At 39.8% G+C, this 113,942-nt stretch overlaps 4 protein-coding genes, 1 long non-coding RNA gene and 1 pseudogene across 7 annotated transcripts; 4 read left to right on the top strand and 2 right to left on the bottom strand.

The window, feature by feature from the left end:
• Positions 1–7,221: 7,221 nt before the first annotated feature.
• On the top strand, positions 7,222–13,956 carry LOC141608664 (uncharacterized). The gene is made up of 3 exons (XM_074428006.1): positions 7,222–7,451; positions 7,796–7,866; positions 12,374–13,956. Exons 1-3 carry the CDS (start codon positions 7,222–7,224, stop codon positions 13,954–13,956), a joined length of 1,884 nt encoding a protein of 627 aa, XP_074284107.1.
• A 12,444-nt stretch (positions 13,957–26,400) lies between these two features.
• LOC141606468 (uncharacterized) lies at positions 26,401–32,567 on the top strand. 2 transcript variants are annotated; one of them, XR_012526742.1, is made up of 4 exons: positions 26,401–26,682; positions 26,823–27,102; positions 28,389–28,463; positions 32,087–32,567. It is a non-coding gene; the product is annotated as an uncharacterized LOC141606468 (long non-coding RNA). The 2 variants fall into 2 exon arrangements; XR_012526741.1 differs by lacking the exon at positions 28,389–28,463.
• Positions 32,568–34,998: 2,431 nt separating this feature from the next.
• LOC141606465 (uncharacterized) lies at positions 34,999–43,333 on the top strand. Of its 2 annotated transcripts, none has more exons than XM_074425608.1 (9): positions 34,999–35,204; positions 36,243–36,521; positions 36,922–37,110; positions 37,686–37,778; positions 37,873–38,055; positions 38,171–38,273; positions 38,356–38,541; positions 39,771–41,698; positions 42,404–43,333. In XM_074425608.1, the coding sequence occupies exons 1-8, from the start codon at positions 35,202–35,204 to the stop codon at positions 41,309–41,311; spliced, it is 2,577 nt and encodes an 858-aa protein (XP_074281709.1). In that variant the 5' UTR covers positions 34,999–35,201; the 3' UTR covers positions 41,312–41,698; positions 42,404–43,333. The 2 variants fall into 2 exon arrangements, with proteins under 2 accessions (XP_074281709.1, XP_074281710.1); XM_074425609.1 differs by having other exon boundaries at positions 35,062–35,185.
• Positions 43,334–43,698: 365 nt separating this feature from the next.
• Positions 43,699–54,264, bottom strand: LOC141606466 (putative trehalose-phosphate phosphatase D). The gene is made up of 12 exons (XM_074425610.1): positions 54,133–54,264; positions 47,779–47,838; positions 46,944–47,029; positions 46,568–46,759; positions 46,341–46,481; positions 45,441–45,512; positions 45,190–45,282; positions 45,033–45,089; positions 44,637–44,738; positions 44,376–44,453; positions 44,155–44,295; positions 43,699–44,060 (listed from the first exon to the last, which is right to left on the bottom strand). Exons 4-12 carry the CDS (start codon positions 46,754–46,756, stop codon positions 43,908–43,910), a joined length of 1,026 nt encoding a protein of 341 aa, XP_074281711.1. The 5' UTR covers positions 46,757–46,759; positions 46,944–47,029; positions 47,779–47,838; positions 54,133–54,264; the 3' UTR covers positions 43,699–43,907.
• Positions 51,067–51,157, top strand: LOC141610115 (U6 spliceosomal RNA; annotated as a pseudogene).
• A 2,938-nt stretch (positions 54,265–57,202) lies between the features above and the next one.
• On the bottom strand, positions 57,203–64,717 carry LOC141606464 (uncharacterized). Its single transcript, XM_074425607.1, has 3 exons — positions 64,152–64,717; positions 57,935–60,181; positions 57,203–57,645 (listed from the first exon to the last, which is right to left on the bottom strand). The coding sequence occupies exon 2, from the start codon at positions 60,036–60,038 to the stop codon at positions 58,044–58,046; it is 1,995 nt and encodes a 664-aa protein (XP_074281708.1). The 5' UTR covers positions 60,039–60,181; positions 64,152–64,717; the 3' UTR covers positions 57,203–57,645; positions 57,935–58,043.
• Between the last annotated feature and the right edge of the window lie 49,225 nt (positions 64,718–113,942).

Here is a 113,942-nt window from a genome sequence, read left to right as displayed (position 1 = left end):
GTTACTAACAACCTTCACGGGTCTCCACCGCACTTAAGCTTTTCAAAATTACCGCTCTGTTTGAGATCATCGGCGGCCTCGACTCGCGTCATGGGTCAGAGAGCTTTGGGATGTAAGTTAGCAACGGTCTTATCTTTGTTCAGCCCCATTCTCCGGAGGATATCCTCGCACAGTCCGGTCAAAATGGCCTCGCGAAGGAAACGAAGCAAGAGTTAAGTAGAAGAAATAAATCAAAGTTCAAAGACACAATGAGAACGGTGATGGGCCTCACACCGACCCCACTCACCCCGCGCTAGGGCCAGATGAGGTCGATATTGGCAAAGCGGCTCATCCCAAGAATGATCTGCGCTGAGGAATCCATCTTTTCGCAGCCCACCCCTTGTCTACCTCAAAAGCCATGATTGCCACCTCTCGCCCTCCGAGAAGAACCTGCCAAGATCCATTTTGAGTTTCTTCCGGGAGACCCATCCATGCTCCGCCTTAGTCTCACACCGCAGTTAACTTGATGCTGAAAGGAGCAGCGGCGGGGATAGTCGCCTGCACCTTAACGTGACACCCACCGACCGCCAAATTTCTTGCAAGAGGAAAGTTTGTGACAGAGACATAACCTTCTCCGTGCGCACATCAGCACCGGCGCGGCCGGAGAATGACGGCCGGAGGTAATGAAGTCGGCGAAATAAGTTCACCGCTGGGGCCTCCCCCTTGAAGAGACAAAGCGACAAAACCCGATTATGGTCCTCATAGCCAACGGGTGCAATTGGGCAACAGAACGTTCGCGGCCTTAAGGATGGCCCAACATATCCATTCAGCGGAAAACCGAGCCCGTATCCAAATGTCGCATATATACGCCCAGTGTGGCGGTGGAGGGCAACAGACGCCTGCCCTCCTCAAAGGATAACAATCTTGTATCCCCGCCGAAGAAGAAGTGGCCTCGAAAAATTTCTGTAGGAAGAGTCGCCAACTTATGGGCTCAAACTGGTCAACGCGTGCCCCTTACAAAAGTAGGCCGTGATCCATAACGCATCGCACTCACGGACAGGGACGAGCCTCCTCAAGATCATCACCAAAATCGTCCGCGTCATCATCGACATCGTAATCATCCTCCCATTCCTCCGTAACCCGAGGATCGACTTCCCGGAGAAGGAGACCAGGCCCGCCTACTAGGCCAAAGGCACAGGCAGAAGACATGTTTACAATGAACTTACAAAATTAAAAATTGGAAAGTTTGTTTGTTTACCTTGAAGAAAACGTCACGAGTAAACAACTATGGAAATTAGAAGACAAAGAAACCTTGGAAGTTTAGAGAGAAGAAAATTTTGAAGAATGAAATTGGTGGGCAATTTCACGGGGCAACCGCCTATTTATGTGAAAAGCCTAGAACGGGACCAATCGTGAGAATGTACCCATGAAGCGCCAACCAATCAGCGGCGGACACGCGTTTCGGACATGCAACCACGGATGTCAATCGTTGCAATGCTTGTGTGGTCAATCAATGCAACAGTGACCAAACGTCTTCAACACGCCTATTCAAATCTCTCCGCCTATTCACCTTCCTCAACAAATTCCCAAGCATCCGGCCGGGGCAATCAAAATAACCGCAGCCTCAACCTGCCTCGGCCAGCGTCCTTTCTTATCCACATCGGATGCCCAATACACATCCATGTGGAGGGGGATATGGTACGGCCTAAGAAAGACCAGGCAGAGGCAAAAGAAGCCGCCAAAGAAGAAGCCGATGAGTAAAATTTTCTACGAACTACTTATGCGAATATACGCCAGACGTACATCAAGCCCATACCACCCGCATAGACTACGCCGGGGCAAATTGATGGGGCATATTCTCGCACCGCACGACCAAGTCAACATATTGAGCAAGGTCAAAGATATCCACAAACAAGTCAACGACTTAGACGACCTAGCCGATGCGCCCATCGCCTGACACGGGTCCGGCATGACAACCTGCACCGAACACATACCCCGTACTCATATCCAAGACCCTCGGCGGTGAGTCACTGGGCCCGCCCGGCCAGCCATAGGTCCCGGCCGAGGGGTAGATCGATCTTTCCACCGCTAGCCACTTGGCCACTCTGGCCACTACGTGACAAAAGGTGAAGTCTATAAATACTCCTCAACCTTCATTGAGGAAAGGATCCCAATCCAGAAATACACAACTTAACCTAAATACACTATTCATCCGGTATAATCTTCCTATCTCTACAATATATTCCTAGCCAATTGGCATACAACTTATACATCTAAGTTTATCGACTTAGGCGTCGGAGTGGGTACGCTTGGCTCAAAGCCAAGCCCTCGCCTGCTCATTGTTGCAGGAGAGGCCGAGTGAACGATTAAGGCCAAGGGAAAATCCAACTCAAGACATTATTCAACAAGCCACGGGTGGTAACTATACTTGCTCCGAATTACACCGAACAACAAGAATAAATTTAATAACAATAATAATAAAGTAAAAAAATTAAACCATTGATAGCAATCAATGGATTTAGTCAAAATGTTGAATGTCCATCCCATGCGATGTAAAACTAGTTTAATGGAATTGATAAATGAAAATACCTTAGTACCTCTCGTGTTTTATCGAATTCGCAGATATTTGAAAAAAATGCAAAGAATCCCGGAAACAGATGAACGTAATACGTTTGACTAAAGAACCATGGCTCGAGTCCTGCAGAAAAGTCGACTTTGGTCGAGTTTTCTTAAGCGGGATGTACTCGGCGCCAACGTAGCGCATCAAGTCACCTTACGAAAAGCGTAGAATTTAATAAGAAGATCATCAACATTTCATCCTAATCCGGCCTTTCTTCCTCGGGGGAAAGTACCAATTGGGAACGAGATCAACGTAAGCGAGGCCAAGACGGGGCACTTTAGCAAGTGAAATTATGGGCCTGCGCGCGGTGGGGCTCGCATGCTAGCGTGGATGATCCGTGGATGAACCACCCATGGACCCCACATTGTCGAGCCTCGGGTGTCAAGAGTGTTGATTTGTTTGGCTCAAGAGGATATATTAAGAGATAGAGGATTGTTGTATGAAAATGCACTAAAGAAAAGTGGGTGGTCAGGAGATATCATAGTTGAGGAGATTAAAGGAGAAGATCATGTCTTTCATCTTATAAAACCTTCATCTCCTAATGCTATGGCTTTGATGAGACAAATTCAGGATTTTGTTAATTGTAATAATCCCGAATCAAAACCTAGGTTTCAAGTATGTAATTTTACTCTTGGTAAATTTCAGGTAAAAAGTTTTACACAAGTGCTTATTGTAAAACCGAATAAACTTTTGTTGGAGTGTTATCTTGAAAATCAACTTTCCTCTCTTTGCCTTTTGTCCCATATTGGTGGGGAACATCAATATTTTGATGTTTATAAGGCTTCCTTCACTTGATGGAGCAAGAGATTGGTCCAAGGAGGCTTTGTGGTGAGTGTGGGCATGTGGGTTTGGGTCCAAGCAAGCGCCCCCGGCCCGGCTCGTGCTCGGGCTCGGTAGAGCACTGCGGTGCGGGCCAAAGGCCTCTTTTACCTTTTGTGGGCTTGTCCACATTCAGTGTATATGGGAGTATTAGCAATCACCAAATCTTTACGTTAATTGTCGCAATTAAGGGGCGTTTATTACGCCTTAATCGTGGTTTGATCGAGCGTTTTTGGCTCCTAACCGCTTCTATTAACGATTATAAATAGAGCACTCATCTCTTCATTTTACACACGTAAAATCTCACAACTCCTTTCTCTTCTCCTTCTTCTCCGAAACTGCTCGGGTATAGTTTATGTTCCGCTCCAAAGTCTTCTTACTTCGGTGGGTGCGGTTCAAGGTCAGTGTTAACCTGGGGAACTACCGGCAGAGACGATATCCACGCGGATCGTGCCGTAATAGTTTTCAAGTCGGTGGTTTTTACCACAAGACCGCATATCTCTTACGATAAGTCTTTTTTCTGTTTTTCATCTTTCTAATTTTTGTTGTAGGGTTTCATTGTTATTTAATTTACATTCCAACAATTTGAAAACTATTAATTTTGTCGTAACAATGGTCGCCGCCTCAAACAAAATCCGTCTCAATTGTTAAACCGGAACCTTTAGACGGTATGAACTACAAAAGATGGTCTTAAATCGCTTATGTATTTTGAACAATTAAAAATCGACTATGTTTTGTTTTTCGACCCTCCCGCCGCTATAACCGCTAGTGTAGAGACTACCCCACCTTCGTCATTGTCGTTAAGTCGAATGAGGAGTCAATTAAGAAACATGATAAGGATAACAAAACCGCTAAGTTCCATCTCCTTACTCATATGTCGAATACTCTCTTTGACTTATTTTCGGTCCATAAACCGCTAAGACCATATGGGAACCTGTTAGAGAAAAATATAATGACGATGCGGGTAAGAAAAATATGTTGTTGTCGGGCGTTGGCTTGGGTTTCAAATGGTAGATGACAAACCAATTATGGAGCAAGTTCATGTTTATGAGAACTTGTGTGTTGATGTCACTAATGAGGGAATGAAACTAGATGAAATTTTCTTGGCTAATGTTTTACTAGAAAAGTTTCCTTCCGGAATGAGTATAGAAACCATTTGAAACATAAGAAGAAAGATTTGTCCCTTCAAGAGCTAGTAGGCCACATGAGGACTGAAGAAGCTAATCGTCTGAAAGATAAGTCACCCAATTGTCTCTTACTACACAAAGCCAATCTTGTTGAAATGGTGGGTCTTCAAAAGAAGATAGGTTCAAGGGTAAGGGAAAGGCTAAAGCTGGTCAGGGTCAATCCAAGGGTCAGAATGCCAAGAAAGTTGGTCAAGGGAAATTCACCAAACTCGCCTCAAAGATCCGAAACCAAATCTGGTTTGCTATGTTTGTGGGAAAACGGGTCACAAAGCTTATCAGTGTCCTCAAAAGAAAGTTGTCTTTTTGAAGCTAATGTTCTTTGAAAAGGATGATATTATTGCCGCCGTAGTGGTTGAGGCTAATCAGTTGCAAATGCTAGTGATTGGATTCTGGATACAGGGGCTTCAAGGCATCTTTGTGCTAACAAGGATCTCTTTGCTGAATTTGAAGAGGTTGCCGATGGTGAATGTGTCTACATGGGTAACTCTTCTTCTCATTGTTATCACCGCAGAAGGCAAGATCTTTCTCAAACTAACCTCGGGAAAACTCGTGCTTTAAATAATGTTTTGTATGTTCCTACTTTGCGTCGAAACCTCGTGTCTGGTGCCTTGCTAAACAAAGCTGGTGTGAAACTTGTTTTTGAGGCTGACAAGGTTGTAATGTCGCGCAATGGGGATTTTGTGGGCAAGGGTTATCTCTGTGGGGGTTTATTTGTTTTGAATGTTGATTCTCCTATCATTAATAATAATGCTTCTACTTCGCGCTATATTATTTGAGTCTATTGATGTTTGGCATGGTAGATTAGGTCATGTGAATGTTGATTCGATTAAAAGGCTCAAATCTATGTCGCTTATTCCTTCGTTATCTTCAGAAACTCATGAGAAGTGTCCTAGTTGTGTCGAGGCCAAATTTGCTAAGAAACCTAGTAGACTTGTTACAACTAGACAAACGAGTCTTCTTGAGTTAATTCACACCGACCTAGCTGACTTCAAAAACACCATGAGCAGAGGTGGTAAACATTACTATGTCACTTTTATAGATGATTTTTCTAGATATACCAAAGTATATTTGCTTAGAAATAAAAGTGAAGCTGAGGACATGTTTATAAAGTTTAAAACGAGGTAGAAAATCACTTGATAGGAAGATTAAAAGAGTCAGGTCCGATCGAGGAGGAGAGTATGGCTCGGGTTATTTAGTAGATTTTTGTGAGAAAAATGGTTTAATACATGAAAAGAGCCCACCATACTTACCTCAATCGAATGGAGTAAATCGAACGTAAAAATAGAACTTTGAAAGAAATGATGAATGCTATGATTTTAAGTTCGCCTTTCTCGATGATATGTGGGGGAAGCGGTGCTTTCACTTGTCATATTCTTAACAGGGTACCTCATAAGAAACTAGACAAGACACCCTATGAGATGTGGAAAGGTTATGCTCCTAACTTAAGTTACCTTAAAGTGTGGGGGTGTTTGGCTAAAGTAGGCTTACCTAGCTTTAGGAGGCCAACCATTGGACCTAAGACTTATGACTGCGTTTTCATTGGTTATGCTCAAAATTTCGCTTATAGGTTCATGTCTTTAAGTGACAGGTCTATATCTGAGGCTAGAGATGCTGAGTTTTTGAAAGGTGTATTTCCTTTGAAGAAGGAAACATATCACTACCCGATGCCCCCTGTTGTTTCTATTGTGCTGTTAACCCTATTGAGTTCTACGCATGCGAGTACTAGTACTTCGTGATCATGCGCAGTTGAACCAAGAAGGAGTAAAAGGCCCGAGAGAGTTGAAAAGAGCTACGGGAGTGATTTCATCAGAACTGATGCTATCAAACTTCACTTATCTGAAATCGCAGGTGATATTTGTGCTTTTGATGAGCTTGTTTCTGCTTTCTTAATAGAAGATGATCCAAAAACATATGATGAGGCTATGAGATCTATAGATGTTGTTTTTTGGAAAGAAGCTATTAAAAATGAACTAGATTCTATTGTTTCTAATCAGACTTGGGAGTTAACTGATTTGCCTAAAGGTAGTAAACCCATTAGTAGCAAATGGATCTTTAAAAAGAAAATGAGACCTGATGGAACAATAGAAAGGTTCAAGGCCAGACTTGTGGTGAAGGGGGTTTACACAAAAGAAAGATATTGACTATTTTGATACTTACTCACCTGTGACTAAAATTTCCACCATAAGAACTCTTATTGCTTTGGCTGCTATTCATGATCTTGTGGTACATCAGATGGATGTAAAAACTGCTTTTTTGAATGGTGACCTAAATGAAGAGATCTATATGTTGCAACCCGAGGGGTTTGTGGTAAAGGGTCAAGAGAGTAAAGTGTGTAAACTGAGAAAATCACTATATGGTCTTAAACAAGCACCTAAACAGTGGTATGAGAAATTTCACAACACTTTGATAGATGATGGCTATATAACTAACAATTCTGATTCATGTGTTTATTCTAAAATGTTTGGATCAGATTGTGTGATTATATGCTTATATGTTGATGACATGTTAATTCTTGGTAGTAATTTATTTGTTGTAAATAAAACCAAACAATTTTTGTCATCACGTTTTGAGATGAAAGATTTAGGAGAAGCTGATGTTATCCTTGGAGTTAGAGTTATGAAAACCCCAAGTGGTATATCCCTTAGTCAATCACATTATGTTGAAAAAGTGTTGAAGAAATTTAATAGTTTTGATGTAGCACCTGCTAGAACTCCTTATGATGCTAGTATATCTTTGTGTAAGAACTTGGGTGATAGTGTCTCACAAGAAGAATATGCTAAAATTATAGGAAGTGTGATGTTCCTCATGAACTGTACTCGACCAGACATTGCTTATGCTGTTAGTAGGTGAGTCGATATACACATAACCCTTGAGTCCGAGCATTGGAATGCACTTCGTCGTTTACTTAAATACCTAAAAGGAACAATTGATTTGTGTTTGCATTATGGTAAATTTTCTGCTGTTTTAGAAGGATATTGTGATGCAAATTGGGTTGCAGGTAATGATGAAATACATTCCACTAGTGGTTATGTGTTCACCTTGGGTGGAGGAGCTATATCGTGGAAGCCTGCAAAACAGACTTGTATAGCTAGCTCCACCATGGAATCTCGAGTTCATTGCTCTTGAGTTGGCGGGTCAAGAAGCAGATTGGTTGAGAACTTACTAGCAGACGTGCCTTTGTGGGGGACAGGTTGCACCGATCTCCCTTCTCTGTGATTGTAAAGCAAACTATCGGTGTTGCTAAGAATAATGTCTACAATGGTAAGAAACGACATATTCGGATCAGGCACGGTGTGGTAAAACAACTCCTGAAAAATGGGGTGATTGCTTTGGACTATGTGAAGTCCGAACGTAATCTTGCTGATCCCTTTACTAAGGGGTTAACAAGGAGAGTAGTCTTTGATATGTCGAGGGGAATAGGGCTTAAGTCCTTGAATCAAGTTTGAGTGTGATACTTGATGGACTCTATAGCTCATTCCTATGGCATTTGATATCCATAGCCAATTTTGGTGGTGCTTTTGAGACGCACTTGATGGATTGTGTTTCTATAGAGGTTGGACTTTGTCCTTAATAGCTCTTATGAGAAGTGCTAATGAGAAGCACTTGAGCTACCTATGGGGTGTGATGGTTCAGCCACCATCTATGTGAGAAATATGAAATTTCTTGCTAGAGCACTCACCTAAACCAGGGTAAACGCATGGCTTTAAAAGCGTTGCACTTTGAATTTGCGGAACGAACAGTCTTAGAAGGTATGATATGTGTTGTGGGGGTCTCAACCGAAGTCCAAACAAGGAATTCAAATCGAAAGATATTCACTTGATAATAGTAAGTTGTTGCCTCATTTCACTAAAACGTCAATTCAAGTCGAAAGACATTGAACGTTTAAGTATCCAATCCTTCCTTACCCAGAATTTTTTTCTTAGTTCTTTTCTTCGCAATCAGTGGGGGATTGTTGGAGTGTTGTCTTGAAAAGCAACTTTCCTCTCTTTGCCTTTTGTCCCACATTGGTGGGGAACATCAATATTTTGATGTTTATAAGGCTTCCTTCACTTGATGGAGCAAGAGATTGGTCCAAGGAGGCTTTTGTGGTGAGTGTTGGGCTTGTGGGTTTGGGTCCAAACACACACACACACGCCGCCGCCCGCCCGGCTCGGCTCGTGCTCGGGTTTGGGTAGAGCACTGCGGTGCGGGCCAAAGGCCCTCTTTTACCTTTTTGGTCTTGTGTGGTGTGGGCTTGTCCACATTCAGTGTATATGGGAGTATTAGCAGTCGGTCAAATCTTTCTATTAATTGCTGCAATTAAGGGCGTTTATTACGCCTTAATTGTGGTTTGACTGGAGCGTTTTTTGGCTCCTAACTGCTCTATTATCGATTATAAATAGAGCAGCTCATCTCTTCATTTTACACACTGAAAATCTCACAACTCCTTTCTCTTCTCCTTCTTCTCCGAAAATGTTAAGGTATAGTTTCTGTTCCGTTCCAAAGTCTTCTTACTTCAGTGGTGCGGTTCGAAGGCTGCAATGTTAACCTTGGGGAACTACCGGCGAGAGACGATATCCACCGCGGTCGTGCCGTAATAGTTTTTAAGTCAGTGGTTTTTTACCACTAAGACTTTGCATATCTCTTACGATAAGTTTTTTTCATTTTTCATCTTTCTCTAATTTTTGTTGTCGGGTTTCATTGTTACGAATTTACATTCCAACAACTTTTACTTAAATTTAATGTAAAACTAAGTAAACATTAATAAAATGTAACAATGTTAATCTATCTATATAATAATATAAAAAGGTTTCTTGAACTTCCATTAAATCGCCACATGTCACACCCTAAGTTCTTGCCACCTCATAACTACCAATAAACCTCTCATCAATTACTCATTTATACTCGGCCTAAAAAAAAAAAAAAAAATTGTTCCGTCAGTCGTATGTCTAAGTCCTTAATTACTTAACAAAAAGGTAGAATTATCTTTTTACCCACATTCTAAATCAGACTCAACCCGTAACTCGTACAATACGAATAATATATGACTTGTCCCACATTTTGACATGATCCATTCCACATTTCCACCCATTTAACAGTCCACATATGCAATATGGAAAAAAATAAAATAGAATAATTAAAGCAAAAAATAGTAAACAATTAAGAGATTGGGCATTTGGGCCTGACTTTCATCGCCCAAGCGCATCCTTGCATCTAGAACTCTGGCCAAATGCACAAGTTAGCCCAGCCCAACCTGCCCATCGGGCCACTTAAGACCCGGCCCAAGACCCGCTCTTACCCTGCCCGGGGCCGAGCTTCCCATATCAAACTCGGCTCGCCCTTAGCCCGTCTTTTTAGAGGGGGGGGGGGGGGATGTAACCAGGCCGAGCAGTTCGCCCGCCCTCATACCGCCACGGGCCCGACTCAGGTTACACCAGCAACCAACCCGATCTGGCCCGACCAAGCCCTTCCCTCCAACGGGCCGGTTCAGGGCGTGACCAAGAGAGCTCGGGTCAGCCCGTCCCGTGTACACCTATACTTGCATCTTTCAATTTTATATAATCCCCCCAATTTTCACCGGTCCAGTTTATAAATTAGCCCTCGACATTACCAATTTACCATGCTTAATTACTTACTAAATTAAACCATGTGTAATAAATGCACGATATATATAGTCTTTTACTTTTAGTAAATTACTTATATAATAATGGTATCTCATGAATTGTTCATTTTTTTCGTCATTGTATATTGCTTTGAGAAAATAAAAGCTGAAATTGAAAATTAATCAAGAGAATTGTGTAATGTGCTGAAATATATTTTAAAGAAAATATTTTTTCAAATGTTTTTGAACAAAACTAAGTACATATCATGGCCTTCATGGGCGGTGGTGCTAGGACAGCGTAATGGCGTGAGTGGTGGTTTGATGAAGAAGGGTTAAGTGGTTGACAACCGATTGTCATTGGTGGGAAAAAGTGATTAATGTTAGTAATTACTCAAATATTGATGGTATATAAGTTTAGGGTTATGGTGATGATTAATGATAAAAGTTAAGGGTATCACATGTATGTTTTGAAAAGTGAAGGGGTAATATGTAGAAATCACAAAAATACAGGAGTACTATGTAGAAAATCTCTAAATTTTATAATTATCTAATTTGATATATGATATATTAGTAAGAGTAAGCATTTTTTACTTAATATATTTAATATCACAACATTATATGAAATATGAACCGATTTATTGTTACACGCACGTGACAAGCAATGACTATATTTATATGATAATCATTTGAGTAATTAACCATGTGATAAAACTATTCTTTAAAATAAATATAAATAAATATGTTTTATTTCAAAAAATTTAAAGTTCAAATAATTTTGTATCATTTTATATTTGTTTTATTTGCTTTAAATACAAAATTTTAATAAAGGCAAATTTAACAAAAATAACCCAACGTTTGTCAAGTATTCTGAAAATAACCCAACCTTTTGATTTTAACAAGAATAATTCAACATTTGCTTTTATGTTACAAAAATATCCCAACATCTTACTTATATATATTTCCTAAATGATAATTTACTCATATATTAATTAATTCATTAACTTATTGACCATATATTAAGCAATTATATAAAATTATGAAAAAAAAATTAGAAAATGGAAAAAAAGTTGAAAAATATTTCTAGTACTGATCAAAATCCTAAAAGACGTAAATTATATGGTTTTAAAAATTTTTGGATTCCTCAAAATTGTGGGTTTATTAAAAAAAATTATATCTCTCACAAGTATTTCTACTAGTTTAAAATCTATCTTATTTCTTTTGAAAAAATTATATATTTGTCTTATTAATGAATTTTCATTGTTTAATTAAGAAATTTATTTTTTCCAGTTTTTGAGTTATCATTTTTTTTGTATTTATAATCACAAAATAGACTTTAAAGATTTATGAAACTATTTTACAAAATATCATTTCTCAATATTTGGTAAAAATTGTGTAGGTGAGGTTTTGGGATATTTTTGTGACAAAAATGCAAAGGTTGGATTATTAATGTTCAAGTTAAAAAGTTGGGTTATTTTTAGAAGAGTTATCAAAGTTTGGGTTATTTTTGTTAAATTCGCCTTTAATAAATTAACCTATTTCGGCTCGGGTCAAGGGTTTGGCGGGGATTGGTCCTAAATATGCGGATTATTATCTAGTCAGGTCGTCTTCGGGTTCGGGTTGAAAAGGGTGGATTATTTCCGGGTTATTTTGGGGCGGATTTCGCTTTTTTTCGGGTCGGGTTATCTTTTAACCGCTCTAATGGAGGTTATATATATGTCAAAAAAATTGTATATAATAAAGTCCATAATCTATTTTAATAAAGATGATATTAGGAGGATATTCCTTATTCCATATAATTGTTATTAGGATATTATCATTCCATATTATTGTTATTAGGATATTATCATGTTTCCTTATTATTAGGATTGCTAGCTGTTATTGTGATCAATTACGTGATCCTTGCCAAGTCCGGAGATCTCCTTGTATTGCTATTTAAGCCATGTTAAGGCTCCTAATAAGAATCATCTTTCCACGCTCAAATCTGTTTAACATGGTATCGAGCCAGACAAATTTTTCTTCTTCTTCAACACTTTAATCACGAAAATCATCAAACACCCAACAATGGCCGGAGACGACGTCGACTCCACGGCCCAAAAAATTGATTCCTCTAGCCCTTATTACCTAGGACCTCATGATGTTCCTAGTGCAAAAATATCAAATATTATGTTAACAAAATACAATTACCAGGATTGGCAAAAAGCGATGCGGATGTCGCTAAAATCACGCCGAAAATTTGGCTTTGTCGATATGGCACTATAAAGAAACCGACTGACCCTGTCCTTCTTGACAATTGGGAGGTCGTTCACTGTACTCTCGTGCCATGGATTCGGAATATGATTGATCCGCCTCTGTTGCCCACAATTCCATATGGTGAAGACGCGTCTGCTCTTTGGGCCGCGCTGAAAGCTCGCTTCTCCGTTGTTGATGCCACGTTAATTCATAGTCTCAAAACTCAACTCAACAACTGTGTTCAAACCAAAGGTATGGATGTCACTACTTACTTTGGAAAATTACAATCCCTATGGTATGCTTTAATTGTTCATGAACCTCCGTTTGCGTGCAAATGCGGCGATTGCAAATGTGATATTGGGACAGAGGCCATAAAACGTTTAGATAATGAGTGCCTCCATCAATTTTTCATGGGATTAGATAGCACCCTCTATGGCAATATTCGTTCCCAACAATTTCAATTCGACCCCTTACCGAGTCTTAGTCGAGCTTATCATGTTGTTTTGCAAGAGGAGCGTTTGAGGGCAGAAACTACGCCCTCGGACACTAGTGATATCACTGTTTTTGCTGTTTCCTCTTCTCGCCCCTCTGTGGATTGGCGTGCTCAGCGAGAGAAGGAACGGGGAGAGCGGTTCCAAAAATTACTTTGTTCTTACTGTGAGACTCGTGGTCATAAAATTGTCAATTGTTTTTTCAAGACTAACAAATTTCATGAGTGGTGGGGAGACAGGCCGCGTACTCTGGCCGAGTACCGTCGCTACAGGGCAGGTTCCCGTGGTCAGAACTCGGGTTCTGGTTCAGCAGGTGGTACAAGTTCAGGGCCTGGTCGTGACAAGGATTTAACCGTTCATGCCAACGCGGTGATGGGTCCTACGGCGCATTCTCTCCTCAACTCCGATCGTCTAAGCGGTATGTGCAATTGGATTTTAGATACAGGAGCTTCCAGTCATGTGACGGGTACTCTGTCCTGTTTGGAAGACACAAAAACTATCAGCGGCAGGCCTGTGTGTTTACCAAATGGACAGCAAGTCATTGCCACGATGACCGGATCGGTTTATATTAATGACTTTCTCATTCTTCATGACGTCCTTTATATTCCGAGTTTAAAATGCAATTTGATTTCTATCTCGCAGCTCACATTAGACTCTAATCTTTGCTTTGAATTTGCTAAATCCACTTGTCTTATTCAGGACCGTTCCTCGAGGACGACGATTGGAGCCGGTGAGTTACGGGATGGACTGTTTTGGATTGGCGCGGGGACAAGGCCTACGACATTGCACAGTGTGTCGCAGCAAGGCAGTTTTGATATTTGGCACCAACGTCTTGGTCATCCGTCGGATAAAGTAGTGAAGAGTATTCCTTCTCTTAGTAGTTTAAATTCCAATAAGGACTTAATTTGTGATATTTGCCATTATGCCAAACAACATCGTCACAGTTTTACTTCTAATAATAAGCATGCTTCGGATTTGTTTGAATTAATCCATTGTGATTTATGGGGGCCTTATCGCGTTCCTTCGTCATGTGGTGCGCTGTTTTTTTGACCATTGTTGATGATTTTTCGAGAGCCACATGGGTTTATGTAATACCCCGTATTTTATATTGTTTATCGAGTCGAGTAATTGTTGGGTCGTATTGATATCGTAGGATTAAGTTATTCGTGAGCTTGTTAAGACGGGTTTAACTGAACGAAGTCCCGTTAACCCATTTCGTTTACCAACCACGCGGACCATGACGTTTACCCATTTACCCAGAATTAATTACCCATGACCCAATTAACCATTTAACCTAAGTTTAACCTAATTCTACCCTAACACAAAACGCCACTCCCTCAAACCGCCACCCTCATTTCAAAGAACACCAATCCCCATCTTCACGCAATTCGAGAGAGAGTGAGAGGACGTGGGCATTAACGGTGCAGCAGGGGAAGGGATAGGGCGTTTGTCGACACTCAGCAGGCGGCTCGGCGGCGGTAGTGGTGGCGGGAAAAGGTAAGAACACAACCCTTCTTCTCGGTTTTCACTTCGTCGATCGGTTTTGTTGGTTGTTTCGTGTCTTAGAGAGGCGAGGTGGTGGTTGTTGTTTGGGTAAGGGAATTGGGTGGAAAGGGACGAGGGTGTTGGTGGTGGTTAGGGAGGTTTTGGGTGGTGATGGTGGCTGTGAAAGGCGGCAGCGACAAGGGTAGTTAATCGGGCTTTATACACGGGTTTCAGACGGTTTAGACGGGTAAGGTTTGGGTGGCACCACCGTCGACTAGGGGGAGGTCGACAAGGTGGTGTTAGGTTGTCTGTGTTCGTGGGCTGACGGCGAGCAAGGGCGTGGTGGTTTGGCAGGGGTAGGGTTGTTGGTTGCGGTGGTGGAAAAAGGAAAACAGGAGGTGTTGGTGAGCCGTGGTGGTGAACCAGGCCAAATGGCGGCCGTGGTTGGGCTCGCGGCGGCGATCGACCCCGGTGGGGGTGGCCGTTGGTGGTGGGGCAGAGTGGGGTTGGTCAGGTGGTTGTCACGGTGGTGAGGTGGTGCGTGGGGTTGTGTGAGTGAGTGTGAAGGGACGGTGGTTGTGGACGGGTTGTATTTGTTTTGAAACGAGTTTTTATTAATTTAAATCGTTACAATTCGTAATGAGTCGTATTTATAATTAATTAATGTAATTCCCGAATTATTTAATATAATTAGAAATGGATTTTGAGTCGGGTCTGTTAAAATGAAAAGTTACTATATCGGGAAAGTTTCCATTTTAAGAAATTCTATTTTTAGTAACTTCTATTTCGGGAACGGGAATAGTTAAGTAATTGGTTATCATTTCATTATCTTTCAGAGGGCGAATTATTGTGGATTATCACTGAGCTTCCGACTATTTGACTGCAGTTCTGAGGTAGGGAAGTACACTTGACTTACCGTTGTTGTTAAATTGTTTTGATTGTTGTGTTCCATGTGACCAAGCTGTGATCGTTGACTTGTTCGTGGTTGTGATTATGTTATGTTTCATATCTTTGGAGTGCGGTGTATCTTGAATCTGTTCATGTTGACTATGTTACCTCATCATTTTGATAGCTGGCATGATTTCATTCATTTGTATACATATTAAGTTGCATTGATTACTGTTGAGCATTGCATATGCATTGGAGGTGGAGGATGTTGAGGTGATATGGTGTGGTGATGATGAGGTTGTGATAAGGCCCAGGCGGGTTCTGCAGGACTTGCCCTGGTGTCCTCAGCTGCGAGCTGGCAGATCGACTACGGTCGATGTATATAGTCTACCGGGGATCGGTATGGCTGGGTTGTCCGGGTTATGAGTTATGAGATATGAGTTATGAGATATGAGTTATGATATATGAGTTGAGGTGGAGATGGAGGTGACGGAGGAGCATGCATGGCATATTTTTGTTGTTCATTGTTTTCCCTACTCAACCTCGTGGTTGACCCTGTGTATTCGTGAACACCTGTGATGAACCATAATGGGGAGCGATTTTGACGGTACTAAAGATTAGCTGACTTGGGAGCTATGGGATGCGTGAGGACTTGGCCAATCTACCTAGAAGTCTAGACCACATAGAAGATTTTATCACTTAATTTATTTTTTTCCGCTGCGGGTTGTATTTATCTTATATTAAGTATTAGTTGGATAATTTGTAATAAACACGTAATCGTTAAGTTTTAATTTAAAGTACTTTGGTATTGTTGTACTTTGTTATTCACTACCTCGGGAAACCGAGATGGTAACAGTCCGGTTTATTAGGGAATGTCTTGCCAAAGTCTCCTTCATAAACCGGGGTGTTACAAAGTGGTATCAGAGCGAACGATCCTCAGGCCTAAACCAATGAACCCAATGAACGTAGGATGTGTCTAAATAAAATGAACCCCTGGGAATAAACTGTTAGGAGCTCACAGTGCGGTTAAGAAGGCGCCCTTAATGCGTGCTCTTTTGCCCTCTCAGTTTTGAACCAGGTAACCCGAGAGAAATTGAGTGAATGGGGTAGTTAGAAGGAAAACCTTGGTTATAATCGAGTTGATGTACACCTTGAGACCCATATATTCTAACCATGCTACAGGACAACATTACGGTAAGTATTGGTATGAATGATGACGTGATCATATGATGTTGTGGTGATGAGAAATAAATTTTCGAGTTCAGGTTGATAATCAATGAAGTGTTGAATTGTGGTAGTTGTGAGCGTGAAAATAATTGCGAATTTATGATAATTATCTGGATGGATGTTGAATGACATGTTGATAGTACTATTATGTCTAATGATATGCGGTTATGTGATCCCGAAGCCATGCTAGTATAGTATTGTGATAGGAATGAGAAACACTATTGAATTGCATGTTTTAGTCATAGAAATCGTGATTTAGATGTACGGAGTAGATCGAGACGCGAAGGGATTCTATGGGGTAGACATTATAAAATACACAGTGTGAGATTCAAGTTAGGATGAGTTAGTATCGATAGTATGGTTGTAAGAGTTTGGGACATAGAAAATGAACGACTTAGTGCTGAAACTTGTTGGTTTGATTGTACTCTTAATTGACCTTACTGCCATTTCTTTTCTGTTTATTGCCTATGGATGAAAAATTTATGAGAGATAGCCTCGTGAGTTAGTGTTCATTTGGCGATGGTTTCATGCTTATAGGATGTACGGATTAGGAGTAATAAATATTTTAGTGGGCTATGGTCAGGAAGTTCCTGTGCAGTGATGTTTTGACCAACGATTTTGTAAAAATCCCCATTTAATTTGTGTAAGTGATTTTTGCATAATTTCAACTCCATCGACTAGAGGTTTCGCATATGTTTTCAAATTGATAAGCCACGAAAATTCTTGATGTCTCTATACTAAATGGTAAGCTTTGCAAACTGACCCAAGTTTCGGACCAATTCTTTGTCACATACTTGTTTGGACCAACTGAGTTGTAAAATTCTTTAAAAATTGAATTCTTGAACTTTCGACCTCCTTCTTTTTATCACGAACTAGTAACTCTCTGTATGTTATGAAAAGTAATGTAACTCAAGTTCTCGTTGAACGACTGTTTATTCGTGATTTTTGAAAGTTACAACGTGAATCGTGACCTGTAAAATGTGCGTTCTATATTAAGTTTTCATAGAGATGATTGATTAATTCATGAGTCTTAGTAATGTGAAATTATAATGTTTTATATGATGATAGTAGCACGCATGTTCAGTAGTAATATACATTAACAAGTGATAAAATTTAAAACTTAGTGATAACATTGTTGGCACGATCGCATGAATAAAATTTGGATAGCTTAATTGATTCCTAATCGAGGGTGGAATGTTTATACGAGCCCAATTGTTTGCATACTTTGTATACATTTGGCATGGTGTAATGTCTCCGAGTGTGCATCTTATTTGCATAGTGGTCGGGTATATATATAAATATAGAACTATATTGTCATATCTCGGTAAGTTGATGGTGTTGAAAGTTAATTGATCGTTCTAATATACACGCACGAATAATTATAATAATTGTGTCTAAATGTTCACACGTGTAGGGTGTCATCTGAGTTCCAATGTCTTCTATGCGAATTTGTGTGCCTCTAGTTATACTTAGTACTTTCATTGCAATAAAGTATTTCAGTTGAACCTAAACCTATAACATGATAATAAACAGTGTTGTCATTTCTTATTGAATATGTTCGTTATTACAATGTCGAATATGCTAAAGTGATTCTTGCAATTGTATGGGTGTGATATAAAGGAAACTGTTTGATATAACACGACAGTTGGCATATTTATATTCTCGAGTCGTTACTACCAATTATATTAAAATAAAGATTGTGATGATAACTATGTTGACAATTATAATAGGATAACCCTTTAATGATTCACATGATAAGCTTTGGTTTTAATGATGGTCGTTATAGTTGCATTTAATTGAGCCTACGAGTTGCCTAAGTATTTAAGTCGTGCAAATCAGAGGAGTTGTCCAAGTTGCTAATCTTTTACCATAGCTAGAATTCTACAAGTATATGATGGCAAATGTATGTTTAAACCCTTTATGCGATATCGTTTGTTTTACTGGAAATGAGTTGTACTAAGTTGCTGGACACAGTTGAACGATATGGTTGCTAAAATGTCAAACACATGTGTGATATGGAGCTAATGTTGTTGTTGTCAGGGATCATATGTTGTTACTTTTATTAGCGGGTCTGTTTCAGAATTTATATCAAACAGATTGGCTAATTCGTGTGGTATGTCTGATGAGTCAAAAGATTTTGATTACGTGTTATGTTTTCTATGGTTTCAAGGTGTTAAGTAGTGTTTATGTACCACATGTTTTAATACTCCTGGTGATTTATTAGTGGAAGGGCGGGTCAATTGTCCGTAATTGGTAATGGTTTTGACTTGGGAGAGGAATTTGGTGGAGTCAATGTTAGATTGTATGCTGGTTTACGTGTATTCTTGCGGTTGATATTCCTAAAGTGGTTGTTCCCTGGTAGATAATGCGATCTATGATGATCCTGAGTTGACCAAAACCCTGGTATTACAACAGTTACCCCGAAAACTTGTTATATAGCTTTCGCACACTTAAACCTCGAGGATGAATCCTTTGCCTTAACACCCTTGTGTCTTAATTTGTTAACTTTCCATTTTGTAGGATGGATCCCTACAATGTACACCCGCAAGACTGTTACATGTCACTTGACGATGACTTTAATGAGCATTGTGAGAAACTTTGTGCTGTCATGGACAAGTATGGCCATAATGGGCACCCTGAGTACTTAACTAATACTCAGTTAAGAGCGTATACCCTTATCGATTCTATCCCCGACTCGGCATACTAAAGGACAAAGAAACGCTTTTATATGAGGGAGTTGACCACCCATTGCATGAGGCTATTCCGTGACCCCATTCGCTGGCGGGGCGATACCCGCCCGAGCATACCTTTGACTTTATAGCGGTGACCCGAGATATGAATTTTACGCTAATGTATCTGATGCCGAAAGTACGACGGAACCACCCATGCCAGACTTCAGGGAAGAGGTGAACCAGGAAGGGAATGACATAGAAGTCACCAGGATCAGAGGAAGCGCAACCTAAGGACCGTTAGGTTAGGGCTAGTAACACCACGATCGGTCTGTTATGAAACCGAGTAAACCTTTGGCTCCTTCTTATTGTTCTTTTAGTTTGATGTTGTGTTTTAAGTCAAGCATGAGCTTAGTGACAAGTGTTACTTGTTGACAATCGATTAATCCCATAATAAAACCTTGTTTTCGACTTTAATGTTTCTGCGTAAACTTTTATCATGTGTTCTTTTCATTTTTGTTGTTGTGGTGTTTTGTTACATAGGAATATGAAAGTTGAGAAGAGGTTACGAGGACGTAACCATGTTTTTAGTTGGGTAGGATTGTAAAATCTTAATGTTTATGTTCCACTTGTTTATAGATTGTGGTTTTGATCAAGTGGTAGATCGTAGTTTTGACCAAGCTGATGTTTCAAGTGGTAGATCGTAGTTTTGACCAAGCTGATGTTTCGTTGCGTGGTACCCACACAAATGAGTCCTCTATGTTGTGTAATTAAACTGCTGCTGTTATGGTGCTCTGATAGTTTGCATGAGTTCATGAGTGGTGATAGGGTTGCATGAAGTAAGTTCCGGGACGTAACTTTCTTTTTAGGAGGGTAGAATGTAACATTCCGTTTCACCCGCTTGAGTTCATGGATCCTTGTACTAGAAAATTTGTTTGGTAGTTGAGCGAACTTCGGGACGAAGTTCATTTTAAGGGGGGGAAGACTGTAATACCCCGTATTTTATATTGTTTATCGAGTCGAGTAATTGTTGGGTCGTATTGATATCGTAGGATTAAGTTATTCGTGAGCTTGTTAAGACGGATTTAACTGAACGAAGTCCCGTTAACCCATTTCGTTTACCAACCACGCGGACCATGACGTTTACCCATTTACCCAGAATTAATTACCCATGACCCAATTAACCATTTAACCTAAGTTTAACCTAATTCTACCCTAACACAAAACGCCACTCCCTCAAACCGCCACCCTCATTTCAAAGAACACCAATCCCCATCTTCACGCAATTCGAGAGAGAGTGAGAGGGCGTGGGCATTAACGGTGCAGCAGGGAAGGGATAGGGGCGTTTGTCGACACTCATAGGCGGCTCTGGCGGCGGTAGTGGTGGCAGGAAAAGGTAAGAACACAACCCTTCTTCTCGGTTTTCACTTCCTGTCAGTTTTGTTGGTTGTTTCGTGTCTTAGAGAGGCGAGGCTGGTGGTTGTTGTTTGGGTAAGGGAATTGGGTGGAAAGGGACGAGGGTGTTGGTGGTGGTTAGGGAGGTTTTGGGTGGTGATGGTGGCTGTGAAAGGCGGCAGCGACAAGGGTAGTTAATCGGGCTTTATACACGGGTTTCGAGGACGGTTTAGACGGGTAAGGTTTGGGTGGCACCACCGTCGACTAGGGGGAGGTCGACAAGGTGGTGTTAGGTTGTCTGTGTTCGTGGGCTGACGGCGAGCAAGGGCGTGGTGGTTTGGCAGGGGTAGGGTTGTTGGTTGCGGTGGTGGAAAAAGGAAAACAGGAGGTGTTGGTGAGCCGTGGTGGTGAACCAGGCCAAATGGCGGTCGTGGTTGGGCTCGCCGGCGGCATCGACCTGATGGGGGTGGCCGTTGGTGGCTGGGGCAGAGTGGGGGTTCGGTCAGGTGGTTGTCACGGTGGTGAGGTGGTGCGTGGGGTTGTGTGAGTGAGTGTGAAGGGACGGTGGTTGTGGACGGGTTGTATTTGTTTTGAAACGAGTTTTTATTAATTTAAATCGTTACAATTCGTAATGAGTCGTATTTATAATTAATTAATGTAATTCCCGAATTATTTAATATAATTAGAAATGGATTTTGAGTCGGGTCTGTTAAAATGAAAAGTTACTATATCGGGAAAGTTTCCATTTTAAGAAATTCTATTTTTAGTAACTTCTATTTCGGGAACGGGAATAGTTAAGTAATTGGTTATCATTTCATTATCTTTCAGAGGGCGAATTATTGTGGATTATCACTGAGCTTCCGACTATTTGACTGCAGTTCTGAGGTAGGGAAGTACACTTGACTTACCGTTGTTGTTAAATTGTTTTGATTGTTGTGTTCCATGTGACCAAGCTGTGATCGTTGACTTGTTCGTGGTTGTGATTATGTTATGTTTCATATACTGGAGTGCGGTGTCTTGAATGTTCATGTTGACTATGTTACCTCATCATTTTGATAGCTGGCATGATTTCATTCATTTGTATACATATTAAGTTGCATTGATTACTGTTGAGCATTGCATATGCATTGGAGGTGGAGGATGTTGAGGTGATATGGTGTGGTGATGATGAGGTTGTGATAAGGCCCGGGCGGGTTCTCGGGACTTGCCCTGGTGTCCTCAACAAGTGAATGGCGGATCGACTACGGTCGATGTATATAGTCTCTAGGGGATCGGTATGGTCATTTGGGTTGTCCGGGTTATGAGTTATGAGATATGAGTTATGAGATATGAGTTATGATATATGAGTTGAGGTGGAGATGGAGGTGACGGAGGAGCATGCATGGCATATTTTTGTTGTTCATTGTTTTCCCTACTCAACCTCGTGGTTGACCCTGTGTATTCGTGAACACCTGTGATGAACCATAATGGGGAGCAGATTTGACAGGTACTAAAGATTAGCTGACTTGGGAGCTATGGGATGCGTGAGGACTTGGCCAATCTACCTAGAAGTCTAGACCACATAGAAGATTTTATCACTTAATTTATTTTTTCCGCTGCGGGTTGTATTTATCTTATATTAAGTATTAGTTGGATAATTTGTAATAAACACGTAATCGTTAAGTTTTAATTTAAAGTACTTTGGTATTGTTGTACTTTGTTATTCACTACTTCGGGAAACCGAGATGGTAACAGTCCGGTTTATTAGGGAATGTCTTGCCAAAGTCTCCTTCATAAACCGGGGTGTTACAGTTTATTTGCTTACCGATAAAACGGAAGTAACCGACATGTTTATGAGTTTTATTAATATGGTTGCCAATCAATTTTCAAAAACCATTAAAACTGTTCGTAGTGACAACGGGACGGAATTTAATTGTATGGCCGGATATTTTTTCTCTCATGGGATTAAATTTGAGACATCTTGTGTCGGTACGCCCCAACAAAATGGGCGTGTCGAACGTAAACACAGACATATATTGAATGTGGCCCGTGCACTCTGTTTTCAAGGTAACCTTCCCACGACATTTTGGGGTGAATGCGTTTTATCGGCTGCTTATTTAATTAACCGGACTCCATCGCCGTTACTTAATGACAAAACTCCGTTTGAATGCTTGTTTGGTGAATCACCATCTTACATAAATTTACGTGTGTTTGGTTGTTTGTGTTTTGCCCATAACCAAAATACTAAGGGTGACAAATTTGCTAAGCGAGGTCGTAAATGTATCTTTGTTGGGTACCCCTCTAATAAGAAAGGCTGGAAACTTTATGATCTCGAAACCAAAAAATTCTTTGTCTCTCGTGATGTGGTGTTTCACGAAACCGAATTCCCGTTTGCCCTTGATGCTGCCACGGCCCCTGTACCTCCTGCCCCTGATCCAATCTCCACTGATGCACCTTTTAATGGGTCCGATGAGCATGATTCTCAGCCCCGTGTTGCGTTTGTACTGCCCCGAATACCGAATCTGTTACTACGGAGCATATTGAACTGAACATCGCCTCTGAAATTTCTGTTTCGAGCATGCGGTTCCCACTGATACCGGGCCTTCGACGTCCTCTGGCGCTACTGATGCGGCAGCTGCTACAGATATGGGGAAGGGTAAACGAACTCGCTTTCTTAGCTCGCGGCTTCGTGGATATGTACTCGACACTACTGACAGTCCATCCCCGTCTCCTACTCCACCGAGCTCCCCCACATCGTCCTCAGGTACGCCATATCATTTAGCAAATTATATTAATTGCACTTTATTCTCGGAAAAACATCGTCTTTTTTTGGCTGCTATAACCAGGGGTATTGAACCACCATCGTTCAAAGAAGCCATTCGAGATGATGGCTGGTGTGCTGCTATGAAGTCGGAAATTGACGCTCTTGAAAGGAATGAGACATGGGATCTTGTTGATCTCCCGTCTCACAAAAAAGCTCTCGGTGCCGTTGGATTTATAAAATTAAATACAAGTCCGATGGGTCCATAGAACGATTGAAAGCTCGTCTAGTTGTCTTTGGGAATCACCAAGTAGAAGGACTTGATTATGGAGAAACCTTCGCCCCTGTCGTTAAAATGGTCACGGTCCGTGCCTTTCTCGCTGTTGCAGCTATAAATAAATGGGAACTTCATCAGATGGACGTCCACAATGCTTTCTTACACGGTGATTTGCATGAGGAAGTGTACATGAAGATTCCTCCTGGTTTCACCCGTGGTAAAGAAGGGAAGGTTTGTCGGTTAAAGAAATCATTGTATGGCCTTCGTCAGGCCCCTCGCTGTTGGTTTGCTAAACTCACAGCTACTCTTAAAGACTATGGCTTCACACCGTCTCATTCGGACTATTAGGACCAGGTTCGGCTCTTTATTCTTATTTATGTCGATGATTTAGTTATTGCGGGTAATGACTCCTCTCATATTGCTAAATACAAATCCTACTTGGGACGGTGCTTTCACATGAAGGATTTAGGCCCACTAAAATATTTTTTGGGCTTAGAAATTTCTCGAAGTTCGGAGGGAATTTATGTGAGTCAACGAAAATATGCAATGGATATTATTTCTGAAGTCGGGTTATTAGGTTGCAAGCCGGTTCAAACACCTATTGAACAAAATCATAAACTAGGCGAGGCCACTGGTTCTTTGCTACGTGATCTTGAGCCTTATAGGCATCTTGTCGGGCGTCTTGTATATCTTGCGGTAACTCGTCCCGATTTATCTTATGCCGTTCATATCTTGTCTCGATTTCTCCATCAGCCGCGCGAGGAGCACATGGCAGCCGCCCTTCGTGTTGTGAAATACCTCAAAGGCAGTCCGGGTCAGGGCATCTTACTACGAAGTGACAGTGACTTGAGCATTTCTGGTTGGTGTGACAGTGATTATGGTACCTGTCCTACCACCAGGAGATCCGTGACAGGGTGGTTCGTATTTATAGGCGGGTCCCCTGTTTCGTGGAAGACAAAACAGCAGAAGACGGTTTCACTATCCTCAGCTGAAGCGGAATATCGTTCTATGGCAAATCTTGTTTGTGAATTAAAGTGGCTGCAAGGTTTGCTCCTCGACCTTGGCATTCGAATTACTACTCCCATGCAAGTTTATTCGGATAGCATGTCTGCCATTGATCTTGCTCATAACCCCGTTTACCACGAGCGTACCAAGCACATTGAAATTGATTGTCATTTCATTCGGGATGCTATTATTGAACGGTTGATCACCACGGCCCACGTCTCCACAACGTCCCAATTGGCCGACATATTTACCAAAGCTTTGGGCTCCCCACAGTTTCATACCCTTCTCCGCAAGCTAGGCGTTCTCGACCTTCACGCTCCAGCTTGAGGGGGGGGTATTAGGAGGATATTCCTTATTCCATATAATTGTTATTAGGATATTATCATTCCATATTATTGTTATTAGGATATTATCATGTTTCCTTATTATTAGGATTGCTAGCTGTTATTGTGATCAATTACGTGATCCTTGCCAAGTCCGGAGATCTCCTTGTATTGCTATTTAAGCCATGTTAAGGCTCCTAATAAGAATCATCTTTCCACGCTCAAATCTGTTTAACAGATGATAATATTATTGCGGTATATAAATATATACGAGTTTATAATATTATTGCGGTATATAAATATATACGAGTATAAATTAAAAACGCAAACGGCCACCTAAAAACCATCATTGAGCAGCCTCAAAGAATAAGTCGTGCACTAATACGAGTCCCAGAGGCATGAGAGAGCCTCTTAACCACTTATATTAATGATGATTCACGCTAAAAAAAAAACACTTAAATTAACTAGATTACGTTGATTATAACTTTTCACACCACTTATTCTGTGTTGGTCGGCTTTATCAATTAGTTTCTAGTTTATACTTTTGCATGACCTATTAAAATTAGTCCGTCTCATTATAGACGGACACTATCCGTCTATGTATAGACGGATCATCGTCCTCTCACAAAAGGAAAGTGGGTAGTGCAAGTGGGGGTATCCATTTCTCACCCACTTGCACTACCCACTTTCATTTGTGAGAGGGACACTATCCGTCTATAGCTATAGACGGATAGTGTCCGTCTATAAAGAGAATTTGTGTATTAAAATTGGGGAGAGATCTCATATCTTAAATAAGTGTATAAATTAAATTCGACTTTAATCTCTTTTGAATGAAAATGACAGAATTTAGAGTGGGTGTTGTACCATGCGGTAATTTTGAACTTCTAAAGTTTATTATCTAAATCGTCGATATGACATACTCCGAGTCATAGACCACATCTCTTTAGAGACGGTAAGAGATCTGATAACCTAAACAAGTACATACATATTCGATTTTAAACTATCTTGAATGAAAACGTCAGATGGATGGGGCGTAGCGTACAATGCTATTAATTATCTTTTCATATGTACATTTAACTTGTGATGTTTATCATCTAAACTGTCCATAGGGAATACTCCGATTCTTATACTAATTCTCATAAGAGATAGTCTCAGTAAATGAATCAATCGTGACACATTTTACTATTTAAAATAAAAATGATATTAAACGGATGAGTAGAATATAAAATGATTTTATCAATAAAAATAGTCACAATCTACAACAAAACGAGTACACCTAATATGAAAATATGTTGAAATAAAAGTCATCTTAAACCTGTTTAAATGAAAGAGTCACTTTTTTTTTTTTTTTTGGGTAAAAATCAATTTCATTAATAATAAAAATAATATGTCATACAAGAATTGCAACAAAAATTAAAATTAATTGAATATAAATTTGTAAAACACAAGCAAGACAAACTCTTCCTAAAACTAAGATCGTTATCTAAAACCCTTATAAATGTGCGAACTTTGGAAAACATTCTCATTGAACAGTAGAGCAGTAGATTTCGTGCGTATCATGTGCTCTACAGTGGTCCTTCTGTTTCTTACCCTATTTCCCTCTTCTTCAACTACTAATTCTCCATCTCTCTTCAATTATTCATCGCTATAATCCTCATTCTGCTCTCCTCTTCATCGTTCCATCAATATAATTAATTCCGTCTTCTTCTACTTTCTTCTTCTGGAATCGTCATTTACATTGTTGATCGATAATCGATTGATTTGAAGGTTAGTTCACTTTCATCTTCTTGTCGTTCTGCCTGTGATTTTGTTTATAACCCTAATTTTTCTAATTCCGCTTAATTAGTGTTAATTTGTTTGCTTTTTTTCCATAATGATTGATTCATGTATTATTGTTGATGTGCTAGGCATGCAATTCACATCGTCGGTGGCGCTAGAGCAAATGCCGTTTATTTCATTTACTCATCTCCTCTTTTGTTCATCAACTGATTTGATTTTGAACCCTTAATTAGGGTTTTGATATGTTTTTCGTTTGGGTTCATTTTCGCTTTACGATTACATTTTTATCTGCTTTACGATTTTAGCATGAATTTATTTGCTCTACAATTCCATTTTTTTATTGACCAGGTTCCTCCGGTTGATGATTGATCCATTTTTCCGTCTCAACGCTGGATTTCAAAAGTTCCGGTAATTTCATTTGTTATTGTTTGTTAGCATGAATTTATTTTCTTTAGAATTCCATTTTTAAAGTGATCAGGTTTATCCAGTTGATAATTGATCAATTTTTGATGTCGGCTTTGATCGTTATTTCAATTTGTGATCGAGTTTGTGTCGCTGAGTGATAGCATAAAGGGCCAGTTATCTTTGACGAGGGGGAAATGGGCCATTGTTGATACTATATTCGTAATAGAAATATTTAATCAAAGTGTATTATTTCTTACTTCCTTACCTATTTCTGTTAGAGTAGAGCGTTGTTGTTTTTCTGCTCGTAAGCGCTATATATCATGAGAGTATATCATATCTTACTTCCTTAACTATTCTGTTCAGAGGAGAAATATGGCATACATACTCCTATGTTTTTGTGAACTTATTCCTCTTTGAACCTAATTTGTTTTCTATTCCTGAGTATAGGGGAACACGATTGTTTAATTTCGAATAGTCTAAATTGGAACTTCTTGCGCGTAAAGTGGTAGTGTTAGATGTTGGGTGGGTAACTCAAGTTTAGCTAATGAAATTGAGAATTAATTTAAGGTTATGGAATTGGTTAGTATCTTTGGTAGGTGAAAAACATGTTTATGGGTGTAATTTGTGTGGGGTTTTGATTTGTAAAGGGAGTAATTTATTTGGGAAATAGATTTTATGTTTGATTCGTAGGAGTCAAGTCATTATTCAAGATCAAAACTGTCACTCACTAAGTTATTGAAAGACCAACCTTTCATGCCCATTTATTTGTTTTTCTTAACCTTGTATGGTTAATTGTGGCATAGGATGACTTTAATTTCGCACCTATTTACATATTAAATTTACCCATTTTATATTTAATCATGATTTGTAACTATTTTGTTACCTATAGTACCATATTTCTTGAAATGTAAAATGGACTCTCAATAACACTCATTCAAGACTGGATCTAGAGTTTGATTATAGTGGTGCATTAAGGGATTCAAATGGTTCGGTTTTAGGGTGGTGGAGGAATGGCCACTTGGATTATGATAACAAAGATGGATGCGACCTTGTATGTTGGACGAGGTCTTAATTCTCTGCATCTAGCATAAAATTGGTGTAGAGTATTGCTTTGTTTTACCCGTGGTTTTAAATGTTACTAAGAATTTTGACAGTGTGTCATATTGAGGACTTCAGTCTCATTTTGATGTGCTAGCCAAATCAAAAATTCCCACTCATTTGTTTATGTTTTAAAGATTTTATAAGGATAAATTTCTTGTCATTGTTGGTGTTGCATTTTTTGAAAGAAGAACTGGAGCACAGGGGTGAGTAAAACGCACACAAAGGCGGAAAGTCTATTAACTTGGTCATTTATCGCCCTAAATGTGAGTTGATCGCTTCTTTGTAGCTTTTGGTTACTTAATTGGATGGTTAGTCTTACTCTTTCCAGAGGGTTTCTTAATTTTATTATGAGATTTGGTAGCTTGTTGACTTTTCTTTGATGGGTTGTCCAGATATTGTTGGGAAGTGTAGGTCGATATCAGTATAACAATATATAATATGGGCTTTGATTGTTGTCGTAATTCTTTTATTGATAATTTTAAGGTGTTATGCGATTTGTATAACAAATGTGCGATTTTTATGATAGGCGAGTGTTAGAGCTTCTGCATTTTTACTGTTATCTCTAAGAGTATGCATGTCATTATACCTGTAGGTTTCAGTGTTTGTTGGGAATATGTGATTTTATGTGAACTGATGACTTTTATGGTGCAAGCTTGATTGTTTATGTTCAATATTGAACCTTTTATAGTGTAAGCTTAATAGTTTAGGTTAAAGATTTAGTTAAACTGCTCCTGAAGTTAGGTAGGGAGGAGCGACACAAATTTGACCACGTAATCATTTAGACAATAGTTATACCATTAATGCTTATATATGATTAACTTTCATTGTATCACAACTAAATGATCCTTTTTCAGAGTCATTTTTGATTTTTAATGAAGGTTGTTTTATTAGAAACGCCAGTAACTGACACTTCTGCTAAATTTCAAAATCATAACTCTTTTTATTTTCATAGATTTGAAGACAGTATGATCGTAAGTTTTTCAAGTTAACGAGTCGAAAGATTTGATTCAATTTAACCATTCTTTGGTGCAAAATTTGGAATAATGGAACATGCAATCTTTGATCTTGTAAGTGGTGGAAACCTTTTGAGTCAATTTTACATGGTTTCCAATTAGATCGGCTTTACGTTTATAAATCTCTTGATTGTAATTCTGTGGATAACTCTCTTGAGAAGTCTACTTTAGCCATGCCTTGTATGTCTATCTGATACACAAGGTATTTCAATTATAAAAAGTATGTTTAAACAAATGGTATCCTTAAATGGCACTACGGCGTAGTTGGCATCGAGATTGTCTCTTAAAGATGACCGTGGGAAGTTTGGATCGTCTGTCCTCGGATAACCAAGTCAAGTGTATATTTTTTCTCGGCGAGTCTTAGAGAAACCATTTCACTTACAAGTCCAACCTAAATCCTTATTCATCATTTAGTTTTAGGGTTAATAAGTTGATCTCTAATATGTCGAGGACCCCATATATTTATATGTGTATCTTTTATGTCAAGTATAGTTCTGTGATGAGTCATCCATCTTCTTAACAATTTATCCATTAATGTTGAATGTATTGTTTGATACATTAAAAAGTTTTGTAGAATCGTCGTCGTCTCTTAAAATGCATGGACATCTAAAAACATTAGTCATAATAGTGCCACAAAGAATCTCCCATCCAAAGACTTGACCAAACTATATTTACTAAGTCACCTCTGCAAGACCTTGTGAAAATCCTTCTTCATGCTTTTATTTACCATCTTCCCAAGGCATGTTTGTCTCCTTATTTTTCCCTATTTCCCTCTCCTACACTCCATTCACCTCTACAAATTTCCAAAATCCTAATACTCATTCCTCATTTGAAATTCAGTTTACCTTGTTAATTTTGTCCTCCAACTCATTTCAATTATTTATTTTACTCTTTTTATATGCTTTTTCTTAATCTCAATATATTGCATAGTTCTCTGAATGGTAGTCTTTTATTTGGATTTATGTAATGCTTTTCCACATTGCTTTGTTTGGTAGTATTAAAGTCATTTGATTGAAAACCAAACTTTTTTCTTTCCTCTAAGGTGTGTTTGGATAGCAAAAGTGGAGGGAAGGGGAAGGGAGGGGGAAGGAGGGAAGGGAAAGGGAGATAAGGGAAGGGGAGGGGGAATAGGGTGTGGGTGTTTGGATACAATTTCCCTCCAAATCTTGCCTATTGTGGAGAGATTTTGATTAGGCTTGGAGGAGGAAATTGATCCTCTAAATCTCTCCCCTCCATTTCCTCCACCTCATTTACTATCCAAACAAGGGATTTCAAATTCACTACTCTCCCTCCCTTTCTTTTCCCTCCAATTCCTTCAATCCAAACACACCCTAAAGGAGGCCATAAGTTTGGTGTTAGTGAGTCAAGTCAATGATGATTGAGTTTCAAACAAAAATCACGAGTACCATGATTCATTAGTTTCTCAATTTGCTCGAACCGACGTCTATTATAATGTGTTTCCTCAATCTCTTTGCTTAATGTAATAAGATTGGGTGTATAATTAAATTATGGCTCTTTGGAGGTCTCGTGCTCCGGGGTCTTGTTCCATTCGCCACATAAACTTCGCTATTGGTAATTGGAGTGAGACTGTTATTGTGTGGTCGAATTATTATTGACATACTAGCGAAGTTTAAAATAACTTACCTTCAAGTATAACACTAATTTTTAATCTCGCACACTAAGATAGCCTCACTATATAATTGGTCAATTCAGATATGAATAATATATTAATATACTCCTTTACTTTGATCTGTTTGGTTTCCTTTTTAATGCCATATTAATTTTTGATTCAGTTGGGTGATAATTGACTACTGATTAAGAAAGATATCCCATTAAAAGTTGTATACGATCTCCTTGCATTATTAGTCCTGTTTCTCTTATGTCTAGAATTACAAAGGAGGGATTAAATTGAAGTGGTGTTTTGGGTACGATTGCTGTATATTCATTCTTATGTGGACTTTCTTGCCACGACAGGAGTTAGGACAATGATATTGTTTAGCATAGACAATGGGATCCCTGACATTCCAACTCGGTATCGGTCTGTGTTGTCTGGGTTCACCTAATAAGATGGTTGTGTTTGCCTAATTTCGGGTTTTGAAAATTTGAAACCTATAGTATTTACGGATTGGGATTCCGTGAATTTTTTGAAACCTATTGTTTTTACGGATTATAGTCCAGAGTGATTGCTATGATGACCTTTGAGTAGTTTAATAAGTCGTGATGAACTTCTTAACACAAATAATCAATGGATTTCTTTTATTCCCAAGTCTTTTAGAAAGTATGTTAGTCCAGTGAAAGTGGAATGATAATTGAGGGGAGTGGGAGGAGGAGAAGGAGAAGGAAGAGGGGAGGAGAAGAAAAAGAAGAAGAAGCGAGGAAGGTGAATGAGAATGATGGAGGAGAGGAGGAGAAGGGGGCGCGAGGACACTGGGGAAGAGGTTACCAGTATTTAGGGACAAGTTGTATTGCATCCTTAGGTTTTAGACTCAACATCGTGACGTTGTTTGTTGTCTTTTCTTTTCCTTGGAAGCCTACAAAGAACCACTAATATGAAGTAGTTCATGTTAAATTTATTAAGCCACAAATCGCTCTAAACTTGCTCTAAAATATTTTATTAAGTCGCAGTTGCTCTGTAGTTGCTCAATTTTGGTCAATATAATGAATGTGGTATGTATATAGGTTTTGAGTTTTGGTTTTGCTGGTTATGAGATGAGGTGACCTTTTGATATCTTTAACTTATGTGCACAGTTAATATCTTTAACTTGATGTCTCTTATACTGATGAGAAAACTATTGAAGTGCTAATTTCATACATATATGTTGATGTTGATGTTGGTGTTTGGGTTCAACACGGAGTTGTTGCTTGGTTTCCAGAGGCGGCGCAGTAGCAGGTTGTCAGTGTTCTTGTGGTAGCTCAACAGAGGTGAGCCAAGGTGGTTACATCAGAGGCCTAGGCAACGTAAGCAAAGGAAGAGCAAGGGTGTTCGAGCCGTGCCAGCTCGATTGTGGTGCTGGGTCGCTGTTGCTAGGATGGCTAAAGCAAGGCCGATTTCATGAGGTTGCTCCGTTTGGGATGAAGCATCGTTGGGTCAGTGAAGATGGACATGAGGTTAATATTGAAGACGGAGTCCGGACTGCTTGAATGGTGGAAATTTGTGAGATGTTACCATATACTGCTGCTTGTACGCACATATTAACATATCATCATTACTTGTTTTATATATTCACGAAATTGTTCTCTAAAAAAATGAACATTGGTTAAACTGTTTGTAATTCAATAAGTAAATTCGTGTAGCAAAACAAACTCATTTGACAGTAGTCTTTAAATTTGGTTTTAAGTATACACGCCTTTGACATTTGATAAAAGGAAGTCGTTTTAAGTGAGTTATATCACTCCTCATTTACCTTGAACCCTCCATTTCTTTTTATATCTATACAACTTTATCAAGAATTTCTTTTTTTATCCTTGGCTTTAGACACATTAATTAAAAATCAATTTTTATATTACTGAACTTGAGTACAAATCTTTTCTTATGATTAAATGTATACATATTCGAATATATAGTTATCTCAATATGTGGTCTATCTGTCATTGATTGTTGTTTAAAGAGATGGAGGGGGAAGGGAGCCAGGTAGGGGGTAGGAGAGAGGGGGAACGATAGATAGGGGAATGGATGAAGGGGAAGAGGAAGGGAGGGGTAAAGAGTTTGGCCTTGTTTAATCATATTAAGATAAGGGAGCTGGAGACGGAGGGATAGGCGGACGAGAAAGGGCCAATCTTTGTCGGTGTGAGGAGCAAGAGAGGCGGGGATAGATTGGGAGATCATCCGTGTTTAGCTTTATTCAGTTATCTTCTTATATTTGGTGTACCTGGACTGATCGCCATTGACTCTTGAGGGATGGGGAGGGACAACATAGTTGCTTTGCCATTATTTATGGAGACTACGGTGACATTTGTCGCGAACCTTGTTGATGGGAAATGTGCAGCTTAATATGACTATGACCGGTTACTTTTATGTCCATTGTTTCTCGCTTGAATCTTGTGTGAGTGTCTTGGATATTTAAGAGTTCTCACTTTCTGTACAAAGGTTGTAGCGTTTAGTGTCATAGACTTCATCGCATTCAATGTCCAAACCGGTCAATTCGGTCGATTTCGGGTTTGGTGGCTTCGGTCGAGGATTGGTGGGTCGGCTATTCGGCTTCGGCTCATTTTCGGATCAACAATATTTAATTTTTCATGGATAATAATCAGTTTGCAACAATGACCATTCGGTTCAGGTCAATTCGGGTTTCAGATCAAGTTCGGGTCTTGAGTTCGAGTGTCGGTTGTGAGTGGTTTTCTAAGCACTTCCCTAAGATATGGCCCTACTGTTAGGTTGCCACGCGTCGAGATGCATAATTATTAGGCAATGGGCTACACCTATTTACAAGTGTCGTACACAATTAGACTTGATGGTCAAGATCTTGCAAATGCAAACGACATAAATAAGGTATTCCAGTGTGTGGATTTCTACACATAAGATATACCCCTAAATTACGGCTAATTAGAAAACGAACAAACATCTATAGTCAATTTCTAATAATAATGTCTTTACTAAACAAAACATGTAGCCATTATTCTCACTTGTTACCTCAGAGTTTCTACTAAGGTAATCCTACGTAAATAAATATTATATATAAAAAAGACAATTATGCATTATACACAAGTTTAATATTTAAAAATTAGACGAACGTGGTCATTGGGACTCCGCGCGCAACGCGCGCGGAGGAACAACTAGTTAGATAAAAGCGCTTCTGCACACCACCCTCTAAAATAACGCTGTTTCTTCATACAGCCAACTTCGAGGGGATCCATAGATCCGATAATAAAGTTTTGAAAATCTTGTCCGATCTCACTAATCGTAAGCAATAATCCAATATCCATTCAAAGACCATATATTCTGAGATAAGACCATTGATCTTCCACATAATTCTTGAACCTCTCAAATAGAGGGATGAATCTCATACTCCCTCCATTCAACTCCACTTAACAAGTATTCTATTTCCGTCCATTCAACTCCACTTTCAGGGTTTCCTTATTTGGACATGTAAAAGACATTTCTATCCTTATTGAAAATCTATATTTACAAAAAATGCCATTCATACCCCACACAAATCCACCATAAAACTCACCTTTATATTTTTTTAATATCTTTAACCCCACCATTCCCTTTCCCTATGTACTTTTAATAGTTTTTTTAATCCGTTTCTTAATACCCGCGCAAAAAGCAATGTTGCAAAGTGGAGTTGAATGGAGGGAGTACAAGATAAGGACCAAACTCACACAAAGACGAGAACAAATCTCCTATAAAGGAGAGGCAAGAATTATTTGCATATAATTAATAATTAATAGATATTTAGTAAGAAAACGGAAAAATTGGGGCTTATCTCCACCAAAATTGGTAGACGGTATTTCCTAATTGATGAACTTAAAGGTTAGGGTTAGGGTTTTAGTGGTCTTTTTAGAGAAGACTTTTTTAGAGAGTTGTTATAAATGAAAAGAAGTACTTTGAATAACCTCAATCAATAATAAAGTGATTACAAAAAAAAATACACATTGTAGATACCTACAAGGCTGAGACGATCCCGTCTCTCGTTAGTTTTTATCTGAATTCTATAAACAAGATAAAAAATAATTTTATTACCCAAAATACTTTTTGTATAACCCTGTGACCCTGTCAACCAGAAATAAACCAAAGATAAATCAAGAAATTACTTTATTTAGTCAAAATCAATAAATTTACTTTAAAGTGTAAATATAAATAAAATATAAATATTTTTCTGAAATCATTTTTTTGTCAAATATCCTGCAACTTCAAATATCCTGCAACTCTTAGTCATTTTGCTTCGATCGAAATTCATAATTTCCCCCCCAAATTTCTAGGGTTTCTATTCATCTCGTCAACAATTTCAATTTCTTTTCGTTTCCAGCAGGTTTCACTAACTTTCTATGGTATATTTTTTCAATTATTTTAATTCTGCTAATGTTGAACTTTTCAGCGATTGTTCTTGTTTACTGCTAATGTTTTGCTCTTAGTTTGCTGTTAATTTGATGTGATTTGAAGTAATGTTGAAGTTTTTTATGTTTGAATTGTATGTAGGTTGATTGTTTATGTTGTTGAATTAGGGATTTCGATCATTTCTTGTGTTAATTTGTGCTTATTTTGCTTTGTATGTTGAAGAATTAGGGTTCTTGTTTATTTTGATTGTTGTATGTTCTTGCTTCTGATAGGCAATTGATTTTATGCGTCGGAAGTTTTTCAATTTTTGAAGTGTTAGATGCAGGGAATGTGATTTTTCCTTATGAAGAACGGTAGTTATCTTGTGTGGTTCGGAAAATTAGAGCGCGTTTTTTTGTTCGTAAAAAATGTTGCATTTGGTCAACATTTGAATTCTTTTGGTTCTTACATTGGAGTTATTTGAATGGTAGTATTAGATATGGAGATGAGAAAGTTGATGTCTTTGGATGTCAAGATCTGAATGTAGTAGTTTACCGTTTGTTTTACGGTGTGTTTAAGTTAATGGATTTGTTTCGCTCGAAATGTTGCCTTTGGTTAATATTTGAATGTTCTTAGTTCTTATGTTGGAGGGTTGAAGTCCTTGAATGTTAGATGTACAACATCATCATTCCTTCACGTTAGGGGGTCGGTTGTACACAACCTTATCTGAGTTATACTTCTGTTAGCAACACAAATTTGGATGACCCAAAATGTTTATTGCGTCAAATGACCGCTACTTCACAATAAAAAGAAGCCAAAGAATTTAGTGAATCATGGCAGTAATTTAAAGTTTGTTGTTTTTCTTGTGTGTTAGGAAAGTTAGGGTGTGATTTCATCCTTGTTCATATTTGAATGTTATTAGTTCTTAGTTTCTTACATGTGGAACTTGAGAGTCCATGAGTGTAGATGTAGAGATGAAAACATTTATGTTTGAAGAGTATCTAGCAATGTAGTACCTGTAATTTACAGTTTGTTGTTTTGTTGTGTGTTAGAAATATAAGAAGAGAACTAAGGAGAAGACGTGGAATCAGAAGGTTGAGATGGGTGGTAGTAGTGAGTGGCTACAACGAAATGATTTTTACCCCAATGGCCTGGTGGTGGAGGAAGCAGCTTCCATTTCCCGACCTCTTGACTCAAGACGATGGGCTAAAGCCGAGGAAAGAATCGCTGAACTCATTTCTCGCATCCAGCCAAACCGGCTATCTGAGATGCATAGGAATGCTGTAGCATCCTATGTTCAGCGTCTCGTCAGTACATGTGTGCCTTGCCAGGTTTTAATTCCCTGCATTTTACTTAAAATTGTGCTATTTCTTGCAGGAATTGGTGAAGATAGTATGGTGTTCGTTGTGATTGAAACATATAAAAAAGCGAGTTAGGTGTGATGTGTACGACCTGGATGTTTATTGATAAACAAAGAAAGTAGCAACAAAAAGAATATTTTGCTCTATCGGAAGCTTCTATTATCCTACATTTAGAGACATGATCCAACAAATTGTCTTTATTTAACACCTAAAAAACATTGATTTGGTGCTTTGATATTATATCATGTTAGCAGGATATTTAAAGTATTATTATTTTAAGTTTTTCTTCAGAACTGTATACATATTGTGTAACTTGGTGCTTAATGCACCTAGTCTCATCCCTTTATTGTCTGTGCAATGATTTTTGCAGGTCGTTACCTTTGGTTCCGTACCCCTTAAGACCTACCTACCTGATGGGGATATTGATTTAACCGCATTTTGCGAGGATCCTAATTTGAAAGATAATTGGGCAAAGGAGGTTCAGAATATGCTACTAATGGAAGAGAAGAACGCGCAAGCTGAGTTCCCGGTCAAAGAGGTTCAGCTCATTCAAGCGGAGGTAGCTTATATCTGTTCCTTTTATTGTTTGCATTTTCTTCATGAATTTTGCTGAGTAACCACTTGCTGATAACATATAAATTACTTCTTCTCAAGCTTGACCCACCAACATTTTTAAGGGTAATGTAGCAAAAAATGGTATGAGAAAGGTGTTAAAAGAGGAAGGATAGACAAATGGGAAGATAATTAAAAAAGGTCAAAAAGGAAAGTGGGGAGATAAATAAAAAATGGGGGAAGTAATAATGAACTGTCTGTACAGAGAATTTTGACGGTGAGAAAATTATACTACTTGCTTAGGGACCTTTTTTTTTTGCCCTTTAGATTTGTTGCTGGGCTCACACATGATCTCTATGACTACCTAGGTTATTAGAGGTGCCCTGCATGAGATTCTGCATCAGATGATCAGTTTTATAAGTATCATTTACATGAACAGAATGATTTACCAATCTGATAAAAGAGTTAAACATACCCACGTGACTGGATGTTTAAAATTTTGGCATGTAGACGGTTACAGCGTGTCTGTGGGCTTAATCTTGTCTAGTTTCAGAAACCTAAGCTACTGTTATACATTTGCAGGTTAAGATAATAAAGTGCCTCGTGGATAACATTGTTGTAGATATATCTTTCAATCAGCTTGGTGGTTTATGTACTCTTTGCTTTCTTGAGGAGGTGTGGTTCTCTTTCCACGATTTTATTGTGCTCTGGAGTTTTTCATTGTTTTAACTTGAACGACTATTTGATGCCGAACTTGTTTTGTTTTCAGATTGACAACTTAATAAGCAAAAATCATTTATTTAAGCGAAGCATCATATTGATCAAGGCATGGTGTTATTATGAGAGCCGTATACTGGGAGCCCACCACGGGCTTATTTCAACTTACGCTCTGGAGACATTGGTTTTGTATATTTTCCATGTTTTCAACAACTCCTTTGATGGGCCACTTGAGGTATCTAACTAAGTCAGCATGCTTTTCTCTCATGGGAATGTGGACCTCTATTTATGCATTGTCTGAATGTTTCTTTAAGGAGAATGTTTTTCATTCCTGTGTTTTTCATCTGTAGGTGCTTTACCGCTTCCTGGAATTCTTTAGTAAATTTGACTGGGCCAATTTTTGTGTTAGCCTACGGGGTCCAGTACCAATCTGTTCTCTGCCCAGTATGGCAGGTAACTGAAATCTCAATCTTATCTAGAATGTAAATGAGTTTTCCTGCTGACTGATGCAGCCTCATTTTGAATTACCTTGCAGCTGCTCCTCCTCGTAAGGATGGTGGAGACTTGCTGCTGAGCAAAATGTTTCTCGATTCTTGTGGCACTGCATATTCTGTCTTCCCTGCTGTCCCAGAAATTCGGGAAAACCGTTTCATGTCTAAACATTTAAATGTTATTGATCCTTTGCGTCTAGACAACAACCTTGGCCGCAGTGTGAATAAAGGTCCTTCTTAAACTTTACGCTTGTTAATTTTGTTTATTAGTTACTCTTGTTCTAGCTACTAATCTGTTTATGCCTTGAAGTTTCCAACCGTCTTCCTTTTCCTTAGACTTTGACTTGGTGTTTTTTGTGTAACTAAAGTGTTGTTTTTTAGGGAAAGCATCTTTGTTATTGCAGCTATATTATGAAAAGTTTGGTAAAGTATGACCTTGTGAAATTACCCGTGCCAAACACTCAAGCCTCAAACATGGTTAGGACACTCGACATTTCATTTTAGACGGAAAGTCGGAAACATGAGTCTTCTCATAAAATAGGCGAATCAACATTTGGACACACACCTGTGTCGGATACTTCTAACCGGGTCTGAGGAACATAGGTTGAATAGGATGGCGTGCTATCCACCACCACCTCCACTGCCACAACTGTCATCACTATTCTTGACCAACCATCATCACCACTAACTGTCACAACCATGGTCACCTTTACCAAACCACCTCCACCATTGTCTCAGCCACTCTCCTTGTCTCCTCATCAACCCGAATTGAAAACCCTGCACTCACATGCTACCCTTCCCTCATCCCAATTGAAAATGTTAGATCTCTAAAGAGAGCGAGAGGGAAAGTTGAGGGTGGGTAGGGAATTGTAAGGCCGTTATGCCACATCTTAGGTTGGTTTTGGCAGCCGACTATTTCTGCTTGTTTTTGTAATGTATTGAGCTTTCCTTAGTCATACTCTGCTGATCTTTCCATGGTCTTTATCGTCAAATTTGTCATGAAACCAATCATATATAACATGACCCATTACCTCAAAGGCTTCTGCCTTTGGTAGTGCGAGGGGTTCAAATCCACACACCCTTACAATTTGAGATGACCGTAAAGGATTTTTGTCAGATATGTATCAACCAAAAGCTATTTCAGAATATGAGAAGTGCAAACAACTTTGGTGGGTTATTTTGCTTTATATCACCAGATACCAAAGCTGAAGATTATTGACTCTTGGACTGCATTAAATATGAAAATAATGCAATCAACCTCAATCATGTATTACAAAGGTTTTTTTTGTGTGTATGTCAATTGAGGCAGTTCGGCACGACATGGGTGACCAATTTCTTCTTTTCCCTGTTATGTTATTCCCCTGTTAACGTTGTAATATTTGTAGCCTTTACCGTGGCGAAGGATACTTTCTATTGGTCAAGTTTTAGCACTCATTACATTATGTTTGTGTGTTTCTAGGCAACTTCTTCAGAATTCGCAGTGCCTTTAGTCTTGGGGCTCAGCAGCTGACCAAACTACTTGAGCGTCCTGTAGAGGATATAGTGCCTGAACTCAACCGATTCTTTATGAACACATGGGATCGACATGGGAAGGGTTGCCGTCCGGATGCACCTATTCTTGACTTCAGCCGTCATGCACCGGAAGTTGATGAAGCCCATCACTCTCTTGGTCATTCAGCACCGCCCGATAGTTTTCCATTGCTTCCAACCATCAGGGCAAATTTAAGTCCTCCTATACAGAATGACCATTATCACACTGAAAGACGAAAGCTCTGGAAGAAGCAACATGATGATATAAAAAGAACTTGCAGGATGAACACTCTGCATAATAATGGGCATACTACACATCATTTCGCTAGGACTTCTTCTAGTCCCGAACTGACAAGCATGTCCATGCCCAGTGACGCTGCTTCTAATTACAGGCGTGATGTGGCACAAGTAAAAATGGGGGATGATCCCAATTCGAGGTCTGGAAATTCTAGGAGAATGATAGGTTCTGAAGCCAGGGCGAATCATGCTCCTCCTATAAGAGAGAGCTCATCTCGCCATAGCCTTGCTTCTGGCTCAGACCACTCTTCTGTTAGTTTTGCTCCCAGTTCGTCTACAGTTGTAGTTTCTTCTGTGCATGAATCAAAACATAGATGTGTGGAGGAGCAAGACATTCAGAACCAATTGTCTTCTAATGGGTTTCAACATTATGGAGGGCTTGCTCAAATGCCTGTTAATCTAGCTTCTCACCCATTTCCACCTTCCATCATGGGATATAGTCACCCTAACTATGCTGCCACAATTCCAACAAACGTCTCGTCTGCTGAGTCTGATTGGGGCACTATGATGAATTATCCTAATGACCCTTTCTCAGTGTCTCTTCATCAGCAATTAAGGCCCATTCGAGTAGTAGCTGAACATGATAAAATGATTAGAGGGTTGAACGAAAGAGCAGTCTTACAGGAAGCTGATCATGTCGATGAACGCACTGGTTTCTGGATTGACACTAATGGTCATTCCAATGTGGAGTTTGATCCTGAAAGTGAAGACGTCTGTTCTACTAGTTCCAGGTTAATGCCTGCTTCCCCTTCCACGTCCTCTAGAACTCAAGCATCATCGGAAAGTTCGTGGGATGGCAAACCCAGCAAATCTACATATGTGTCGAGATACCCTGTTGGGAAAAAGTCAAGCTCCACCAGGAATCCTGATCTCACAGTCAATAGGAGGTGGGAAGAGGATGAGGAGCCAGTTCACAATTGTGGCAATAGGCAGAAAGATTGGGTCCAAACCTGTCCTGTGGAGGTTAATCAGATGCCCAGATTTGGACAGCCACAAATGATCTGTCAAAATTCCATGTCACCATATGGTTCTCTACTGGTACATCCTGGTTCACATCAGGGAGTCGTACCAGTTGCATTCTATCCTGCAGGTCCGCATGTACCGTTTGTGACTGTGGTTCCCATATACCATATACCTCCTGAAACAGGAAGCTCTGGTGACGAGCAGCCATAATAACATGGAGAAGGAACAGTTGAGCCGTGCATCGAGTATTATGATTCAAAGAATATGATTGCTTCTCGAGAACATGCTGAAGAGTCTGCTTCTGACATATTCAGTAGTGATTTTGCTAACCACTGGAAGAACCTGCAGTATGGGCGTCTCTGCCAAGACTCACAATTGAGGCATCCTTTTCTCTATCCCCCTGCTGTGCTTGTACCACCACTACCCGTGCAAGGAACCTCAAGTGTAGTATCACCCGGGAGATCTAGTAGCAGCACTCATGCAGTACCTGTTTCGGCGCCTCAATCTGGTTCTGTTAAGCCTGTTGGTGTCTCTAGACGGTATGGTGGGACAGTTTCGAAACAACGAAATGGGACTGGAACTTACTTTCCCAATCCAGTAAGATTTCTTCCTTTGCACTCCCTCTTTCTCGTTCACGTTATTCCTATTTGATTAGAGTAATTTATATTTTTTTGTGATAGACCCTTGACTTAGAATTTAAATGTGTAGATACCACATGACCCTTAATGTTCCTTCGTCTCTAGGAGAATCAATGGAATGGACGGTGTATGTTATGGAGTACTTGACTAGGAATTCTATGGAAAATTCACTTCTATTTTTTATATATATAGAGAAATGCCAATTATTTTTGGGGTGGACAAAAGAGGGAAATGAGGATTGAGGTATTAGTTCATAAAGAAAAGCTTGGGGCCCCTATCAATTATAATTCCATAATTGACATATTTTGGTGATTTATATGTTGAATATCTCAAACTAATTGCGTCTGTATTTGTTAACTATTATTGTATCAATTAAGTATGAATAACAAAGATAATGTTTTTATGTTTCATAGAACCATGTAGTATTCCAGGGTTATTGGCTTTCTCCTTTCGAAATTGATATCTTCTATAGGCTGAATTAGGTATTAAGAGATGGCATCCGTCTGTATATCTATGTTTCCGTTATCTCACGTTTACAGAAATTGGATCTGTTAGGAATTTCAGATAATTTTGTTTGTCCTTTGCTTATGTATCTCTGTCTTTAATGTTTGACATGACTAACATCTGTTTGCAATCTGATTTCACTTTCTTCCACTTACTTTAGAACATAATCAAGGAGCACCAGTCTCCTGCACCCAGGCAGTATCGGTGGGACTACAGTCATGAGAGGAATGAGATTGATACTGATAGGGAACCAAATTGGAATCCCAACTCAAAGCCACGATACAATGGACGTGCTCAACCTCGAAATTACTAGGAGAAGCAAAATACAAATATAGACCGGTCAGCTAGTATTTTCCAAACTGACAGAACATGGGATACCGTCCAACACAACTCCAAGCAATTATATTGTTGATTATTCAATATATTCCAAGTGCATTCAGTACCCTGTGATGAAGTTCCTTCAGCTGGAGATGGTCTTCATCGTTTTGTTATGCTTTATCCTTGTCATCACCCTGGTGGTTATACTTGGTGCCTGGTAGACTGAACGCCTGCAGTTTGGGCCCGTCTGATCTCGGGCCACATCCACAATGACCAATTGGTAACTGTTGATGATGATCACTCCTTGTAGTGCAGCAGTCCCTTTGTTAAAGAACTGGTTCTTTGGTATATGGAGTGGGAAAATAGAGAGAACGCAGGGCGTGCATATATGATCCTGTTGGAGACTTGGAGGTTAATTTGTGCAAGAGCGGAGTTTTTTTGGAGAATCGTTCTTAAAATTAACGGGGTGGGATGATTTTGCAAGGGTAAGAATCGATGAGCTGCTACCGTCTACTCGGCTACCACCGTGAATGATCTGAGCATTATTTTGTCGAAAGACTAGAAGAGGAGCACAATGGATATATAAAACGTCCCTCCCATGAGCTGCAATATTTTTCCAGAAAATACAGGACCACCGTCACCAGAATACGCATTTTTCCTCGGGCTTCTTAGGTGAATTACTGAATTGTGCATTTAACTAACAAATTCCACAATAGATACAGAGACCCATTGTACTCCAAAATTTATGTATCATCATGTTATGCTTCTTCCAGTTTTTTTTTTTTTTTTTTTTTGGGGGGGGGGGGGGGGGGGGGGGGTTGTGTCAAACATTCCTTCTGCTGCATTTTTTGCAAGAGTGTGCAGCATAGAATTACTTTTTTTAACAAAAGATCTCTTATGTTCGGGTTTCGTAAATAATGTGTGATTTAGCAGCGGGCCGGGCGCAGCCTGATCCTTCTTCGGGACTCCCGAGTATTCATACTTTCCGAATATCCAAATTTTTTTTTTATCTAAACTCGATACTGAAAAAGTAATGTATGAAATTTTTTGACAAACATTAGAAGAGCCGACGAAAAACACCTTGTTCATCAAAATATCCTTACAACCTTGGAAAGACATTATGTTGATACCTCCGTAAAAAAAAATCGGAGCTCTGAACTAGCAAGCAAAACGTTTGCGTCTTAACTTCGTAATCATCTATGTTCGTCTATTAATGTAGTATTGTCTATATATTATCACCTCCCTTGTAAAACTATGTGCATACTATATAATTTTATATATAAACGACCAAAACTCGCTAGGCAGCCATACAAAAACTTGCTGCCTCAAGCGGTTGGCCTACATGGTTATATACTCGTCAAGGAGTCTCGTCCCCATCTTGCTAGTCGTACTAGGAACAATAGCACTTGAGACGGGTCATGCAGCGAATATGATGCTTTTGTCTCCTTGGGTTTCTTTGATACGAGAATTGGAAATCCGTGCCCTCTATTGTGTATTACCTGCAGTAAATCCCGAAATAGTGAGTGAAATTATATTGCCAATGGAAGGGAAGTCGAGAAGAGGCTCTCGTCTCTCGAGTTAATGATCAAGTACCTTGAACGCGTCTTCATCAGTTGTATCGTCTCCAATGTAAATGGGTACGACATCATTTGATTCAGAAAGGCCTAAAGTCTCGAGCAAGTATTCGACAGCATTTCCTTTGTTCCAACTTATACATGGCCTTATCTCCAAAACCTGTGAAATGTGAATCAAGTTATAGTTGTTTTATATCAATGTCTGTTTTTCGTCGTTAGTTGTTCTCTGTTCAGTCTTACCTTTCTTCCTCTTGTTAAACGAAAACGAGAATGCCTTGCCAGAACCACCTCCACTCTTTCTTCTACCAGAGGATAATCCTGCATTTCCATTTACATAAGCCTTTGGTGAAATCATAGGGTAAAATGGGTCCAACCGACTCCTACTTCACAATAAAAAGACGTGTAAATTCTTTTTTTTCGCATTTTGAGGATGATTCATGTCAGCCGACCCCAAATCATTTTGGGATTAAGGCTCTGATGTTGTTGTTGTTGTTGTTGTACCTTTTCGTTTGCTCTGCGAAAGTGAACGGAGATGCAAAATCTGTTGTCTTCAACTGTGACCCCTTCAATCTCTTTTACTTCTTCCTCCAGCTCTTTGTATATCTGTTACAGTACAATAAATACAAAAGGGTACGATTAAGCCGAAACATTGTCAATAGTTACAGATGCTGTGTAACCTGTATTCAGGGTTCAAAATCTCGGCCGAGTTGTATCGTATCGGCCGAGTTGTATCGGATTTTCACTCTATCGATACGAGATATCGTCCGAGAAATCACCGAGATTCTCCGCGATCCGTCCGTGACGACCGATTAAGGACCGATTATATCGATACCGCGACTACGACCGATACCGAGATTTAAAACCATGCCTGTATTAACTTTCAGCAGAAAATATTACCTTCTGAATCTCAGGCAAAAATTCTTTAGCAGGTTGAAAGATAATGGCCTCATTACCCTATAATTCCAAATTTGTTTCGAAATTTCAGAGATTGGTTTCTGTAAAAACTCGCAACTGTGGTACCGTATATTTAGATTGAGGTAGACAGACAACTGACCTTCCTGTCGCCGGATTTTTGCCGCCTTGTCATGATATCCATGCCATGACTCCCTGCATAATATACATTGTCTAACTGTACAAAATCATATACCTGAAATGTTATCAAAAAAGTTAATCAACAACTCGCTCTGGTACAACTCGCCTGTGGCGGATAAGGGGAGACAGGATGTACGCAACTTTACCCTTGCATTGAACACAGAGCGATAAACTATTTTCCGATTACTTAAAATGAAGATTGAGTGTATATACCTTATTTCTACTTCTTCCACTTATAATTGCTGTTGGAAAATAACTAGCAACTTCGCGCACTGCTGATCTCATCTGCGCCACAAGCGAAATGCAAACAAATACATAAGAGATATTCTCTCGTGTACCCCTCAACTTTTTCATTTTCTAAGATGTACCCCTCTTTTTCTTGCAAAAAAAATTTGACCGTCAATAACTTTTGGCAACAAATTCAGAATACGATAAACTTTTTTTTTCAAATTTACCGTCTTTTAAGAGGTCTTCAGTTTGAAAAAGAATTCACCGACATCTCAACTCGCAGTCGGGAATTATGGTCGGTCAAAGTTTATTCGTTAAAAAAGCTTTGACCAACCATAACTAGAAACTACGAGTTCAAAAAGGGTGATTTTTTTTTTCAAATTCATTGACTGGATAATTGGTTTGAAAAAAAAAATACTGTTTTCTGAACTCGTAACATAGAATTATTCTCGGTCAAAGTTTTTTTGTGAAAAACGAGGGGTACACCTACAACAACAACAACAACAACAACAACAACAACATCAGAGCCTTAATCCCAAAATGATTTGGGGTCGGCTGACATGAATCATCCTTTAGAACCTTCCATGGGTGAACGCATATCTCAAAATGCGAATAGAAAAGGGAAAATGAAAAACAAAGGGAGAGCGACAATGTAATGCAAAGTCAAGTTAAACTTACAGGTTTTAAAATCGAATTCCGGATTTTTTTTATAAAAACTTAAAGTTTAAATCGAGAGAAAAGATTAAAACGATTTTGAAAGCCGAAATAGAATTAAGGATCCGGAATGCCTTAAAAGTAAACCAAGTAAAATATATAAGAAGTGAAAAACAAAAATAACAGAAAGTGCAGGAAAACTGTAAAAATGTAGAGGGTGAAAAATATTACAGTATCAGACATAAAGGCTAGTTCAGGGTCTTCTACAATTGGGGATAGTGTCCCATCATAATCTAAAAACACGACGATCTTCTTCCCTTCCGCTATGCTCATTATCTCCTCGAATGATTTCATTGCAGAAGGATGATCAACCTGTTATAAAAACAGAAGATTAATGCAATGAGGAAGCACTTAGACCATCTGCAACGGCAGAACAAAGCTCCCGGTTTAAGAATTACCAGCCATTCCTCATAATTGGCATTTTCGGGATTTGGTTCTGAGATGTTCAGCTCACATGGTTCGGGAATCACCATACTACTAATCCGTTCATTCTTTACATTCGAGGAATAACCAATCGTCTGAGGATTTGATGACGAGTGCTTGAAACCGAGTGCATGGTATACTTTCAGCAACTGATTTCTCATCATTATCTGTTATTCAAACACGATACAAAATTACCTCAGTGCCTCAATATAAGAAGCGTAGATACTTCAGCAAGTCATTATACTCCGAATTATTCTAGTATGAAGTTTCTTCATCAGAAATCGACAAAAAAAAAAAAAAAAAAAAAGTTAAATTACTGAATAAATAAAAGTTTCTTACAGAAAATTTTACCTTGTTAGAAATTCAAGATGCTACTTGAGACAGGATTAATACAAATAAATTACAACTTGTCAACTCTGTAATCGCTTTATATACACCTACAACATGGTAAAAAATAATGTACTATTAGAAATTCGTCTTTTCAGAATTTTATTAGCTAAACTAGTTACAATTTTTGGTTTTCTAATGTGACGTAGTAGCAGCGGCGTATCTACTAACAATATTCCGGGGTGCGCGGACACCGGAAACAGAATTTTTTTTTTTTTTGCGTATTTTGTCTAATTTTCAGGATAAAAAAATAAATTTATAATTTTTTTTATGTGTATATAGATTTTAAATATTAATCAGGACCCCAGAAATTTTTTTTTTTTCTGAATTTGTTATTGCGTAGTAACCATGCTGAAAACTGAAAAGGGTGGCAAGTGTCCTAAAGAAAGGACTATCAAACAAAGGCGCGAGGTAAAAGGTTAAGAATTGCCAAAATAATATTTCCTCGATAATTTTATTTTCATACGTTTATTCAATATATAACGGGAGTACATCACAATTGTTACATCATAGAACAAGTGGTTAATTATTTTTGACAACAACTTTGATGGAATACCTGTCCCGAGACAACAAGTATTGAAAATGATACGATGTATGTTCATCTACAAAGATATAGACGATTTCGATGGATGTTGATTAACAAAGGCTAGATTCGAGAGTTTCAGATGTACGCATCTTTACCTCTAAATTAGATGCATTATTACAAAAATATGAATGCGCATTTTGTAAAACAAATCAATTATGGCAAATTTGAAAATAAAAATTAAAAATTAAAAATTAAAAAAATGTAATGACTTACGTTTAAATATTGAGAAACGAGATTTTCGATTTGTTGCAGGAATAATTTCTCCAAATTATCCTGGAGATGAACAAGAAAATAAGAATAATACGATGAGGAAATAATAATCGCAAGCTCTATCATATATATATACAAATTAAAAGTTAAGATGCATGCATGATTGCATGAAACTCTTAAATTGGTAATTAAAATTCCGTGCACGTAATAACGGCCTTATATATTGATACTATATATAACAATCGTAGTTAACGTTTTATAAAACAGTCTTATCTTATGCAGAGTATTAAATATAGAAAAAGACCTATTTTCTTTAAAACTTCCCCCATTTATCTGAAATCCGACATAAAAGTAAACCTGATAAACAGAAGGTCGTGTATGTGTATGGTTCGTGTTCGTGTCACATATAAACGGGTCACCAACCCTTCAACCCAAACCAATTAAGTGTCGTGTCGTGTTCGTGTTGACCTACCTATATAAATGAGTCAACAAACCTCAATCCTAACCCGTTACTTTCGTATCATATTTTCGTGTCGTGTCATTGTTTGCCGGCTCTAGCTAGATAAAAGCATCCCATAAATCATAATGTAAAACACCTATACCATATATAGGTCGAATTGAAGACAGATTTATTATAAGATCATCTCGACTCTTGAATATGTGATAAGCATGGACTAATTTGACACAAACCAAAAATTAGGCATGCATTGTCTAATATGAGTACCGACAATGGCGGTGCCAAGATTTGAAGTCAGCGGGGGCGAAAGAGTTATAGTATTAATTAAGGCAACCTTGAAAATATTTTAAATTTGGGAAAGGTATTAAATACCTTCTAATTTGTGTATTAATTTAAGAATTAAGAGTTAAATTACACATTAACCAACACAATTAATGCATATATTAAGAATAAAACTAACACTATCATAACTAAAATATCATAAATTAATTTTAACAAATAAGGAAGAGGTAAAACATTATACTCTACCTTATACGGAGTAGAAGTATCTCTATAAGATAACTTTATTCGGAGTCAGGGAGAAGAGACATTCATAATTAAAACGTAGTCTTAAGACTCCATAATTTTTGATGTGTTGATAATTTTACTGGAAATGAAAATGAGGGCACGTTAATTATTTTTTACTGATTTTACAATATAAGTACCCACTAATTTTATCGATTATTTTTATATTTTAGATTTAAAACCCGATATACTGCCAGAGTAACAATCAATTGACTTATGGTCGCAATTTTTTTGGGTTTTAGGCCGTCAGACTAACATCATGCAAATGTATAAACCTACCTACAAACATCTTTTCAATTCCTACATTGAAAAGATTGCTAGGTGGTTTAACATATATGACATACACCATCTCTTCAGTAATCCTAATTCGATAGTAACACTTAATTAACTTTGCGTCTTTTGTCATTTTGAGCCGCGTCTTTTGTAGGTAACTACGGGCCTACCATCACTAATTGACATTATTGATAATCGTATAATTAAAAACTACATCAATCGTACATAAATTAGCTGGTCTTATTTCCTAAACACTTAACTTTTATCACATTTATTTTATTTGAATTGTTTTAAATTTAAAATGAAAATACTTATTTTAAATTTAAAATAGATATAATCGTTTTAACCAAGAATTTGTGTACTTAAATAGCAGGATACTCTCTGATTAGTTGGAGAGAATAGAGAGGATGGAAAACATGTTGGGAACAAAACCAAACAAAACTGCATCGTCACATTTGTCGGTGACAAAGATTTAATTAATAACACAACTTCCCTAATTGTCTCTACTCACACGTGTACCCCAAATCAATAATCAAAATTGAGTTAGTGTTTTTTTTAACTATTTTTAATTTTATAAATAAATAATCTATACCATTAGGGTTTGCCATCATGTGCAAATGACTAATAAATACCTAATTATCTAAAAAGATGTCATGTATTCCCTTTTTTTTTAAGTCGAATTCTTAATGTCTGGAGTCGCATTATTATCACATAGAGATAATAACAGTTCCAATTGGTTTTCTTTGATGTTAGTTTAAACATTAGATTATTACTCGAATAAAATAACGTAATATCCACTAAAACACATATTAATTCTTACTTAACACCGTATCGTTTTAAGTTAAGACGATACTTACAACCCGATTTTAATAATGTTAAAATGAAAAAAAGGTTGTGAGAGGGCTTTACTCAAGATCGTTTTAAGGAAGACATATCATGTCACAGGGTCACTTAATAAAAGAACATACGGGTAGGTAAAAGCCGAGTGTTGTAAATGTGACACATAAGTTAAACCATCAATAAAGATGAAAAAGACCTTAAATCAAGGATAAAGTTAAAATTTAAACACTAGATAATACGTCTATTTCAAATGAATTTAACTCTTTATTTTATTATAATTTCAACACAAAAATACAATAATCTAATTGTATTCAAAGCGTCTTGCTTATAACGGGCTAATTCCGTCACAAGCTGAAGACCTCTCACAAAAAGGGAGAGGGGACAAGGTGGGTCACTCCCCATGTGCTTCCCCACTCACCTTTCATGAGTATTTTATGAGAGAAAATGGTATCCGTCACAAGCTTGTGACGGATATGGCCGTCTTCAATGAGATTTTGTGAATTGTATTGGCCCTAAACAACAAGAAATTTGTGAGCTTAATGTCAACTTCATGGGGACACTCATGACTAGTTTTTGTGATCTCATGAGTCATTGACGTATTTTATAGGGAACTTTCCGACAAGACATAAAGAACACTTTGGATAATCACGTTGATTAGACATAAAGGTTTTAAGCACTGGTGGGTCTAGGAGGTTAGCAGATGCGCTCGTCCTCGCTAACAGACAGAAATTTTAAAATTGTAGTTAAAATTTTCTAACATTTTTCGAATTTCCATTATACCATTACTCGTTTGTCCTTGCTGGGGTCATTTCTGACTCCGCTACTGATCTTTAAGCATTGTCTTTTAATTTGCTCATACACTAATCACCAATGTATATAACTCCTACTTTTTTTAACTAGTATCTTATAAGAAAACAACTCAAAGCGATAAAAAGTAAAAATTTCAACGCGATAAAAAGTGAAATCATCGATCCAATTATTCTTTTTAAAAGGAAAAAGGTATAAACATAATAAAGTTAAAAACAAACTTCTCATCAAAAGAGAAACATAATCTAGATTAGATAAAATGTATTTCTTGTAAGTTATCATGTTGTCACATTTCAAAATAGCATCATATATTTTTGAAAAATGTGTATGTATAATTTAATAGAATTGAGGAAATCTTCGTTTTGAATGACAAATATGATAGATTAGCATGACCTCTGCACAAGGATGACACATATAAATTGAGAAATAGTCCAAATTTTATTCTTGCAAAAAAAATAAGTGGAATAACTTGTGTCAAATGTATGATGATTTGTCAATGTGTAAGGTATTTCCTCTTATTTATCTACTAAGTAATTTTTAACTTTTAGTTGAAATACTCGTTCTAATCTGAAAAATAAAAACGTAAAAAATTCAGATAAATCATAGAAAACGATACATATACCCTTCTAATATCTTCCTAGTCCCTATTTCGTAGTACTATCTTATAAGAACGGGACATAGAATCACACCTAATAAATTTAAAACGAATTTTTTAAAATATGTCCTATGAACATACATTAAAAATCCAATTAAAACTCGGTGAAAGAATTATTCATTTGACCATTTTTAATGAAATATTCATAATAATTATTCTCATAATAATAATTCAATTAGTCTTGCTGAAGACGGGTCGGAGCAAGTGACGGATAATGTCACTCACAAAACGGATATGGGGGACAAGGTGGGGGCACCCCCATGTGCTTCCCTCTCTCCTCTATTTGGGTCATTTTTGAGGGAAAATGGTATCCGTCACTCCAAAGTGACGGATACATGCCGTCACAAATGAGATTTTGTGATAATAATTATCTCATGTGAACTTTGACTTACTGACACAATTAAAATTCTGTGTAAGAAATCCGTGCAGTCAAAAGTTAAGTTTCTCCATAAACGACAAAAGTTTTAACGGTTTCAGTTTGAGGCCGTTACATTTGAATAGCTAGGAGCCTAGGAAGGAGACACGGTCTATAGTCTATATATACACCGACATTTTTAACGGTATATAATTGTAGGACTATCTTAAACTATTCATATACTCTATTTGATAGTAGTACGTGCAAATACGCAACGTATAATTAATTCACTATCAACGTATGGTAACATTAAATTGAAAACTCGGGCCCAAATCGTTTAAATCAGATTTAAACCCTTAGAATTTGGTGAATTGAAATAGATCGAATGTTAATAACAATATTAAATGTCTAAGGACGGAGAAACCCGTATACTTCCTAGCTAAACTTAGGTACAAGAATATCAAATAATTCTATAACAATATACTCCGTATTAATCAACTCAATTTCAAGCATAAAACTTTACAAAGTTCTACAAGTAAATCAAAACATTTTATATAACACCATGCATATTATATATATAAAGCGAGCTTCTTATACTACTCGTAACATTAAGGTTATTTGAATTATAAATCTTTAAGAAGTCGTTACAAACGACTTTATATAGAACGTAATACCTCTCATCTATACCAAGTATTCACTTTCGGATATTCTCGTCACATATTTTTGGTCTATGGATACCTTAATCTCGATGCCAGAGGGTAACACCACTCCATTCTCTTTATAAGGATCTTCTACATTGCTTTTGCACGGTTTTCAATACACTAGTTTGATGGATTACTATTGATATTCGTTTTAAATTTAAAGCGGGTTAAATAGAAAGATGAGAGAAAAATAAAATGCTTAAATAACTTGTCCTTTTTTGTACACGAAAGATGTTATTTGTTCATCTTAAGCAAAACTTACGGAATAAACAAAGTCAAAATCAATCTAAATTATCACTGTATTTTCCTTTTTTATTTTATAAAAAAAAAACCGTAATTGCTAAATCCCGCACACAGTTTTACTAAATCCCACACACTTTACCACTTTATTCCAATCCTACCCTTCATCCTAAAAAAATTAAAAAAAGTTTTTCCCCTCCTCTCCCTCTCAAAACTTAATCAATTCATTAATAGTTCAATAATTATGGACCTTAATTCGCGCATATGTAAGTAATTTCGTTGTTTAATCAACGATTTTGTTAATATACATCTTTTAATTGATTGAATGTTTCTAAAAAAATCACAATTAGGGTTTAATTATTGTCGTGGAAAAAATTGATTGACCAAATTATCGATGAACACGTTAATTATCAATGCCCATAATCAACTAAAGAAAATTAAACGAGCAGCACTACGTTGCTTTGCCGAAGACGATCGTCGATCAATTGGAGGGTGCTGCGTTTTCAGCACTACGTTTTAATAAATTATGGGCAGACAACATAACACCATCTGTGACCACAAACCCCCCACCATGCGTCGCCGTTGATCGCCGAAGACGGCCGTCGATCTACCTTCTGTCACCGACTCCCCTTTCCCTCTCTCCATCACCAGTCAGTTTCCGGGGGCACCCGACCTGGTGCTCCATTGGGGTACTTATTGGGGATTTTTTATTTGTTTGGGTTTTGATTTGTCTCTCTCTGTTTGTGGAGGTGAGAAATGAGATGGGTAGATTTGGAATAGGACGCAAAAATGTGCAGCATTGAGTAAAACTGTGTGCAGGATTTAACATGTCCAAAAAAAAACACCTAAACCAAAAAGTATGTAAGACAAGTCAACAAGACGTCTTAAAATCTGCCACGTAAACAACAAAGTACTTTATTCCATATCCTAATTCCTTAACTGAAGTAACGGAAACATCACATTTATACCAACCCGCATAATCTAAACGTGTCTCTCACGCGCTTATTCCACACCGTAACTATCTTTCACGCGCGACACACGCGCCATAAAACAATCAAAAACTATTTCAACCGTTTTTCATGTACTTCCTGTCCGATCTTTACGCTTTGATACTCTAAAATTAACTAATTCCACGATAATTACGGGCCTTACCGCGACCTATATGTTAGTTGGTCTTTTGTAAAACGGTTTTATAATATTATCACAGAAAACAACACCATGAATATGTAAATAACTAAATAGATGCTATAATATTCTTGTATAAGACCGTTTTACACAGAAATATGGGACGATGAAATTAATCAAGAATTTAACGAAAAATTCATATTTATATTTAATATTGTTAAATTATGATATGATGCAGGATTGAATGGATGAAAATGAAGGGAAATCATGGATATAATTGCAAACAAAATAATAGAGAAAATAGGAGTGGGGCGAAAAGAGAAAGATAGAGAGGGCGTACCGATTTCGATCCGAAGGGAAGCAGAGGGAATGTATTTATAGATTGGAGGGAGGGAAAATAATAGTGAAGTTTGGTTATTATGGAGAAGAGAGGATTATTGTGACGAAGGAAAGCAGAGGAGAGGAGAAAGAGGAGAAGGAAGGGGGATGAGGGAATGTATTTATAGATTTGAGGGAGGGAATTGGGGATGTCACTAATTTCATATCATGTCAAATTTTATGAGACCGTCTTTTGTTACTACGGAGTATTAGGTTTGTAAATGATTTGAGCCGGTTTGGTCAAAGTTTTGCTCGTGCTCGGTCAAACCGAGCTTGAGTAAATACGAGCCGAGCCTGAGCTCAACAAGGCTCGGCTCGAAAAAGCTTGTTTTGGCTCGTTTATAATTTTTAGACTGTAATATTAGTTTTATTTTGAATTATATGTTATTTACGCATTTATAAAATTATAATATAATATTTTTTAGAGTTTTATAATCTTATTTAATTTGTTTTTTAAAAATATTTATATTTGGCTAGATTCAAAATGTGAAAGTGAAAATAATATAATGACAATACGAGCTCGAGCTTTTTCAGAGCCGAGCTCAAGCTCTAATTTTTCAGGCTCGACGAGCTTCAAACCGAGCCCGAGCCTACCCGAGCTAGAGCTCAGATCGGCTCGTTTACAACCCTAGTTTATTATAACTTTAATTTTTCTGATGTTGACTAAAAGTATATCCTCTATCGATAGTTGGGACAATTTTTTTCGAGATACTAGAGTCAAAACTAAAACATCTGTTAATTTATAAATGTTAACTAACTCAGTTGATCTGATAACGTTACAAAAGTTGATACTCGAGATCTAATTTTAAAATTTTATAAACATCAAATTTATCCTTGTGATTGCTTAACTTTACCCCATTAGAAAAATGATTAAATAGGGGATGGTTAAGGTTTTTCTAGCTAACATGAATTTGAAGAACAAATAGTAGCATTGGCTCCAATTCATTTTTATTTATTCTATAGTAATTGGGGCAATATAGGAAGTAAATAAATTATAATATGATTCGTCGAGTCTCCTAAATCCATCACTGATTATTTTTTAGTTGACGAAGCACACATTAAAAAATAGGATTGATGAATAATTGAACCACATAGGTCACAATACTCTCATGTAGTATAAGTGTACACTCTTTACCTCTTTTCACATGTTTCTCATCATCTAAAACTTTACTTCAACCGTAAATATATATCAATAAATTCAATTAATGGTAAAATGGTTTACAAATGATTCACAAACTTTCCAATATTGGTAATTTTGTTTGTTAATGGTAAAAAAGTATACAAATGATTCACAAACTTTACCTCTATTATTTGGAGTATATATTTATGTTCATCAAAATTTCCAATATTGGTAATTTTGTTTGTTAATTTATATACTCTATAATGATTTCTGTATTATTTATTATGATGACGGGAATTTGGGTTTTTTTTTCCCCTCAAAAAGTTAGCCAAATTATTGAATATTTAGTCCGGTGTAAAATTACACGGGTTTAAAACTAGTACTATATCAATAAATTCAATTAATGATCAAAAAGTTATACAAATGATTCACAACTTGTCGGAATTAGAAAGAAATTCATGTTTATATAATGTCACGGCAACTTTTATAAATGACATGAGTTGTGTCGTACGTTACTCATGAAATCAAAGTTCGTAGGAATATGCCAAATTCCAACGTAGCAAAACATGGAAAGTGATAATTGATACAAAGAATTGAAAGAAAGGGAATAAATAATTTCACATACTTTTGTTAAAGTTTATGAATTACTTTGCATGCGTGCTTATAATACGTGTTAAGTTGTTAACAATCAATCTGTTAAAGAAAATCCAACGTGATAGGTCACTAGGTCACCTACATTAACTAACGTCCATTAAGTCCTCGTTCTTTTAAATTTTAAATTGAATGGAGTTGAATTAATCTGAAATAAATTGAAATAAGCTGAATGATGCTTAACTGAATGGAGATTTGTTGAGATGAATATAGCTGATCGAAATAATCTGAGCTGATGAATTGAAGTGAGTTGAAGTAAGTTAAATAAGAGCTGAAATTAAGCCGAAAAGAACAGAGCCTAATAATATCATACGAGTATATAAATGTACATGCATATGGTATGCAATAATCCATCAATTATTCCCTCCGTCTCAATCAATAGTTTACACTTATTTTATTTTCCCCTCACAAAATAAAGTAAGTATAAACAATTCACTGAGATAGAGGGAGTAAGTTTAATCTAGGTTGATCACATGCATATAATACCAATCGTTAGTTGGCACAGTGGTAGCATGGGGCTGCGCTTGGTAGGGAGGTCTGCGGATCGATCCCCCACAACTGCGATTGGGAGGGGTTTAAATACCGTAATGATCGATCTTACACAAAATCAACTGAAAAGGAAAATTAGATCATCAGTTTTATTCGTATCGCGAATCGATATGTGTATTTCAGAGATTGTTGTTCTACGCTATCTTATTGTGCTTCTCCTATACATTAACATTTTCCACATTTCCTAAAACAGAAAATTCACAAAAATCTTCCACTTTTCTTACTTGTCTATCACTTGTGATTAATATAACATGTAACCCCACATTCTATCTCCTACTTTCATTTTTCTTCACATATTACCATTTCACTAAATACTGGTCCAAAATCAATTTGAAAAATCATACATAAAATAGGAGGGAGTTAAATTATATCTACTGAATTACGCCCTCGTCCCAATCATTGCTTTCACAAAATGTTAAGCTAACAATTATTACAACTAAAATGTTAGGGATCCTTAGACCCAGCCCAATGCTGTAGTGAAGACTTGTGAAAGTCCGTTTTCAAGTGTCAATTAACAATCGCAGTGGACCTTTTTTTTTTTTTTTGTGTGTGTGTGTGTGTGTAAAGGGTGTTACTTCGTCAATTCGACTCCCGATAATTGCATCCCGTGTATCCTGGTCGTTTTCTTCAAGGGTCACGTTGTGACGTTCTTTTTTCCTCCTCAGCCCGCAGGCCGATGTTTTTTCTGTGTCCGTAATGCTAGTATGTTAAATTTAGGTATAGACCTATTCTAATACAATATGTATATGTATATCACAAGCTAAACCGGCGCAAAAATCTATCGGTGATACACCCTAAACTTAGTCTAAAGCAAACTTACCAGGAGTACATGAGTTTACGACATGCACGAGCGCGCACACAACTGAAAAAATAATACGAATTTTTTTAACAAAATCAGGGGATACTATGGCCAAAGATTAGTTCTGCAAGGTAATGTACAATTACATCCCCTGAAATATAAGGAGGTTGGGAGTTACCCTGACAATTACCCTATCTTCGACCCGACACATTAAACTAAACCCCTTTTCTAATTAACCCACTGTATATCAAACCAGATACTAAAAACGTCTAACATCCAAGCATTGCTCATTCAATCAGGAGCACCCCCGAAAACTTCGCTTGTATTAGCCTACACCGCCTGTAACCAAAACGCAACTTAGGCATTGTTTGGATAGAAAAAAAGGAGGGAAAGGAAGGGGAGGGAGAAGGAGGGAAGAGAAAGGAAGGGGAGGGGAGGGGAGGGAGAATGGAGGAGATGATTATCCCTCCAAATCTTGCCTATGTTGGTGGGGAAATAATTTGTCTTGTAGGAAGGAAATGGAGGGATCCATTTTCTCTCCCTTCCAAATCCTTCTACATTCATTTTGCTAACCAAACAATGGATTTCTCATCCTTCCAATTCCCTCCTCTCCCTTTCTTCTCAAATCCCTCAATCCAAACACACCCTTAAAGTTACCAAACTTAATTCAGCCCTCGCCAGTTCGATGCTACCATGATTTCAGGTCAAAATTTGGTTAGGTCTATATATGAGGGCTCTTACAGGCTGAGTTCTGCTATGACCCGTTTACCAGAGTATCAATCAGGTCGTCAACGTTAGCCACGGTCACCTGAAGAAGCTCTAATGGAGTAGCAGCGGGATCTAGTTCAATAAAACCTTTGGGCGCGTTGGGTTTCTCGTTGCCTGTGAGTATGTGATGGGGTACTTGGTGAGAAAATCTGAACATTTCTTCCTTTGGGATATGCTTCACCGCTTGTGGGTCCGGTTGCTTATGGAAAACGGTTCGGAAACCGGTGACCTTCATAATAGGGGCGACATTAACTCCCTGCTTGTCGCTGTAATCTTGAAGCACTTCCACCATGTCGTAGACATGTATTAGTTCATCGGGGATATCCTGGTCCCAATCGGGAGACCAATATCGGTATAATGCCCAGATATCGCCTTTTCGAGGGTATATCTGAATGACACCACGAGGGCCTTTTTCAAATTTAACCCGGTGTGAGAAGGAATTCAAGACCTGGCTCGTTTCATGCTTCCCGACCCAGAAATCCCCGCAAGTCTTGCTGAATCCACGACCGACCCAATCCAAGGTACTGAATTCAGTGTTGCTTCTTGAGTTCAGCCAACTAAGCTTGAGTTCAAATGGCTCCAAGGAGACAACCTCGTGGATTAGGGCATAGAAACGGGGCATACCGTCATCATTATCATACCCTGCCCACACCTGGTTTTCTCTGAAGCAACGTTCTAATCTGTCGTGATCAAAAACATGGAAATCGGGATCAGGAACAATGAACTCAGGAGCCTGCTTTTGCTCGTTTTCATCGGGGGCCGATGATTTATCATGGCTTCCTTGCTCTTGCATTGACTTTTCAAGTTTCAATTTTTGCTTCTCTTTTTGTTTGACTTTTGCTCTCTCTTTAGCTGCAGCCTTTTCCTCAAGAGCCAGTTTCGATTTACTTACTACTTCCCTCATCTGCAACAGCGCCTTCTCTGCCAGCATTTTCTTAAGTTCCATTGCTGACAACTCTCTGTTAGCATTGACCCTCGCATTATATACCACGAAACCATTCGCTCCATTGGCCTGGTCAGCGTAGTTGCCCGATCCATGAACATTTCCCATGCCGGTGGTCCCACGTTGAGTTTGCAAGTTTTGACTTCGGTCCCCCATTTCTCTCATCCTCTTAGAAGGCCCTTCTCTTGAAAATAACCCTGTATTATCTCTCTTTAGACTTTCCTTCCCCACCTGGTTCTCGCTATTCCAACCAGTACGGGACCCACCAAATGAACTATGTACCCGTAGTTCTTCAGGTTGAAGGGGAGTGAGATTTGACGGCGGTGAAGTTTGAACAGCTACAAACGCCTGATTACAATTTGGGCATTTCAGGGTTTGATTGAGATAGACTCGCATGTATTCATACTGCATCTTGCATCTCGCGCACACCGTCCAAAAGGTATCTCCTTGCTGAAAAGTTGACTGGGTTTGCCGAGATGCTTTTTGGGTCCCACTCTTTTGACCTGACTTTCGCCGCGATGAAGATGATACAGAACCGGGATATTTATTGTGCCCATTGGCCCCATGTGGGACTCCTCCGGCTGGAACGGTGGGTTTTGGCACGGGGATACTAGAGTGAGAAGGAACCTTGTTCGCCATCTTAATATGACGCTGTGTATCATAAGCAGATCTCTTGGCTTTATCAGACAAAACAGTAAAAGCATTTGACACAAACTGAAAGGCGCGATCGGCACCTACAGACTTATTTTTATCAGGATGAAGAAGAAGTAATAGTTTTCGGTACTGTTTCCTAATGGTATCGTCATCAGCCAGTGGATTAACGCCAAGTACTCCATACAAATCCATTTCTCCACCCACTTTATTCACTGCTGATATGTGAACATCAAGGGTTGCTAACATCTGTGAAATTCCCTCGAGCCCTGGAAACAGATTTTGAGCCTTAAGTGCAAATTTCTTTGCACCCAAAAAATCTTCCGCCGTAAATTTTCTTATGGCAATATCCTTTGCCCTGGTGGCTTCGTCTTTATTACACTCCATCTTTCCAACTTGGTGCTTTTATCAACTGAGGGTTTAAATGAACAAATTTGGAAACTTCTTTGATATTAGCCTGAACTAAATCGCCGCTCGCAGATAGCAGAAGTCAAAGCCTAAAGTCAATTTCCATCAACTAGCTCCTGAAACTGAACAAAAATGATGGCAGAACATTAATAACTAAATTTATTTTATCAGAGGTGAATTAAAAGTTCCACAAGATTTCACCGAAAAGTTCCATTCCTTGACTAAGACAAGTTTAGAATAACCAGGAAGTACAAAAAATGAAACTTTTGACTGTTAAATGCTGATGCCGGAGCCTCCATAAACAAAAGTTGATTATCAGCAAGCTGTGCCACTCAGCATAACATTTTTCCAGTTTTCTTTTTCTTCAACAAAAAAATTTCACTACTGAGCTCCCAAACGGACTTTCCTCGTTTAATGGTGTAGTACACAAGTTGCCGAATGTTCAGAGCGAGCAACCCTTCCAAGCATTCAGTGTAACCCAAAAAATAAAAGATTTTCTACACTAAATGGCTACGAATGCAGAAGAATGAATCAAAACTGGAGGACTCAAACAAAATTCTCTGTGATCCCTGCCCGGCTCAATGTAACCCAAAAAATAAAAAAAACTTTTTTATAGTAAAAAGAGAAGGTCAAAAGTTAACAAAAAAAAAACATGAACATCGAAAATAGGTTCCAATGATGAATACAACATATTGAACACACATGATGCCAGCAAATACATCTAGTTTGGTAATCACAAGGATCTGAAACATATTTTGGTCTAAAATTTGTGGCAAAAAGACATAAAACACACATGGAGATCAATTATAAGAAAACAACGTGTAACTTGAATTTATATCGAAGCAGCCACAGCTATTCGTAACAGCAGACAGAAAATGCAAATATACATTCATTAGTACCATTATCTTGTCGCATTTGGAAATCATCGTATCACTAACACTAATTAAAAGCATAAGCATGTGGATATACGGTAAACTAACCCTACAATAATGAAAAATAGCTACAACATATATGACCAGAACAAGGTACAGAATGGATTGGTTTTACCACGATCACACACGTGACCAGTAAGCGACCACGCACATTATGATGAATATACCCCAACATATCAGACTACTACTACATGCAAAAGAAGTACTTCGTCAATTCAAGCCAAATGACAACACGCTTCCAGATTCCCCTAAGTCCCTTGCATATTACAAAAGATGTAGTGAATTAGAACGAACAGAGAAAGTATGACTTAACATTCTTTTAAATATTTACTATGAAAAAGTGAGGGGAGGGTTGGGTAGAAGGGCCTTATAAAAGCAATAGTCATGTTCAAGTTTAATAACAAACATCTATGGCAAACCATACTAGACTTTAGAGGTAGTGACTTTTTACATAATTTGACAGAACTGTCTCAACACAAAATAATGTATCACAAACAAACGCCATGTCCCTACGTTAGCTAACCAAAATATATAGGTTCAAAAATATTATAGGGAACAAGGAAAATCACTTGAGTGGCCGTGAAGTGGAGCAAAAGGTGTTTATAAGGTCAAAGTTAATCTGGACCTGTCGGACCCAATACCGACAGGCTAGACTTAGATTTTAAATAGTTTGTTTCATTTTTAGTGAAGAAGATTCGGATTTGAATTTCTTTTTGGGGTCTATATTCCTTTATAAGGCAAATAATTACGCACTTGATTTGGCTATGTTGGACACTGCTAATTCAAGCCAGTTGTGGATGTAGAAAAATTAAACCTAGAGGATTTAGGTAGGATTTGGATCCATGGCTTGTGATTTTGTGAGTTGGATCAAAGCCGTTATGACTTATTACCATGTTCAGATTAGATACCTTGTCGAGTTTAGTCAGAAGGCCGGCACTAGGGATGGCGCTTAACACAAAATACCGTATCACAAACAAACACCAAAATACTAAATACATGATGATTTAGGGTTCATGTTGTAGAGGTGTTCACCGATGTGTTATGCTACTTCGGCACGACACTTCACTTTGGTTGTGTGTTGTGTGTCTTATACTCTGACAGCACAAAGCACTATTGACACTTCAATTTATGGCCAAAAAACGTAACCCTCACACAAAATAGCCAAGCCCAGCACTCTACTGTTTCACATCGCAACAATTGGGCAGAGTCGGTGTAACATAAATTTTCCGTTTCATCCCCAAAAGATTTGCAAGGAGTCAAGGACTGTTAAAGGGACAACCTTTAGCAGTACAGAAGGAAAATCACAGCTGAGAGAATACATGGCAAAAATTGCTGCTGGTTCATTTCATAAATCATAAGGTAAAGAATATACTGAACCTCCAAATTATAAATTACCAATTACGGCCTTCCAAGTTGCAACATGGAAATAAATGTGCAAACAAAAACTTTTTCAAACTGAAGCAAGACGCAATTACAATAAAGTTGGCACGCAGTTCAAAAGATTTAACACAACCATTTCAGCAATAGTTTGGTTGCTGATTCCTAAAGATAATTACTGACGGATGCTAACAAAAGTAATCCAAACTGCATCCATATCTCATCTACAGAGTTGTAGCAAGAGAACTGACTGGGACAAAGCCAATGGTAAACATATGGCCTGATGATATATTCATATAATGATATTTGGACTTGGACTATAACTACACAAGCATCATCGCAAAGAGGAGGCAGACAACACACCTAAGTCTTTTTTTCACAATTTTTACTCCAGTGTGCACAACAATAGGAGGAACCCTGTTGTGAGGAATACCACCTTCATCGGAAATGTCAAGGTCGAAAAGGCTAACAAGTTCTAAATTAGTAACCTAGTCTTAAGTGAGGTGGTTCTATGATGAGACAGTGAACATTTAGGTTTTCATGCTAAGCCTAAGCCAAAGTAACTCACCTTGTCTCGGCATGAGAACAACAACTCGTGTAAGCTTTAGCATTCTTAATGAGATGAGAACTGAGATAACACCAAAACTCATGAACCAACCGAAGGTTAACGTGTGCATGTTTAGGACGCCAACACAGATATAGAAAGAACAATCATTACCTTCTATTGATTTAAAAAAAAAAAAGAAAAAAAAGGAAAAACCAGTGAGCAAGACATTTTGTCGATTCTTAGAAGATCTTATACTTAATACCCAAGCAGAGCATTAAAACAACAAATCAATAGTCGTCGGCTTCCCATTAACTTCTCAGATCCAATCATCAGCACAGCCCATGAAGTTCAGCTAATAAATTTCCGAATGTACATGTAACAAATAATCAATACAAAATACACAACGAATAAACAAACAGCTAACGACAAACAAACTATACATCTTTCTCTTTATTCAGAGATTTTATCAGTGTTCCCCAACTATGGCAATATATTCAATCACTTAACCCTTCATTCCCGCCATTCCGAGTAGTCTCAATCATTAATCATAGTTCTAAGGGTCTGGAAATTAATTCAAACAACAAATCAATGAACTAAATAGAACAAATACATCCACCAGGATGTCACAAGAATATTCAAAACATCAATGAAGCCATCTAACCATAACTTGAAAAGACAAACAAATAACAACAAGATTATCAAAATCTTATCTTTGAATCAAGAAATTAATGAAGAGAAACCAAAACCAATATCAAATTCAAACACACATTAACAACCCATCAAAAACAATTACTCTCTCCCATTCAACTAGTTTTATTAAAATACTTCTCACAAAAGAATAAAAACTCGAACAACTAGTTGAACGGGACGGAGTACTAAACAACATGAATTCAGCACCAACACCCACAAAATAAATACAGCAAAATTAACAAAATGCATATCCTTCCCATTTCATACACAGCAAAAAAAGGAGGGAAAAACCCAACACCACAAACATCAAGTAACAAACACTCGATCCACAAAGATTAAACCTTTTTACAGCCACAATCATAAAAATTGAAACTTTTTTTGCTACCAATCAACTTCACATTCAAATTTCAGCACAAATCAAAATTAAACCAAAACCCTAGAATTTTTTCAATCTGGGCATGTTTATAAACAAATAAACAACAGTTTAACAGTAAAAACTTAACAAAATTAATGTTAAAAACATTAAAAAAGACAAAAGATTTATACCAAACACTGAATTTACTGCTGAGCAGGGAATTTGAATGCAGGGACTGTCAAGAACTAGTTGATGAAAATGACAAGAGACCAATCTATGAATTCGCCCAAACTTTATGTTAAAAAAAAATGTGACAACAAATTAAAAGTTGTCACAGATTTTACAAATTGGGAAAATGGGTATGTGCTTCTTCAGTTCTTCAATAGATTGAATTGCAAAAGGGTAGGCATTAATTATATTTTAGTATTTTCTGAAACAAAATATTAACCATATTGCATGGTTAAATCTTAACTATGGTTAGTTGTTCCACACAGGAGTACATGAGTAACATGACACACATCTCTTCTTTGAGGATAAAAGTAACCATGGTTAGTTTTTGACCAAAGGTAAAGTTTAAGTTGTTGGGGGGGAAAAAGTTAGCTCTGACTTTTTTCGGTTAAGATCTGGTGCAGTTTTTCCGTAGAGTGGATAAAGAATTATCATTTGTAGATAGAGAAAAGGCTTTGAATATCGAGCAACCATGAGAAGGGATTGAGTTATTTATTACTTAATTTAAGAAAATTTTGTGTACTGGTCTCGTGGCTTATTTAACACAAAAAAAACTCTATGTAGTTTGTTATTTTTGAATTTTAAGTAATCTACACTTTCTAATTCTAAGTGAAACAAACATACGAAGTACGGAGTACTATTTATTATTTAACCTCGCTGATTCGTATTTGTGGTTTATCCAGATGTAAATGTCACGATTTGTAAAATGAGGATAGAATTCACTACGAGGACTTTATAAACCAAGAGGTTTATTCATCCTATTGTCAGTTCGTTTTGGAATGATGAAACCTCTTTGAGTTTATGATGTGATCTCTCTCTTCCTTGGGGGTGCGTTCCAACCTCGTTTTCATTGTTAACACATCCCTTGAGATAATCCCTACATCCTTTGGTCATCCCACAAATCCGATCAAGCAGCCACGATATGAGACAAATAGAGATGCAATACTATTTAGAAGACTTCCCATCTTTCATATCCATTGGGGGTCGATGGATGACCACTCTTAGTTTAAGGTCACACTTCTTCCATTTTAGCTTCCCGAAAGGAAAGGACGAAAGAGAGTGAACCTAAGTCGTATAGATCGGGAGCATCATTTTCCGGCCGAGAGTACCCCATCCCTGTCCCAGCTGGGAACTATCAGAGCCGGTTGGGATCCCCATGTCCAGGCCTGAGTTCCTTAGGCCTCATTGTAATACTACGGTTTTCTATGTCTATGGGTACTCTATCGAGTGGGGCTTACTCTGTCGAGTAAGTAGTTTTTGACGCAAAACAGTAGTCAGCCTGTAGGGTACTCGATCGAGTAAGTTGGGTACTCGATCGAGTAAGGGGCACTCGATCGAGTACGTTAGTTACTCGATCGAGTAAGTGTGTTTTACGGGGTTGTTTTGACGGGTTTTGCTAATAACGCGAGTTTAATATAAAAGTTTTTCGTCAGTTTATTCCATCACTTTTTAACCTTTCTAAACCTTTCAAAAGAAAAAGGAGTTACGTAATTCTCTCTCGTCGCGTTGTTGGCAAATCCCCAAGGCTAGGAGTGTCGGATCATCTTGTTCTTTGCATCATAGTGTTCCTTGCGTCAAGAGTAAGATCTACATACCAATTTTATAGTATTTAGTTGACTTTGTTTAAACCCTAATTGGGTAATTTGGGGGTTTTGGGGAGTATTGTTGTTGTAGATTGTGATTGTATGATTGTGTGTCTATAGGAGGTGATTTCGTTGAAGAATGATTATGATTAGCTGATTGTGACGATCTTGGTAATGGCTTATTTCAGGTAGGGTTTCCCTACTCAGTATTAATTACATAATGTGTGGTGATTGTGCTGTAGTTAGTGATTGTTGATTGATTCAGACGGTTGTGATTTCGTATTGTTGATTGATTCAAAGCGGTTGTGATTATTGTTAAAGTATATTGTTGGTGTTTGTGACGGTTGTTGTTTAATATCGTTGATTGTTGTTGTATCTGTCTGTGATTTTAAAGGGGTGCGTCCCTGGTGAGTGGAGTCACTTGCGGGAGTGGCTTCACGCCCTTAATTCGCCTCTGTGGAACCCGCCACATAAGGGATGTGCACATTAATGAACATGGGTTTATCGCTCGATGGAGATGAGCGGGGCTTAGGTGGGAACGGTGCGGTCCCCCCGGCGGCGAGGAGTAACTGTTGCGATGGGTACTCGCGGGGCTACACACTTTAGTGTGTAGTCGGTTGTGTGGAGATTGGAGATGGAGACTGGGGTTGTGTTGGTGTTTGAACTGTTTGTGTACTTGTTTCATTGTGGCATTGTTTTTGTGTAATTAGTATCGACCCGTTTAATTGTTTTAAAAAGCGTGGTGATCCATTCGGGGTGGTGGCGATTATTGAGCGAGGTATGATTGATGCGCATGGGATAGCCGGGATGAGTCATCACGTGGCGATTAGAAGTCTTCATTTGTGTGGGACGATGTCTAGTAGCTTTGATAGTTTTATCAGTGGACCGTTTGAGTACTTTGTATTTCGTTTAACAGTTTTGTTTGAGACATGTAATCAATTAAATTATATTTACTGTTAAAGTACGTTTCTTTATTGTCTTATGATTATCATTGTCTCGGGTAACCGAGATGGTAGCACTTCCATGCCTTAAGTGGTCCTGGTAAGGCACTTGGAGTATGGGGGTGTTACAAAATGGTATCAGAGAGACGATCCTGAAACCTGTAACCAATGAATCGAATGAACCTAGGGAGTCTAATTAAAATGAACCCGGGGTAGAAGTTGTAGGAGCTAATGCAAAGACTTGGGAGACGTCCTAAAGTCGCGAACTCGCCCTACAATTTTGAACCGGTCACCATGGGATATGAGTCGGGATCGCTATGTGTTTATCTTGTGAATTGTGTATCTTTGTAGCAAAGTGTGGTATAAATTGGTGGACGTATGTATGTGAAGAATGGGGAATGTGTAGAGAAAGATGATAATGAGGTGATGTTATACATTATTAATTGAAAGAATGATAGTTGTTTTACGATATGGCATTATAGAAATACGGAAAGAAAATTTGTTTGATTTGAGTTATACATAGAGTTATGTATACATATATGTTGTTGGTAGTGTTGTACGAGTTTATATAGCTGAAAGTTTGAGTAAGAGCATGAATAATTGGTGGAAAAAGATGATAATTGTTGCACGATAATATGATTTTTGATAAAGCATGTTGTATGATGGAAGAGATTTTATAATGTTGTTATGCTAGTAACATGTGAATAGGAGACTTGATGTTATATATTTGTGATTTTGTTTACGTAAAGTTATAGAATAAAAACATGTAGGTAATACATGCTTGGTAAATTGAATGATGCATGTGCATAAGGGATGTTGTTGCTTGGCTTTTGAAGATAGTAACATGTGGTTAGGGATATTGGTTTTATGAGCATCGAGTTGTTTTTGTTTACCTTGTTGTCGTTTAAGTTGTTTGGAAGTAAAATCAAGTAGTTGTGTTTTCGATTATATAGAGGTTGTCTTTAAACTGTTATAACTTGAAATTCATAAATGATTTTAACGTGATTCCAATTGGAGGTGATAGCTTTTTCTTTTACGATTCTAACGATAGGTCGCACGCCCAAAACGACCAAGAAACGAGTGAGTTATGACCGTTTTACGAAAACTGGACAGTGCTGAGAAATGCGTAGGGTACTCGATCGAGTACCCCTTACTCGATCGAGTGCACCTTGGTACTCGATCGAGTAGCCCTGGTAATTTGTTTTACGTGCTTCTGACCTTCACCTACTCGATCGAGTAAGTCACTTACTCGATCGAGCGACCTGTACTCGATCTAGTGACCCCTGTTTTGGGTCATATGCTTATCTTTTGATTTCGTTGCATATTATGTTTAATTTAAAGGTGTTATATTGTTTCTTTATGCATTTTTTTACGTATGTATTGGTCCTGATACGTAAGTTGCCCAATCTTATGATGTAAGGAGTGGCACCTGTGGTGAGTATGAGTTTGGTGGGAGGATATAAGTTATATGTGGTTATGATAGATAGTGGAAAAAGAAAAGGAAGATCGTTATGGCTTAATGGAGACATAAAGCATGTTTTCTGAGATGAGATGAGATGAGTGATATGATTGTGTGTTGAGTAACGTAAAAGTAAGTGAATATGGGCAAGGGATGATGTGAGTCTAATGAACGTGAGAATGAAAGGATTGAGAGTAAGGATGTGGATAGTGGCAACTTGGGATGTGTAAAGAATTATGGAGGGAGATGGTTAGGAGTCGTGTGGGTTAAGAATATACATAGTGAAAGTTCGTTTTAAAGGGGTTGAGAAGAGTGGTATATAAGGAACCTTGTGGAGACATGTCGCGAGGTGGATTTGTAGACAGTGAGTGAGTTTGGGAGATTTGGTTTATTAAGAGGTGAAACTACTGTGGGATTTCCTTGGGCAATTAATGGTATGAAATGAATTTTGATTTCTAGAGATGTACAAAGGAGATGCAATTGTTTGAACAGTGAACGTTGATTTTATGGATAGATTAGTGGCAAGTGTGAGTGATAGCATAATAAGAAAAGATCCATGGTAAGAAAGAGTGAGATGATATCGATATGAAATAATGGGATTTGAGTTTTGGAGCGATGAGAAGGTAATTGGAGCACTAAAGGGTTAGGTAGAAGTAATAAGGAGTTGAGCTATTAAATGGTATTATTGAGTATAAAGAGAAAAGAAGGATATAAGTAAGCTGAGAAAAATATTCACCGGAGTTATGTGACATAAAAGTAAGGAATCGTCGAGATGTATGATACTATCAAGAGTAAGTAAGTTAATGGTTATACAGAAGTTTCAGGACAACATGATTAATCATGAGTTTCGAGGAATTAAGGGAGTATGAAGTTGGTGGAGTATTTGCACGATACGAGATTTTTGGTGGAGAGTTAGATGACGATACAAGTAAGGATAGTATTGGGAATAATGTTGAGGTAATTTTGGTTGATGGATTTGATGTTCGTTATTTGGGATGTTAACCATAGATAGGAAAGAAACCTTGATGTTTAGAGATGAGTGTAAGAGGCTTGATGTCCAAACAATGGTGGTGTTGAGGTGTTGTCACTAGTGGTTAAGGACGATGATGAGCAGGAAAGATAGCCATTCTAAAGAGGTTGATTTTGTAGAGACCAGATTGATAGGTATGGTTGTGAGGAAGTATAAGATGTGGTTATAGGAGGCGGTTGCTAGTAGTTGAATAGTAATGGTATGGTTATATTTGGCATGAGGTGATGTAACGCCCCGTAATTTCGGACCGTTAATATTTTTCGAAAATAATTTATTAATCAAATAAAAGTTGATATTTAAGTATTTAAAGTAAAAATAATTCAAAGAAAGATAATTTTATTATATTTTGAAGAAAAGTATTTATTTTGATGATTTCGAGATGTTTAAAAATAGTTTAAACCGTGTAAAATCTTTTGTTTCGAAATAAGGGCGTATCGAGGGGAAAATGACAATTCGTTTGAACGTTGGGTAAACGAAATTGGAAATGGGTCGTATGAATGCTCAATTTTATTGTAATCTCGTGTTTAAAAACTTTGGACTTGACGGAATTTGCATTTGACTTACGGATTTAATTATTATTGAAACGAGTCAAAACCGACTCGTAAAAATCCCGACTGAAAATCCCGCACTTTCCTTTTCTCCTTTCCTTTCTCCTTTCACGTGCACCACCCTCCCCCTTTATTCTATTTTTCTGATTTCTTTGTTCTATCATCATCATCATCAACATCAAACCTTACCAAACACCATTTTTGTCCCTTTCAAACAAAAATCGCCCTAATTTCTTCGTTTCTTATCGGTTTTTCACGAAATTTACCTTTCCGGAATCCCCTCGCCGAGATCTACAACTTAGTATGTTCTAATTTCAGTTTTCATTAAGTTGTTTTAAGACCAAAATTCGGTATTTTCGGTTTTGATGCTTATTTATTGTGTTTTAATTGTTTATTTAGGTGAAGGATTGGAAGACGAGTTTGGGGACTCGTATATTATCGAAGATAGCGGATAGTTGCTAGCTAGGGTTTGGGTTTGAGGTGCTAATTGCTCTTTTTCTAGCTTAAGGTAACATATTTCGAGTTACTCGACGAAAGATCGTCACATGTTTTTGATTTTTGTATGTTTGGTGAATTTTTGTTTGGGTAGTAATTTTCACATGTTAAACTTAGTTGCATGCAAGCTTAATTTGTGCCTTTTGGTAGTTTAAATTATCAAAGTTGAATTGGGGACGATTAATTAATTTTCAGACGGTCTTATAATGTATAAAAATGAAAAAAAAAAAGAGGAGAAATGGTGCGGCGGGCCAAAGAAGCAGCCGGCAGGCCCACGGCAGCCCCGGCCGGTCTTGGGGTTGGCCCGGGTTGGTCCGTGCTTGTTTTGCGGTTTTTCGTACAATATTGGTCATTTCGGGTTAATTAATACTCCCTCCCATCCATCCTTTTTTTCCCCTTTGAAGTGGGCACGGAGATTAAGGGTGGGGAGTATAATATTGATAAATATATGAGTGGGGTTTGGTAATTAGAGAGAGGTATGAATAATTATGATTAAATATTAATAAAGGAGATGGGTGGGGTTTGGTTATTGGAGAGAGGTAGGAATAATTAGAATTAAATATTAATAAAGTATATAGTGGGGTTTGATGAGTGGAAAGAGGTAAGAGTATAATATTAATAAAAACTTTCTCAAAAAGGAAAGGGGAAGAAAACCTGAATAATCCGTTTTAGGAAATAGGGAAGAAAAGAGTGGATAGGAGGGAGTATTAGAATAGTATAAGTAACAAAAAGAGTAGTAATTTGAATTGAAGTATACTAGTAAACAAAAATTATGTTAATGGAAAAATTGTGCTTATATTAATAGTTATCACATGTTAGGGTAGTTTACAAAAGGAAATTTGTAATTAATAGGCTCAAAATGAATTTTATAGCTATGATTGTAATGTTTTGTTGATTGTGCCGAAAACTGAGCCTTAGTCCCTTTGGTCGATGCGATGTCGATTAATTGAGTGATTGGTCACCGCAATTTGACCGTGCACTGCCGCAGGGTGGGGTTGCGGGTAAAAATTCGGTTGAATGAACTAGATAATCGGCCTTTTCTTGTTTTAGGCCATTTATTATATCTCTATTTCACATGTGTAGTTAATTGAATTTAAATAGCTTCTTATTTAGTTAGTTGAATTTTAATAGCTTCTTATTTTGTAGAAATGGCCCTAGTTTCCCCTAAAGCCTTTTATATTGTTATAATTGCTAGGATTGGAAATTAGTATTGAATACTTATTGAGGAACTGTTGGGATTGTATCTTTGTTAATAGACATTTATATAGCCTTTCACATGATAGAATATTAGATTTTATGTTGGTAAGTAGGACTTTTTGCCCTCTTAAGGTTAAGTGGGTGTCTTACTTGACTTGTGTGGTGAGTTTTGTGTGGTGTGGGCTAAAATATTCAGTCGGGACTAGTGTGACTAGGTCCTAGGTGAGTATTTCGGCCTTCATCATAGATAGGTCTTTATAGTCTCTGACGAGTATATGTTCACTGCTTGATAGCCTTTGTGTTCCTGACTAGTGGATGTTTATCCAAGTTGGGGCATGACCTCAGGTACTAATTTTGATAGTATGGGGTCAGCTTAAGTACTAGCCGACCCTTCGGTGGTGTCCTTAGGGTACTCACTTCACTTTGTTTTAAAAAAAGTTGTGAGTCTTGGGTGCGGTGGTGTGTATCCGCATGTCTAGGTCTCTTGTGATTTTAGGCTAGGGTTGTGTTGTCTCTTGGCCATGTTTTCTTAATAGTAAACGCTGAGCCAAGATACCGGTTCGATTACCTTCCCTACCTCGTGGTATAGACTTGAGTTACAAAGTGACTATTGACGGGACTAAGAACTTATGCCTGTCTTTGATATATTGCCCTTTCTTGTTTGATGATTCTATGAATCATAGAAGGTGAGATGCAAGCCGGCTATGGTTGATAGAGTTTGGATTACAATTTGTTATATGATTCACATGATAGTTAGTTGGGTCAGTTTAGGGGTCATTTGTTAGATTACATGATAAGTAAATGGTTTATCAAATTGTTTACATGTTACATTACATGTTACATTAATTTTGACGATTCGTGGTCGGGAGGACTAAAGTTACTCCCCACTGAATTGTGGCTTTCGTGTTTGTATAAAATGCGATTGTCAGGTTGTTGATGCTATGTTGGGGGTCACAGACGGCTAGTGAGCAAGGAACCTTGGACCTAGTTTTGGCTATTTTATTAGTAAACCTTTTACACTTTTGGTTTGTATATAATTTGAAGGGACATATGTCTCCCTTTCTATTTTTGGTTTGTATCCTTATATTTCCGCGTCTTTAGTTATATATGTAAGTTAGTTTATCGGTGTTGCGGGGTTATGACACTCTTCTTGAGTTGGAATTGGTTGTGAATGGTTTAGTTAGAAATTTTTTTTTGAAATTGCAGGTTTTTGACTAGTTGAACCATTTACAAACATATCCTACCGATTTTTCAGTAGAATTTACGTATATAATTAAGGCTAAATTTAAGGGTGTCACGATTGGTATCGAGCCTATTGCTCCCGATGCACGTTTGTGCACCCCACTTAGAAATCACTTGACCTTAAAATAATAAACTTGAGAGAAGGGTAGGATGGGTAGAATTAAGATTTTATGTGGTAGTCTGTTTGTGATTGCTAATTGTTAGGTTTGTTGATTGTTAGTTATTAGTTTTGGTGCCACTAAAGGTTGGTTATGCCAAATGTAGAATGCTTCCACTTTCTTGATATTTCTTTTCGTATTCAGTGTATCTTACCTTAATCTTCCATTTTCGTTGGTCATTCGTCTTTCAAATTCCTCTTATCTCGCCTAGGTAACTACCTTTCAATTCTTTCTCCCGTTTCATCTTAGGTTCGTCTTCTTCTTATAATAAAGTCCATGTGGACACTTTCCTTTTATACCGCAGGATAGTTCCCTTGTCCAAGAGAACCCAGTTTTGAGAGAATGTAACTTTGGAGGGCGTGAACGAGTTGAGAAATTGATTGGTTAAGTTTTGAGTGGTATAGGAGAATATAACTTGGGATCCTTTGGTTAATCTTGTTAGTTGTGCTTAATGTGAGAGTTTAGTGAGTTGAGAAAATACCTTGGGATTTATGTCTATGGAGAGCTTGTTTGTTATAGATGATTCAGTATGGGTACTAACTTAGAACATAGGATGGAATGAACCTAAGCTACTCCATTTGAGAGTCTCGATATTTCTTGTGGAGAATTAAAGGTATGATAGTTAGCCCTAATCCTTGTGGGCCTTGAAAGGAATACAATAGGACATTGATGTTGATTAATGGATTAGTATTGTACTTCGGAATTAGTTAGTTTGTTAAACCTTTTAAGTTGACCAAGTCTAGTATAGAGTAGCCCTTGTTGACCTTATAAAACATATCTGAATTTGGGAATTTTGGTGGAATGTTGTTCGATATAGTTCGTGAGTTCAAGGATGTGATTCCAATTTATGGTATCGGAAACTAGAAGTATTAAGTGGTGAGATGATGGAGTAAACAAGCCAGGGTACTTGGAGATGACATAGTAAGTGAAGTTCAATGACGAGAATTGTAAAGGAGATACTTTGGGACATGGATGGTAACAAATGAATTTGTGTGGTGAATTGATTTTGGCTCTTAGAATCAATTGAGTTGAGGAATACTTACCATTGTGGAATCCTTGTTAGTCCTACGATGTAGTAGACATTTAGGGCTTTGTTGAGCACCTTAGTGAAGTAACCTTATTATATCGATCATAAGCTTTGATGAGTGTTTAGTAAGCGGTAACCCTTTCATTGTGCCGCTTCTATTCTCCTTTCCTTCTCTTTAACGATCGTTGAACCTTGTCTTTATGCTAAATTTTACGTATCTTCTTCTTTCCCGAGATATCTTCTTAACTCGAATACCTCTTATTTTTGTCAACCGTTGTCTTTACGTTCTGACTCCTTAGTTTCCTAACTTGTCAGATGCATGCACCCTTCAGAAATGTTTTACTGTTACTCTATTCCGTTATCACTCCTTACCTCCTTAGTATAGTTGGTACCCTGTTGACCATGTTTACAGAGTTTGTAAGATGTGATTTGAGGATATAGGTTTGACTAAGTAGCCGAGTTTGGGTTGGGCTTCCATAATCATTTTGGATATGAGGGTTTGATAGTGTATATGTTATCATGTGGGAAATGTTAAATGTGGGATTATTTGTTGGTTTTAGTGGGTGATATTGATTACTACTTGAAGTATGCTATGAGGGTGAGAGTAAGCTACATTGTTGGGAAGTCTTAGCACTCGTTTTGATAACTAGAAAGGGTAATGGTTTGGTTGACACCAATTGTTAGGTTAAAAAAACATAGTTTCACTTATGGTTTTAGGAACTTTGAGGAGATAAAATGTTGTTACAATTAAGACCTTGTTCCTTGGGAATTTGATGGTAAGTAAGTTTTAGGATGTCAAATTTGAAAGAATATTCCTTGAGATGTGGATGACCATAATGGTTTGGTGATGTGATTTGGCATTCTAGTTGACTCTTGAGAGTTCTTGAGCTGAGAGAGACTTAGTGTTGAGAAGAATTTGTTAACCCTATAGATTTATAGACCTTGAGGTCACATTGAGTACTTGAGATGATGGGATGATGTTGTAGCTGAGTGTAGATCCGCTTTCGGCAATCCTTAGTAAGAAAAAGGATAGAAAACTTGAGATCCTATTGATTTTTCAGAGTTTGGGGTTGGTATGTTACTACCTTGTTTTGAAATGAGAATCTTGTGGAATATTTGAGGAACTTTCTCTTGGAGTTTATAGCTTGGTATTGGGATTCTTGAATGAAGGTTTACTTTTTGAGGAAACCATAGTTGACACTAGTTGGATATGAATATAGCTTTGTTGGAAGCTATGACCTTAGGCTTGTGGAAGTTGTTTCTGAATGTTTGAGGATTTGGGACGATGAGATCACGCTTATAGTGGAATACCTTGTTTCAGGGAATAGATTAGGATGAGGTAACATAAGCAATTGAGGAAACCCTTGGGAGTGATGTGATTATAAGTTTTGTTGTTAGGAAGTTTTTGGGACCGTTTTGGGTGTTGCTGTAGTTTGTGATAAAAGTGTTTGGCATCTCCTTGTTGTCTGATTTTCCTTCTTCCTTGATCATGAGCGTTACTGCTCATACCTCTTTTCCTTACTTCATCATACTCCTCTCATAAGTTTGATGTTGGTAACCTATGAAACTCCGTCTTTGACACCCATTTAGGTTCGACTTCAATTCTTACCTCATGAAATTCATACAGCACATTTGATTATTATTCTTATTATAGAACTTTAAACTAAAATTTTGAAAATGCTTTTATGATTATTAATGGTTTTAACATTAATGAGTGTTAAATCTCGTTGTTGGAGACGTCCCAATAATGGGTTTTCTCATTTATTGGTGTAGAAATATTTTTATATCTTGAGATGAATATGGATGTTCTTGTCTGATCAACAAGAGTATCACCGTTTCATTGAAAAGATACCTATATTTTCTTATAACTATAATTTCTCCTTCTAAGTTTCGAGGACGAAACTTTTTAAAAGGAGGGGTGATTGTAACGCCCCGTAATTTCGGACCGTTAATATTTTTCGAAAATAATTTATTAATCAAATAAAAGTTGATATTTAAGTATTTAAAGTAAAAATAATTCAAAGAAAGATAATTTTATTATATTTTGAAGAAAAGTATTTATTTTGATGATTTCGAGATGTTTAAAAATAGTTTAAACCGTGTAAAATCTTTTGTTTCGAAATAAGGGCGTATCGAGGGGAAAATGACAATTCGTTTGAACGTTGGGTAAACGAAATTGGAAATGGGTCGTATGAATACTCAATTTTATTGTAATCTCGTGTTTTCGAAAGTTTGCTGTTGTTTTCGAGGCGAGATGATTATGATACGAGTTTTCGAAATGGGTCGTATCGAGGCGAGATGATTATGATACGAGTTTTCGAAAGTACATACCAGTTATACATAGATTGTTGTTTTGTTTGCTGTTGTACCTTGTGAGTTTTGGTTGAACATGTAGACTGTTGTTTTGTTTGTTGATGTTTCTTACCAGTTTCAGTTTGGGAATGAGGGTAGAGTATGATATAAAAGAGAGTTGCGTATGTTTTCGTTGTTATCATGGTGTAGTAATATTCTGTTGATGGGCCACAGTTATGAGAAGTTGTTATAGTAATTCTGATCTTGTTTTAAGATGAGGAATCGGTAGACATAGTCATGGCAAGTGATTTGTGGAACATGTGTTGCACTGATATGGACGCTGCAGGTGTTTCATAATCAGATTTTGGGACAGTGAGTGTAGGGTGTTGGGAATTAGTGTCATGTTAAGTTATGGATGAGTTTTGCGGTGATGAAAGAAAAGAACTTGAGAATCTAGTGTGAGTGTATGTAATAATTGTGAATCGTGAGTTATGAGTATGGAGATAGGTGCATGTATAGAGGATTATGTCGTTTTGGCAGTAATAGGGAACAATTAAAGTTCTGGTTAAGCTAAAGATTTTGTGGTATAAGTTAGGTGGTGTGCCGAGTGAATTGAGGTATGATAACTGTTTAAGTAAGAGAGCCTTGGATATAGGAATGGTGGGTGTTTAGATTATAGGCGGTTATCTTTGACATGCGGTAGTGATGAGGATAATGAGAAGATATAGCTAAGGATTTAGTATTAGTGAGTTACGAGGACGTAACATTTATCTTAAGAAGAGTAGGATGCGATTAAGAGAGTTTCATGGTTGTGCATGTTGTAGTATATTTGGAAGTAGAGTGTTGGTGTAGCATAAAGGGTGGTTTTCTGTTGTGGTTGATTTTGTTAAAGGTCATGACCGTGCTTACAGTAGTTCGATGTTTAGGAATGAGAGCATATTTCGATAGTGTTGACAGTTGGATGATGATGTTTATGAGTGTGAGTAAACTTCGAGGACGAAGTTCCTTTAAGGGTGGTAGAATGTAACATTCCGTTTGATATCTATGAGTGTCTTGATATTGGATTTGCTAGTGGATGATATAATATGGAGCTAGCAGCGTTAGTGGATGGTAGTTGGTAGTGTATGGAGTTAGTGTCGGGAGAGTCTACGATGTAGTTGATACGATATCGTGAGCCATGTTGTGGAGGTAGGAATAGTTGGTGGAGTTGGTGTTACGAGTTCATGTTTGGTCGGTTGGGGTTTTGTTTTGAGTTCTTAGTTGGTTGTTGTGTCTTGATCGAGTTAGTATGTTTGTTTTTGGGTATGGGTTGAACTTCTAGGACGAAGTTCTTTTTAAGGAGGGAAGACTGTAATACTACGGTTTTCTATTGATGGGGCATATTCTGCACCCGCTGACCGAGTCAACATATTGAGTAAGGTCAAAGACAAAAGACAGCAAGTCAACGTTCACGACAGCCTAACCGACGCAGCCTGTCGGCCTGTCACTTGGGTCTCGGCTAGGCAACTAGCCAGCTGGGAAGTATATCCGCGTACTCACATCCAAGTCCCCTCGGCATGGAGCCACCCGGCCTGCCATGGGTCACCCGGCCGAGGGTAGAACAGTCTTTCCACCTGCTAGCCACTTGGCCACTACGTGACAAAAGGTGAAAGTCTATAAATACTCCACTTCTCTCAACGAGAAAAGGATCCGAAATATAACCTAAACACCTCATAATCTGGTATAAACTCCCTTGTCTCTCTACAATATACTTTGCCAAGTAACACACAACTTAATCCCTTTAAGTTTACTGACTTGAGCGTCGGAGTGAGTACGCTCGGTACCAAGCCGAGCCCTCAGTTTGTTCATTGTTTCAGGAGAGGCCGAAAGGAAGAATCAAGCAAAGTCATCATTCAATAAGCTCACGTGGTAACAACACTGTTCCGAATCACACCCGAAACAATTGGCGCCGTCTGTGGGAACTAGATACTAAAAGCTAGTTAAATCCCTTACAAAAAAAAAAACACAAAACAAAACCCACCCAAAAAGCTAAGAAGATGTCAAAACAACCAGAAGTAATTGTGAGTGACGAAACCGCATTCTACCAGGATGACGCAGTCCCTAATTCTGGGATAGGGCAGTCCCCCACCGGCCGGTTCACTGAACCGAGGTACGGGATGCCGAAAGAGATAGAAACGCCGCTGCCCGCCGACCAAGTCACTGTCATGGGACATGTGGTCGATGCAGCCAAACTGAAGCTATTCCTGGAGCTGATGGGTAGTACGCCGCTAACCCCCGTCGTAACGACGGTTACAGCAGCGCACCCACGGGTGAACAGGGCCCAAAATGTGACTCCGAACAACCTGGCCGGAGCGATGCAAGAGGTTGGGCGTACCAAAACGCCAGCGGTGCCCGTGTTGTCAGTGTCAGACCAAAGTCCTTCCCACACTCGCGGGAGGACAGCGTCGCCACGGCACCAACGAGGCCACCCCCGAAGAAGTGAAGAAAGAAGCCCGACTTTCCAAAGTCGGAGAACAAGAAGCCCTTCCCGCCACGGGGAGAGAAGCCGGACTAGGGGCTGTGAGGAGCCGATCGCCACTTGTCATTCGACACGTGGTCAGACAGCCCCTCAGCGCCTATGTCCTCGACGTCTCCGTGCCGACCAAACTGAAGCTGCCGGCCGTATCGTACAAAGGGGACAGTGACCCAACCGACCACGCCGAGGCTTTCGAGTCTTACATGTCGGTATGGGAGCAGCCTGATGAGGTATGGTGGCGAGTCTTCCCGACAACCCTGCATGAGATGGCCCAGAGTTGGTACAAAGGGCTGCCTAATGGTTCGATATCTTGCTACGCCGACCTAAGGGATAACTTCATAGCCCAAAGACGCCCGCAACAAGAGGAGGGCCGTGGAGACATCGGATCTCCTCACTATCCGACAGGGGAGGACGAGTCTCTACGAAGCTATGTGAAGAGGTTCGACGCAAAAGCTCAACAGATCCGTGAGCCGAACACCGAGCCGGCGGCCTTCGACCGATGAAAGGCCTCCCGAAAGGCGAGCTCAAAAATGAGCTGATCAAGTGCGCGGACCTCAACCTGGACTCCGCCAGAAGGATGGCCGACCAAGCCGTAAAGGTGGAGGATTACCACAAGACCTGGGTAGGCCACAGTGAAACTGGGCACCCAGAGAGGAGCAGCCGCCGGGATAACAGAGATGAAGGACGCCGTGACAATAATAGGTCACGGCCTGAGAAAGTTAATAGAAAACAGAACTCGGCGGGCGCCGGGGGGAGTTCGGGACCATACACCCCGAGGCGGTACATCAGTCTCACCCCCCTGGTTAAATCACCGGCCGAGGTCTTCGCCCTGAGCAAGAATGAAGGGCAGAAGTGGGCAAGACCCCCCAAGACAAAGGCGGAGGGCGACGCAAGCCAATTTTGCGATTACCACGGCCAGCCCGGCCATAAGACCGACGACTGTCGGCATCTGAAGAATGCCATCGAGGAGCTGAGCCGAAAGGGAGCCCTCAGCAAGTACGTAGCTGGGGCCCCAGAAACGAGCTCCGATGGGATGAATAGGAGATCAGTATTCCAGAGGATGAAAGTGATCCAGGTGGTTATCGGAGGAAACGAGAACGGAGGGTCAGCTAATGGGCACAAACGGCACCTAAATGAGCTTTACCAAGCCATCAACTTTGTGCCCACCACAGCGATCCCCGCTTCCACCGTCCCCGATATAACCATCGGAAGGAAAGACTACGAAGGAGTCGTAGCCCCACACAGCGACCCGCTGGTGGTCCACCTGGACATAGCCAACCACTTGGTGAAGAGGTGCCTAATTGATACAGGCGCCTACACGAACATCATGTTCAAGGAATGCTTTCTCAATCTCGGCCTGAATATTGAGGACCTGAGCCCCTGCACCAACCCGCTGTACAGCTTCTTTGGGGCCGGCCTGGTACCCCTGGGGTCAATCAAACTGCCGGTGATGTTCGGCCAAGCCGATGCGGCTAAGAATGTTTGGTCTGAGTTCGTGGTTATTGATGGTTCGCCCGCCTACAATGTCCTGATAGGCCGGATTACTTTGAGAGAGGCAGATGTTGTAAAGTCCATCCGCGCCCTGACATTGATGTATGTCTCGGACCGGGGGGAGGCACAAAAGCTCGTCTCAAAGGACGAGAGAGACGAAATTGTCATTGTCCAAATATCTGCCAGAGGGTGTAACATGCAATCCCTCAAAGTGGCGAAGAAGTCAGAGAAGGGGAAGAGCTCATCCTTACGACAGGAGGGTGATCCGATGAGCACCAACACCGTCGGCATGGTCGAAGGAGCCGAGACCGAGCAAGTAGAAATTGACCCAAGACGCACCGTAACTGTCGGTGTCGGCCTGGAGCCAAAATTCAGAGCCGGTCTGTGACACCCTTAAAAACGCGATAAACTAACACCTAAAATCTACGGAAAAACTGGTAGGATATGTTTGTAATTGGTCCAACTATATAAAAACCTGTCATTTCAAAAAAATTTCTAAACCAATCACAACATTTCCAACATTCCCAAGAGGCGGGTGCCAAAACCTGCAATGCTAACGATCTAATTTACATGCCATAGCTAATCTATATAAAAATGTAATGATACAAACCCAAAATAGAAAAGGGAGACATATGTCCCTTCAAATTATATACAAAACCAAAAGATAAAAGGTTTACTATAAGAATAGCCAAAACTAGGTCCAAGGTTCCTTATGCTCACTAGCTCGTCTGTGACCCCAACAAAGAATCAACAACCTGCCAATCGCATTTTATACAAACACGAAAGCCACAATTCAGTGGGGAGTAACTTCGAGTCCTCCCAGCCACGAATCGTCAAAATTAATGTAACATGTAATGTAACATGTAAACAATTTGATAAACCATTTACTTATCAAGTATTCTAACATGTGAACTCTAAACCGACCAAACTAAACTATCATGTGAAACATATAACAAACAAGTAATCCAAACTTTATCAATCAGTAACCAAACTTACATCTCACCTATTACGATTCATAAAGTCACCATACAAGAAAGGGCAATATATCAAAGACAGGCATAAGTTCTTAGCACCGTCAATAGTCACTCAGAACTCGAGTCTATACCACGAGGTAGGGAAGGTAATCGAACCGGTATCTTGGCTCGGCGGTTAATATTAATAAAACATGGCCAAGACACAACACAACCCTAGCCTAAAATCAAGAGACCTAGACATGCGGATACACACCACCGCACCCAAGACTCACAATTTTTCTAAAACCAAAGTGAGTACCCTAAGGAGTCCACCAAAGGGTTGGCTAGTACTTAAGCTGACCACTTACTATCAAAATAAGTAACGAGGTCATGCCCCAACTTGGATATAAATCCACTAGTCAGGAACACAAAGGCTATCAAGCAGTGAACATATACTCGTCAAAGACTATAAAGACCTATCTATGATGAAGGCCGAAATACTCACCTAGGACCTAGTCCCGCCTAGTCCCGACTTGAATACTTTAGCCCACACCACACAAGACAAGTAAGACACCCACTTAACCATAAGAGGACAAAAAGTCCAGCTTACCAACCTAAATGCTAACATTCTATCATGTGAAAGGCTATATAAATGTCTATTCAGCAGATAATCCAACAGTGTCCTCAATAAGTATTCAATACTAATTTCCAATTCTAACAATATTAACCATGTTAAAGGCTTCAGGGAATCTAGGGCCGTTTCTACAATATAAGAAGCTACTTAAATCAACTAATTACACATGTGAAATAAAAATATAATAAATGGCCTAAAACAAGAAAAAGGCCGATTATCCAATTCATTTAAAATTTCATCCAACGATTTTTACCCGCAACCCCTGACCGCGACAGTGCGGGTTAAATTGCGGTGACCAATCACTCAATTGATCGACATCGAATCATCAAAGGGATTAAGGCTCGATTTTTAAGACAATCAACAAAACATTACAATTATCGCTATATAATTCATTCTGAGCCTAATCTTTATAATTTCATTTTCTAACCTATACTAACATGTGCAACTACCAAAATAAATATAATTTTTACCTTTAACATAATTTTTATTACTAATTTGATTTAATTCAAAAGTTTACCCATACATTACTTATTCTAATTATCTCAATAATGAACCTAAAATGACGAACAATGCATGGAAAACCGCGAAACAAGCAACAGGCCGACCCGGGCCAGCCGTGGGCCAGCCATGGGCCTGCCGGGCTGCTGCCGCCACCTATTACTCCTCTTTTTTTTCCGTTTTTGTTCATTTTAACATCGTCTGAACATTAATTAATCGTTCCCATACTAATATCCTAACTTAAACTAACAAAAATACATGGATTAAACATGCATGCATCAAATTTAAACATGTGAAAATTTCTACTCAATTAAAAATCACCAAAAACATACAAAAATCAAAGATTGTGACGATTATTCGTCGAGTAACTCGAAATATGTTACCTTAAGCTAGAAAATGAGCAATTAGCACCTTAAAAACCAAACCCTAACAAGCACTAGCCTCTATCCTCGACAATATACGAGTCCCCAAACTCGTCCTCCAATTCTTCACCTAAATAAACAATAAAAACACACAAATAAGCATAAATACCGAATTTTACCCAAAATTTGTCTTAAAACAACTTCATGAAAACTGAAATTAAAACATACAAGGTTGTAGATCTCGACGAGGGGATTCCGGAAATATAAATTTCGTGAAAATCCGTCAAGAAACGAGAAAGTTATGGCGATTTTAGCTTGAAAAGTAAGAAAAATGGTGGTTTTGAATGTTTAGAAGGTTGAAGATGAAGATGAACAAAGGAAATCAGAAAAAAAATGAAGGGGAAGGGGGAGTGTCCGCGTGAAAGGAGAGAAAGAAAGGAAAGAGCGGGTTTGAGTCGGGATTTTTCGAGTCGGTTTTGACTCGTTTCGATAATAATTAAAACCGTAGGTCAAATGCAAATTCCGACAAGACCAAAGTTTTTAAACACGAGATTACAAGAAAATTGAATACTCATACGACCCATTTCCAAATTCGTTTACCCAACGTTCAAAAGAATTGTCATTTTCCCCCCGATACGCCCTTATTTTGAAATAAAAAGTTTTACACGGTTTAAACTATTTTTAAACATCTCGAAACTATCAAAATAAATACTTTTCTTCAAAATATAATAAAATTATATTTCTTTGAATTATTTTTACTTTAAATACTTAAATATCAAATTTTATTTGATTAATAAATTATTTTCGAAATATATTAACGGTCCGAAATTACGGGGCGTTACAATCACCCCTCCTTTTAAAAAGTTTCGTCCTCGAAACTTAGAAGGAGAAATTATAGTTATAAGAAAATATAGGTATCTTTTCAATGAAACGGTGATACTCTCGTTGATCAGACAAGAACATCCACATTCATATCAAGACATAAAAATATTTCTACACCAATAAATGAGAAAACCCATTATTGGGACGTCTCCAACAACTAGATTTAACATTCACTAATGTTAAAACCATTGAAAATCATAAAAGCATTTTCAAACTTTTAGTTTAAAATTCTATAATAAGAATAATATCTTTACTAATTATGATTAAATACGGCTTAGTAACGCGGAAAAGAAGTAAGAAAAAGGAATCATTACACAAAACGAGAAATAGCTTAGGTATCCAATTGAACACTAGGGTTGAAAGAGAGTGAGAAATCATTTTCAAATGTTATTGAAAGAAGTCAATTTGTAGATTTAACTCCAAATTAAGGAAAAATGAACCAAAAGTTTACTCAAACTATATAGAATCTATGCAAGATGGAAAACAACTCGGGAACGAGAAGTGCAAGTCGCGATAGGGAACTCACACCCAACAGACAAGAAGGAATTGAACTCTTAAAGGTGGAATTTTTGGATGAAGTCAATAAAGATGTCAACGAAGAAGACGCTTTACTCAAAAGGTCAAATGAGTTCCATAAAGGCGAACACAACGGAACAAGCCAGAATAGTAAGAATGACAATTGTCAGAGATCGGAATTAGGAAGATCGGTACATCGAGAAAGGTTCACTCAATTTTCCAACAAAGGTTCACTCAATATTCCAATTCCAATAGAAAGATTCCTCAAAGGATTAAATATAAGGTCCAAATTTACAATAACATTCCAAAACAACTTTCACAAGCCTAAGGTCAAGGCTTCCAACAAAGTTATATTCGTATTCAACTAGTGTCAACTATGGGTTCCTCAAATATTCTACAAGGTTTTCATTTCAAAACAAAGTAGTAACATACCAACCCCAAAATCCGAAAAATCAATAGGATCTCACGTTCCTCTATCCTTTTATTTATTAAGGATTGCCAAAAGCGGAACTACACTCAGCTACTCTCAGCTACAACACCATCCCATCATCTCAAGTACTCAGTGCGACCTCAAGGTCTATAAAACTATAGGATTAACAAATTCTTCTCAATACTTAGTCTCTCTCAACTCAAGAACTTTCAAGAGCCAACTAATACCAAATCACATCACCAATCCATTCTGGTCATCAACATCCCCAAGGAGTATTCTTTCAAATTTGATATTCTAAACCTACTTACCATCAAATTCTCAAGGAACAAGGTCATAATTGTAACAACACTTTATCACCTCAGAGTTCCTAAAACCATAAATTGAAATTATGTTCCTTAGCCTAACAATTGGTGTCAACCATACCATTACCCTTTCTAGTTACCAAAACAAGTGCTAAAACCTCCTGTTCCGGGTGTAATTCCAGAGCAGATAATTGTTACCACTCGTAGCTTGTAGAATGATGTCCTTGCTTGAATCCTCCTTGCGGTCTCCTGAAACGATGAACAAGCGAGGGCTCGGCTTTGGCCGAGCGTACTCACTCCGACGCTCAAGTCGTAAACTTAGAGAGGTAAGTTGTTGTTACTTGGCTAAATGCGTATTGTAGAGAGATAAGGAAGTTATTACCAGATGAATAGTGGTTATTAGGTCAATTTGTGGATCCTTTCCTCAATGAAGGTTGAGGAGTATTTATAGACTTTCACCTTTTGTCACGTAGTGGCCAAGTGGCTAGCAGGTGGAAAGACCGTTCTACCCTCGGCCGATGGACCCATGGCAGGCCGGCCGAGGGGTCTTGGATATGAGTACGCGGATGTGTGCCCCCGGGTAGTTGCAGCCGAGACCAGTGTGACAGCCGACGGGGTTGCATCGGCTAGATCTGTCTAAGTCGTTGACTTTCTTTGTAAATATCTTTGACCTTGCTCAATATGTTGACTTGGTCAGCGGTGCAGAATATGCCCCATCAATTTGCCCCCAGCGTAGTCTATGCCGTGGTATGGGCTCCGATGTATGTCGAACGTATATTCTGCGCAAGTAATTTGTAAAAAAAATTTCTGCATCGGCTTCTTCTACTGCATCGGCTTCGTCTACCTCGGCCTGGTTCTTATTAGGCCGTACCATATATATCCCCCCTCCGCATGGATGTGTAAGGGGCATCCGATGTGGAAAAGAAAGTGACGCTGGCCGAGACCAGGGTTGAGAGTGCCGGTTGTTTTTGATTGCCCCCGGCCGGTGCTTCCTAGCTTGGTTGATCATGTGGTGGCGGAGAGCGGATGCTTAGGAATTTGTTGAGGAAGATGGATAGGCACTCAGATATGAAGGGGCGTGTTGAAGACGCTTGGTCACTGTTGCATTGATTGACGTTCAACTGTTGCAACGATTGACATCCCGTGGTTGCATGTCCGACACGTGTCTGTTCGCTGATTGGCTGACGCTTCATGGGCTGTGCCCTGATTGGTCCCTCTTCATGGGCTTTTTCCTATAAATAGGGCATTTTTAAAGTGATTTTGGCCACCAATTTCATTTTCTCAAATTTTTCTCCCAAATCTTCATCTTTCTAAACTTTCAAGGGCTTTCTTTTCTTCGATCTTGAAGTCGCCGATCCGTGAGTGTTTTTCTTTAAGGTAAACAAACAAATTTTCTTTTATTTTGTTAGTAATTGTTGCGAACATGTCTTCTGCGATGCTGGACCTAGTAAACCTGCGTCGGGGGGCCCTAGGTCTCCTTCTCCTGAAGTTGATCCTCAAATTTTGGAGGAATGGGAGGATGATGATGATGTCGGTGATTTTGGTGATGATTTCGGTGATGATGCGGAAAGGCCTCGTCCTAATGAGGGGAGCGATGCGTTATGGATCACGGCGGCGCTGTAAGGTCCGTCTTGACCGTGCTTGGACTCATAAGCTCGCCGATTGTTCGGCGAGACATTTTTCGAGGGCCATTTTTTTCTTTGGTAGGGGATACAAAATTGTTATCCCCGAGGAGGGTCGTCGCCGTCTGTTGCCCTCCACCGGGCTATACCGGCGTATACATGCGGCATTTGGAGTACGGGCTCCGGTTTCGTGAATGGGTACGTTATGGCCATCATTAGAGCCATGAACGTTGCCGTTGCCCAACTGCACCCGTTGGCTATGAGGACCATAATCGGCTTCGTCTGGCTCTGTCTCTTCAAGGGAGAGGCCCCAACGGTGAATTTATTCCGCCGGCTTCATCATCTCAAACCATCAATCTCTCGGCGCGTCGGATGGTACAAGTGTGCAAATGGAGCGGGTTATGTCTCTGTTGACAAACTTTCTTCTTGCAAGGACTGGCAAGGTCGGTGGGTGTACGTTAGGGTGCCGGATGACTATCCGCTGCCCCGCTCCTTCCAGCACCAAGTTAATTTGCGGTGTGAGACTAAGGCGGAGCATGACAGATGGGTCACCCGGAAGAAGCTTAAAATGGATGCCGGCAAGGTCCCTCTTAAGGAGGATGAGAAGTCGGCGATGAGGCTTTTGAGGTGGACAAGAGTGGGGTGCCGAAAAGATGGATTCCCCGACGCGAGATCATTCTTGAGGATGAGCCGCTCGCCATGTCGGCCTCATCTACGGCCCTAGCACGGGGTGAGTGGGGTCGGTGTGAGGCCCATCACCGCTCTCAATGTTCCTGTTTCTCGAACTTCGATTTATTTCTTCTACTTAACTCTTGCTTTGTTTCTTTCGCAGACCACTTTGGACCGGACCTGTCTGAGGATATCCTCTGGAGAATGGGGCTGCACAAAGATAAAACCGTTGCTAACTTGCATCCCAAGGCTCTAGCCCATGACCGCATGACGTCGCCGAACGATCTCATGGAACAACAGCTGAAGGGCTTGAACATGGAGGAGACCCAGGCGAAGGTTGTTAGCAGCGTAGCGCGCCGGACGCGGAAAACAAAGTCTTTGGCGGCGACGGCGGCGACACCGGTTCCTCCTCCCATCCTCCCCCCTAAGAAGGAGACGGTGGAGATCGTTGATATCACTGGTGGGGAGGACTCCGATGCGGAAGAATCTCCCCTTGTCCGTAAGAGGAAGGAGACAGCTTCCACCGCTGGCAAGGAAATGCGTCCTCCGGCCAAGAAGGCCAAGCATGGTACGGATCTATCCTGTGGCTCAAATTTAGCCGGTTCATTAGGTGCTCCTGATGACAGGCTCTCTGGTATGTCAATGCGCGTTGACACTGATGCTTTCATTAATTTTTGTAGATCAGCCGCTGTCGGCCGTCGCTCTTATTGGGCAGCAAGTGGAGGAGAACCTCGTGCAGGCTGGTGATCAGAACGTCACCATTGTCTCTTCATCCCAGAAGGCTTCCCTTTCCCAGCTGCAAGCTGGTGATCAAAACGTCACCACCGTCTCTTCATCCCAGAAGGCTTCCGTCTCCCAGCTTATAGAGGAAGGCACGAAGCTGATCAAGGAGCTGGCGAGGTGGAACGAGCTGACCGGTGCTCGCATCATAGAGCAGGAGAAAGCCGTGGCTCAATCTGTTTTTGAGCGTAATGCCATCAAGCAGGTGGCCGTGTCGGTGAAAGCCTGGATTTCCTCAATGAGCGAAGCTTAGGGGAGATGCCGAGAGGGCGCTCTTGGGCGAGAGAAAACTCGGGGAGGACGCCGAAAAGGAGGTCCTTCTTGAGAGAGCCAAGGCCGAGGCTGCGGCGGCGGCTGCGAAGCCGCTTTGGAGAAGTGTAACCTTGTTCAGAGGCACGCCGACCTCTATCTCCAGCAGAGGGACGAATCCAGGGACCTGTTTAAAGCCCAGGGGGAGGTGATCCGGAGCAAAGAGGCCATCATCAGGCAAAAGGAGGAGGACATTGAGATGCTCCAAACCGTCATGCTCCCTAACATGTGCGCCAAATTCCGGGATTTGGCCGAAGAAGCTGCCAGGGAAGTGATTGGGGAGCTCTTCCCTCTTGATGGTTCCTTTCCGTGGGGCAAATTTGACGAGCTGCTTGACGATAGGCTCGAAGCTAAGGAGAAGGCCGTGGCGGAGACCGCCAAGGAGGCGGTGAGGGCGAAGATAGAGAGAGAGGCAGCCGCGGAGAAAGCAGCTCTTGCTGAGAAGGCTAGGGCGGCCAAGGAGGAAGCCGAGAAAATGAGGGCAGCCGATGCCGCCGAGGCTAAGGCCGAGGTCTTTGGCCCGAGGTCGCTAGGAAAAAGCTATTTGGGTTGCCCATTGAAGAAGATGCGGCTACGGGCTGCGATGGCAAGCAACGAGCATAGGGAGACGGGCGGTTGTCACCAGGCTCACCCGGCGTTTCGGATAGCTTCAGCTGTTCGGGAGCCAATTATTAAGCCCTTCCTTCCTGCCATCTTTTGGCGCTCCAAATGATATATTTGTAATTTTTGCTTTTCCTTGTATTTTGTACAACTTTGGTAGGTTGTGTTTTGGCTTATCCCTATGGGGACGGCCGTCGTCTGTATTCTCTTCACCTGTAACCTGTTATCATTTTTAATAAGAGTTCGTTTCTTTTGCCTTCGGCCTGGCCGAGGTCTTTATCTCATTTCTTACTCTTGCGCTAATAGTTGAGCGTCTCAACTGTTTTTAGCGTTTTCACTTTGCCTCTGGCTTGGCCAAGGTCTTTTCTCGTCTTCGTCTGAGTTGTCCTCTTACGTTATTAATTGAGCGCCTCTTTTTGTTTCCGCCTCGGCTTGGCCGAGGCAGTTTAGAGTGCGTATCTCAACTGTGTTTAACGCTTCTAAGGCGTTTCGATTGCTTTTGCGAGTATAAAGCTCGCTGGCGTTCTTTGTCGCGGTGTACGCTTACGAGGGTGATTGCCGCTCTTGTCGGATTGACAGTGTGAGCCGGCGTCTGCCTCTTTATAACGACTACCGCTCTTGTCGGTATGACAGTGTGAGCCGACGTCTGTTTCTTGATAGCGTGTTACGTAGCGTCTACCACTTTAAGTGACTGCCGAAGCGTCTACTATTTGGGGTGACTGCGACGGCGCTTATTTCTTGATGGAGACTGCCGCTCTTGTCGGTATGACAGTGTGAGCCGGCGTCTATTTCTTGATAGCGTGTTACGTAGCGTCTACCACTTTAAGTGACTGCCGAAGCGTCTACTATTTGGGGTGACTGCGACGGCGCTTATTTCTTGATGGAGACTGCCGCTCTTGTCGGTATGACAGTGTGAGCCGGCGTCTGTTTCTTGATAGCGTGTTACGTAGCGTCTACCACTTTAAGTGACTGCCGAAGCGTCTACTATTTGGGGTGACTGCGACGGCGCTTATTTCTTGATGGAGACTGCCGCTCTTGTCGGTATGACAGTGTGAGCCAGCGTCTGTTTCTTGATAGCATGTTACGTAGCGTCTACCACTTTAAGTGACTGCCGAAGCGTCTACTATTTGGGGTGACTGCGACGGCGCTTATTTCTTGATGGAGGCTCGCCGCTCTTGTCGGTATGACAAAGTGTGAGCCGACGTCCCTGTCATTTCTTGATAGCGTGTTACGTAGCGTCTACCACTTTAAGTGACTGCCGAAGCGTCTACTATTTGGGGTGACTGCGACGGCGCTTATTTCTTGATGGAGACTGCCGCTCTTGTCGGTATGACAGTGTGAGCCGGCGTCTTCTTCCTGCTAGTGACTAGCCTGAAAATGAACATTTTGATGGAAGACTTGGTCGATTTTACATTTAGACATAAACATGCGTCGGGGTGCCCACAGCTGTTTTTGGACACCTCCGCCACTATACAAGGTCTACCAGTTTCCTAATGCCTTATTAGAGGCGCTCCTTCTCTGTCAGCCGTCAGTTGCATCCATGAGGTCGCCCTCCTGTTGTAAGGATGAGCTTTTCCCCCTCTCTGACTGCTTTGCCACTTTGAGGGATTGCATGTTGCATCCTCTGGCAGATATCTGGACGTTGACCGCCTCGTCCTTCTCGTCCTTGGAGACGAGCCTATGCGCTTCCCCCCGGTCCGAGACATACATTAGTGTCAGGGCCCGGATGGACATCACTGCGTCGGCCTCGCTCAGAGTAACTCGGCCTATGAGAACGTTGTAGGCGGACGAGCCGTCAATGACCACGAACTCAGCTAGGACGTTCTTAGCCGCATTCCCCTCGCCGAGCATTACCGGCAGTCTGATTGAACCCAGGGGTACCAGGCCAGCCCCGGAGAAGCTGTACAGTGGGTTGGTGCAGGGGCTCAAGTCCTTGATTTTCAGGCCGAGGCTGTGGAAGCACTCCCTGAACATGATGTTCGTGTAGGCGCCTGTGTCAATCAGACACCTCTTCACCAGGTGGTTGGATATGTCCAAGTTGACTACAAGTGGGTCGCTGTGAGGGGCGATGACTCCCTCGTAGTCCTTCCTTCCAATAGTCATATCGGGAATGTTGGAAGCGGGGATCGTTGTGTTGGGCAAAAAGTTGATGGCCTGATACAGCTCGTTCAGGTGTCGTTTGTGCCCGTGAGCTGACCCACCGTTCTCGTTACCCCCGATGACTACATGGATCACTCCTATCCGTTGAAAAACGGATTTCTTATCTGAACCGCTGGCGTCAGTATTTTGGCCTTTGGCAACATACTTGCCGAGGCTCCCCTTCCGGATCAGCTCTTCAATGGCATTCTTCAGATGCCGGCAGTTGTCAGTGAGGTGACCGGTGTGGCCGTGGTACTCACAGTACTGGCCCGTGTCACCGTCCCTCTTCGGCTTGGGGGGCATTTCCCATGTCTGGCCCTCCTTCTTGCTCAGGGCGAAGACCTCGGCGGCCGATACGACCAAAGGGGTTTTATCATGGTAATGCCTTTGGTAGAACGTTCCCGAACTCCCCCCGGCGCCCGTCGAGTCCTGTTTCCTGGCAGATCTGTCAGACCGTGACCTATTATTGTCACGGCGTCTCTCATCGGACCGTGACCCGTTATTGTCACGGCGTCTTTCATCCGGGTTATCATCCCGGCGGCTCTTCTTTTCTGAGGGCTCAGCCTCGCTGGGGCCTACCCAGGTCTTGTGATAGTCTTCTACCTTGATGGCCTGGTCGGCCATCTTCCTAGCGGCATCTAGGCCCAAACCTCCGTATTTGATGAGCTCGTCTTTTAAGTCTCCCCTTGGGAGGCCTTTCATCAGTGCGAAAGCCGCCAGCTCGGGATTAATCTCCCGAATCTGCTGAACCTTGCCGTCGAATCTCTTCACATAGCTTCGTAGAGACTCGCCCTCCTCCTGTTTGATAGTTAGGAGGTCCGACGTCTCCACGGCCCTCCTCTTGTTGCAAGAGTACTGGGCTACGAAGGCGTCCTTTAGGTCGGTGAAACAGTATACCGAACCATCGGGAAGCCCCTTGTACCAATTTTGAGCCATCCCATGCAGAGTTGTTGGGAAGACTCGGCACCAGACCTCATCGGGCTGCTCCCATACCGACATGTAAGACTCGAAAGCCTCGGCGTGGTCGGTTGATCACTATCTCCTTTGTATGTGAACGCTGGCAACTTCAGCTTAGTTGGCACGGCGGTGTCAAGGACATAAGCACTGAGGGGCTGTCTGACCACGTGTCGAATGACACGCGGCGATCGGCTCCTCGCGTTCCTAGTCCGGCTCCTCTCCTCGTAGCGGGAAGGACTCCTTCTCCGACTCGGGCTTCTTCTCCGACTCTGCTGAGTCGGACTTCTCTGGTTCCTCCGGGGTGTGCCTCGTCGGTGCTGCGGCGACGCTGTCCTTTCACGAGTGCGAGAAGGACTTAGGTCTACCACGACCACTTTGGGCTCCTCCGGCGTCTTGGTAGGGTCGGCTTCTCCCAGCGCTCCGTTCAAATTTCTCGGAGTCACGTTTTTGGCTCTGGTTTCCTGGACGGTTTCCGCCGCTCTTGTCGGCGTGACAGTGTGAGCTGACGTACTCCCAATTAGGTCCAGGAGCATCTTGAGTTTTGCTGTGTCAACCACATGTCCCATGATGGTGACCTGGTTGGCGGGCAGCGGCGTATCTGGTATATTTGGCATCCCGAATTCCGGTTGGATTACTCCGCCGGTGGAGGGCCGCACAACCTGTAATTGTGGAAGGTATCATCTTGGTAGAGCGCGGTTTCGTCGGTCACGACTACCTCTTGTTGTTTCGACATCTTCTTAGCTTTTGGGGTGGGTTTTTGTGTTTATTTATTTTTGTTTTGGGAATGAATGTGACCAGCTTCTAGTGTCTTTCCCCACAGACGGCGCCAATTGTTCCGGGTGTAATTCCAGAGTAGATAATTGTTACCACTCGTAGCTTGTATAATGATGTCCTTGCTTGAATCCTCCTTGCGGTCTCCTGAAACGATGAACAAACTGAGGGCTCGGCTTTGGCCGAGCGTACTCACTCCGACGCTCAAGTCAGTAAACTTAGAGAGGTAAGTTGTTGTTACTTGGCTAAATGCGTATTGTAGAGAGATAAGGAAGTTATTACCAGATGAATAGTGGTTATTAGGTCAATTTGTGGATCCTTTCCTCAATGAAGGTTGAGGAGTATTTATAGACTTTCACCTTTTGTCACGTAGTGGCCAAGTGGCTAGCAGGTGGAAAGACCGTTCTACCCTCGGCCGATGGACCCATGGCAGGCCGGCCGAGGGGTCTTGGATATGAGTACGCGGATATGTGCCCCGGCTGGGTAGTTGCCAGGCCGAGACCCAGGTGACAGGCCGACAGGTTGCATCGGCTAGACTGTCTAAGTCGTTGACTTTGCTGTAAATATCTTTGACCTTGCTCAATATGTTGACTTGGTCAGCGGTGCAGAATATGCCCCATCACCTCCCAATAATGTAGCTTACTCTCACTCTCATACCATACCTCAAGTAGTAATCAATATCACTCACTAAAACCAACTAATAATCCCACATTTAACATTTCTCACACGGTAACATATACATTATCAAACCCTCATATCCAAAGTGATTATGGAAGCCAAACCCAAACTCGGCTACTTAGTCAATCTTATATCCTCAAATCACATCTCACTAATTCTGTAAACATGGTCAACAGGGTACCAACTATACTAAGGAGATAAGGAGTGATAACGGGATAGAGAAACGGTAAAATATTTTCAAAGGGTGCATGAACCTGACAAGTTAGGAAACTAAGGAGTTAGACCGTAAAGATAACGGTTGACAAAAATAAGAGGTATTCGAGTTAAGAAGATATCTAGAGCAAGAAGAAGATACGTAAACTTTGGCATAAAAACAGGGTTCAACAAACGTTAAAGAGAAGGGAAGGAGGACAGAAGCGTCATAATGAAAGGGTTACCGCTTATCAAACACTCATCAAAGCTTATGATCGATATGATAAGGTTACATCACTAAGGTGCTTAACAAAGCCTCAAAAGTCTACCAAATCATAGGACTAACAAGGACTCCACAATGGTAGGTATTCCTCAACTCAATTGGTTCTAAGAGCCAAAATCAATTCACCCCACAAATTCATTTGTTACCATCCATGTCCCAAAGTATCTCCTTTACCATTCTCATCATCGAACTTCACTTACTATGTCATCCCCAAGTACCATGGCTTGTTTACTCCCTCATCTCACGACTTAATACTTCTAGTCTCCGATACCATAAATTAGAATCACATCTTTGAACTCATGAACTACATTGAACAACATTCCACCAAAATTCCCAAATTCAGATATGATTAAAAAGGTCAACCACGTGCTCTCAAATTTCGAAAGGTCAACAAGGGCTACTCTATACTAGGTTTGGTCAACTCAAAAGGTTTAACAAACTAACTAATTCCAAAGTACGATACCAATCCATTAAGCAACGTCAATGTCCTATTGTATTCCTTTCAAGGCCTACAAGGATTAGGGCTAACTATCATTCCTTAAATTTTCCACAAGAAACATCAAGACTCTCAAATGAAGTAGCTCAGGTACATTCCATCTTATGTGCTAAGGTAGTACCCATGCTCAATCATCTATAACAAACAAGCTCTCAATAGTCATAAATCCCAAGGTGTTTCTTAACTCACTAGGCTCCCATATCAAGCACACTAACCAGACTAACCAAAGGATCCCAAGTTATATTCTCCTATACAACTCAAACCTTAAACAATCAATTTCTCAACTCGTTCACGCCCTCCAAAGTTACATTCTCTCAAAACCGGATTCTCTTGAACAAGGGGACTATCCTGCGGAATAAAAGGAAAGTGTCCACATGGACTTTTGTTATAAGGAGAAAACGAACCAAGGATGAATCAGGAGAAAGAATTGAAGAGTAGTTACCAAGGCGAGATAAGAGGAATTTGAAAGACGAATGAACAACGAAATTGGAAGATTAAGGTAAAATACACTGAATACGGAAAGAAATATCAAGAAAGTGGAAGCATTCTTCATTTGGCATAACTAATCTTTAACGGCACCAAAATTAATAACTAACAATCAACAAACCTAACAATTAGCAATCACAAACAGACTATCACATAAGATCCTAACTCTAACCATCCTACCCATCTCTCAAGTTTATTATTTAAAGGTCAAGTGATTTTAGGTGGGGTGCACAAACGTGCGTCGGGAGCAAATAAGCTCTGATACCAACTGTGACACCCTTAAAAACGCGATAAACTAACACCTAAAATCTACGGAAAAACTGGTAGGATATGTTTGTAATTGGTCCAACTATATAAAAACCTGTAATTTCAAAAAAATTTCTAAACCAATCACAACATTTCCAACATTCCCAAGAGGCGGGTGCCAAAACCTGCAATGCTAACGATCTAATTTACATGCCATAGCTAATCTATATGAAAATGTAATGATACAAACCCAAAATAGAAAAGGGAGACATATGTCCCTTCAAATTATATACAAAACCAAAAGATAAAAGGTTTACTATAAGAATAGCCAAAACTAGGTCCAAGGTTCCTTATGCTCACTAGCTCGTCTGTGACCCCAACAAAGAATCAACAACCTGCCAATCGCATTTTATACAAACACGAAAGCCACAATTCAGTGGGGAGTAACTTCGAGTCCTCCCAGCCACGAATCGTCAAAATTAATGTAACATGTAATGTAACATGTAAACAATTTGATAAACCATTTACTTATCAAGTATTCTAACATGTGAACTCTAAACTGACCAAACTAAACTATCATGTGAAACATATAACAAACAGTAATCCAAACTTTATCAACTGTAACCGGCTTACATCTCACCTATTACAGTTCATAAAGTCACCATACAAGAAAGGGCAATATATCAAAGACAGGCATAAGTTCTTAGCACCGTCAATAGTCACTCTGTAACTCGAGTCTATACCACGAGGTAGGGAAGGTAATCGAACCGGTATCTTGGCTCAGCGGTTAATATTAATAAAACATGGCCAAAACACAACACAACCCTAGCCTAAAATCTGCGCAGACCTAGACATGCGGATACACACCACCGCACCCAAGACTCACAATTTTTCTAAAACCAAAGTGAGTACCCTAAGGAGTCCACCAAAGGGTTGGCTAGTACTTAAGCTGACCACTTACTATCAAAATAAGTAACGAGGTCATGCCCCAACTTGGATATAAATCCACTAGTCAGGAACACAAAGGCTATCAAGCAGTGAACATATACTCGTCAAAGACTATAAAGACCTATCTATGATGAAGGCCGAAATACTCACCTAGGACCTAGTCCGACTAGTCCCGCTTGAATACTTTAGCCCACACCACACAAGACAAGTAAGACACCCACTTAACCATAAGAGGACAAAAAGTCCAACTTACCAACCTAAATGCTAACATTCTATCATGTGAAAGGCTATATAAATGTCTATTCAAATGAGATAATCCAACAGATGTCCTCAATAAGTATTCAATACTAATTTCCAATTCTAACAATATTAACCATGTTAAAGGCTTCAGGGAATCTAGGGCCGTTTCTACAATATAAGAAGCTACTTAAATCAACTAATTACACATGTGAAATAAAAATATAATAAATGGCCTAAAACAAGAAAAAGGCCTATTATCCAATTCATTTAAAATTTCATCCAACCGAATTTTTACCCGCAACCCCAGCCCTGCGACAGGTACGGGTTAAATTGCGGCTGACCAATCACTCAATTGACTGACATCGAATCAGTCAAAGGGATTAAGGCTCGTTTTGCAGACAATCAACAAAACATTACAATTATCGCTATATAATTCATTCTGAGCCTAATCTTTACAATTTCATTTTCTAACATATACTAACATGTGCAACTACCAAAATAAATATAATTTTTACCTTTAACATAATTTTTATTACTAATTTGATTTAATTCAAAAGTTTACCCATACATTACTTATTCTAATTATCTCAATAATGAACCTAAAATGACGAACAATGCATGGAAAACCGCGAAACAAGCAACGCGGCCGACCCGGGCCAGCCGTGGGCCAGCCATGGGCTGCCGAGCTCTTTGCCGCCACCTATTACTCCTCTTTTTTTTCCGTTTTTGTTCATTTTAACATCGTCTGAACATTAATTAATCGTTCCCATACTAATATCCTAACTTAAACTAACAAAAATACATGGATTAAACATGCATGCATCAAATTTAAACATGTGAAAATTTCTACTCAATTAAAAATCACCAAAAACATACAAAAATCAAAGATTGTGACGATTATTCGTCGAGTAACTCGAAATATGTTACCTTAAGCTAGAAAATGAGCAATTAGCACCTTAAAAACCAAACCCTAACAAGCACTAGCCGCTATCCTCGACAATATACGAGTCCCCAAACTCGTCCTCCAATTCTTCACCTAAATAAACAATAAAAACACACAAATAAGCATAAATACCGAATTTTACCCAAAATTCGTCTTAAAACAACTTCATGAAAACTGAAATTAAAACATACAAGGTTGTAGATCTCGACGAGGGGATTCCGGAAATATAAATTTCGTGAAAATCCGTCAAGAAACGAGAAAGTTATGGCGATTTTAGCTTGAAAAGTAAGAAAAATGGTGGTTTTGAATGTTTAGAAGGTTGAAGATGAAGATGAACAAAGGAAATCAGAAAAAAATGAAGGGGAAGGGGGAGTGTCCGCGTGAAAGGAGAGAAAGAAAGGAAAGAGCGGGTTTGAGTCGGGATTTTTCGAGTCGGTTTTGACTCGTTTCGATAATAATTAAAACCGTAGGTCAAATGCAAATTCCGACAAGACCAAAGTTTTTAAACACGAGATTACAAGAAAATTGAATACTCATACGACCCATTTCCAAATTCGTTTACCCAACGTTCAAAAGAATTGTCATTTTCCCCCCGATACGCCCTTATTTTGAAATAAAAAGTTTTACACGGTTTAAACTATTTTTAAACATCTCGAAACTATCAAAATAAATACTTTTCTTCAAAATATAATAAAATTATATTTCTTTGAATTATTTTTACTTTAAATACTTAAATATCAAATTTTATTTGATTAATAAATTATTTTCGAAATATATTAACAGTTCCAAATTACGGGGCGTTACAATCACCCCTCCTTTTAAAAAGTTTCGTCCTCGAAACTTAGAAGGAGAAATTATAGTTATAAGAAAATATAGGTATCTTTTCAATGAAACGGTGATACTCTCGTTGATCAGACAAGAACATCCACATTCATATCAAGACATAAAAATATTTCTACACCAATAAATGAGAAAACCCATTATTGGGACGTCTCCAACAACTAGATTTAACATTCACTAATGTTAAAACCATTGAAAATCATAAAAGCATTTTCAAACTTTTAGTTTAAAATTCTATAATAAGAATAATATCTTTACTAATTATGATTAAATACGGCTTAGTAACGCGGAAAAGAAGTAAGAAAAAGGAATCATTACACAAAACGAGAAATAGCTTAGGTATCCAATTGAACACTAGGGTTGAAAGAGAGTGAGAAATCATTTTCAAATGTTATTGAAAGAAGTCAATTTGTAGATTTAACTCCAAATTAAGGAAAAATGAACCAAAAGTTTACTCAAACTATATAGAATCTATGCAAGATGGAAAACAACTCGGGAACGAGAAGTGCAAGTCGCGATAGGGAACTCACACCCAACAGACAAGAAGGAATTGAACTCTTAAAGGTGGAATTTTTGGATGAAGTCAATAAAGATGTCAACGAAGAAGACGCTTTACTCAAAAGGTCAAATGAGTTCCATAAAGGCGAACACAACGGAACAAGCCAGAATAGTAAGAATGACAATTGTCAGAGATCGGAATTAGGAAGATCGGTACATCGAGAAAGGTTCACTCAATTTTCCAACAAAGGTTCACTCAATATTCCAATTCCAATAGAAAGATTCCTCAAAGGATTAAATATAAGGTCCAAATTTACAATAACATTCCAAAACAACTTTCACAAGCCTAAGGTCAAGGCTTCCAACAAAGTTATATTCGTATTCAACTAGTGTCAACTATGGGTTCCTCAAATATTCTACAAGGTTTTCATTTCAAAACAAGGTAGTAACATACCAACCCCAAAATCCGAAAAATCAATAGGATCTCACGTTCCTCTATCCTTTTATTTATTAAGGATTGCCAAAAGCGGAACTACTACTCTCGCCTACTCGGCTACAACACCATCCCATCATCTCAAGTACTCAGTGCGACCTCAAGGTCTATAAAACTATAGGATTAACAAATTCTTCTCAATACTTAGTCTCTCTCAACTCAAGAACTTTCAAGAGCCAACTAATACCAAATCACATCACCAATCCATTCTGGTCATCAACATCCCCAAGGAGTATTCTTTCAAATTTGATATTCTAAACCTACTTACCATCAAATTCTCAAGGAACAAGGTCATAATTGTAACAACACTTTATCACCTCAGAGTTCCTAAAACCATAAATTGAAATTATGTTCCTTAGCCTAACAATTGGTGTCAACCATACCATTACCCTTTCTAGTTACCAAAACAAGTGCTAAAACCTCCTGTTCCGGGTGTAATTCCAGAGCAGATAATTGTTACCACTCGTAGCTTGTAGAATGATGTCCTTGCTTGAATCCTCCTTGCGGTCTCCTGAAACGATGAACAAACTGAGGGCTCGGCTTTGGCCGAGCGTACTCACTCCGACGCTCAAGTCAGTAAACTTAGAGAGGTAAGTTGTTGTTACTTGGCTAAATGCGTATTGTAGAGAGATAAGGAAGTTATTACCAGATGAATAGTGGTTATTAGGTCAATTTGTGGATCCTTTCCTCAATGAAGGTTGAGGAGTATTTATAGACTTTCACCTTTTGTCACGTAGTGGCCAAGTGGCTAGCAGGTGGAAAGACCGTTCTACCCTCGGCCGATGGACCCATGGCAGGCCGGCCGAGGGGTCTTGGATATGAGTACGCGGATGTGTGCCCCGGCTGGGTAGTTGCCAGGCCGAGACCCAGGTGACAGGCCGACAGGTTGCATCGGCTAGACTGTCTAAGTCGTTGACTTTGCTGTAAATATCTTTGACCTTGCTCAATATGTTGACTTGGTCAGCGGTGCAGAATATGCCCCATCAATTTGCCCCCAGCGTAGTCTATGCCGTGGTATGGGCTCCGATGTATGTCGAACGTATATTCTGCGCAAGTAATTTGTAAAAAAAATTTCTGCATCGGCTTCTTCTACTGCATCGGCTTCGTCTACCTCGGCCTGGTTCTTATTAGGCCGTACCATATATATCCCCCCTCCGCATGGATGTGTAAGGGGCATCCGATGTGGAAAAGAAAGTGACGCTGGCCGAGACCAGGGTTGAGAGTGCCGGTTGTTTTTGATTGCCCCCGGCCGGTGCTTCCTAGCTTGGTTGATCATGTGGCCGGCGGAGAGCGGATGCTTAGGAATTTGTTGAGGAAGATGGATAGGCACTCAGATATGAAGGGGCGTGTTGAAGACGCTTGGTCACTGTTGCATTGATTGACGTTCAACTGTTGCAACGATTGACATCCCGTGGTTGCATGTCCGACACGTGTCTGTTCGCTGATTGGCTGACGCTTCATGGGCTGTGCCCTGATTGGTCCCTCTTCATGGGCTTTTTCCTATAAATAGGGCATTTTTCCGTGATTTTGGCCACCAATTTCATTTTCTCAAATTTTTCTCCCAAATCTTCATCTTTCTAAACTTTCAAGGGCTTTCTTTTCTTCTGATCTTCGAAGTCGCTGATCCGGCGAGTGTTTTTCTTTAAGGTAAACAAACAAATTTTCTTTTATTTTGTTAGTAATTGTTGCGAACATGTCTTCTGCTGATGCTGGACCTAGTAAACCTGCGTCGGGGGGCCAAGGAATCGAAAAGAAGTTATGATGTTGACCGGGAGGATGGCGGCTCTCGCCTGTTTCATCTCTCGGTCAGCCGACAAGAGCACCCCATTCTTCAAAGTGTTGAAGGGGAATAAAGACTTTAGCTGGGGGGAGGAACAGAGCACGCTTTCGTGCAACGAAAGCTCATCTTCAAACTCTCTCGACCTGTCCAGCCGATCTTCGGGGAGACGCTATATCTATACATAGCAGTTACCTCGGCCACGGTCGATCGTAATCGTCGAGAAGAAGACAAGCAAAGCAACACCCAATCTACTTTATCGCCATACACGCTAGCCGAAAGAAATTACCCATCGATCGAAAAAGCAGCCTTTTCTTTGTCGTCCTGCCGCAAGGAAACTAAAACCTTACTTGACGCACATCCCGTGACGGTCCTAACCGACCAACCATTGTAGAAAGCATTGGAAAAATTCGAAAAATCCGGCAGGCTCATCAAATGGGCAAGAGTTATCCGGCCGGCATTCGATACAAGCCGAGGCCCTCGATAAAGGGGCAGGCACTGCAGACTTCTGGCCGAGTGCACATATAAACAAGAGCCAAATCCCGAGTATGGGAAGTATACACCGACGGGTCCTCCACGACGAACAGCTCAGAGCGCATCCTTATCATCAGCCCAAACGGGACGAGTTTGAGTATGCCTTGAAGTTTACCTTCTCGGCCTCAAACAACGAATCCGAATACGAGGCGGTGATAAATGGAGTCGAGCTAGCTAGAGTCGCTTGGGAGCAGAACACATTGTGTTGAAGATGATTCACTATTGGTGACTAACCAAATCGAGAGGAGAGTATGAGGCTCGAGACGATGGGATGGTAAGATACCTGGAAAGGGTAAAAGCGACACAAAGAAAACCGAAATCTTTCCAAATCCAATGCGTCCCAGTGCGAGAACAACCGAGCCGACGCTCTCTCAAAACTTGCCAGTTCAACCATCAAGAATGTCACCAACCGTGCTAGTGGATATCGGGAATGCTAAAAGCATCACGACACGATCCGCATGGTGGGCGACATAGAAGCCGAGACGACGTGGATGACTCCGATAATGAAATACAAACTAACAAATGAGTTGCCGGAGAACCGCAGTCTGTCTCAGAAGATAAAAAGGATCGCCGCCAGGTACTTGGTGTTCGAAGGAGAATTATACAGAAGGTCCGTAATAAGACCACAGTTGAAATGTGTCGGCCCAGCCGACGCGGAGCTAATACTGACAGAGATTCACGTAGGCATCTGTGGACATCACATGGGGGCAAGAACGTTAGCCCACAAAGCTCTCCGAGCCGGCTACTTCTGGCCCACCATGCTTGAGGATTCCAGAACTAAGACCAAGAAGTGTAAGAACTGTCAAATGCATGCTCCGGTGATACATGCTCCTTCCCGAGACCTGCAACCGGTGCTTAGTCCCCTTCCTTTTGCACAGTGGGGGATGGATCTATTAGGGCCATTTCCAACGGCCTCCGGAGGAAGAAAATACCTAATTGTCGCCGTTGACTACTTCACCAAATGGGTCGAAGCTGTCGCAGTACCTGCCAAGACCACGGCGACCGTAAGAAAAGTGATTTGGGAAAACGTTATAACTCGATTTGGATTGCCCCAAGTCATGGTGTTTGACCACGGCCGAGAGTTTTGGAGCGACATAGTGATGAGCTGGTTAGAAGAGCTCGGCATCAAATTCGCATACTCCTCTGTCTGCCACCCTAAGAGCAACGGGCAGGCGGAAGCAGCCAATAAAACGATACTGAACGGATTAAAGAAGAAGGTCGAAGATCTAAAAGGAAGGTGGGCTGATGAACTACCCGGCGTCCTATGGTCACTTCGAACCACGGAGAAAGAAGCAACGGGATACAGTCCATTCCACCTAGTCTATGGGTCCGAAGCCGTCCTGCCAATTGAAGCATCGGTGCCGACATTCAGAACGCAAACCTTTGACCCAGCCGAAAATGAGGAAGGCCTGAGAGCCTCCCTAGACCTGGTCGAAGAAAGTCGAGACACGGCACGGCTCAACTTGGCGGTGTATCAAAACCGAATAAGAAGAGCATACAACCGTAGGGTCCACAAAAGAGACTTAAGAGTAGGAGATCTAGTCCTAAGAAAGTCAGCCGCAACCAACAAAGGAAACATTCATGGTAAAATGACGGCCAACTGGGAAGGACCCTACAAAGTGGTTGAAGAAATGAGGCCGGGTACATACATCCGACAGACATGGAGGGTGTTCCTCTAATGAGCCATTGGAACACGGACAATCTAAGGAAATATTTCATATAACGGCGGAGGTGTCCAAGACCATTGTGGGCATCCCAACGTGTGATCATACCTTATAAAAAGTGATCCAGGTTTTCCATCAAAATACTTGTCCCCTCCATAGTCATGCCAAAGAGGACGCCACGGCCAAGCCCGGGCAGTCACTACCGAAGAACAAAAGCGTATTAAGCACTGTTGAGACGCAAATATGACTCCCCTGGCCAATCCGGGAGTGGCAGAGGAAGCGATCAATATGTCTACATATACGGAAAGCAGTGAAACGTAAACTCGGTTGCCTCGGCCAAAGCCGGGAGTGACGAGGGAAACGTGATCTGCCAACAGCAGTTGTTACTCGCCACAATGACCAGCATGCTTAGGAACGTATAAGCACTGTTGAGACGCAAATCGGACGCCTCGGCCAGACCGAGAGTGAAAGAGGAAGCGATCAACACGTCTACAGATACGAACGCTGTCGCGTCGTTACCCCGATTGCCTCGGCATGACCGAGAGTGACGGGGACACAACGACCGATACGCTAACATGTTCACAACGGTGGTTGGGATAGCAAATCTGACCGCCTCGGCTAAGACCGTGCGCGTAAGAGGAAGCGACCAACACGCCAACATGTTGAAAAACGTTAAGTACAGTTGAGATACGCATTCTAACGGCCTCGGCCAAGCCGAAGGTAAAAACGAAAAGAAAAGAGCGCTCAACTAATAACGTAAGAAGACAACTCAGATGAAAATGAGATAAAGACCTCGGCCAAGCCGGAGGCAAAATAAACAGACTCTTATTGAAATATTTACAGGTAATACAAGAAAGAAGTCGACGGCCGTCCCCATAGGGATAGCCTATACACTACCTACCAAATTTCAACAAAAAAAGAGAAAGGTACAGCAAAAGGTTACGGACATAGGAATTGAAAGCGCCAAAAGAGCTGGCAGGGAGGAAAGGCTCAATAGTTGGCCCCCGAACAGCTGAAACTGTCTGAAGGGCCGGGTGAATCCGGTGACGACCGCCCGTCTCCCTATGCTTGTTGCTGCTCAACACCAGCAGCAACATCATCATCTTTAGTGGGCGACCTAGAAGCCGACTGGGCAGCTTCAGCTGCCTTTGCCCTCTCAGCTTCCTCCCTGGCCGCCTTCACCTTTTCAGCATGGGCCGCCTTCTCCGCAGCCTCCTCGGCGGCCTTCTTCGCCTCTGCCTCCTCCGCAGCCTTTGCCTCCGCAGCAGCCGCCTTATCATCAAGCAGCTGGTCAAATTTTTGCCATGGGAAGGAGCCTTCAGGAAAAAGCTCTCTGATTGCTTCCCTGGTGGTTTCTTCGGCCTGGTCTCTGTACTGGGCACACATCATAGGGTTGACCTCAGTTTGGAGCGTCTCAATGTCCTTCTCCCTCTGGGCGAGGATGGCCCTTGTGTCCCTATGTGCCTTCGACTGGGCCGAATACAGAGACTTCCATTCTTCCCTCTTAGCAACCGCAGCGTCGTGACCACCCTGAAGCTTGTCCCGCTCCTCCCGCAGCTTGGCGGCGTCAGCCACCGCAGCCTCAGCCTTGGCTCTCTCGGCTAGGACCGCCTTTTCAGCGTCCTCCCTAAGCTTTTGTGCAGCCACCGCAGCCTCAGCCTTGGCTCTCTCGGCCTCCTTCTTAGCAGCGGCAAGATCGAGCCTAAGCCGTTCAACCGCAGGGGCAGCTCGAGCCCTGACCGCTTCTTGCTCCATGATATGAGCGCTGGCTAGTTCATTCCACTTAGCCAGCTTCTTGCACAACCTTGTGCCTTCCGTCACAAGCTGAGCAGGGGAAGGCTTCAGGGAGGGGGAGTCGACGATAACGTTCTGATTGCCCGTCTGCACAGGCCGCTTCTCCGATTGCCGTTCAGTGAGAGGGACAGCTGGCAGCGGTTGATCTACAAAAAATTCAGACAGAGCATCCATGTCAACAGTCATTGACACGTGAGAGAGCCTATCATCGGGAATGCCTAAAGAACCACCTAAATCCGAGCCATGGGTTAGATCCGTACCAGTCTGGACCTTCTTAAATGAAAGGCCGACTGAGTCCTTCATTTCCCCTGCCTCGGTGACGGTGGTAGCAGGCATCGGTTCTTTTCTCTTCTTTGAAGGAGGATGACCCTTCGCAACGGTGACCTCCTCATCGGTAATATCAACGACCACCACCTGCTCCTTTTGGACTTCAGGGATTGAAGACTGAACGGGAGTTGACGTTGGGGCCGCCATAGACGTTATTTTTGGTTTGCGGCGTGGCACGTTTCTAGCAACCTTCGCCTGAGCCGCCGTCACATCCAGTGCCTTCAACTGTTGGTCCATGAGTTCGTTAGGAGCCGGTCTGCGATCACGCGGCAAGGCCTTAGGATGCAAATCAACAATTGATCCGTCCTCGCCAAGTCCCAACCTCTTGAGAATATCCGCAGACAGGTCCGGGCCAAAACGGTCTGTAAAAGAAGCAAAGCAAGAGTTAAACAAAAGAAGATAAACCAAGGCCAAGATATAGAGACATAAAAAGCAAAGATGGGCCTCAAACCGACCCCACTCACCCTGTTCGAGGGCCGGTATGAGGCCGACGTGGCAGAGCAGCTCATCCTGAAGAACGATCTGCGTCGGGGGCATCCATCCCTTCGGCGTCCCATTCTTCTCGACCTCAAACAGCCTCATTGCCCGTTGTTCATCCTTATTAAGATAGACCCTGCTGGCGTCCATCTTAAGCTTATTCCGGGAGACATATTTGTCATGCTCCCCTTGGTTCTCACACCGCAGATTGACGCAGCTCTGAAAGGTCCGGGGCAGCGGATAGTCCTCCGGAACCTCAACGTACACCCACCGCCCCTTCCAGTCCTTACAAGACGTCAGCTTGGAAACGGTGATTAATGGGCTTGGCTCGTCAGTCAGTATCTTTGTACCACCCCAAGCCGACTGCGGTAGACTGTCTAAGATGGTGAAGCCGGCGGAAGAGGTTCACCGTTGGGGCCTCCCCTTTGAAAAGACACAACCATACAAAACCAACAATGGTCCTGATAGCCAACGGATGCAGTTGGGCCACGGCGACGTTCATGGCTTTGATAATAGCAGCAACGTATTCATTCAGAGGAAACCGGAGCCCATACTCCAGGTGTCTGATGTATACGCCGATACAACCCTCGGGAGGGCAACAAACGGCCTGACCCACCTCAGGGATAACAATTCTATACCCCCTGCCGAAGGAGTAATGGTGTTCAAACAGTTCAGAACCAGAACAACTGGCGAACTTGTTCGTCCAGGCACGGTTAGGACTGATCGAGCAGGCATCACCGTGCCCCGAAATACGCGGCCTCTTTACGACAGAAGGGGTCGCCTCATCATCATCATCAACCTCATCATCATCATCATCATCCTCGAAATCCTCCAAAAATTTTGGATCGACCTCAGGAGAAGGCGGCCTGGGACCCCCAACGGTTAACGGAGTGACAACCAGTGCCTCCTCTTCATCAGGACGCGACGGAGAGCCCCCCGGCGCAGAAGTACTAGGTCCAACTTCAGCAGAAGACATGACAACAAATACTTAACAAAATAAAAGTTGAAAAAATTTGTTTGTTTACCTTGGAAAAGTGTTACGCCGAGTAACGCTTTGAAGACTAGAGAGAAGTTCCTTCGAAAAATTAAGAGAGAAATTTTTTTTTGAGAGAATGAATTCTTGGTGGCCAAAATCAGGGGCTAACTGCTCTATTTATAGAGCAAAGCCCACGAAACGGACCAATCAGGGCAAAGCCCATGAAGCGTCAACCAATCAACGCCGAGCCACGTGTCAAGCATGTAGCACAGAATGCCAATCGACGTATCTTCTTCAACACGCTCCTTGACAGAATGCCAATCGACGTATCTTCTTCAAAACGCTCCTTGGTATCTACTTGCCAAACGGCCCGCTGTTCAACCAAGCTTGGCAGCACCGGCTGGGGGCAATCAAAAGCACACGACACTCTCAACCTCGGTCTCAGCCAGCGCCATTTTCTTTTCCACATCTGATGTCCATTACACATCCATGTGGAGGGGGGATATGGATATGATACGGCCTAAGCAGAACCAAGCCGAGGAAGAAGAAGCCGGGGAAGAAATTCAACTTGCGCAGAATACGCTCAACACTCATCGAAGGTCCATACCACGGCATAGACTACGCTGGGGGCAAATTGATGGGGCATATTCTGCACCCGCTGACCGAGTCAACATATTGAGTAAGGTCAAAGACAAAAGATAGCAAGTCAACGTTCACGACAGCCTAACCGACGCAGCCTGTCGGCCTGTCACTTGGGTCTCGGCTAGGCAACTAGCCAGCCGGGAAGCATATCCGCGTACTCACATCCAAGTCCCCTCGGCATGGAGCCACCCGGCCTGCCATGGGTCACCCGACCGAGGGTAGAACAGTCTTTCCACCTGCTAGCCACTTGGCCACTACGTGACAAAAGGTGAAAGTCTATAAATACTCCACTTCTCTCAACGAGAAAAGGATCCGAAATATAACCTAAACACCTCATAATCTGGTATAAACTCCCTTGTCTCTCTACAATATACTTTGCCAAGTAACACACAACTTAATCCCTTTAAGTTTACTGACTTGAGCGTCGGAGTGAGTACGCTCGGTACCAAGCCGAGCCCTCAGTTTGTTCATTGTTTCAGGAGAGGCCGAAAGGAAGAGTCAAGCAAAGTCATCATTCAATAAGCTCACGTGGTAACAACACTGCTCCTAATCACATCCGGAACATCTATGTTTATGGGTACTCTATCGAGTGGGGCTTACTCTGTCGAGTAAGTAGTTTTTGACGCAAAACAGTAGTCAGCCTGTAGGGTACTCGATCGAGTAAGTTGGGTACTCGATCGAGTAAGGGGCACTCGATCGAGTACGTTAGTTACTCGATCGAGTAAGTGTGTTTTACGGGGTTGTTTTGACGGGTTTTGCTAATAACGCGAGTTTAATATAAAAGGTTTTCGTCAGTTTATTCCATCACTTTTTAACCTTTCTAAACCTTTCAAAAGAAAAAGGAGTTACGTAGTTCTCTCTCGTCGCGTTGTTGGCAAATCCCCAAGGCTAGGAGTGTCGGATCATCTTGTTCTTTGCATCATAGTGTTCCTTGCGTCAAGATTAAGATCTACATACCAATTTTATAGTATTTATTTGACTTTGTTTAAACCCTAATTGGGTAATTTGGGGGTTTTGGGGAGTATTGTTGTTGTAGATTGTGATTGTATGATTGTGTGTCTATAGGAGGTGATTTCGTTGAAGAATGATTATGATTAGCTGATTGTGACGATCTTGGTAATGGCTTATTTCAGGTAGGGTTTCCCTACTCAGTATTAATTACATAATGTGTGGTGATTGTGCTGTAGTTAGTGATTGTTGATTGATTCAGACGGTTGTGATTTCGTATTGTTGATTGATTCAGGCGGTTGTGATTATTGTTAAAGTATATTGTTGGTGTTTGTGACGGTTGTTGTTTAATATCGTTGATTGTTGTTGTATCTGTCTGTGATTTTCGGGGTGCGTCCCTGGCTGAGTGGAGTCACTTGCGGGAGTGGCTTCACGCCCTTGATTCGCCTCCTGTGGAACCCGCCACAGGAGGGATGTGCACATTAATGAACATGGGTTTATCGCTCGATGGAGATGAGCGGGGCTTAGGTGGGAACGGCTGCGGTCCCCCATGGCGCGAGGAGTAACACATTGCGATGGGTACTCTGGCGGGGCTACACACTTTAGTGTGTAGTCGGATTGTGTGGGAGATTGGAGATGAGAGGCGGGGTTGTGTTGAGTTGTTTGAACTGTTTGTGTACTTGTTTCATTGTGGCATTGTTTTTGTGTAATTAATCGACCCCGTTTAATTGTTTTAAAAGCGTGGTGATCCATTCGGGGTGGTGGCGATTATTGAGCGGTATGATTGATGCGCATGGGATAGCGGGATGAGTCATCACGTGGCGAGTTAGAAGTCTCCATTTGTGTCGACGATGTCTAGTAGCTTTGATAGTTTTATCAGTGGACCGTTTGAGTACTTTGTATTTCGTTTAACAGTTTTGTTTGAGACATGTAATCAATTAAATTATATTTACTGTTAAAGTACGTTTCTTTATTGTCTTATGATTATCATTGTCTCGGGTAACCGAGATGGTAGCACTTCCATGCCTTAAGTGGTCCTGGTAAGGCACTTGGAGTATGGGGGTGTTACACTCATTGAGTTAATGTCTTTTGTAAAGAGGCTATATATACTACTCATGTAATTATTTATTGGCACAAAACATCAGATCCAAAAAAAAATTTATTGGCTTAAACCTTCCTTAATTAAACCTTATTATCTCCTTATTTTAACATTAATCTAGTACTAATTAGTTGGATTCCAATTCCTTTAATTTTGGGCTATTAATCGAATTCGAAGGCTTTACTCATTTGGTTTTATGCAAGTTCTAATATTTCCTCTTCATTAGTCATTTAGGTAAAATGTCTCATCTTTACCCTTTTATTTTGGTTTTAATCTTGTTCTAATTTAAGTTAATTAAATGCTAATGATATTGTTTATTGTTAATCTAATGTTCGTTGTTACGTTGCATCTTAATATGTACGAGTAGTTCATTACTAGAGTTTAGGGAATCTTATATGTGAGATTGTGGGATTGGGTTGATTGTTGTTTTGATTGAGAAATCATTGAGTATATGCTTGTAATCTTATGCATTCTACATGTTTGATGATTTGTTTGAGTGGGCACTCATGCATGTCATTTTCGTTGTATGTTTATCTTAAGATAGGATCTTCTAAGATCTAAAACACTAAACATTGATATGGTTGACTTAATCAGCGCGAGAGCCTGTGTTAAGAGAACTCTCGGACCCAGAGGATATGGCTAGATCTAAAACACTAAACATCTCCCCAATTCCATGACCCGACTCATTCTCTATTACATAAGTGACCACGAGAATCTAAGCCTTCCCTCAGTTGATTAGAACAATTTGTTTTTGAATTGCATTTAGATGTTTTCATAGTTTATTTTATTTCTCCTTAATTCTTAACTCAGTTCATTAAGCTATCTTTTTGTTCAACCATCTCTTTGTTTAAACACAAATTCTCATTGAAGACATGACATATCCGTCACAAGCTGAAGACGGATACCATTTTACCTCACAATGTACCCACTTTTTCTCTCTCTGCAACACTATTCATGTGGTCCCCTTTCTCCACTAACCCATTTTGTTACCATTTTATCTCACAAAATATCCGTCACAAATGGTAACCCGTCACAAGGGAGACCAATTGCTAGCTACTTAGTTGAGTAAATTATTTGATTAGGTGTAACGACCAAGACCTACGTTACTGTTCGTAGAACACACGATAAAAAAAAAGTATTTAGCCAACAAACTTTATTTTATGTGTATATTAATCATCCCGGAAAATATTGGTTCTTCTTGGACTATTTCTGCACTCAAACACATTAAACTCTATGGTAGCTATTCTCATTGTCAAAATTTAAAATATGTGTCATTAATTATGTCAATCCCCCTTGTACTAAAATATATGTCAATCCTACTTGTACTAAAAGAATAAGAGATCTCCCAAATTTTTCCGCCTAAATGAATTTGGCTATAGTTGGGCTTTCAATATATCATATTTGTAGTTGGCTTTTTATTATACATATCTGTAATTGGACTTTCATTATATTATATTTACAACTGAATTATACTGAACTTTCTTTTTTCCACCGATTAATACAAAACATTAATAACAATAAATTTTACAACTAAATTTCAAATTGAGTTAAATATCGGTTGTATAATTGTTATTTTCTTTAATATTCCTATCTACAAAATCGCGCATTCGCGCGGGATCTATATTAGTTTATTTTATTAGTTGAATAACAATCCAATATGCTGTAATTTAATATCAACGATGCTCTCTCTTGATCAATAATTATCTTTTAAAACTAAAAAGAGGGGTATGAGCTAGTCATACGACTCACACCCATAAGGAGAAGAATCCTTTATTATATACTAAAATATTAAGAAAAAAAATCAAAAATCTATAAAATACTATTAAAAGGCATCCTATGCCAACTAGACAAAGCCACGTAGAATGTGGAAAAGCCACATAGACATTCACATTGCCACCTTGGTTAAGATTGACACACGCCTACCCAACAATTCTCCACGCAGACATCTATACTATATAGTTAAAAGGCTACTTATGCCATTTAATTGTATTCCACATGTCATTTTTAGATTGGTTAATATTAATTAATTTAAATTTATATTGCTTTTGCTTACTTCATTAATGACAATTGACAACATAACATTAACTTATAAAATTAACATTTTAATTGAATGTTTTGTAATAAAACATGTTAATGAATTGATTAAAGTTTTTCATATTTTTTTTTTCAAATGATGAAATATTAGTTGCAAATGTTGTATATTTTTTTTTGGTAAAAAGCTAAACTTAACTTTCCTGAAATTGTACCACTTAAAATTTACACATATATCTATTTATTTAAGATCGTTATACAAACCCTTTTAATTAAAAATAAAATAATTGTGAAGTTTAATAATATTCTTAAAAGTAAAGGCATGACATTTTATTTCAACCACTATTTAAGATTAATAATAATAATTTTATTGTGAAGTTTAATAATAATAAAATAATTATGAAGTTTAATAATAATAAAATAATTGTGAAGTTTAATAATATTCTTAAATAGTAATTTTCATTAACATTAACATTTTTTCCTATTTGTTTTACCTCTTGAGCTCCTCACTAATGAATGCATGTTACTAGATAATTCTTAGTTCTTTATTTTAGAATATATCAAAATTTACGTGATTAAATCATAGACTTCAATCTAAATTACAAGAATCACTCATAAATTTTTATCTAATCATGTTCAACGACTTATTTTTCTCTTAGATAATGTTCAACTAGTATAAATCTCGCGCACACGCGGTTTTTTAGATAGGGACATTAGAGAATTTAACAATTATCTAATTATATTTAACTTATTTTAACTCCATTTGAAATTTTAGTCTAGAATAAAACTTAATATTAGTAATGTTTTATATTAAGAGATAGAAAAAAGAAGGTTCAACACTGTTACCGTATATACAATTGCTGAAACTATTTTGTGTGTATATGTGTTGTAATAAATATACTTATGTATATATTAAATCAAAAAAATTAAAAAAATAACCAAAATTTAAATGTTCACGTTGTATACAGTAGAAATATATAGTATTAAATTAAAGTGTAAAAAAAAAAACGGTTTTTTCCCATGGTACCCTCGAACTTTGGCAGATTACACATGGTACCCCTCATTTTAAGTTTCTACATATTGATGGTTATCAAATTAAACCTCGCAAGTGCACGATTGTCGTTGTACACTATTGAGGGTCGATCCCACGAGGAGCTAGGGAGAGTATTAATCGTTTTAGATCTTTGTTTAGCTAAGTCGACAATATTAGAAAGAGGTTTTTAAAACAAAACAACTAAACTAAATAAAACAAAATGCAAATTAACAAAAGATGATAAATGAGTAAGAGAGGATTAAAATTGTAAATCAAATGAATAAAAGGCCTAGAACTCGGTTCTCCCACAACAATTCGTAATTTCACACAATTAATTCCCTAGGCTAATCATAAGGGTAACAAGGTGAGGAGGAGATGGCTCTAATTCGCCTAAGACCCCCCTCTCGGGTTCGAAGTAGGACACTAGCACTACCCACCAACCCCCCTCTCGGGTTCGAAGGTCGGAATCCATAACTCAATACCCGGCTACCCTAAGAACATGCATTTTCCCAAGGTGGCTTAGTAATGGCTAAGGTCATTAAGCCCTCATCGTTTTCCGGGTCATCCCACTCCTCCTCTCGGAGGTCGATTTCAAACGCTAGTCTAGAGGTACCCTCCCTTGGTTCTCCCTTTCGGTCTCAACCTAGGTTGGTGACAAGATCAAATTCCGGGTATCTAATTTACAACCTAACCAACTCTCGTTGGTGGACAAGGGTTACAAGTCGACACTACCCAAAATCGATCCTTAAACCATGTCATTCCTCTAAACTACCCTCACCAATTTCCCCAAACAATTATCCCATATGAGAATCAATTAGTGAAACTACTCATGTCGGGTCAAACCGAGTCCTAGTAGAAGACTACTCACTAATCATGTTCCTAATTGCAAGAGAAACAACAAAGATGGAAACTTTATGCATAATCATGATGGAAGTACAAATTCTATTACTAATCATGCAACAATCCAACTTAAATTATAAGGAAAGACAATTTAATTCAAGAGACAATGAAGATTAAACTAAAGGCACAAACTTTAACTCAATAAACTCAAAGACTCAATCTTTAACATGAGAAATTCAAAGATTCAATCTTTGAGAGCAACAACGATGGAAAACAAAAAAAAGATGAACAAGAAAGAGAATAACATCAATTAAACAACAAGAAGTCTAACATGAACAATTAAACAAGAATTAAGAGAAAAGCAAAATGTAAACAAATGAAATTAAAGAGAGAAATAAGAGTAAAGAATTATACCAATAACATGGGAACTTTGAATTGATGGAATGAAGAACTTCGATAAACAAGAGATTGATTAAACTAATTAAGTAATGATTACAAATTTTATTGAAGAAATATTGAAAGGGAAATATTTAGGGTTCTACAAATATTGAGAGAGTAATTATTCTAAACTAATTGGTGAGTAGTATAAACTAAGGTAGAGTAGTGTTGTGTTGTAATGTCTCTTTTATACTAGTCTAATAATACCACTAATACAACTAATAATAATAATAATAATAATAATAATAATAATAATAATAATAATAATAATAATAATAATAATAATCTCCTCTCTCAAATTGGTAAATTATACCATGCACCCAGGAGTATGGTGCATGGTACTCTCTTTTTTTAATTTTTTTCTTATAATAAATAAATCATAAATTTAATAAATTAGAAAATAATAAAAAATATATTATTATTCATAAT

Source organism: Silene latifolia, chromosome 10 (assembly GCF_048544455.1).
Source record: "Silene latifolia isolate original U9 population chromosome 10, ASM4854445v1, whole genome shotgun sequence".
Taxonomy (NCBI): Eukaryota; Viridiplantae; Streptophyta; class Magnoliopsida; order Caryophyllales; family Caryophyllaceae; genus Silene; species Silene latifolia.
This window is presented reverse-complemented; position numbering and strand designations above follow the sequence as displayed.

Bases quoted from the DNA above. Each gene is read 5' to 3' on its own strand.
- LOC141606466 (XM_074425610.1), bottom strand. From the start codon at position 46,756: ATGATGAGAAATCAGTTGCTGAAAGTATACCATGCACTCGGTTTCAAG. The intron at 44,739-45,032 runs GTAATATTTTCT...GTACTGTAACAG, and splicing joins TTTTGCCTGAGATTCAGAAG to ATATACAAAGAGCTGGAGGA. The intron at 44,061-44,154 runs GTACTTGATCAT...GATTTACTGCAG, and splicing joins CTGATGAAGACGCGTTCAAG to GTAATACACAATAGAGGGCA.
- LOC141606464 (XM_074425607.1), bottom strand. From the start codon at position 60,038: ATGGAGTGTAATAAAGACGAAGCCACCAGGGCAAAGGATATTGCCATA.
- LOC141606465 (XM_074425608.1), top strand. The intron at 36,522-36,921 runs GTTTTAATTCCC...TGATTTTTGCAG, and splicing joins GTACATGTGTGCCTTGCCAG to GTCGTTACCTTTGGTTCCGT. The intron at 38,056-38,170 runs GTATCTAACTAA...TTTCATCTGTAG, and splicing joins CCTTTGATGGGCCACTTGAG to GTGCTTTACCGCTTCCTGGA.
- LOC141608664 (XM_074428006.1), top strand. From the start codon at position 7,222: ATGAAAACCCCAAGTGGTATATCCCTTAGTCAATCACATTATGTTGAA. The intron at 7,452-7,795 runs GTGAGTCGATAT...TGTGGGGGACAG, and splicing joins ATTGCTTATGCTGTTAGTAG to GTTGCACCGATCTCCCTTCT. The intron at 7,867-12,373 runs GTAAGAAACGAC...TACAATTACCAG, and splicing joins TAAGAATAATGTCTACAATG to GATTGGCAAAAAGCGATGCG.